Consider the following 144,179-nt stretch of genomic DNA (forward strand, 5'->3'; position numbering starts at 1 on the left):
GCCTCCATGATGGCTTTTGGATTTTGCCTTTTTTCTAAGAATTGCTTTGGTCATTCTGGGTGTTTTGTTTTACCATATGAATTTTGGGAGTTTTTTTCCATTTCTGTGAAGAATGGTGTTGGTATTTTTATGGGAACTGCATTCAATACACGTATCACTTCTTGTGGTTTGGCCATTTTGAGGATATTCATTTATGCCCATCTAGGAACATGGGAGGTCTTCTCACGTTTTTTTGCCTTCTTTGATTCCTTTCGTCAGTATTCTGTTATTTTAATCATGGAGGTAGTTTACTTCGTTGGTTAGAGTTATACCTAGGTATTTTGTTCCTTTTGAAACTATTATGAATAAAATATTTCTCTGTATTTTCATTCAGTGGATATTCAGCATATAATGATTGGCATATAGAAAGGCTATTGATTTATGTAAGTTGACTTTGTAGCTGGCTACTCTGCTGAATTTGCTTTTCAGCATTTGTAGCTTTTTAGTTGATTTTATTGGGTATTCTAAGTATAAGATCATATATCATCAGCAAAGAGAGATAATTTCACTTATTTTCTTCCATATTTATATCCCTTTAATTTTCTACTCTTGCCTTATTGCTTTAGGTAGAATTTTGAGTACTATGTTGAATAGCATTGGTGATAGTAGACATCCTTGTCTTGTACTTAATTGTAATGGGAATTCTTTCATTTTTTCCCATTCAGTATAATATTGACTTTGGTATTATTATAAATTGCTTTTATGATATTAAGAGAATTTCCTTCAGTGACTATTTTTTACAATGTTTTTTGCATGAAAGGGTGTTGGATTTGATTTTATGTATTTTTTCTGCCTCTAGAGAGGATAATGTGATTGTTGTCTTTTGTAAATGTGAAGAATTCCATTTATTGAAGTTAGCTCTTCATAATATTAATGAGTTTCTTGATTTTTAGTAAAGTTCCATTTCCCTTCTCACTGGCCAGGGTTGTGCATTATAAATGCAATTAAAAAATCTAGATTACTTGATATCTTCTCCTTCCTCTGGTACTGAGTATTAAATCCCTGTGAATTCTTGAGCATTTTATACCTGAGCTCCACCCCCAGCCCTTTTAAAAAAATTTGTATTTATTTGTTTTGTTTTGAAACAGTCTCATCAGGTTACTAAGAGTCTTCATAATTTGTTGATTCTGATCTTAAACATGAGATCCATCTGTTCCACCCTCCCATGTGCTGGGACTACAAGTGTGTGCCACAAAATCCATCTGATTCCTTGGTATTTTATTCCATAAAAAAATCTGGTCCCATTACAAAGTTATGTTAAATGGTAAGTGGATGATTTTAAAATAAAAAATAAGATGAAGTTAGTGATTTTTATTCAATATACTCAAAATTTGAGTTTACTGATGATTGACAATAAGTATCAATAAAAATCCATATTGAATAGGAGTAAAATATGTTGTTTTATAACAACATGTGGGATTCAAACAATATAATATGGCCTTTATATACTCTTTTCCGCAAACTTAATTGTTATCTTTATTCATTTACTTGAGCATTCATTTATATGTTAACTTATTTGACAGTGATTTAATAATTACTTGTGCTCATGATATTAGTGTTCTGTGCTTTTAAGAGGTCAAAGTCATGTGGTTGAAGCAGAAATATACTCAAATAATTGCTAAAGTGAGACAAGTGGGAACAGAAGTGTATGCAAAGGCTAAAATAACACTTGAGATGCGCCTGCAGGCTTCTAACATTTTTATCATGCAGAGTTAGAGAAGAGTGTGAATCTGCTAGGTTGTTCTAGAGAGAAAAGGTAGAGCTGAGGGTGGAGATGGTTGGGGAAGGAACTTTCTCCACACCTTCAGTAGACAGTGGCTATTAAGTAAAATCAACACATTATCAAAATCTCTTAAATATATATACAGAGTATGAATTTGATTTCTTTCCTCTAGAAACTAAATGTCTTTGTGGTTTGATTTGGTTTTGGAGTTTATTACCTAAAAGTTATCTGCCTAGTTAACACAAACTACTTTCAGTCAGACATAGTAAAATTATTTTACTGTCATATCTTGTTCATAAAGCTTGACCTGAATAAATATTGCAGAGACCAAATGTCGTCTCCATAGTGGAAATGCCAGGCATGGGGCACAGGTTGTAATCCCAGTACTTGAGAGGCTAAGACAGGAGGATTGCAAATTCAAAGCTAGCCTCAGCAACTTAATAAGATCTTGTTTCAATCTAAAAGAAAATAGGGCCAGGAGTGTAGGTAGAATGCCCTTGGATTCAACTCTGGCACCAAAAAAAAGGGAGGGGGGCGTCCAGGAGGATCCAAGTGGGGCATCAGGTGGGAGATGGAAGTATGTGGTCTTAGACTTTGAGGTTAAAGATTCCTTATAAAGCAGAGTTAAGATATATAATGGAAGAAGAAATAAAACCAAATTTTTGTATCTCCTTTAGTTTTTTATGAACTGAAGTTTACTAACTTGAAACAGTGTACTAGTGAATCTTAAATTTCATTATGGCCTTGGCTTTATTGCTTACTTTCAATATCTGGATATAAAAGTCTATGCTTAAGGAGTTTCTAATAAGAGGTACTGGGAAAAGCATATATGATAGCTTTAATGCACAATGAAAGAGAACACCAAAGACTCTTAATATCTCAAGGAAAAAGTTAAAAATGCCTAAATAGAAGATTCCAAATTGAGGAGGGCCAGATACTCTGATAACAGTTAAAGACATTAGAAAGAGTCAGGGCCACACCCAATAAGTGGAAGAGTAAAGTTTTGAAAACAGGGAAACTTTGATTGTAGAGGAGTTCAGAATAATGAGAGCCACATCTGCTGCATTTAGCAATTTACAATGCTATTTTAATAATACTCACAATACCATTTTTAAAGCAACAGATAATTGGACTGAGTTGGATCCCTTGCCGTAGTTCTAATGATCCCACTTCTAAGCTCTTTCCAGGTGAAGCTTCCACAGTTTTATGGAAGCTATTATTTCTGTGGAAGTCTCTAAACAAGGCTCTTTGTTTTGGGCTACCAATAAAAAACAACTCAAATAATTTTATTATTATTATGTCTTAGATTTGTATTAATTGATTGACCAGGGTCTCTTTTACTTTTGTAAATATAAAATTGTGAAACACTTGACTTTTGTTATAAGCAAAATGGTCCAATCTAATTGACATTTATGAGATACAACACTGTTTTACTAAGTATAAAATCATGTTTCACTACATGTTTGTGTGTCTGTATACATACACACATATATATATAAAATGTATAATGAACAATAAGCATATTTTTTTCTGAAATTGAGGGACAAGATATGAAATAACATATTAACAAACTATTTTGTTACAATTATTTTTTAAAAGTCCAGATTCTTGGTGAGATTAAAATTAGTGCAACCACTTTGAAAAAACACCATGGAGGATCCTCAGAAGAATGGGAATGAACCTACTACATAATCCAGCAATACCACTTCATGATATTTAGCCCCTTCAAATGAAAACCAAACTGCCAAACTAATGTATGCATAGATATGTTTATAGTCACACAATTCACAATTGCTATACTATAGAACTAGCCAAGATGCCCATCGATAGATGAATGGATTACAAAACTATGCGATATGTACACAGTGGAATTTATTAAGCCATAAAGAACAAAATTATGTCATTTGCAGGTAAATGGATGGAACTGAAGAACATTATGCTAAGTGAGATTAGTCATTTATAAAAGTAAGAAATCAGATGCTCTCCCTAATATGAAGATGATAGGAAGAAAAAGGATCAGAGGAGGAACTCTAGATAAAGAAGGAGAAACCATGTCTGAGCAAATAAGGCAACCTGAGGGGAATAGAAGGAGGGAAGAGGCAAATTCCATAATTTACTTGATAAACATTGCCAAACATATCAAAGTCAATCACTAAACTGAACATAAAAGGGAGGGAGGGAGAAGAGAATGGGGTGGGAATTGGGGAGGAGCTAAATGAGTGATGTGTGCATGTATGCCTCCAACAACTTGTACCTCATTCAGATGTATGACTACAATGCACCAATTGGTTTTAAAAAAAGTACAGATTCCACATGTTTGTTTAGATTTACGCTTTCTTGGGAATGTTAAGTATGAAATTACTCATTTTCAAGGTTTTCTTTTATTATTTTTATTTTATTTTATTTTTGGTGGTACTGGGGTTCCTGGAAACCATTTTACTTCCAGGCTACACTCCCAGACCTATTTTTTTATATTTTTATTTGGAAACAGTGTCTCTTAAGCAAGTGCGGCTGGCTTTGAAACTGCGCGATCCTCCTGTCTTGGCCTCCCAAGCGCGGGGATTACAAGCCTGTGCCACCACTCCCTGGCATCAATGTTTTCTTTGTAAAATTTTAGTTCTCTTTATGAATCAGGGCCTTGAAACAAAATATAAAGAGAAAACAGACACTAGTGGCAATTATGGAATGATTTGTGATAAAAGAGAGAAAACAAATGGAATTTTAATAAGAAATTTTAGTAATTAAATTTATGTTCTTACTGAAAAAAATAAAATTCTGAAGTCAGGCTCTGATGGTGCTGATGATTTTTGAAGTGTTCAAACCCTCACAAGGAAAAATAACAGGCAGCTACTTTCTTTAGACAGGTTTTGGAAGTGTCTTCTAAAACTCAAATTATTTTATTTTCTTCTCTTATTAAAAAAGTCTGTGCTAAAAGTGCTGTTTTAACAGTTTAAGTCAGATTATATGTATACATGAAGCTCTCAGTACATATTTCATTTGCATATATGGGGAAAGAGGAAGGGAAGTAGTGTACAATATGGAGGGAAATACACCAAACATTGTGTGCAAGTATGCTTTGGGCATTTTGAATACCACTGTCATGTATAATTACAATGTATCAATAAAATTTAAAAAGTACAATATTATTAATAGGATAAATAGTGTATTAGATAAATGATTGTGAAATTATAAAAAGCCTAATAGTTGTATTGGATTTAATGAGATGAGTCCATGGAGCCAGGCATGACAGAGCATACTTATAATCTTAGTACTTGGAAGGCTGAGGCAGGGAGATCATGGTTTGCAGACAGCTGTACCTACTTAGCGAGGCCCTTTGCAATTCAGTGAAATCCTGTTTCAAAAAAAAAAATTGGGCTGGGCTGAGGGTGTAGCTCAGAGGTGGAATGTCCCTGAGTTCCAGCCCCACTACTGAAAAGAGAGAGAGAGAGAGAGAGAGAGAGAGAGAGAGAGAGAGAGAGAGAGAGAGAGAGAGAGAAAGAGAGAGAGAGGAAGAGAAGGGAAGAGAAGAGATGGAGAGGAGAGAGAGCCCTTCACAATTATAGTAAAAGTCAAATATTCAATAATAATAATTTAGAAGACCAAAGTAAGTACAAAATTATTTCTTTTTTAATAAATGGACACATTTTTTATTTTAAATGTTTTAATTGCACATAAACTATATATTTGTAGAGTCTCGTATGATAATTCAATGCATGTATCTACAGGGTAATGTTTGAGTCAAGGCAAGCATAATTATCACATTTTATCATTTATTACTGATGAAAACATTCAAAATCCCTCCTAATTTTTCTAAAAACATACAGAATATTATTGTTATCTCATTTTATTAATATGTAGTGCTTCTATGAATTTGCATTATTAAATTTCTGGTCAGACATGCCGAAGTGAATAAAAAACAATTTCAAAAGCTTAAAAATCTAGTAAGCCCAGCCTGATGGCACATGCTTGTAATCCCAGTACTTGGGGGACTAAGACAGGAGTATCACAGATAGGTTTGCAACCAGCCTCAACAAGTAGAGAGGCGATCTGCAACATAATGAGAACCAGATTAAAAATAAAGAATAAAAATAGGGCTGAGACAGGAGGATTGCACAGGTTTGAAGCCAGCCTCAGCTGGCTTAAGAGACCCTGTTTCCAAATAAATATAAAATAGGTCTGGGAGTGTAGCCAGGAGGTAGAAGGAACCTGGGTTGCATCCTGAGTAACACCAAAAAAAAAAAAAAAGTAAATAAAGAAAAGATGCTGATTGCTGATCAATTTCTTTCCCTTTCCATGTCTCTCATTTTCCCCTTTTCCAAACATTCATTTTTTATTCCAGACTTACATCTCTCTTTTCTTCCTGGCCTTCTTTTACCTGAGGATCTTTATTTGTAAAAAAAAAAAAAAATACTATATATATATATATATATATACATATATATATATATATATATATATATACCTATACCTATTAAATTATATTTTATAAATTCTTACTCATAATTATGTTTGTAAGTTTAAATATTATAGTTTCATATTTATATAAGCATTATAAGTCCAATAAACACTTCTACAGTACTTATCTTAGTTATAGCTATAAAATCAACATTCTTTTTGTGATACTTGAGGTTAAACCCAGAGGCACTTTACCACTGAGCCCCAGTCCAACTTTTTATTTTTTTTATTTTGAAATAAGATCTCACTAAATTGATGGAGGCCTGAGTATCTGAGGCTGGCTAGAAACCTGGTAATTTTCCTGTCTCAGCCTCTCAAATACTGGGATTACAAGCATGCAACACCATGCCTGGCTAAAATCAACATTCTTGTTGCTATTTTATTTGGCTTTTAAGCTTTGCACTAACAGACTTAGAAGCACTCATATCTATCTATCATCTATCTATCTATCTATCTATCTATCTATCTATCTATCTATCATCTATTATCTATCTATCTCTGTATATATATCCATTAGCCACTAAGAAAGTCTGAATTCAGAATTTCAAATTGTTTCAGCCAGAACATATATTTAATGCTACATTCTGTACTTTTAAATAATTCTACAGAACCAAATTACTTTTTTTTAGAATTGTTTATTCAAATGCCCCTTTGTTTTCTCTCTGTGAGCCATACATTTGTGTTTGGTCTCAAGAGACTTAAGCATTATTAAAAGATTTTAGTTGCTAAATTTCTATTTATTTTTTTTAGTTTATTAAGGAATATTTTGACATTTTTGTATCACATTATAATAATTACTACCGTTTGCATTAATTTGTGGAGATAATTATCTTGTAGCAAAAACAAATCAATAAGCACAGAAACCCTATAATGCATAAAACAAAACAAAAAAGTAGAGAACCCAATTGAATACATATTTATATAGACTAAGAAATGTTTAATGTCTATTTGCACCTAATGCTCTATGTTAAAAATAAATCTGTGTATTAACTATTATCACATATGCACTGATTTTTCCCTTGAATTAATATCTTCTATTTTGATTATTTTTATGTACTCTAAATGCATTGATATTTTTATAACTATGTGTTCTGATTTAATAAAAAAGCCATCAAATCATAGTTTCATGATGACTATATAAGTAGTTAATAAATTCATAAAGTCAGCTAATTACAGATTTGATTAAAGATTTACATTTATTTTGTTCAATATTAATATTGAGTCAAAATAACAATTTTGACATATTTGGAAGGTAAACAGATTATTTTTTTTAATACTTTTGTAAACTATCTAAAAGAAATTTTATCATGCAAATGGAACCACCATATAATCCAGCCATACCACTCCTGGGTATCTTCTGAAAAGAACTAAAATTAGCATACTGTAGTTATACATGTCTACCAATATTTATTGCAGTACAACTAATAATATTCAAGTTACAGAACTTGATTCTATATAAGAATGTAATGCTATGAATTTCATTACAATGGATAATTACAATGCACTAATAAAATATGAGTAACATTTTGTATCTAATATAAACAAATGTAAATTGTTGATTAACAATATAACCCAAAATAAGATAATATCTTAAACAAGGAAAAGTCCCAATTTAGTCATGCTATCACATGCCTTTAATTTCTATACTTGAGAGGCTAAGGAAAAAGTATCTCAGGTTTGAGGGCAGCTCAGCAACTTAGGCCCTCAGAAACTAAGTAAGACCTTGTTTCAAAATAAAAAAAATATATTTTTTTATTGGTGCACTGTAATCATACATCTTAAAGAGATACGAGATTGTAGAGGACTACATGCACACATCACTCATCTAGCCTTTCCCCAGAAAATAGGGCTGGGGTTATAGCTCAGAGGCAGAACATCTCTGAATTCAATCTCTAGTACGATAAAAGGGGAAAAGTCCAGCTAAAATAGTGTTTCATTCATTTTTTGAGACAGTCTGAAATAAAGTATGTGCAAAATAAGTATACAAATATTTAAGGTTCAATTAGTCTTACACAATATTTGAAAAATATTCACAAATATTTTATGGCCTAACAACTAAACAAAACAAAATAAAAATAAAAACACTTTACCATCTGTTATAAACATCTAGTATTGCTGGTCAGCCACTATATACCATTGAGACCCTGGGACCTCTTTTCTCCTCTAAAGGCAGCTTACATCCTGAAAGTGGCAAGGGACAAGAAAAGAAGAGGGAGTGCCTGGAAGAAGGCAAATTTCAAGTTTATGAAATAGGATGCACTTGGGATTCAGGAACTCTACTGCTGATTGCAGCTTTACCTAATTTCATATGTGACCTTTAACAAGTTATTCAAATTCTCTGGATGTTGATTTTTCTTACCTGTAATATCCAGAAAGTAATATGATCTTCACAAAGTTATGATATGGATTGAACAAAATAATTTTTATGAATAGCCTACTGTAATGCCAGGTCTATTTTATTAAATGGTTGCTTTGTTTTCTGTCTCTTCCTTTTCCATGTCCCCCCCCCCTTTTTATCCTCTCGTTTTCTCTTTCCCTCCCCTCTTCGTTCCTTTTGTCCTTCTCTTTGTCAACTTTTCTTTCTCTTCTTCATTTCTTCTAGGGTCATCTTAATATTTCCATGATAAGGAAAAAGTAATAAATAAAAAACTAAAGTTCAATAGCCAGTGAAAAGTGATATTTAGGGAGTCAGAAGGTATACTAATATCATTATTTTATTTCAAAATATTTTTGAAGCAGATTAAAATTGATGAGTTATAGTGTTAAAATCTGTGCTCAGTAATTCTACCTGATTCCACACAAGTAGGACAATGGTTAACAAAGAAAATGAGAAGCATTTTTGATGATAAAAAATTATCTGGTTACTACAAGAAAGAAGAATTTGGAAATGTATCAAAATATTCAAAATATTAATTTAAAGTTTTGATCTTGTTTTTATTTTCTCTGGTTTTCTTAGTTTTAAAATATATTAATTGCAATCTATTATATTATAATTATAATTTTATTATATCTTTTTATAATTTTTAATTGGTTCATTGTAATCATACATCTTAATGGGATACAGGGTGGTGGAGACATACATGCACATATCACCCAATTAGCTCTTACCCAGTTCCCACCACATTCCCTCCCACTCCACTCTTCTAACGTTTGGCTTAGTGATTGATATGTTTGTTTAAGTACATCAGTTGCATTAGAGAATTTACCTTTTTGCTCCTTCCATCCCCTCAGGTCATCTTATTTGCTCATCTATAGAATCCTTCTTTATCTAGAGTTCCTTCTATGACCCATTTCTCCCTAACTTTTGCATATTAGGGAAAGTATCAGATTTCTTATTTTTGTGACTGACTAATCTCGCTTATAATGCCATCCAGTTCTATCCATTTCCCTGTAAATGATGTAGTTGTGTATTTTTATGGCTGAGTAAAATTCCATTGTGTACATATCCCACAGTTTTGTAATCCATTCATCTGTTGATGGACATCTTTGCTGTTTCTATAGTTTGACAGTGGTGAATTGTGCAGCTATGAACACAGATACTCATGGATTAGTTTGGAAGTCTGGTTTCCTTTCTTTTGGGTAGATATGCAGAAGTAGTATTGCTGGATCAAATGGTAGTTTCGTTTCCATTCTTCTGAAGATCCTCCATACTAATTTGCAATTCTACCAACAATGTTTTAGAGTTCCCACTTCTCCACATCCTCGCCAGCATTTGTAGTAGTTTGTTTATTGAATGATTGCCATTCTAGTTGGAGTTAGGTGAAATCTCACGGTAGTATTGACTTATATATCTTTGATTATTAATGATGTTAAGTATTTTTTCTTGCATTTATTGGCCTTTGAATTTCTTCTTTCATGAAATGTCTATTTGATTCACTTGCTCATTTTTTATTGGATTTTTTGTTTTTTTAGTGCTGAATTTCTTGAGTTCTCTGTATATTCTAGATATTAGTCCTTTATCAGAAGAGTAGATGGCAACAATCTTCATATATATATATATATATATATATATATATATATATATATATATATTTATATTTGCGGGTCTGAAGATGGAAATCAGGGGCAATCAGCCTCCGAGCTACACCCCCTGCCCTATTTTTTATTCTTTAATTTGAAACAGGGTCTCATTAAGTTTCAGAGGGCATTACTTAAGTAGCCAAGGCTGTTTGCGAACTGCGATACTTCAGTCTTCAGTCTCCCGAATTCTGGGATTACAAGTGTGCGTCACCACACTTGGCAATCTTTTCCCATTCTGTTGGCTCTCAGTTTATAGTTTTCTTTGCTTTATAGAAACTCTTCAGGTTCATGAAATCCCACATATTGATTTGCCTTCTAGTTTCTTGTGCCTCTGGGGTCTTATTAAGAAAGTTTTTATCTGTGCCTATGTATTGCAGTGTTGAACCTATGCCCTCTTCAAGGCATAGGTTTTTGTGCCAGTACAATGGTGTTTTTATTACTATGGCTTTGTAGTTTAGTTTAAAGTCATGTACTGTGATTCCTCCTACATGGTTTTTGTTGCTGAGAACTACTTTGGCTATTTTAGTTTTGTTGTTTTTGTTGTTGTTGTTGTTGTTGTTCTTGTTGTACTAAATGAATTTAAGGACTGATTTTTCAATATCTGTGAGGAATGATCTTAGTAATTTAATGGGTAGTGTGTTGATTCTATAGATTACTTTTGGAAGAATGGACATTTTGATGATATTTATCCTGCCTATCCATTAACATGAAAGATCTTTCCATCTTCTAAGGTCCTTTTTATTTCTTTTTTTCAATGTTTTATAATTTTCTTTGTAGTGGTGTTTTACCTCCTTTGATAAGTTTATTCCTAAGTATTCTTTTGGTGTGGAAAATTCTGAGTGGAAGTATTTTCTGGATTTCTTTTTCAGTGGTTTTATGGTTGGTGTACAGAAAAGCTTTTGGGTTTTTAAGACTGATTTGTATCCACACACTTTGCTGAACTAATTGATCAAATCTATAAGCCTTTTGGTTGATTTTGTATAGTTTAATGTCATCTGCAAATAGTGAAAGTTTGAGTTCTTCTTTTCCTATTTGTACTCCTTTGATTTCCCTTTCTTGCCTTATTCCTCTGGCTAGATTCTCAAGTGCTATATTGAAAAGAAGTGGTGATAATGTACATCCTTGTCTTGTTCCTGTTTTTAGGGGAAATTCTCAAAGTTTTCCCCATTTAATATGATGTTGGTTGTGGGCCTGTTGTAGTTTGCCCTTATGATGTTGTGGTATGTTCCTTCTATTCTAATTCTCTACAGTGCTTTTAGCATAAATGGATGTTGGATTTTATCAAATGTTTTTTCAGCATATATTGAAATGATCATGTGATTTTTGTCTTTGGTTCTATTTATATAATGAATTACATGGTTTGATTTTTGTATGTTGAACCAGCCTTGCATCCCTGGGATAAACCCTATCTGGTCATGGTTTATGATTTTCTTGATGTGGTTTTGTTTTTCTTTTTGTTGTTGTTGTTGTTGTTGTTGTTATTATTATTATTATTATTATTATTATTATTATTATTATTATTTTGGTGGTACTGGGGTTTCTGGAAACCCTTCTACCTCTGGGCTATACTCCCAGACCTATTTTATACTTTTTATTTGGAAACAGGGTCTCTTAAGCCAGCAAGGCTGGCTTCAAACCAGCATGATCCTCCTGTTTCTACCTCCCAAGCGTGGGGATTACAAGTGTGCACCACCACACTCGGCTTCTTGATGTGGTTTGAATGCATGCTGCTAGTATTTTTTTGAGCAGTTTTTCATTCAAGTTCATCATAGTTTTTATTCCTTGAGCTGTCTTTATTTAGTTTGGGTATTAATGTGATATCTTCATAGAATGTTTTGGGAGACCCCCCCTTTTTTTCTTCTATTTCACACACAAAAGAATGAGGAGTATTGGGATTAGCTCTTCTATAAAGGTTTTATAAAATTCACTTAGGAAACCATCTTGTCCTGGGCTTTTCTTCGATATTAAGTTGATTATTGTTGTTTCAATCTATTTGATTGCTATTGGTTGATTTAAAATGTTCATATCTTGACTCACTTAGGAAGGTTGTATTTATCTAGAAAGTTGTCAATTTCCTTCATATTTTAAATTTTTTTTGAGAATAATTTTTCAAAGTAGTTTCTGATAGTATTCTGAATTTCTACACTGTCAGTAGTGATATCTCTTTTTTCATTTTTATCTTCATAATTTGGGTTGATTCTCTCTCTCTTGCTTGCTTGCTCTCTTTCTCTCTTTGGTTACATTGGCTAGTGGTTTATCTAATTTGCTAATTTTTTTGAGAATCAGCATTTGGTTTTGTTGATTTTGTGTATTGTTTTTTATTCTCTAAATCATTGATTTCTTCTCTGATTTTAATAATTTTCTGTCTTCTACTGGCTTTGAGGTTAGATTGTTCCTGTTTTTCAAGGAGTTTAAAGTGTCTCATTAGGTTGTTTGATGATTTTCCATTTTTTTTTATGTTTACATACAGTGTTATAACTTTTCCTTTTAATACTGCCTTAAAAGTGCCCCAAATATTTTTTTATGTTGTATCTCTATTTTCATTTGTTTCTAGAAATTTCTTGATTTCACCCTGTACTTCTTTGACCCATTTTTCATTCAGCAGTGTGGTGTTCAGTCTCCACATGCCTATGTGGTTTCTCTGGGTCTTCCTATAGTTGATTTTTAGTTTCTTTCCATTATGGTCTGAAATTACATATATTTGATTATATTTTTGTGAAATATATCTAGTTTCATTTCTCTATCAGTTTTTGCTTTTAAGAATTAATGTGAATTCATAGTAACATTTTATTATGTAAAAACTATAAACCATAAAATTAAAAAAATCTACATAATGCAACCTAGATATAAAGAGAAAAAGGTCTGTGCACACAAATCTGAAATACTTACACAGGAATCTATACACAATTATTTAGAAAATGATATCATAGGCTGGGCAGGGTGGTGCACACTTGTAACCCGTATGCTTGGGAGGCAGAGACAGGAGGATCACGCAGGTTCAAAGCCAGCCTTGCTGGCTTAAGAGACCCTGTTTCCAAATTTTAAAAAAAAAGTATAAAATAGGTCTGTGAGTATAGCCCAGAGATAGAAGGGTTTCCAGGAACCCCAGTACCAAAAAAAAAAAAGAAAAAGAAAAGAAAAGTAAAGAAAAGAAAATGATATAGTGATTATATCTTGTTATATCCTAAGTCTAACATCATAATGTATCATATGATTTTCTAAGAGTAGTTAATTGACCTCAAATATCAAAATAACATCTGTATAGCATTCTATAAATACTTAGGTATATCATTTACATTGATTCATATATTTTCATTGATTCCTATGGAAAGATAACTACTTTTGAAGGACATACACACACACACACACACACACACACACACACACAGAAGTTTCTTTCCAAAGATTTTATATTTGTGGGTTAATTCAATTGTTCTTGAATATCAAAAAAAAATATTTTTAAACAATGTCCACCTAGCATTGTGTATAAATTGAGAACAATATTTCTTTAAGTGTCCTCGGTAAAATTGCAAAACAAGTTTTTTCCCACATGCTTAGGAGAGTTCTTATTTTATCCAAAAATTTAACATTTTTCTTACTTTTAAAAGAGAAATATTTTTAAGTATAAGTGTGCTTTTTAAATTTTAATGCCAAAATGTACTTTAGGGAAGTGACCACAATCATAGATCCAGACACCATGTCTCTAGATAGTAACTTTGTGGTCTACTTTCAAGTAAAGAAAATGAAAAATATTGATTCTTTAAAGCCATGTTAGTGTGGAAAAGGTCAGATATTGATCCTTTTTAGTTTTGAGCTTTTTATGATTTGTTCTACAGATGGCTTATATGTATAAACATCTATTTAAAGAAAATAATCCATTTATAAATTTTTCACTTAGGTATGGGCTCTTTACTTAAAGTGAGCCCAAGGTTCAATAAGCTTTTCCTGGTGTTTTAAAAATTGTATGCTTGACCTTAATGGTATCTATATCAGTTAAAGGAATTAAGATATCAAAAAGTAGACACGATAAAATCTGGAGTGACTAAGATGTCAAGGTTTAACATTAAATTCTTGCCAAACAATTCAAACACATTCTATAATAAAACATTACTCAACTAAAAGAGTGACACATTTTTATTTTGTTTGTTGTTATACTGACATTTTAGTGGAATTGCTTTGGTCAGTTCTGGCTAATAAAATTTGCCAAGTTAAAAGTTTCATTTTGGCAAATGAAGAGCCATTTTCATTAACAGGCAAGGCCTCCTTCAGATTGGCTCACTTTTCCTGATACCTTCTAAATCCAGTTGTGCATGTCTAGCTACTTATGCTGTGGCTTATTACCTGGGGAGAAAATCAACTGTGTTGTGGCTCTTAAAAATGCTGTAGGTTAGGGCTGGAATGTAGCTCAGTGGCAAAGCACTTGCCTGGCAAGTTCACCACCCTGGGTTCAATCCCCAGTTCAAAACGAAAAAAAAAAAAAAAAAAAAAAAGACTCCCTTTAAGAAAATGCTCTAGGTTAACCTCTTCTTGAGGTCCTGATGTTACCTAAATTCAGCACATCTCTCCCTCTGGCTTTCACACTCTCACTATTCTGCTCCTACAGTCCACTGCAGCTGATCCCAGGGCTGTACATTGTTTAGATACAAATCAGACATGACTCACTCATGATCCTGTACTACATAGAACTTCTGTGAATTTTCCTATGTGATTTTTCTCTTGACATGGTTCAATGTGTTTGGCAAAGTGATGGATATTGTCAGAGTAATCCTGCATCATTCCCCAGACAAATAATATCCATTTCTGCCCAATTAAACTCACCAAGCATTACATACCCTTGAGGTGGATATTACCCCAAGGTCTGCAAAGCTATCAGCTAAAAATATTATAAAACCTTTTATTCATACTTTTCTTCATAGAAAATTACGCTTCTCATTTTTTATATTGTAGAAATGCTTGCCTCTAGAATATTGCTTTAGAGTTCTATTTCTAAATATTATATAGGGAAGTTTGCTCTCTGTCTGGATATGGCTTTAACTTTTTCATTGAATAGACAAGTTGGAGAAGTCCAGGCCTTTTAATGCTCTGGTGTTTACCAATTAGTAGTTATGGACTCCTTAGAAGCCTCTCTTGTTGGGAGATCTCACTGTCCTCTGCACATCTGCTTCTCATAGAGCCTCTTGCCCAAAATGCCTGGATCTGAAGGAGATGACATTCATGGACTCTTTTTTTTTTTACTCCACAGACTTTAGAAAATCACAGTGTCATTATAACTGCATATTTTATTTTTTAAATTCAGGAAGATATAGTTTAATAATCCCTGGTAATCAAAACAGTAATTGGCTGGTCAAGCTGATCATTGCAACATTATCTTTAAAATAGTTATCAAAAGATCTATAAACAAATATATCTTGTAAGACTGAGTTTACTAGAATGTAAAGAAAGGAAAGATGTTTCAAAAGTTCCCACATAATTTAACCTAATAATAGGTATAAGTTTTATATGTACCTCTGTATCTTTTATCTCTTTACTGCCATTTCCTACTTGGATCAAAATTTTTCCAGAATCCTCAGGGTAGAGCAATAAATCTTGGGCACAAAATTAAAATATTTTTAGTCTTCTCCTTCTCCTTCTCCTTCTCCTTCTCCTTCTCCTCCTCTTCTTCTTTCCTTCTCCTCCTCCTCCTCCTCCTCCTCCTCCTCCTCCTCCTCCTCCTCCTCCTCCTCCTCCTCCTCCTTCTTCTTCTTCTTCTTCTTCTTCTTCTTCTTCTTCTTCTTCCTTTGGTACAGGGGATTGAACCCAGGGGCATTCTACCTTTGAATTACACCCCTAGCCTTATTTTTTTTTATTTTTTTTAATATTTGAAACAGAGCCTCAATAAGTTGCAGAAGGCCTTAATGTGTAGCTGAGGCTGTCCATAAATGTGTGATACTCCTGTTTCAGAACTCCCAAGTACTGGTATTACAAGAGCTCTTTCAGGCTTCTTAATATAAAATAAAAATCACTGATAGTTTGGTCGTGGTCTTATCTATACAGACAAAAGTTTAAATACAGTATAGAACAAAATATTAGGATTCCAATCCCCCCTGAATTTCTAAATGTGCATAGAATTTAATCCTCATAAATTTAAGTTAATATACCATTGATTTATTACTATATTACAAAGTACTTGTAGATATATCTGTTTTCAACAGTGACCACTTCTCTTAGTGTCTGTGGCTGAGGAATTTAGCCTGCCTGAGCCAGGTTCTTTGGTGAGATCTTTTCTGAAGCTGAAACCAAAGAGCTGTCAGAGGCTGCAGACATTTCAGTGACTCCCTTGTAGCGATCTACCTCTTAGATTATCCACCTGTCTTTTCAGATTCCCATCAGCTGTTAACCAGGGACATTATCTCCTTGTCACTTGACCTTCTGTATATGGTAGTTGATATCATGACCAGTGCCTTCCCTCTGACCAAGAAAGTTAGGTAGGCAAAGGGTGGCGTCCCATCACTTTTGCCTCATTCTATTCATTAGAAGTGAGTCACTAGGGTTTCCCCAACCCCACTGGAGTAACGGAGGGGGGCTAGGAGACAGAAGTTTGTTGAGGAAGAGAGACTCAATGAAGGAAATATTTCAACTGACAGTATGTACATACTCAAAATTATCAATGCCAATCTCAATATTGTGTACAGGGAAGGGAAGGGACTGGGGATGGATGCAGGGGGGAAACTCACCAAGTGCTATGTGCATGTATATCTCTGTCACTCTGAACTTCATTATGATGTGTGACTACAATACAAATTTTAAAAATGTAAAAAAAAAATTTAACTGAATAAAACAAATTAAAGAAAAATAAGTCACTAGTTTAGCACTAATGCAAATCAAAAAGTCTATGCAAGCTCCTAAACACCAGGGGGAGGTAATTTGAGGCCATTTCAGATGTTCTCTACAATTGTTAATATTTTCCATCCACCATCCTTCAGGCAATACATAAATGGTCATTTTGTGAAGCAAGTAAATCGGGATGAATTTCCAGATATACAAATTGCAGAGTATCTGCTTTTAAAATCTATTGAAAGATTTCTCTGCCATAGTGATGAAGGTATGTGAGGTTACAGAAGAAAAACTGAAAAAACTTGGCATTCAAAACTTTAAGTCATTTGAGATGTCACTTTTTCAAGGCCAATGTTATCTGAGGTTCTTAGTGTGTTGCAATTCACCCCAACAAGGCATAGTAGATAAATTCCTTATGCTTCTCCTCCATTTCTAAGTCTTTGTTGTTAACAGCTCCATGTACAGATTCTAGAAACTCTAGCTCCTCTCTGTCTCTTTATTTCTTTTTGTCTTCTAATTCTGTCTTTGCAAATCAATTCCACCTCTCCTCCTCCATCCTCACTTTTTTAAAATAAATTTTTATTAGTGGATTGTGGTCATACATCTCAATGGAATAAAATACTTGTGGAGGTATACATGCACATATCACCCAATCAGCCCCTACCCAATCTCTAACACCTTCCCTCCCCTCCCTCCTACTCATGCTTGGCTTCCTGATTGGCTTTGATATGTTTAAGTACATCATGTGCTTTAAAGAGTTGCGCTTATCATCCCTCTTATTCCTTCAGATATGTCACCTTAATGGTTCCTCTATAGGGTCCCTTCTTCATCTAGAGTTCCTCCTGTTACCTATTTCTCCCTAATATTTTCCACATTAAAAAAACATCTGATTTCTTATTTTTTGTCACATTTCACTGTAAATGCCATAATTTTGTTCTCTCATATGGCTGGGCAAAATTCCATTGCGTACCCATCCCATAGTTTTGAAATACATTTATTCATTGAAGACCACCTTGGCTGATTACACAGTTTGGCAATGATGAACTGCGTAGCTATGGACATGGTTGTTCAAGTATTAGTTTGGTATTTTGGATTTCATTCTTTTTGGTAGATACCCAGAGGTGGTAATGCTGGTGGCAAGGCCAGGACTGGAGCCAGCGAGGCCAGGCCTGGAGCCTATTTTGCGGCAGACCTGGAACTGCGGCCTGCTTCACAGCAAAGGGCCAGTGGGTTCCATCAACTGTGTGGCAAGGAAGCAATAGAAGCTGATGCTTCCTCACCTAATCTCTCAGCAGATTTCCAGATCCAAGTGACCTTTATTTAAAAAAAAATGGTTGTGAGTAGATCATCTTCTCAAAGTTACTCATCCTCACTTCTAAGACATATGTAGACCTCCTCATCTCATATATCCTCCAATACTGCTAACTACCTTTTTTATGTTTTAACATATTTTTGAGAAATAAAGCTTTAAAATTCATATATTAGTGTAATGGTGCTCTACTTAAATTTTATCAATGATACCTGCTTATAAGATAAAAATTACAAACCTCTAGGCTTTGCATTGAAAGATTTTAATTTGATTTGAGGCAATTTAACTAATACTCACTTTTTATTTCTCATCCCATAAACACAATATTGTAATTCACCCCTTATTTGTAGTTTAAACATTATGAGCACAGACTGTGGATAGTTATTTAAAGCTTTTATTAGGTATATGCTTTTTTTCTCATACTCTTAGTTTGCTATAATTCCCCAAGTAAAATAAATTTTTCTCAGTCTCCTTCTCTGCCCACAAATGTAAGTGAATTCAATACCCCTTTAACCATTTCTTAAGTGCTTTTCTTTTCAAGGATTGCTAACATATATATCAAGTTCAATATATATATTTTGCAGTCATATGTGTGTAAGTAGACATATCATACTAACTCACACACTGTACCTAAACATAAATATAAATCTATATATTCAAACTAAAAATATATAAAATATTTGTATGTCAATACATAGTTTTCAATTAGTACACTAACATTAAAGTATTTCTTAGCTGTCTAAAAAAGAAAATGTTGTATGTATGTATGTATGTATGTATGTATGTATTTATTGGTACTTGGGATTGATCCCAAGGGCATTCTATCTCTGAGCTACACTCCCAGAATCCCTTTTTAAATCTTGAAACAGGGTCTCACTAATTGCTGGGGATCCTATTAATCTGCTGAATCTGGCCTTGAACCTATGATCACCTATCTCAGCCTCCCAAGTGCTTGGATTACAGGTATGCCCCATTATAAAGGTATGCATAAATGTATGCATCATCAAAAAGGCAATTAAAAAAAACTCTACAAGTAGTAATTTTATATCACAGCAACCATTTTTTTCTTTACTTTTTTCCCCTTTTTTTGTACTGGAGATTGAACCAGGAGTATTTTACCTGTGATCTATACTCATAGTCCATCTGTTTGTTTGTATGTTTGTCTGTTTGTTTCTTATTTTTAAACAAGGCCTGGCTAAGTTGCTGGGACTGGTCTTGAATTTACGTTCTCCTGTCTCAACCTCCCAAGTACTGTTGATTATAGTTGTGCACTACCATACCTGGCTACAACTCTTTTTTCTTGGTCTTATTATTTTTGGTGGGAAAGAAATACTGAAGTTTAAACTCTAAGGCCTTCTACCTTTGAGCTACATCTCTAGCCTTGTTTTAATTTTTAGTTTAAAACAGGGTTTCTCTAAATTGTCAAGGCTGGCCTCAAATCTATGATTCTCCTATCTCACCCTTCCAAGTTCTGGGATTACAAGTGTGAGCCATGACACTTGGCTTTTCTTGATTTAATTTTCATATAGAATTTGGCAAGCTGAAGAATTTTATGACTTCTCTCTATCATTGGTTAGTAGTACAATTATCACATGTTCCTGAAGTATTTCCTGAATTAAACAGGTGTTTCTGATAGCTTAAAAAGATAAAAATACTTCAGAGGAACAAATCAAAGGCTTTGGCACATATTGAAGTACAGAAGTAAACCAATATATATATGAAATCCATAGAATCAATATTTAGATTGAAACTTTGTCAGGGCTGTTAGAGGAAGAGCATTTGTATAATTGGTTAAAAGGTTAAAAAAAAAAAAAAGCCGGGTGTGGTGATACAGGCTTGTAATCCCTGCGCTTGGGAGGCTGAGACAGGAGGATTGCCTCAGCTACTTAGTGAGACCCTGTTTCCAAATAAAATATAAAAATAGGTCTGGGAGTATAGCCCGGAGGTAGAAAGCCTCTGGGCTCTACCCCTAGTACCTCAAAAAAAAATGTCAAGAAAATATGCTATTTAGCAGAGCATTTATGTATTAATTGGCTCTGTGGGAACTCATGAGTGTTGGATAAGCCCAAGTACTGGGATGACAGATGCATACCACTGTGCCTGCTAATATCTTGTCTTTTAAAATATTAGAAATATCTACCTAAAATACGGTATTAACCTTCATTTTCAATCTGTTTTAAGAATGTGGGAAGCCAAACTGGGCTTGGTGGCAACTTGGTAAGTTGAGACAGGAGGTTGCAAGTTTTATAGACAGCCTCAGCTGCTTTGTAAGACCCTCTGCAACTTAATGAGACTCCTGTTTCAAAAACAAAGAATGAAATAGGGCTGGGGTATACATTGGAGGTAGAATGCCCTTGGGTTCTATCCCTAGTACCCCCATACATACAAAATGTTGGAGTCAGACTTATAAAGATATTTTGTAATTTGTGTGTTTCTAACTCAGTGTTTTCAAACATATGTTGGAATATGTATTATAGCTCTTTTTCTATAAATAAATATGTAAAATTAATATTCTTTAAGGAAAGTGGAGATTTTCTTGATAAAGGCAGTAAGAAGCTTAAAAGACACTCCTCCTGTTTCTTTTTTTAAAATATAACTTGGCTGAGCCTGCAAAACCTCTTCAGTGTCAATGTTCCATGGAACAATGTAAACCCATAGTCTGTTTTTTTTTTCCTTTCTGAAACATCTCTTAACTCTATTTATCTTTATAAGTCTCTTTCTGAATCATCTACTTATAAAGATTAATGGTTATGTCCTTTGTTAGTGAATTAAAAGCTTACACAAGATAGAGTTGCATTCAACTGCTATTTGAATTTTCTTACTTCAATGTAATTGAAGTACCACTGAAAACCAGAAATCCTACTTCTGTTTTGTCTTTGCTATACTAAGACACCCAGGTTTTAACCTCTATGGACAGGTATTGGGGTTGGGGGTCAAGTCAAAGTTAACATTTTTTTCCCCTTGCCTATAGACTTCCATTGTTTTATCTCCAGTGTCCAATTGGTCTATCGTCCACTTGTATAAAACTAAGCAGATGCTTCACTCTTGTCACCTTCTCATGTTCCTGACATCTTGATCTTGAGATTAAGAATTTATTTTTAAACCATCCTAATGATACTATCTTTGAACTTCAAGGGCCTAAAAGGGCCCCTATATTTATCTTAAACTATCATCATTAAGAGAATTTAAGAAGGGTATGAGGTGGGAAATAAGGAAGGGCTAAATGAGTGATGTGTGCATGTATGCTTCTACCATCTTGTACCCTATTAAGATGTATGACTACAACATATCAATAAAAAAGAGAAAAAATGAGAGTTTAGAGTTATGGTTTTTAGTATCCTATCTTTACCCATTTTTCACTCAATAGTGCAGTGTTTTTGAAATAGTCAGATGTCATTATTTGTTTTATTCTAAAAGTAGAACAAAAATTATCTATTTTAATATGATTTTTCTATTTTAGTAAAATATTTTTAAAATACAGAAAAAGTTTTTCATACTAGAAATATAACCCAGAGGCATTCTACCTTGGTGCTCTATGCCCAGACCTATTTTTATTTTTAAATTGGAAACAGGGTCTCACTGAGTTTATGAGGCTGTCCTTGAGCTTGTGATCCTCCTGGCTTGTCCACAAAAGTGCTTAGATTATGGCTCTCTGTCACCACACCTGGTTACAGAAAATAATATATATTTTTTGCAGTATTAGGAATGGAACCTAAGGGCATTCTACCTCTGAGCTAAACCCTAGCCCTATTTTTTTATACTTTATTTTTAAACAGCATCACACTGAGTTGCAAAGTGCATCCCTAAATAGCTGAGGCAGTGCAGGGACTGCGATCCTTCTGTCTCTGCCTCCCAAATGTTGGGATTACAAACATGGGTCACAACGGCCAGCCAGAGAATAATTTAATAAAAAATGCAGTTACCTTCTAGATCTAAAATATTTTAAAATATTTTCCAGGTCTACTCCAGATCTTTTTAAAAACAATACAAAGCTGATCATGGTGGCACACACTTCTAATCCCAGTACTTAAGAGGCTGAAACAGAAGGATCATAGGTTTACAACCAGCCTCCGCTACTTAGTGAGGCCCTTTACATCTTAGTGAGACCCTGTTTCAAAATAAAGATTAAAAAATATGGTTGAGAGTGGAGCTCTGGGTAGAATGCCTCTGGGTTCAATCTCCATTACCACCCAAAACTAAAAATAAATAAATAAAATACAAATACAGAAAAGGCTCATGTACCTCATTGATTCTTCATATTTGGAGATAATCTCTTGAGTTGGCATGATACATTCCAATACGTGTTTTTATATATTTATTCAAATGAGCTTATTTTCCAAATATATGTTCTTATCTCATATGAATACAACATATGCATCCTTCTAAAACATTTCATCTCAAAATTACACTAATAACATTTAATTACATTTATTTCTATTTATTCATTTTAATTCTTGAAGAAATTGTATTAACTGTAAATTATATATGTAGATTTATCCACTCTGAGGAATGGTGTGCAAATATCTGTATCTATAGATCTTTTCTCTTGAATAGTTTAATCTTATAAAGTAATCTTTCAATCTCTCTCACTGGGTCATATATACATACGTGTGTGTGTGTGTGTGTGTGTGTGTGTGTGTGTGTGTGTGTGTGTGAGATTAGTCAGTCACAAAAAAGAAGAAATCAGATGCTTTTCCTAATATGCGAAAGCTAGGGAGAAATGGGTAACAGGAGGATCTCTAGATTAAAGAGATTCTATAGATGAGCAAATAAGGCAGCCATATATATATATATATATATATATATATATATATATATATATATATATATTAGTTTGTATACACACACACACACACACACATATAGTAGTTCTTGTCCTTGTAGGAACCTAGTCGAAAGAAATATTTAGTAAGTTTTTTTTCTCCAGTTATTGTATAGAATTTCTCTTTTTAACTTTTATTATTTCTGTATGTTACTCAGCTATGCTTAGTTTCTGGCAACCTCTTTTTCTAGTACAGAAGATAGTATTCAAGATAAAATCTTTCTGTTGTCTGACTGGAGTGGATATTTACCGGGCAGTATACAATTTAGAAATATATATAGGATATTATATTTTCTTGAACCATATTTTGTATTTTTCATCACCTCTCCATAAAACCTCTTGAAAATAATTTTTTGTGGTTCTGGGGATGGATCCCTTCTCACCTCTGGACTATACTCCCAGACCTATTTTATATTTTATTTGGAAACAGGGTCTCTTAAGCCAGTGAGGCTGGCTTCAAACCTGAGAGATCCTGCCTCCGCCTCCCAAGCACGGGAATTGTAAGTGTGCACCACCATGCCCTGCTTAAAAATAAATTTTTACTATACCTGCTTGACATCTGTATTACTATACCTGTTTATAGGCACCTAGCAGCCAACTTTACCTTTCATTCATAGATATTGGTTTTATAACATAGCTAATTTTGACTGGTATTTTTTATTTTTATTTATTTATTTTATACTTTTAGTCATGTATCATATGTATACACTACAGTGAAGTTCAAAGGTAGTAAAAGATATATACACAATCACTCTTCCTCCCTCCTCCTCCTCCTTCCCCATACTAGTTAATAAGATTGGTAGTTAAATCTTCATATATGGGCATAATGCTATTTCAACTGTTTCCTTCCTCAATTCTCCTTCTTCCTCTCCCCACCTAGGCTCCTTGATTAGTTACTATTTTTTGTTTTCTATGAATGTTTTTAACAAAATTTAATTATTATTGCTACTCTTGATATTATGTATTTTGAATCTGAGAAACAGATTATTAGGCTATTTTGGTCACATACAAATATAATAGGGTAAACTCACTAAAAATAAGTGGTGTAAGTAAATTACCTAAAATGTTCTCTTCATATGAGAGACAGTAAACACCAGATGTATGAAATTACTGTTGAAATATTATGGCATATGATTTTACAATACCCTGTTTTATATATATGTATAGTATACAAAGGTGTATGTGTGAATATACATATAGATGTGTATACATGTTATATAAAGTATGTGGTAAAATTCCATTGTGTACCTAACCCACAGTTTTGTAATCCATTCATCTGTTGATGGAAGTCTTGGCTAGTTCCATAGTCATCCATAAAGAAAAACACAATTACATCATTTAAAGGGAAATAGATGGAACTGGAGGGCATTATGCTGAGATTAGTCACAAAAAAGATAAAATCAGATGCTTTTCCTAATATGTGAAAGCTAAGGAGAAATGGGTATCAGGAGGATCTCTAGATGAAGAAAAAGATTCTATAGATGAGCAAATAAGGCAACCTAACTGATGGGATGGGAGGGGGGAGAGGAAAATTCTCTAAAGCACATGATGTACTTCAGCATATCAAAGTCAATCACTAAGCCAAGCATGGGAAGGAGGGAGGGGCGATGGGGTGAGCATGGGTAAGGGCTAATTGGGTGATGTATGCATGTATGTCTGCACCATCTTTTTTCCCATTAAAATGTATGACTGCAATGCACCAATAAAACATTTTAAAAAATAAAGTATGTGTTATAGGGAGTATATTATAAAAGTAAATGCATAAACAAAGAGTATAATTATTTATTCTCATTATCTCGTACTATGCATTGTCCATAATTGTATGTACCATATTTTTATATGACTTGAAACACAATAGCTTTATTTATACCAAATTGCCATAGACAAGTGACTAATGAACTGGACTATTGTGTTGTGATGGCTATTTCATACCTAGAGGATAGGATTTTTATTAGCTCCATTATAATCTTATGGGAACCTCTTTGTAGTCTCCATCTTTGAAATAACATTATGTAGACCCTAACTATAATGTGTCAAACTTACTTTATTTTTAATATAAGATAATACAGTTGTTTTCAGTAATATCAATTTGTTCAGTTTTGTCTAAATTATATCAAACATTAAAGAGAGCACTGCAAAAACTCATTTAATTCCAGAACCTTTGAATATTCTGTCAGAATAAAGCCACCGTGGTACCATTCAAGCATTGCTTTAACTGATATTTATTGCAGATTTAATGTGTACTATGCTCTGTTCTAGATGGTTGGGTCATGTTAGTGAACGATGCAAATGAAGACCTTTGTCTCAATGGACTTTACATTCTACTGAAAGGAGGATAAATAACAATAAAAAGAATTGATAAATCAGTAACATAGAAAATAATAATTGTGAAAATGAGTTTAATTGTTGCATAATAAAGGTAGTGTTTTCATTTTATGAAGATATGTAGAGGAAGGTAGATTATAGTTTGGATTTAAAATGTCTTCCAGACCTTATGAGATAGAGATAGCCACATTAGAGGTGGGGCTTTGCTTCTGAGAAGTGTTCCCAACTAGAGGTATGGTGGCCAAGGACAGTGCTTTTTCAGACCGGGTGCTACAATGTTCTGCTTCTACAGTCATGAGCTGTAGGAGAGAGTCACAAGCACTCTTCTCTCCATTTCTCCTTGCCATTATGCTCTGAGGACCTGCAGCCTCAGCTTCTGTTTGGGAGCTGGTCTAATATAAACTGAAGTCTCTGGTACCATGAGCAAATAAATCTTCCTTCCTATAAAGTTATACATGTCAAGGGTTTGGGTCATAGCAGTTGAGAATGCTGACTGAAGCAAGTATTACTAACAAAACTGACATGCTGAGCATTTATGATTTTTATTTATTGAGCATCCTTCACATGCTGTATGATACATGCAGTGAATCTTGTCAAAACTGATTGGAATTAATTTTATTAAAATCCAGTTTTTAACCAACATATTCCCATTGTTAAATGACCCATTAGAATAATCACAGGATTATTTTAATTTTTAAGTGTACTTTAAATGAGTGACTTAAGGCCTTAGGTGAAATGTAAAAAAAAAAGTAAATCAAGCATGGATTTTGTAGTTTTGACTTACTTAAAATTCAGTCAACATATTTTCCTTTCTTTCTTTCTTTCTTTCTTTCTTTCTTTCTTTCTTTCTTTCTTTCTTTCTTTCTTTCTTTCTTTCTTTTTTCTTTTTTTTGGTGGTACTGGGGTTCCTGGAAGCCCTTCTACCTCTGGGCTACGCTCCCAGACCTATTTTTACATTTTTAAAAAATTTTGGAAACAGGGTCTTCTAAGCCAGCGCGTGTGGCTAGCTTTGAACCTGTGCGATCTTCCTGTCTCTGCCTCCCAAGAGCAGGGATTACAAGCGTGCACCACCACACCCGGCCATATTTTCATTTTTTTAATGAAAGCATTTTGTAACTTATTAAAATGAGAGAAATGTTGTTTAATCATTTATGTTTGAAAAACTCAAATAACTTCAAGATTACTTTGTTACCAAAAAATACAAAACAGTATTTTAGATAATGAAAACATACGAAATGTACTGAAACTTCTATTTAATAAGTAGTAGAGTTATCTTTATTAACCTTCTTCTTAACGCTGAGCAAAACAATTCATTATTTCCAATATGACAGTTCCCATAGGAGAAGTTATATCACTGAATATTCAAACTTTTAGATGCAAAAATTTCACATTACTAGAGACAGTCTGTTTAGAATACTTGTTACTAAATAGCTTACTTTTCCACCACATCCCAATAACACACCTCAGAGAATAGTTTCAGAAAGAGTCGCTGAGTATAGCTTTATATGAAATGACCTCCATTTGATGTAACTGGCAATTTCTTTGATGGAAAATGCTTAGGATTGCAGAGCAATTGATTTTGTTTTTTTCTATAGTGGGCAATAAGTGTTTCTACTTGATTACTGTTGCAAACTTAAAGGCATATTCAAAGCTCCTGAGGAAAAAAACAATGCCAATAACCACAATCACAATTTATCACTTACAATAGCAAGTTATGTACTATACATGAGTAACATTAACATAATTAAAACAAAATTTAAATCCTACTTTGCACACCAGCTCACCATCACGTTTTTATACAAGAATCCTCAAAAAACTTATTTTTATCCTTTCAAGTCAGTGCTTTAAAAATGGCAGCGGAATTTTAGAAGACATATATTACATTCAAAATAAATATTTAAAATGTTGTAAATGTATATTTCATACACTTTAATGACTACATGAAGACATTTCAATCGCTATATTTGGCATTCACCTCATAAAGCAATGCTCTATTTATAATTTAACATTTTAAAATTACAGTAAGTTTAATACTGTTTTAAAGTATTTTGTTATGTATGGATGCTGGACATATTTTAAAGCCTAAGAAATCATTATGAACAAAATCTGTTTTTAAAATGAAGAATGAACTGAGTCACTGAAATGCTAAATATAATGATATAAGTATACACAGATATAGCTGCATATTTATTAGTCATAAATACACATAATTTTTCAACTTTGTGTTTTATATGGGTTATATCTTAAAGTGTGAGGGACCTAAAACATGAGAGAAACATTTTAGATAAATCAAAATATACTCTTTGGTAAGTAATTTGTTTTGAAGTTGTATTTTTGGAAGGCAAGTATTCAAACTGTTATCATTTGCTTCAAATTATTATATCTATTCCTGAAGCAGCAGCTAAAGTAAATGTAGAAGTTCCCAATCAAATTGAAATGAATACATAATCAAAAAGTACTTTATTAAATCAGTGGTTATAATGGTGGAATGAAATGAACGTTTCCAACATGATAACTTTAATGAAATTGTTAGAGGTAATACTATTGCCTCGATATACATAATTTTTTAGCATGTAAAGAACATTCTTTTAAAATTTTTCATTATATTATTTTAATACATCAAATGTTATCAAGTGTAAAGTGGGGCTAGCTGTAGTTTTTACTTATATATTTATTTTGCTGCTTTTGTTAAATGAAGAGACTGAACTAACACTGAACACACACACACACACACACACACACACACACACACACAATAGCATTTGTCTTCCATCAAATATTGTTTCTGTAAGTTTCTCATTACAGTTTTAAGTGACTTAAGGCCGGATGGTGATGATGATGATGACGACGACGACGACGACGATGACGATGATGATGATGATGATGATGATGATGATGACAGAAACACAAGCAAAGCTCTTTGCTGCCAGGCTAAGTATTTATAGGCAATACTTTATGTAATTCTCATGGCAAACTTAGGCAGAATTTACAGATTGATCTTTTACACAAGTAGAAAGTAAGTCACAATCATGTTCAAAATCTTCCAAGGTCTTGCTTTTACCAAATGAAGAAAGTACTGGATGCAAATTTGTTGAATTGCAACAACTATTTTCTTAATAATTATTATTCTATTTTTTAGGAATTTTACAGTTTTTAATTATTCTTAATATATTACTGGCTATCTTAATACATAAATCTAAGTGACAAATTAATATTTAAGATGAATGATAAAGTAGACCTTTTAAGGAATGGAGATGGCAGATAAACATAAATAAGAAATTAAAATACTTATTGTAATAAACAAGAATTTTAAATAAACTAAACCTGATCTAAAGTCCACAAATGCTATGATCTATGGCACTAGTCAAAAACAATCATTGGGATCAGTGTGTTGTGGTTGGACATCTCCCCTCAACTAATATTTATGATGGTAGGAATATAAATGTAAACGTAGCTCATATGTTCTCCTAAGCTTAATGATATTAAAAGGAACTTGTGAGCCAGGCATGGTAGTGGATGCTTGTAATCCCTGCGCTTGGGAGGCAGAGACAGGAAGATCGCGCAGGTTCAGAGCCAGTATTGCTGGCTTAAGAGACTCTTAAAAAATTATATATATATATATATATATATATATAATAGGTCTGGGAGTTTAGCCTGGATGTAGAAGGGTTTCCAGAAACCCCAATACCACCACCAAAAAATAAAAAGGACTTGTGCAACAAATAAACAAATGAATCTTTCTTTCTTTCTTTCTTTCTTTCTTTCTTTCTTTCTTTCTTTCTTTCTTTCTTTCTTTCTTTCTTTCTTTCTTTTTGTGGTACTGGGGTTCCTGGAAACCCTTCTACCTCAGGGCTTCACTCCCAAACCTATTTTTTATATATTTTCTTTATTTGGAAACAGGATCTCCTAAGCCAGCACGGCTGACTTTGAACCTGCGTGATACTCCTGTCTCCGCCTCCCAAGCATGGGGATTACAAGCGTGCGCCACCACGTCCAGCTGAATGTGTATTTCTGAGCTTCATGTGTGTTGCCTTTTTTTTACACTGTGATTGGATATGCATAACAGACAATAACCTAGGCAACTTTAGGCTTCAAATAATTTCTTTTTTATTCTCCCAGAAATCATTGTCATCTTTTATCTAATATCTAATACCTTGAAAATTGTTTCATTTATTTTGCTTGATATTATGGTTATCTCAGAACATCCTATTCTTTTTATTCCATCATGAGCTGAACTTTATGTCCAAAAAAGACATTTATAAGTAAAGTTGCATCTCTTCAGGATAATTTTTGTGTAACTCATGCATTTCATAGCGATTCGGCATAGGTACAGAGAACAGAGATCTTTTTGCACACTACATGGCCACGAATTAGCATCCATGCTGTCTCTAGAAAATTTTATGTTTATTTTTATTTTTTTGTGGTACCTGAGATGGAGCCCAGGACCATTCTACCTCCAAGATACACCCCCCCAGTCCTATTTTCTATTATTTATTTTGAAATAGGGTCTCACGGAGTTGCAAAGGGCCTCCCTAAGTAGCTGAGACTGTCTGTGAACCATGATCCTCCTGTTACAGTCTCCCAAATGCTGGGATTACAAGCATGCACTACCAAGCCTGGCTCCCTAGCACATTTTAAATGTATTTATTCAATAACTAAAAACCAAACTATTCTTTCTTATTGATAGAAATTGGTTTTAATATTTTGATAGTCCTGACTAATCAGGAAGACAAAATAGATAATAAGTAGAAAAACTATTAAATTTGTTAATTATTTTTTATTTTTTGTGAGTTTGGGGATGAAACCCAGGGGCATTTTAACTCCGAGCTACACCCCCTGCCCTATTTTCTATTTTTTATTTTTTATTTTGAAACCAGATCTCACTGAGTTGCAGAGGGCCTCACTAAGTAGCTGAGGCTATCTGTGAACCGCGATCCTCCAGTCTCAGCCTCCCAAATGCTGGGATTACAAATATTTGTCAGTCATAACATGGTTCATGCACATAAAATACGTAATGATATGAATATAAATTGCTTTGATTTTTAAGAATCTGGCTATAAATTTTCTGCAGATTTAATGCATAATCATAAATGGTATGATGACTCCATACTTAATTGTATTATCTTAATAAATGTTTGTTAATAATTGTGAATCCTATATGCCCATGAATCACATAAAAGTTTAATCCTTAATTTATTCATTCATGGATTCATTCATTTAATGTACAAGTAAGTTTAAGCATGCTTAAAATTTTTATCTGCTAAAATATATTATGAAAAAAATATTCTAGCTCCTTTTTCTTAGAGAATTTTTATTGAATAAAGAGCTAGACAATAATCAGAGAGAGACATTAAGTAGAAGAAATGAAGATGGCACTGTGTTAGATTAACAGCTTATTTGTAAAAACCTCTCTGAGAACCTAACATTTTGGAGGAAGCTGGAGAAAGAACTGAGTGGACCAAGAGTGGTGGAAAATCTATTTCAAATAATACATGCCTCCTGCATGGTTCTTACTGCTGACATTACATTGACTATTCAGGGTCTTTTGATTTTCAGTATGAAATTTATGACTGATTTTAATAGCTCTGAGAAAAATGACACTGACATTTTGATAGAGATTGTATTTACTTTGTAGATCACTTTTGGTAGAATTGCCATTTTGATAATATTTATTCTGTCTAATTCAAAATCCTGTGAGATCTTTCCATCTTCTAAGATCTTTTTAAATTTCTTTATTAGTGTTGTATAATTTTTATTGTAGAGGTTTTTGATCTTCTTGGTTAGATAGGCACAGGCAGAAACTTTTTCAGTAAGATCTTCAAAGCTCAGAAAATTAATATAAGAATTAATAAATTAAATCTTAAACTAAATTTTTTTTTCTCAAAGAAAACAATAAAGAGTCTAAAGAAAGCACGTACATACAGAATGGGAGAAAATCTTTTCTGGCTATTCCTCTGATAGAGGCCTAATATCTACAATATACAAAGTGTTTAAATGACTACACCAAAAATAATCCAATCCAGAAATGGTAATTGAACTAATAGACACTTCAGAAAGAAATACAGATGACCAATAAGTACATAAAAAATTGTTCAATATCATTAGCAATCAGAGAGGTACAAATTAAAACTACACTGAGATTCTATATAAAACCAATTAAAATGATAATCACTAAGCAGTCAAGCAACAATAAATGCTGGCAAAGATAAGGGGAAATAGAAACTCTTCTACACTGTTAGTGTGATTGCAAATTAACACTACCACTATGGAGATCAGTGTGGAGATTCCTCAGAAAACTAAGAATGGATACACCTTACAATCCAGCTATGCCACTTCCAGATATTTTTCCATAGGGACTGAAATCAGAATATTTTAGTAACCTAAGCATATCTATGTTTATAGAAGCACAATCTATAATAGCCAAATTGTAGATCCAACATAGGTTCCACAACAGATAAATGGATTAGAAAATTATGAAAATTATGGCATATACATATAATAGAATTCTACTCAGCAATAAGGAATAACAAAATATATTATATGCATTAAAATGGATAGACTTGGAAAACATTATGTTAATTGAGATTTGCCAGTCACAGAAAGTGAAGGGTCCTGTGCTTCCTCTCATATACAAAAGCAAGGGAGTTAATTGGGAGTAAGAAATTATTTTAGATAACAGAGGAGAAACTCCAGTGGAGCGAAGGGAGTGGTCTTGGGGAAGATGGGGAAAAGGGGGAGGAAATGTAATGAAGAAAACATCTCCATTGACCTTATGTATATATATGTGAGAATAGTAATGCAGATCTTAATACCTTGTAAAAGGAAAGGAGGAGAAGGGAGGAAGCAGGGAGAAAATTCATTAAGTGCAGTCTTTATATCACTATGACTATGACTATATTATGATGTGAGACTATAATGTACCAATAAAAGTACAGAAAAAAGAAATATTAAAATATAGCATTGTTTTATAACATAATGACCAAATAAACAAAGTTTATCCAATAAAATATACAAAGTAACTGAATCTTACATGGATAATAAATTGAAGAGAAGTGGGATAAAACTGGAAAATGGTAGATATGGTGGATAGTTCAGAGTTGTTTATGATAATTGGTCTCACTAAACCATGATACTTAGGTAACAAAGAGGGAATTTTATAGAAGAAGATGGACTTGAACAAAATCTTTTTGATAGAGCTTTTGATGTAATGAGGTCACAACTTATTTCTACTTAATAGAAATGTTGCTTACTTAACTCAGTATTACATAAGCTAGCTGAGTGTTTTGCTGCTCCACTGGTGAGAGTAAATGGCAGAAATGCAAGTGTAGTGATATGACTGAGTAGAAAGCAAGAGGGTGAAGGACCTTGCCCTATTTGATAGAGGATAATGTTTGTGTCAGGGCTTCTGGATTGTGCCTCTGAATCCTAGACCCTCCTGCCAGACCTCTAGCATCCTTTAAAAAGTACAACTCCTAACAGACAGACAATAAGTATCTGCACTGAGATGGAAAACATTGAGAATGAGTATTTTTAAAAGAAATTAAATGTCTAATGATAAAAAGAGAAAGACCTCAAGAAACACTTATTTCCTTTCGGTTTTGTCAGATTACTCTCTTGGGTTTTCTTCTATCAGTCTAACTATTCCTTTTCAATTTTCTACCAAAGCCTTTTCCTCTCCAGCCAATTTCTAATTACTAAGAGCTCAGTTCTTAATTCTAATTTCTCAAGATTTGCCCTAGGCATCTTTACTCATATTTATAACTTTAAATTTGTATATGTGATGGCTGATACATATCACATTCAACATCATCTCTGTTCATAATTATTCTGTCTCCAATTATAACTACCTTTGAGACATCTGAAACAATATGAAAACAAAATTTGAAACTAAAGTTGGTTCAAACATAAGTTATTCTGCTTCTTCACACAGAATCAATTTCTTGATACTAACACCCACTGAAGTCTCTGGAGAACACAGATATATTAATATAAAACTTAGGAATCCTTGTTCTATTGGTGAAATATAAAGATGACATCATTTATTGTTTTCTTAAATAACTTTAATATAGTCTATAAATCTGGCATGATCTTTGCTCTTATCAATTTCTACAATTTTATCTTGTTCAACTCTCCCTGACTTGAAATTTTATAGTTATCAGATCTAATTTATTTTGGGGGGAGTTGTCTTGGGGCTGAACTCAGAGCTTTACACATGCTTGACATGAGCACCACTACTGAGCTATTGCCCCATTCCTTTTTATTTTATGTTAAAACAGTGCCTCAGACCCTTAGGCAACCCCCGCCCCACCCGGAAGGACCCTGAGGCCCCGAATGCCAGGCCCCAACCCTGGGCACATGGGTGCGCATGGGCAGGGCACCCTTAGGTGACCCCCACTCCACACACCTGGAATGAAAAAAAAATTTTCATAGTTACGGAGTTCCTGAACCCACATTCCCCACATCCTCCCCAAACCACACATACTCTCTTCTCTTTAAAAAAAAAAAAATGGGAAAGAAAAGAGAAAACTATTTGAGAGGGGTTAAGATGGCCGAGGCAGCAGCTAAAATATTGAAGATGCAGACAAAACATATACATCTGAACTGGAATTTTTGGAAAAATTTCCCGTGAAGGAGGACTGAGGCTTCTCTACATCTTTAAGAATCCTGGACATCACCTGTAAGGAGAGAGTCTAGTGGAGACCTAGGAGGAATGTGGTAGTGGCAGCAGTGGCCAAGATGGCAGTGGAGACTTGTCTTTGGGAGAGGCAGACATCTGATCCAACCCACCCTGATCCTCTGAAGAAATTACCCCAAAGGTCAAATGCTACCGTCCCACATGCTTTGGAACACTGGACATTGTGCGGTATGAGAAAAGAGCTTGGGAAAGATTTGAAATGGTGGGGACAGTCGCACTGGCAGCGGCAAGTACTCAGGGGAGGCAGAGATCTGACGTAATACACCTGGAACTTTTGAAGAAATTACAACACAGGTAGAATACTACCACCACACACCTTGGGAACATGGGACAACCTGCTGGGTAAAGAGGGGGCTCACATTGGAGCCTGCCATGAGGCAAGGCTGGTGCTGGGGCCTCTGAGGCCTGGTTCAGGGCCTGCCAAGGGTTTAGGCCGGTGCCGGGGCCAGAGAGGCCGGGATCAGAGCCTGCCATGAGACAAGGCTGGTGATGGGGCCTCCGAAGTCGGGATCAGAGCCAGCTGATGCGTTAGGCCAGTGCTGGAGCCAGCGAGGCCGGGATTGAAGCCTGCTGCAAGGCAAGGCTGGTGCTGAGGCCTGCGAGGCCGGGATCGGAGCCTGCCAATGGGTTAGGCCAATGCCAGGGCCATCAAGGCCGGGATCTGAGCTTACTGTGATGCAAGGCTGGTGCCGGGGCCGCCAAGGCCTGGATAGGAGCCTGCTGAGGGATTAGACCGGTGCCAGGGACAGCGAGGCTGGGATCAGAGCCTGCCTTGAGGTATGGCCGGTGCTGGGGCCTTCAAGGCAGGGATTGGAGGCTGCTGAGGGATGAGGTCAGTGCCGGGGCCAATGAGGCCAGGATCGGAGCCTGCTGTGAGGCAAGGCCACTACTGAAGCCTCCAAGGCAGGGATCGGCATCAGCCGAGGGGTTAGGCTGGTGCCAGCACCAGCAAGATCGGGATTGGAGCCTGCCGTGAGGAAAGACTGGTGCTGGGACTTCCGAGGCTGGGATCAGACTCTGTTGAGGGGTAAGGCCAGTGCCAGGGCCAGTGAGGCCAGGATCGGAAACTGCTGTGAGGCAAGGATGGAGCTGGGACTTGCAAGAGCAGGATAGGAGCCTGCCGAGAGGTTAGGCCGGTTCCAGGGTCAGCGAGGCTGGGATTGGGCCCTGTCATGAGGCTAGGCCGATGCTGGGGCCTCTGAGGCTGGGATCGGAGCCAGCTGAGGAGTTAGTTCTGTGTGGGGGCCAGAGAGGCCAGGATCAGGACCTCCCATGAGGCAAAGCTGGTGCTGGAGCCAACAAGGTCAGGATAAGAGTCCCCTGGGGGGTCAGGCCACTACTGGGGCCATCAAGAGTGGGATTGGAACTTGCAATGTGGCATACACAGAGAAATAGCACAGAAAATAAAATCCAGATGCTTCCCCTAATTAGCAAGAACTAGGAGAAAAGGGGTAACAGGAGGAGGTCGAGTAGTAGAAAAGGTCCTATTGAGAAGCAATTTAGGTGACTAATCAGAGGGGAGGGGATGGGAGAGGATGGAATCTCTTTAAAACTCATGAGGTGCATAAATAATTATATCAAAGATAATTACCAATTAAGCATGGGATCGAGGGATGGGGAGGGAATGGGATGGGGATTGGATGAGGGCTTATTGGATGATATGTGCTTGTATACCCTCTCAAGTCTTGTATTCCAAAGTGATGTATAATTACAATATATATATATATATATATATATATATATATATATATATATATATTATATTTAGGAAAAACAAAACAAAGCAAAACACACACACACAAAAAAAAAAACAGTACCTCAATGTTGCTGGAGCTGTCCTTAGGCTTGGGAAACTCCGGCCTCAGCTTGCTAAGTAGCTGGAAGATTGGAGGCATGTGCCATTGCAGTTGTCTTAGATCTGTTTTTTGACAGAAAGGGTGCTTTCAGCACTTACTGACTTGGTAACTTCACAAATGTCCATTTCTCTTTTTGGAGTGTATTCTCTCAGTTCCTTCTTTCTTCAACTTTAGTGAGAGCTAAATCCTCCTTGATGTGCAGATTGAATCATAAGTATTTTATCATTACTGTCTTATGCAACATCTCCCCAATCTAAATTATGTTCTTGTACTATGTTTCCCAAAGCACTCCCCAATTTTTCTACCTAATCTTTATCATAGTTAGTCATGATACGTTTGTAATGATCTGAATTAATGTTATTAAACCAATAGACTACTTACACCATAACAGTAAGAATCATGTCTATTTTGCCAATGACTATATCATGGGTCCTAAGTCTATTATTGAAGATCTTGACTTCCATGGTAAGTGCAACAATAAATATATTCGATTTTGTTCACTTGTTTTTTAAACAGGATCTCACCAAGTTATTTTGCACTAGGCTCAAACCTGTGAATCTCCTGACTTAGTCTCCCAAATACTAGGATAACAAAAAATATCTTATTTTAAGTAATTTATAAACAAAATTAAGTAAATTGTATTTAAAAGAAATTATATTTGCAGTTAACAGAGAAAAGTAAAAAGCTGATACAAAAAATGTCATACTAAGCTCATTCCGGATAACTTAGCAAGACCATGTCAATAAATAAAAAATAACAAGTTCTGAGGATGTAACTCAGTGCTGAATTGTCCCTGGTTAAAATCCCCAGTTTCTATCTCTCAAAGAATTTTACAAAGAAAGGACAGAAATATATCAATGTTGCTCCTAAAATTTTAAAATACTTAACAGAAACTATTCCATGTAGAATAGAAAGTATAAATATGATTAAAAAATAGATTTTCAATGATTACATTGTCTTACTTTACATTTTTTCTAATTTGAGGGAAACTTTTTAAAAATGATTTGTACTTCAGCAAATTGTTGTTCCCCAGTAATATTTCTTTTCTTATGCAGTTGTTTTTTTTTTTACTTGCTTAGGAGGCTAAATGAATTAGAATTGAATACTTTGTGAACTTTAAGTATGCAGAAATTACTAAACTTTTGGATGGTAAAACTGTAGTAGATTGTGATAATAATGGGCAGTTTTCAAATATAGTTACTAAACAGCTAATTATCAATGTTTTCTGCTTATTAGCTAATAAGGCCTCCAAAAAGTATCCTATTGGCATTTATTATTAATAAAATAAATAATAAAAGGTTATAAGGCTTAAGTTTGAATAATTATTTTCTTGTTTTAGAGACTAATTTGCTTAATTTATTTACTCTGAAATAGAATTTTATGTAAGTGCAATTTCACACATTTAAATATGAAAAGCCCGGTAGTGAGAAACATGATTTTCAAAGAAAAATTTTCTCATCACTTAATGGAAGCATTAACCTTTATATTATTATATTTTATTGCATGCAATTAATATTAATTAATATGATAATTAATATTAATTAATACGATAGCTTGTTTCTTTGTAGTAGTATGTACATGTGTAAAGAAGGGTTGGTGTACCCATGACTGTATGATTGTGACTATTGGGTTCCTTTTAACTTTCTTTTTAGGATTTCTTTCTTTCATTATAGGATTTGTTTCACTGAAATATAAAGTACTTGAAAAAATCACCAAATATTATTTTCCCTTTTAACAGAAAAATTTGCCTTGATAACATTATGATAAAAGATATGACTTAGTTAAATGCCCAATGATTATCATCTCCTCCTTTCCTCCTGTTTCCCTGAAATTTAAAATCCAGTTTCTCTGTCTGCAAAGTAGTTTTCCAGATGTCTCTCGTGTTCAAATGAAAGAGAGAGAGAGAGAGAGAGAGAGAGAGAGAGAGAGAAAATGAACAGATGAAGCATAAAAATAAAAAGGCTTAAAAAAATGAAAACCAGAAAAATTAGCCAGGTTGAGCTCAATGTAGTGTACCTAATCTTGCCTTAATTTTCTTACTCACACCTGTTAGGACTGACATAAATAATAAAACTTAGATCATTAGTCCCCAAATGAAATTCTATTAAAAAATCATACACTTTACTGCCTATTCATCCAATTTCAGTAGTGTTTAGTCATTAAAAAATAATTTCATATTTCTGTGCAATCAGAGATATGTATGTTTGCTTTTCCTAAAAGCTTAAATGTACAATTTTATGGAGTGGAAGATATGAATTATAAACACTTCCTATAAATAATAAAATAAATGATTACTACTATCACATCAAAATGTTCAAAGTTTTTTTTTAAAAAGGCCAAAGAAATAAAAAGAAGCTCATTCTTCAAACTTTTCTTTAGATATAGAAAAGTATCACAGACAAAAATGCCACTCAGTTATCAAAATATGCCATCAACGTATAAGAAATAGTTCTATGTATTGCTTTATTACTGATTTAAGCATTTAAATAAACTGTCAGATTTATTTAAGTGATTAGACTGAGAACTTAGAACAATTATTATTAAGATGCTGGGATGCCAAAGGATGAAGTGGACCTCATGCAAGAACACATATTCCAATCAGAGAAATGGAAGTCCTAGGAGAGACTCAAAGTGAAATGCCAGAGATCAAATGCACTGCAACAGAAATAAAGAATGTCTTTGATCAACTCATTAAGAGACTGGACATGAGTGAGGATAGAATCTCAGAGCTTGAATTGTATTAAGAGAAACTATGAAAAGTGAAAATGAAAACTAAAACACAAAGAGAACAAAGACTACAAAAACAGCAAAGAGACTCCAAGGACAGCGGGGCAACTACTAATGATGTGTCACATTCTGGAAATACCAAAAGGAGAAAAAAGAAAGGAAGAGAAGAATAGTGGAAAAACAAATGATTGAAAAAAATTTTCAAATTAACATTAGATATCAAACCACAGATATAGGAAGCTATGAGAACACTGAGCAGAATAAATGCCAGCAAAACTATAGGTAAGGCATATCATTCTGTGTGTGTGTGTGTGTGTGTGTGTGTGTGTGTGTGTGTGATATACTGGGGATTGAACCCACAGGTAGTCTATGTCTCAGCTACCCACCCAACCCTATTTTATTTATTTTTATTTTAAAAAAAGTTCTTACAAAATTGTGGGGGACTTCACTAAAGAAACCAAGACTGGTCATGAATCTGTAATCTTCCTTAGATTACCAAATACTGGGATTACAAGTATGCATCACTGTGTCCAGCTTGTGTGTTAATATTCCAAGAGATATGCTATGGTATCTTCTGGATGATATATGTGTATATATATGTGTGTGTATATATATATATATATATATATATATATATATATATATATATATATATATATGTGTGTGTGTGTGTGTGTGTGTGTGTGTGTGTGTGTTTTCATGCATGCATATATATGTATATTTCATTTTACAAATGGTTAATGATGTTGAGTGTGTGTACTAATTCACCGTCCTGTACCCTTTCTTTGCTAAAGTGTCTTTACAAAAATTTTGTCCATTTTTCATTAGGAGAAAATATAAAAATATATTGTTAATTTGAATGCTAAAACTATAATGTGTTGATGAAAGAAATCCCAGAAGATTTGGCTTAATTAAGAGATATTTTGTGTTCATAGATTGAAAGATCCAATGTTAACATAATTCAGGCTGAAATCGATCAATAGAACTAATGTCATCCAATCAAATTTCTAGCACAATTTCTTGTATGTATAAAAAAGCTAACTGCAAATTTTATTTGGAACTTCAATATAACAAGAGTAAAACATTTTTGAAGAAAACAATTAGAGAAATGATGTTTGCTCATTTTAAGACAAACCATAAAACTGTGATAATCAAGAATTTGTGATATTTGAAGATGGAAAAATATAAATAAATAAAATAGAATAGAAAAACCCAGAAAAAGATCCATACAAAATGTCTTCAAGTTGTTTTGGATACATCTGGAAGGCAACTCAGTGGAGGAGGGATAGTTCTTTAATAGAGTTGGAGAAATAAAATTTCAAGGCATGCATATACAAGCAAAAAAATAAAAAAACAATAAACAAAGAAATCAATCAACATAAGCTTACATCTACACAAAAATTAACTCAAAATGGATTATAAATATACAGGTAACCCATACATCTTTAAAGATTTTAGAAGAGGAAAAATTCTGTAGGACCCAGGTCTTAATGAGGAGTCCAGTGACATGTATCAAACATGTAATCTGAAAAAGAAAAAATCATAAACTGGACTTCACCAATATGAAAAGGTATGTTCCATGAAGTAAGTGAAAAAGTACAAGTTGAAAGAGAATATTGGCAAACCACATATCTGAAAAAATTACTTGTATATAGAATATATTGTAAGAATCTCAAACTCAATATTACATAAATAATATTTGAAAATGAAAAAATAAAGAGAAAATTCACTAAAGAGGATATGTTAATATCAAATGGCAACATAATATATGTTCAGCATAAGTAGAACTAGACAAACATATGTTAAAACTACTATGGGATAGCACTATATGCCTGTGAGAATTACCAAAATAAAAAAAGTGGCAACACTTTATATTGGTGAAGACAAAATGAAATTGTACTACTCATGAAAATGAGTACTTTGAAATGAAATGGACTACTTTGTGAAAATGAAAAATTGTAAAGCTATGGTGGTGGAAAATAATTTTTTGTTTCTTAAAAAAGTTACAGTTCATACATTTACCATACTACCCAGCAATTGTACTTGTGGACATTTATTCCAGAGAGATAAAAACTATGTTCATGCAAAAATTTATATATGATTTTATACAGCATTATTGATTTTAATAGTTCCAAACTGGAAACAACCAAAATATTTTTCAATAGGTGAATGTTTAGACAAACTGTTATATACATATCCACATATTCAGCAACAAAACTGAATGATCTATTGATAAGAATTACAATTTGGATGAAACTTGGGGCATAGTAAATGAAAGAGTGCCATGATTCATGATTCCACGTGTGTAACATTCTCTAAATGACATTAAAGAGTTGAATATCCAATAACTGCCAGGAACTAGAATGGTGGAGGAAGAGGTGGGGGAATGTCTATGAAGAAGTCAGATGAGAAGGCTCATTGTGGAGATCATGGAATGGTTCTAGATCTTGATTGAAGCCATCCTTATATCAAGCCACACGTGCCATATAAATGAAAGAACTATATACACATGAGTACCAATATTGGCATCCTTATTTTAACATACTCTTAATTCTTCTCCTGTGGAGGAACTGCGTGAAAGGTGTATGAGACCTCCCTGTACTATCCATGAAAGTGTTATGAATCTATACTTAGTCAATTTTGTTATTCCTGAGATTCTATAAAGTCCTCAAAACCCTGAATAAGTGAACACTGAACCACTGTTCCTACAGCAAGTATATGATTAGACCCCTTGCACCTTTGGTCACATTTTCACCAAGATATCCATGCATAATTTTACGTTTAATTCTATTTAAAAATGTTATACAGTTAACACATAACTTTTATGTATTATTTCTGTTTGAGATACATTATTTAATATGTATTTCTTACAAATAATTGATGCAGTAATACTTTATAGTAAAACACTGAGAAGCCTTTAACATTTTTCTGACTCTAAATAATGTAACCAAAAATATTGTTAGCTTTTCAGCCTCAGAACAATGCTATGCAGTTCCCACTTTTAAATTGGTTGTCATCTCATAAATTCACTAATTTAGTCACCTTTACATTTTATAGCTTTTTAGGACTCTAGTCTTACATGCAGATTTTCAACTATCTTCTTTTACTATTATTTTATATTTAATATTATTTTAAATATTATTTTATTATTATTTTATATTATTTTAATATTATTTTATTATATTGTTGATTCATTAACAGTGAACTCATGGTAAGTAGCAGTGTAACTCATGCTGAATGAAGCTTAGGTAACACCCAATTTATAGTTGCTAACACTCCATAAGGCACCTCTCAGATTCCTTGCACTTAGGAACTCTACAGATAATTTGAGCACATTACACTTTGGAGCCATTTGGAATATCAAAATCATCTACAAAAATCAAAAAATTTCAAAACCACTGCACCAAACCTACTGATAAGTACACAAGTCTATAGTAAAACAGCTGAAACAAGAAAACAGTGTCATCTTGCTCACCATTGACTGGGAACCGGTGCACGTGAGAAATCAAATATTTTCTTTCTTTACACATGTCTCTGAATGCCCACTACAGCTTTTTAAGTGTAATTTATAGGTGCGAATAAATGTAAATAGGTAGATAAATTGGCAAATCTAAAATTCACATATAAGAGGACTTCCAGGAAGATGGCGACCGACAAAAGTGGGGCTTAAGAGCCCCGCTAACAACCAATCTCCATTACCACAAAATCAGTGCCTTTCATAGCCAGAAAACACCATCACCAGAGAAACAAAAAAATCACCAGGCTCCAGAGAGAAAGCGGTCTGAGAACAGAGCTCAGAGCCACAGAGGAGATACACTGGCCTCACGCCCAAGGACGCAGCAGCAGCGCCATACTGCCGGCGGCAGCTGCGACTTCACCGGACGGCTACAGCAAGCCAAGGTGAGCCACAGCGGAACAGCCAGGTGGGATTTCTCGCTGCAGGTAAAAGCTAAAGCTCCCAGTGGCTGAGCTCAGCACACGCTGCAGGGATTCAGAGTGGAAATCAAAACCAAGAAGAAATACACCAGCCTCACAGCCGAGGGCGTAGCAGCAGCGCCATATTGCCACTGGCGGCAGCAGCAGAGAATTCACCGAATCCAGTACAGCTACATCTGCGTACTCAAGAACAGTGCGTCAAATTGCGGGCCACAAAGGAGAAATCCCAGTACTGTACTCCCTGGGACTTGACCCAGTGGGGGAGTGGCGGTAGCAGAGATATCACAACATAGGAGAACATGCAACCTGGCACTCCCCATAGTCTAAAGCAGCCTCTATCGACTCCCTGGGTCGGAGACTCTGTGATACAACCCAGTAAAGGAGTAGTGGGGTCTGAGATACTACTGACTCGAGATCCAGAGCACCTTAAGCGAAGTCATAGTGACACAAGGGAAGAACCCAGAGAAAGCACAAACTTCCAAAATCATGGGAAAGAGGAATAACACTGGAGCGATGAATGCCCACAACACGACAACATCAGAACCCGATAAAATAGAAAATCAGAGATTTCTAGAAGATCAAATCAGGAAAATAACTGTAGAAATAATAGAGGTGCTTCGAAAAGAACTCAGAGAGAGCCAAAAAGAGATAAAAGATGCAATTAATGAAGTAAAGGCCTCAATTCAAAGCACAAACAACCGATTAGACCACATGGAGAACAGAATCTCGCTCTTAGAAGATGATCATTCCAAAAATGAATGCATAGTTTCTAATCTAGGAAAAAGTATCCAACAGCAGGAATCTGACATTGAAGAAATATGGGCCCATTTTAAGAGAGCTAACCTAAGAATAATTGGAATAGAGGAGGGAAAAGAAAGTGAAACCAAAGGGACCAACAAACTCTTCAAGGAAGTAATAGCAGAAAAATTTCCAAACATAGAGCAAGAGCTTGATACACAGGTCCAGGAAACTTATAGAACTCCCTTTAGACAGGATCGGAGAAGAGGATCCCCACGCCGCATAATTGTCAAAATGACCAATGTGGAAGCCAAGCAGAGAATCTTAAAGGCAACTTTTGTTGCAAAGGGCCAGGTGACATTCAGAGGCAAACCAATTAGAATCACTCCAGACTTCCCAAACCAAGTCATGAGAGCCAGAAGGGCTTGGAGTAACATATTCCAAACTCTGAAAGAAAACAACTTCCAGCCAAAAATTTCCTACCCAGCAAAACTTTCTATCAAATTAGATGGAGAAATAAGAAGCTTCCATGACAAACAGAAACTGAAGGAATTTATATCTTCAAAACCAGCACTAGAGAAAATACTCAAAGAGATTAACTACAAAGAAGAAATAGGTAACAAACACCAGAACCAGAGAAACAAGAGTTTCCATCCAACACACAACTAAGACTGGTTATCTGTGGAGATTCATTATTTATGTTAGTCTTTTACCTATCTCTCAATGCTATTGTTTGCCTTTATTGTTGTTAATTTTTAGGATTTCTAGTTGGTATATTAATATACCTTCAGATATAGCATTTGGAAATATTTTATCCCATTCTATTAGTAACTTTTAACTCTGTTTACATTGTCTTTGGATATACAATATATTTTTTTATTTTTTAGGGAGTTTGTATACTCTTCTGTTGCCTGTGCCATTGAAATCATATCCAAGAAATCACTGCCAATTTCAATGGTGTGAGGTTTATGACCCAGATTTTCTCCTAAAAGTTTATAGTCTTAAGATTTATATTTAGGTCTTTTATCTATTTTGAGTTAATATTTGTATATGGGATTAGGTAAGGGTTCAACTTTATTCTTTTCCATGTAATTATTATTTTTCAACAATATTTAGTTAAAAGATTATTATTTCCACCACCAAATGTTCGTGGAAACCTTGTCAAAAATAACTTGACAATATAGGGAAGAATTTAGCTCTAGGCTTGTACTTAACTCCAATGGTTTATATATCTGCCTTTAGAACAGTACTACACTGTTTCAATTATTGTAGCTTTATATGGTTTGAAATCAGAAAATATATATCTTCTAGCTTTGTTCTTTTTCAAGATTGTTTTGGGTATCTAGGGTCCATATTCCATATTAGGATAGATTTTTTTTCTGAAAAATAAATATATAAATATATGATAGTTTCACCTAAAAAAATAGAAAAAAAATTCTCTGGTAAGAAAGAAAGTAAAAATAAATATTGAAATGTTATCTTTAAGTCATCAAAAGCTTGGTATCAGACAAATGAAACTATTATGTGAGATTATCATTTTTAATTTTGAATAAATTGCTATAATACTAGATGTCAACCACTAAGCCAAGCATGGGAGGAAGGGATGGGGAGAGAATGGGGTGGGGATCGGGTGGGGGCTGACTGGGCGATGTGTGCATGTATGTCTACAAAAGTTTGTATCCCACTATGATGTATGAATACAGTGCACCAATAAAAAATAAAATTAAATTTAAAAAATAAAATTCACATATAACTAGGATTGACTTTATTTCAAACTACAAAGTTGAATAAAGTTAAAAACTTAACAATAATTACTAGGATTGCTTCACACACATGCTTCAGTGTCATTTACTACACACCACCATGATAGGCCCTTTCTAGAAGTGTACAGTGCACGATCAGGACAAGTCTATACTTTCCAATATTGAGCATGGCATGTTCCAGGCAAAGCATGACATAGCCCACACCTGTAATTTCTTCTTCTTCCTCCTCCTCCTCTTCTTCTTCTTCTTCTTCTTCTTCTTCTTCTTCTTCTTCTTCTTCTTCTTCTTCTTCTTCTTCTTCTTCTTCTTCTTCTTCTTCTTCTTTTTTGGCAATACTTGGGATATTACCCAGGGGCATTCTACCTCTGAGATACACCCCAACCCTATTTTTTTATTCTTTATTTTGCAACAGGGTCTCACTGAGTTTCAAAGGCCCTCACTAAAAAGCTGAGGTTGTCCTGTCTGCAAACTGCAATCCTCTTTTCTCAGCCTGCCAAATGATGGGATCACCAGTAACTTCTAATTTGAAAGCATTAGAGACAGATTTCTTGTTGTGAGAGTTATTGTGCTATCAAAATGGAGCTTATAAAGTCATTTTATACTACTTAGACATTCAGATGTATTATTCTGGAGTGCAGTCAAGAAATACAAAGCTATTCCACTACAAGTAACACTCCAGAAAAAATGAAAAGGAATCCTAGGCAATTCCTGTGGTGCAGTGTGAATAGGACAATTGCTTTTAAAAACGAGCTATTATATTACTAAAGAGCTCTTTTTTACTATTTAGGTTTCTTAAACATTATTAAAAAGTGATTAGTACTGGCAGAGTAGATATTAATGAACTGCAGCAAGCATAGTTTAGCCTTAGAATCTACAAGGTAATCATCATATGTGCACATTACACAGATTAAATAAATTACACAATTAAATTTTATTTTACTAAGATCCTTGTCTATTTCAAGGAGACATTTTTGAAAGAAAAAATTAATAATAAAATAATATTTAATTAGTGAGACTGTTTAGGTTGAAAATAAATGATCAGGGAAAAGAAAAATACAACATATACCTTATGTCTGGCTTAGTTAAGAAATTATATGCAGTAATGAAAAATTGTGAAACAGAGATCACTGATTCTCTGTAATCAGTTCCTGATGTCAGCTCAGATACAGTGAGATGGAATAAAATCCAAGATAGCAGCCATTAAAATAAAGCTTTTCTTGGTTGTTAACATTTTTACCCACTTAGTTTGTCATACATGCACAGGCAAATAGAGGATATCATGATCTGGTCTTTTGAAAGAGGTTTTAAATGCTGGCTAACATTTTAGTGAAATGCTCTTCTGTAACGGATTGAATTACCTACAAGTCTTAGATTTATTACTGATAATTATCCTACCAGTGCTTGCAAAATATACCTGTAGCTAATTCCATTACAGTTAAGAGGTGGCAGTCTTCTTAAAGATCAATATTCCGTTTATGTGCTTGATTTTCTGCTGCTGAGTAGGTGTGATTAATTAAGCTTAGTGCCACATAATTTTATTTAGTAGATTTAAGACAGTATCACTTCAGGTCACAGGGAATTGTCAGTGGTTTCACAGTTCAAAGACTGTCACTAATACATTTTAGTTAATATATTAAAATTAATAATAGCATGGCTTCATCACTTGTTAGCCAACACTTATCTATGTGAAAAGAAAATGTTCTTAATATAATCTTCTTTCAACTGCTAGACTGATGATATCACAATGGACACAAACTATTTATCACTGCACCTCTTTGCCCAGATATTTAAAAAAAAAACCTTTTCAGTTATATATTTTGTTATATATTCAGTTATATATTGTGAAATCTAATGTAATGAAACTTTATAATTTGGAATAATTAGGGTAAAGAATATGCTAAAAATAATGTGGGGCGTGGTGGTGCACTCTTGTAATCCCAGGGCTTGGGAGGCAGAGACAGGAGGACCACACAAGTTCGAAGCCAGCCTCGCTGGTTTAAGAGACCCTGTTTCCAAATAAAAATATAAAATAGGTCTGGGAGTGTAGCCTCGACGTAGAAAGGTTCCATCCCCAGTACCACCAAATAATAATAATAATAATAATAATAATAATAATAATAACATATTAAAAATAAAGTATGAAGTATTTAAAAATAGGTATAGTTTTATTGCTGTTGCTTGCTTATAGTAATTCTAATCACAGATCTAATCACAGATCTACACACAGGAGTAAAAGAGCAGTTGAATTTCAGGTAATGCTGCTAATAGACACGTTTAAAATAGTGTGTGTGTGTGTGTGTGTGTGTGTGTGTGTGTGTGTGTGTGTATGTGTGTGTTTTAATGAGGTGAGTAGTTTTCACTGAGTTTTATGAAAACCATTATTTTTCACAGTATAATTCTTTCTTCCAAGAGTAACAACAAGAAGAGTAACTTAAGCAATTAAATAGTGCTTAAAGTATTATACTAGACACTTGAGGAGCTGTACCTATATCTATATATTTAATCTTTGTACCTAAATTGTACTTGTTTACAGATGTAGTACAGAAATACTAAATAACTTTTCTAAATTTACAGAGCTAGGTGAATTCAGGTTTCACATCTCTACCATCTAGCTTTAGAGTTCATGCTGCATGTCAGTTTCTCAAAAAGTTTAGTAATATGGCTAATAAATTTTAGATCTTCCTAAGATTTTAAATCCAATTTCCTTCCTTTTTGAATATTTTTGTTGTTTTGCCCTAATATACCTGCACATATGATAGACTATCAGCAACAGAATGAAGATAAATAATCTTTAACCTTTTCTGGGTGATGGACTCACCTGTATATGTGATAGATATTAAAACTCTGCAATAAAAGGATATGAGTACATAAATAAATCTGTATCTTCCCATCACATTTTCATCATTTCAAGTGTCCCTCTTCTGTCTGAAACTCACCTTAAAGGCCTCCATTTAGAAACTCATCCTCCATGATGTAAAGGCTATTTTTGTGACCCCATCTTTATTTAAAATGTTGATATTTTGTTATACATGTCTTGTATCAAATCTTTAATTCAATGCATGTCACACTTATCTTGGCATTTTTATATAAAATTCAGTGCTTTTATTTATCTATTTATTTATTTATTTTGCAGCACTGGAGATGGAACCCAGGGGCATTCTACCTTTGAGCTACACCCCAGTCCTATTTTTTATTCTTTAATTTAAAACAGGGTCTCACTGAGTTGCAAAGGGCCTCACTAAGGATCTGTGGCTGTCTGTGATCCACAACCCTCCTGCATCATCTTCCCAAATGTTGGGATTACAAGTATGCTCCACCATGCCCAGCTAGCTTTTATTCTTAAGAATATTATGAAGGCAGTGAGGCCCTTGACAAACATTTAATTTTCCACCTGGAGTTAGTGCCTTACTTTATCACCTTTGTCCTAACTCTGCACACTGAATTTTGAAACCCTGAGAGTATTAGTGTGTCTACATAAGAAAAGTGACATGACTTCCAGGTCAGCTGACATTCTGCATATTACTGACACTGTAAATACAGAATAAAGTAATATATAGACATCCAGGGGACTGTTAATTTATCCTTAATAAAGCAGTACACCATCTTAATGATTATTATTACATTTATTATATTTAAAATATAATAAATAAAATGAACCAATTTTATAAAATAATATTTTATAATAGAATTTTATGGTTAAAATAGTGATATTCTGTCTTAATTAAGATTTATTTTTAATTTTGAAAAGAAAAATACTTCATATATCATAGCAGATTTAATACTTCTTATATATTTTAGAACCTAGTATGTTATTAGTGTGCTTATTAGTGGTTTGCCTATAATTAACACCTATGAATAATTTCTAATCATTTAATTATTCTCATTTTATCCACTCAACTATAATATGTTCTATAGCAAATCACTAGCATATTTGCTGAATTTTAAGAATATAGGCTTTTATTTATGATCATAAAATCTTTAAGTCTAGATCCTTTTTGGTTTTTTTGTATAGAGGTTAGAACCAAGGAACATTCTCTTTTTTTATTTATTTGTGCACTGTATTCATACATCATAGTGGGATACAAACTTTTGTAGACATACATGCACACATCGCCCAGTCAGCACCCACCCAATCCCCACCCCATTCTCTCCCCATCCCTCCTTCCCATGCTTGGTTTAGGGGTTGACATCTAGTATTATAGCAATTTATCCAAAATTAAAAATGATAATATCACATAACAGTTTCATTTGTCTGATACCAAGCTTTTGATAACTTAAAGATAACATTTCAATATTTATTTTTACTTTCTTTCTTACCAGAGAATATTTTTTCTATTTTTTAGGTGAAACTATTATATATTTACATATTTATTTTTAATTTAAAAAATCTATCCTAATATGGAATATGGACTCTAGATACCCAAAACGATCTTGAAAAAGAACAAAGCTAGAAGATATATATTTTCTGATTTCAAACCATATAAAGCTACAATAATTGAAACAGTGTAGTACTGTTCTAAAGGCAGATATATAAATCATTGGAGTTAAATAAAAGCCTAGAGCTAAATTCTTCCCTATATTGTCAAGTTATTTTTGACAAGGTTTCCACGAACATTTGGTGGTGGAAATAATAATCTTTTAACTAAATATTGTTGAAAAATAATACTTACATGGAAAAGATTAAAATTGGACCCTTACCTAATTCCATATACAAATATTAACTCAAAATAGATAAAAGACCTAAATATAAATCTTAAGACTATAAACTTTTAGGAGAAAATCTGGGTCATAAACCTCACACCATTGAAATTGGCAGTGATTTCTTGGATATGATTTCAATGGCACAGGCAACAGAAGAGTATACAAACTCCCTAAAAAATAGAAAAAAATATTGTATATTCAAAGACAATGTAAACAGAGTTAAAAGTTACTAATAGAATGGGATAAAATATTTCCAAATGCTATATCTGAAGGTATAGTAATATCCCAACTAGACATCCTAAAAATTAACAACAATAAAGGCAAACAATACCATTGAGAGATAGGTAAAAGACTAACATAAATAACGAATCTCCACAGATAACCAATCATAGTTGTCTGTTGGATGGAAAATCTTGTTTCTCTGGTTCTGGTGTGTGTTACCTATTTTTTCTTTGTATTTAATCTCTTTGAGTATTTTCTCTAGTGCTGGTTTTGAAGATATAAATTCCTTCAGTTTCTGTTTGTCATGGAAGCTTCTTATTTCTCCATCTAATTTGATAGAAAGTTTTGCTGGGTAGGAAATTTTTGGCTGGAAGTTGTTTTCTTTCAGAGTTTGGAATATGTTACTCCAAGCCCTTCTGGCTCTCATGACTTGGTTTGGGAAGTCTGGAGTGATTCTAATTGGTTTGCCTCTGAATGTCACCTGGCCCTTTGCAACAAAAGTTGCCTTTAAGATTCTCTGCTTGGCTTCCATATTGGTCATTTTGACAATTATGCGGCGTGGGGACCCTCCTCTCCGATCCTGTCTAAAGGGAGTTCTATAAGTTTCCTGGACCTGTGTATCAAGCTCTTGCTCTATGTTTGGAAATTTTTCTGCTATTACTTCCTTGAAGAGATTGTTGATCCCTTTGGTTTCACTTTCTTTTCCCTCCTCTATTCCAATTATTCTTAGGTTAGCTCTCTTAAAATGGGCCCATATTTCTTCAATGTCAGATTCCTGCTGTTGGATACTTTTTCCTAGATTAGAAACTATGCGTTCATTTTTGGAATGATCATCTTCTAAGAGCGAGATTCTGTTCTCCATGTGGTCTAATCGGTTGTTTGTGCTTTGAATTGAGGCCTTTACTTCATTAATTGCATCTTTTATCTCTTTTTGGCTCTCTCTGAGTTCTTTTCGAAGCACCTCTATTATTTCTACAGTTATTTTCCTGATTTGATCTTCTAGAAATCTCTTATTTTCTATTTTATCGGGTTCTGATGTTGTGGGGTTGTGGGCATTCATCGCTCCAGTGTTATTCCTCTTTCCCATGATTTCGGAAGTTTGTGCCTTCTCTGGGTTCTTCCCTTGTGTCACTATGACTTCGCTTAAGGTACTCTGGATCTCGAGTCTGTAGTATCTCTGACCCCACTACTCCTTTACTGGGTTGTATCACAGAGTCTCCGACCCAGGGAGTCGATAGAGGCTGCTTTAGACTATGGGGGTTACCAGGTTGCACGTTCTCCTATGGTGTGATATCTCTGCCACCGCCACTTCCCCACTGGGTCAAGTCCCAGGGAGTACAGTACTGGGATTTCTCCTCTGTGGCCCGCAATTTGACTCACTGTTCTTGAGTACGCAGATGTAGCTGTACTGGACTCGGTGAATTCACTGCTGCTGCCACCGCTGGCAATATGGTGCCATTGCCACGCCCCCAGCCGTGAGGCTGGCATATTTTTTCTTCTCTGGTTTTGAGTTCCACTCTGAGTACCTGCAGCGTGTGCTGAGCTCAGCCACTGGGAGCTTTAGATGCTCCCTGCCGAAAGATCCTGCCTGGCTGTTCTGCAGTGGTTCACTTCGGCTTGCTGTAGCCGTCCGGTGAAGTCGCAGCTGCCGCCGGCAGTATGGCGCTGCTGCCGTGTCCTCGCGTGTGAGGCCGGTGTATCTCCTCTGTGGCTCTGAGCTCTGTTCTCAGACCGCTTTCCCTCTGGAGCCTGGTGATTTTTTTGTTTCTCTGGTGATGGTGTTTTCTGGCTATGAAAGGCACTGATTTTGTGGTAATGGAGATTGGTTGTTAGTGGGGCTCTTAAGCCCCGCTTTTCTCGGTCGCCATCTTCCCGGAAGTCTCAGCTGAGATTAGGAACATTCTTATTCTGAACTACATCCCCAATTCTTTTTTAAATTTTGTTCTATTATGAAACAAGTTCTTACTAAGTTGGTGAGTGCCTTGCTAAATTTCCGAGGCTTGCCTCAAACTTGTGACCTTCCTGTTTCAGCCTTCAAAGTACCAAGATTACAGGCATGTCCCCCCATGCCATTCACATACTGAATCAAGTTTTCTACTCCATAATCCACAAAAAATACATAATTCACAAAAATTGTTATAGGTTATTCTAGCAATCAGTCTTTAATATATTGGAAAGCATATTTTCATAAAAATATTATTCTATGGTACCAATTTCAAAGAAATAAACAAGGTAGAATGAGATGTGGTGGGGATCAGTTAACATTTTAGCTGAGGGGTGATAAGTGGCCCTGGTGAGTAATTGTGAGGGGAAATCTGGAGAGGAAGGGAGCAGATTTGAGGTCATACCACTCCAGAACTGAACGCCTGGAAAAGAGATTGAGAGAAAACATTGTAATTGTTTCAAGATACTTATACTCAATGAGCTGTCACATTAGTGATATCCATTCAATTCTTCATATGATACTTGTCTTTATGGAAGGAGATTGCTATGAAATTCTATTGGTAACGATTTCAAGTATAAGAACAGCAATTATTTATAGAGGCAGAATTTTTGCTTAGAAACAATACCCACAAAAAATTAATTAAAGAAAGAAACAACACCTATTTAGCATGAGAGGACAGTAAAAACTTACAAAGTAATAAAATTTCATTTGATTTAGATAAGTAACAATTATACTAAATACTAAAAACTAATGTAATTTGGAAATAGATGATAAGGAATAAAAATATTTTAGTATACTATCTATTCAATTTATACTTGTAAAAACATTGGGAATACTTATTTTAAACATTTATCAATGTTATTATATGTAATATGGACCCAAGTCTACTTAGATATATCCATAAAAGATGCACAGATGGAGGGGGAAAGGAAGCAGGAAACACTGCAGATAAATAATAATTATTCATCATCAAGTGTTTAATGAACAATCTTCAGTACTCCTACTTAAATCATTTTGGCTTGAACTCACATTAATTTTTATTCTGCTGAAACAGGTTATCATTTTTTAATTACCCATTGCTGAGTGTGTTAGGACACACATATAATCCCAGTACTTGGTAGGCTGAGACAGGAAGATCACAGGTTTGCAGCCAGCCTCAGCAACTTAGGCCCTTAGCAATTTTGTAAGGTCATGTTTCAATATATAAAATAAAATATAACTGGAGGTAGGGACACCTCAGAGGTAGTATGCTCCAGAGCTCACTCTCCTCAATACCACAACAAACAAGCAAACAACATTATATAAACAAAATACAAATTGATTACTAATTGTAAAAATATGTAGAGAAAGTACTTTTCTGTTATAATATTCCAGTTTTCTCATGGCATGTTCCAGTACAACATCTGAAGGGAAGGACAAGCATCACCCCAAATGGACATATAAAGAATCGATGTGTGCTTTACAAGATGCTGTTCTCTCTCCTCCACATGATGGCTGATGTCCCAGGTGAGGGTAACTTCTTTAATCCAGGTGTCAAGGTGTAGATGACAAGGGGCAGGACAGTTGAGAATCCATGAGGGTCATCTTACTTCAGGAAGAAATGAACTTTGGTGGTTGTCAACCATTGAGATGTGAGAGAGTTTATTTCTGAAGCAGTATAAATTAGTCAAAATTAATACATCTATTCCCCATATATTAGCAAGTTGGACTTTCTTTTTTTTTTTTTTGAGGTATTGGGGATGGAACCCAGGGACAGTCTACCTCTGAGTTATACCCCCAAGCCTATTTCTTATTCTTTATTTTGAACAGGGTCTCTCTGAGTTTCAGAGAGCCTCACTAAGTAGCTGAGGCTGTCCGCGAACCGCGATCCTCCGGTCTCAGCCTCCCAAATGCTGGGAATACAAGGGTGTGCCACCACGCCTGGCAGGGACTTTCTTTTAGAGTATGCAAATGAAAATATCTGGAGATGATTAATGTTTTCAATATATTCCCTGAAACACTTTCATGACCCTGATCCTAAGGTCATTTCACAAGAATTGTAAGGGCAAATGCCAGACATTTTTTTCTTGTGAAATTATTTTAAGAGCAACAGAGATGAATAATTCATTTAAAATATTGTAAGATAATATTTTTATCTTGAAAAGGAATTTGAACAAAGGGTTAAATATGTGGACAAGCTCACTGGAAGGAAAACCAGGCAGAAGCAGAGAATATGAGAAAATGAATGAGAAAGTAAATCTCACACTGATTCTCCACACGTTGATGGCTCACTTTAACAAACTGTAAAAAAAAAAAAAAAAAAAAAAGTATGCATTTTGTGCTCCTAAAATCTTGTGTAACTTTTTTTTGCATTTATTTTTATGACAAACTTTCAGATATTGTTGCAAAGCCAACAAATATATATGTAAATGAAAGATAAAAAGCTGAAATTGAAAATACTTATCACTTAACAAGACTAACATGTCTCAAAATTCATTACGCAGGGATACAAAAAGAGTGAATAAGATTTTGCCTGAGAGACAAATAGATCACATTATATTTCTGAGGAAATAGCATTTAAGTGAATTGAAATTATTTTGAGAGTGCCAAAGCAGTATAAGTTTTAGAGAGGTGGGATTTTAGTTCGGGATCCACAGTAATTTATGAATAATGATAAAAGTATTATAGCAGGTATAAATTTTATAGAAATCTAATATTCTGATAAATCTACTTTGCCAAACTCAGATATTTTTCATTTTTGCCATCATAAAATACATATAAATTTCTATCAAAGACATTTTCAAATGTATTACTCAGTGTTATTAAATACATTCATAATGCACAACCATCATTACTACCCATCTGCATAAATCTTTCTTACTTTAAGGCCAAATTAAGCAAAACTTTCTATTTTCTCCTTCTCCAGTTCTATCAGCCACTATTCTACTCTCTGTCTCTATGATGTTGACTACTTCATGTATAAGAGTAATTCTCCAGTATTTGTTTTTTGTAAAAATTGATTTTTCTGATTTGGCACATTGTCCTCAAGATTCATATATGTTTTAACATATTGAATATATTTTTCCATTTAAAGGTTGAACACTTCACATATGTGCATACATATAAAAGATGTATGTGTATACATATATAGGTGCAAATATAATACATACATATTTGTCATATTTTTCTTATCCACTCATCTGTCAACAGACATGGGTTCCTTTCATGTATTAGGTAGTAGTAATAATGCTGCTATGAAGATGGTGCACAGGTATCTACTGAGACTCTTTTTTCATTTCTTTTGGGCATATACTCAGAAGGAGAGTTGCTGCATCTTATGATAATTTTGTTTTTGATTTTATGAGGGACTGCTATACTGTTTTCCACTAAGGCTGTATTTTAAATTTCTCTCAACAATTCACAATGGTTCTAACTTTTCCATATCATCACCAAAGCTACCTTTCTTTTTCATTTTCTTTGATAGAGGTCATCCTAATAGATAAGAAGTGATAGATATTTAAATTGTATTCCCCTAATGACTAGTAATATAAAAATATTCTTATGTGTGTATTGGCCATTTGTATATCTTTGAATAAAACTCTATTTGAGGTTTTTTTTTTTTTTTTTTTTTTTTTTGCTCAGTCCTTAATCAGGTATTGTTTCCACCTCCTGGTAAAGTTATAGGAGTTGTCTATATATTCTGGATTTTTTTAATTTTAATTTTTATTGTTTTAATATAGCTTCATTGTTTTTATTTTTATTAAAAAAATTTTATACACTATAGATTCACATAATAATGTGGAGCATATTGACAATGGCATACATTCACATGGTACTTGATGCCCTCCCAGAGCCCTACTTTCCCTTCTCCCCTCCCAACAATGAGTGTCCAGGTTAACCATGCTACATTCACACTTATACACATATTTGAATGTATCTCCTCCAGTTACTCAACCTCAGCCTTTTTCCTCTCCTATCCTTCCTTTCTAGCTTTGGTGAGCTTTCCCCTCCATTATCTGGAGTCCCTGTGGTATCCATAATACTTCTAGTTTGGACATATTAGAGAAACCGTATGTCTCTTCTCTTTCTGTGCTTATCTGAACTCACTTAATATAATGTTCTCCAGGTTTTCCATCTTCTTGCGAATGACATGACTTTATTCTTTTTTTATTGCTGAGTAGAATTCCATTGTGTGCATTTATTATAATTTTTCAATTCATTCATCTGTTGAGAAGACCTAGGTTGGTTTCATAATTTGGCTGTTATGAGTTGTGCTGCTATGAACATGGGTATGCATATGTTACTGTAGTTCTCTGATTTCAAACCCTTTGGAAAGACACCCAGGAGTGATATAGCTGGATCTTATGGTGGACCCATTCCCAGTTTTCTAAGGAATCTCCACACTGATTGATCTCCATAGTGGCTGAACTAGTTTGAACTCCCAACAACAGTGTAAAAGAGTTCCTCTTTCCCCACATCCTCACCAGCATTTGTTGTTATTTGACTTATTTATGCTTGCCAATCTGATGAGGGTTAGATAAAATCTCAGTGTAGTTTAGATTTGCATCTCTCTGATGGCTCATGATGTTGAATATCTTTTTATGTATTTATTGGCCACTTGTATCTCTTTTGTAAAGTGTCTATTCAATTCAGTGACCCATGTCTTGATTAAGTTGTTTTCCTAATTTAGTGTCTTGAGCTCTTTGTATATTATGGATTTTAGCCCTCTATCAGAGTGGTGGCTGATAAAAATCTTTTCCTATTTTGTAGGGTTTCTCTTTAAGTTCTTGATGGTTTCCTTTAATGAGCAGAACCTTTTTACTTTGATGTCATCCCACTTATTATTTCTTGTCTTAATTTCATGCACTTTGGAGGTCTTGTTGAGAGAGTTTCTATCTGTGACTATATGTTGGAGTGTTGAGCCTATGCCATCCTCTACTATATTCACATTCTCTGGTCTAATTTCCAAGTCTTTGATCTATCTCAAATTGATTCCTGTGCATGATAATAGGTAAGAATTTAGTTTCATCTTTCTACAAATGTATAGCCAGTTCTCCTAGCACCATTTGTTTAAAAGACTGTCTTTTCTTTAGTATATTAGTTTGCCCCCTTTGTCAAAGATTAACTATAAGTGTGTGGGTTTGTTTCTGTATCTTCTATTCTCTTCCATTGATCTTTACGCCTGTTGTGCCCAAACTATGCTGATTTTACTACTATTGCTCTGTAGTATAATTTGAAGTCAGGGATTCTGACACCTCCTGCATTGTTATTATTACTGATAATTGCTATGGCTATTCTGGGTATGTTTTACTCCATATAAAATTCATGACTGATTTTTCTAGGTCTGAAGAATGTCATTGGTATTTTGAAAGGGATTGCATTGAATCTGTAGATCTCTTTGGGCAGAATGGCCATTTTGATAATATTTATTCTGCCTATCCATGAGCAAGAGAGATATTTCCATTTTCCAAGGTCTTCAATTTCTTTTTTAAAATATTTTATAGTTTTCATTGGGAAAGTCTTTTACATCTTTGGTTAGGTTTTTTCCTAGGTGTTTTATTGTTTTTTAGGTTATTGCAAATGGAATTGTTTCATTTTTTTTTCATTGTGGATTTATTGTTGGCATATAGAAATGCAACTGATTTCTTTAAGTTGATTTTGTCTCCTGCAATTTTGCTGAATTGGTTAATCAGCTCCAGTAGTCTTTTGTTTAAGTTCTTTGGGTCTTCCAGATAAAAGATCATGTCATCTGCAAACAAGAATAATTTTAATTCTTTTTTCCTATTTGAATTTCTTTGATATTCCTTATCCTTTCCACCCTGGGCCTGCACCTCCCTACCCACACTGGCAGAGGGTGTTCAATGTAGTTTTGGAGCGACCCCTTGTGACTCTGTGTAGGTGTTGCACCTTGAACACTATGCTCCTTTCCTTTGTCTCTGAAGGTTCCAACTGGACTACCTCTAGGATGGGCCACCAGGTTTTAACCTGCTGGGTTCCCATGGCTGCTCTGGGTGGTCTTCCACTGAGTAATGAGTAATGCAACATGATTACCTTGCTGTCTCGTGGCTGGTTCTCTGTAGAGCACAGAGAACTGCTGTGTGGGTGATGCCTCTAGTGATCACACAGACTTTGGGATCTTTTTCTGCCTCCCTGAAGCGTGGTGCTGGTCACTTAAGATGTTGGAGCTCTGCCACCGCTTTCTGCTCTTCAAGTTCTTATATTTCTTGTTCGAACTTCTGGGGTCTGTGGAGCCAAAGCCGGCAAATGTGGTTTGGACCAGTATCCCAAGATGACGCTGTCCATCACACCAGGTCAGTTGCCTTCTTGGGCTCCTTGCAGTGGATCTTGCATTCGGAGTACTGGATTTCCTTCCTCCATGGTTCCCATTCAGGTTTTTGATCATGAATATCTTCTGATGCTTTGTTTATTCTTTTTGTCAAGATGCTGTCTTCTCAGTAGATGAATTTTATTTGCTCTGGTTACTGAGATGTGCTGCGTCCCACAGTCACCATTTTGAATCTATCTATTCTGGATATTAATCACTTATTAGATATATAATTTACAAATATGTTTCTTATTCTGTGGGATTTTTGTTATTATTAGATATATGATATGCAAATATTTTCTCATTTTTACTATGTTCATGCTGTCTTTTTATGGCCATATACTTTACTTTTTTTGTGTGTTGTTGTGCTGGAATTTAAACCCAGGGCCATTCTACCTAACAGCTATATCCCCAGCCCTACCTTTTATTCTTTATTTTGAAATAGAGTCTCACTAAGTAGCTGAGACTGGCTGCAAACCAAGATCCTCCTGTCTGAGCCTCTCAAATTCTGGGATCACAAGCATTTGCCACCATGCCTGGCTCATATTTTTTACATTCTTATGAATTTGGGTTTTCTATTTTTCTTTTGTTGTTGTTGTTGTTTTTGTGGTGTGGGAATGGAACCCAGGGCATTCGACCTCTGAGCAACACCCTCTACCCTATTTTTTTATTCTTTATTTTGAATCAGAATCTCACTAAATTGCAGAGGGCCTCACTAAGTAGCTGAGGCTGTCCACGAACCGCAATCCTCTGGTATCAGCCTTCCAAATGGTGGGATTACAAGCATGCACCACCACATCTGGCTTCTATTTTTCATTTTGATTTCTGTGTTTTTGAAGCCATATTTTAAAAATCACTGTGAAGCCAATTTTATAGATCTTGTGCTTTTTGTTTTCTTCTAAGTTTTTAGAGTTTTAGGTTTTATATTTCAGTCACTTATTTTATGTTAGTTTGTACATTGTATCATATAAGGACCTCACTTCATTCTTTTGCATATGTATATCTAATTTTCCCAATGCCCCTTAGCATTGCCTTTGCTCCTCAATTTTTTTAATTTTATTTTTAAAAGCACTTTTTAACTTCCTATTATTTAAAAAATCTATTGATTGTTTAAAAGTATGTCTTTAAGCTGGATATGGTGACCCACACCTGTAATTCCAATACAGCTCAAGGCCAGCAGCCTGTCATAACTTAGTATAGCCCTGTTTCAAAATTAAAAAATAAAGTAAAACAGGACTTGGGTATATCTTAGAGGTAGAATATCTCTGATTGAGTCTTTAGAACCACACATATATACACACAAAAGTATCTTGCTTAATTTTCATGCATTTTTGAATTTTCTGGTTTTACTTATTATTGTTACTGCATTTTGTTGTGATTTGAAAAATACTTTCTATGATTTCTATCTTTTAAAATAATTTGAGACCTATCTATGATTTATCCTGTAAAATGTCTTATGCATTTCAGAAGAATGCATATATTATTAATGGTCTGTATAATTATTAAACATATATACATATTTGTATTTTGTACTGAAATGTTTAAATTTATTTGTGGTTTTTGTTTATTCTCTATTTTCTTTGTGATTACCATCAGTATTAAGTTTCTTAACTTTCAATACTCTATTTTGAATTTAATATTGCTTATTATTTTTATTTTAACAATACATGTAACGTCTACTTCTTTACAGCTCCATTACCACCCTTTTGGGTTATTGAAATCATAAAATTAAAACTTTAACTTTATCCATGAGTGCCCAAAACATAAATTTACCATTTTTTTATATTGGAGATAAACCCAGGGGCATTCTACCTCTGAGCTATACCCCAGCACTATTTTTTAGTCTTCATTTTGAAACAAGGTCTCACTAAGTAGCTGAGGCTGTCTATGGACCTGCAATTTTCTCTCTTAGCCTCCCAAGTACTGGGATTACAAACATGTGTCAAAATTCCCAGCTATAAACTTAGCATTAATTAAATGCACAACTCTTAAATTATACAGGAAGCAAAATGAGGTGCTGCTGACCCTTTAAATCCCATAAAATTCACATCAGCTGGAGGAACCAAGGCTTGCACTAGTAGGGACAAGGCAACAATAATGTCTACCTCTTTCTTTTTACATCTATGGTCACAGGTAGCAATCAGTTGTCAGAGCAAAGATCTACCTCTTTGGAGAATCAGACCTTTCTTGCCCAACCTGGTCCATAAGACTGAGAGAAACTCTAGTGACACATGCATAGATGCCTGTTAGGTGGCAGAAGGTTGATGATAGCTAACTATTACTTTACCAAGAGCTGCCATTGACCACAATTACCTGAAATTTACCTCCAAATATTCATCTGAAAATTACAAGGTTTGCATAGATTCCAGAGTTCCAAAATAATTATATCACATAGATTCTGTCAATGCAATTATTTGCTAAATTCTAAATTCTTCCTACTTCCTATTCTGCCATCTTATGAGGATTTAAACTCAAAAAGTTTCAGATAGAACAATCTGCAAATAACTATTCTTAATTACTTTTGGGATATTAAAATTTAAATATTTAAAATAATTATTTAACAAAAGAGACTCATATTAATGGAATAGAACTCCTAGAAAACTCAGTCTTGAAAAAAAGGGAATGCTTCAAATTGTTATATGCCATCTTTTATTTTCCTACTAGCTTTTCTGCATAGTTCATTCTAAGTTCAAATTTTCCAAATGAAAAAAAAAGCTGTATACTTCCTAATAATTATGAGACACATATGTCTTTTCACTTGATAAGCTGCATGTAAGAGCTTGGAAATTGCTTTCTGATTCACTAACTTTTAAAACAATTAATTCAGGAGCTAAATAATATATTATTTTATAGGATATAAATTAAACACAAAACTGAAATTGTATTTTTGACATTTTAATGTTTCCCTATACCAATATTAAATTTTATTTTTCAAATTTATACCATAATTTTGAAAAACAAAATTATTTTAAATTTTGCAAAAAAATGCTGTGATACCATAAACCAGATGGCAAGGAATCACATACTTTTTCAAAGTTACAAGACCAATGTACTTGAAGTGGTGATTCAATGGTAAGTAGCTTCTTCACTACACTAAAAAGTACAGCAAAATGTGTCTTCACAAAGCTGATGTAGGAGATTTCCACATGGTGAATCTCCATTTTCAGTCTAAAAATATGACCCAGCAGATGGTGGGATTCTTACTGCTGTCTAATGGGATATCACCAGCCACATCTTTAAACTTTAAAGACCATTTCAGGTCACTTCTTGCAATATGGACTTTGGCAGACTGACCCTAGATGTATTCTGAAGAGAGGAAAGTGCAAATAAAAAAATTGAAATAGCAAGAGAGTTATAAGCCTTTCTCTTCTCAGATATGTTTACCATTAATGTTGACATTTAAGAAAATGAAGGAAAGTAGAAAGTAGAGGTGCCCTGTTATTGGTATAAAACCACATGCATTTGTTCTTTAACCATGAGATGTATGAATCCCTTTACCATATGGTAGCAAAGACTGAGTGAAAACTACAAGTGGTATCTGTTTATTTCATATTTTATTATTTTCTTCAAAATGTAATATTTTTGTCATGTTATTTATGGAAGTACAGATAAAACACAAACTATCTTTTCAAAGAAGTACCTATTAAAATATTTCCAAAGCCGGGCATGGTGGCACACACTTGAGATCCCCGCTCTTGGGAGGCTGACAGGAGGATCGCATAGTTTCGAAGCCAGTTTCAGCTACTTAGTGAGGCTCTCAGCAACTTAGTGAGACTCTGTTTCCAAATAAAATAGAAAAATAGGTCTGGGAGTATATCCTGGAGGTAGACAGCCTCTGGGATCCACCCCCAGTACCACCAAACACACACACACACACACACACTATATATATATATATATATATATATATATATATATATATATATATAATGTCCATTTAAAAACTAATTCTAAATGCTATTACACATTTAAAATCATGGAATGTAAATGAGATAAATTGAAGATAAATTGATATACTGAACATTTATAGCTATTAATTCAATACTGTTTAATATACATATGAACAAATACTATTTTTACTCATGCAAAATCTAGAATATTGTTTACTTATTTTTTAATATTTATTTATTTATTTATTTATTTATTTATTTATTTATTTATTTATTTTGCGGGTCTGGGGATGGAACCCAGGGGCATTTGACCTCCGAGTTTTTATTCTTTATTTTGAAACTGGGTCTCACTGAGTTGCAAAGGGCCTAAGTAGCTGAGGCTATCTGCGAACCTCGATCCTCCGGTCTTAGCCTCCTGAATGCTGGGATTACAAGCGTATGCCACCACGTCCGGCGATTTTTTACTTTTTTTATTGGTGCATTGTAGTTATACATCTTCATGGAGTTCAAGATGAATGATAGAGGCATGCATACACATATCACTCAATTGGTCCTTACCCAATTTCTACCCCATTCCCTCCCTCATCACTCTTTCTCTTGTTTGGCTCAGTGGTTGACATATATGTTTATGAATGTATGTCATGTACATTAGGGAATTTCCTTTTCCATCCTTCTTATCCCCCTCAGTTAGGTCACCTTATTTGCTCATCCTTCTTTGTCTAGATTTCCTCCTATGGTTCATTTACCCCCTAGCTTTTGCATATTAAGGAGAGTATCCAATTTTTTATTTTTTGACTGATTAATCTAACTTAGCACAATTTTTCCGAATTTATCGATTTCCCTGTAAATGATGTAATTGTGCTCTTCTTTATGGCTGAGTAAAATTCCATTGTGTACATTTCCCACAGTTATGTAATCCATTCATCTGTTGATGGACATCTTGGATGCTTCCATAGTTTGACAATGCTGAATTGTGCAGCTATGAACACAGATATGCATTCATTAGTTTGGTAGTTTGGTTTCCCTTCTTTTGGATAAATACCCAGAAGGAGTATTGCTGGGTCATATTGTAGGTTCATTCCCATTCTTCTGAGGATTCTCCATACTGTTTTTCAAAGTGGTTGCACTAATTTGAAATCCCACCAACAATGTATTAGAGTTCCTACTTTTCCACATCCTTGCCAGCATTTGTTGTTGTTTGTGTTTTGAATGATTACCATTCTAGTTGAAATTAGGTAAAATCTCAGGGTAGTTTTGATTTACATCTCTCTAATTGCCAATGATGTTGAACATTTTTAATACATTTATTGACCAATTGAATTTCTTCTTTAGTGAACTCTCTATTTAGTTCTCTTACCCATTTTTGATTGGGCTATTTGTTTTCCTAGTGCTGAATTTCTTGAGTTCTCTGTATATCCTAGATATTAGTATTCTATCAGAGGAATAGTTGGCAAAATTTTCTCCCATTATGTTGTCTCTCTGTTAAGGTTCTTGACAGTTTCCTTTGCTTTGCAGAAGCTCTCCAGTTTAATGCAATCCCATGTATTCATTTGCTTTTTAGTTTCTTGTACCTTTTGGGTTTTGTTGAGAGAGTTTTTACCTGTGCCTATTTGTTGCAATGTTGGACCTATGCCCTCTTAAAGGAGCTTCAAGATCTCTGGTCTAATTTCTAAGTTTTTGATTCATCTTAAATAGACTCATCTTAAAACATCAGAATCTTTTCTCTATACTATCCAAAGATCCACTGAAAAAGAAATTCAGAAAGCACTTCCACTCAGAATAATGCCCACATGCAAAAAATTAAAATAATTAGGAATAAACTTAACCAAGGAGGCAAAAAATCTCTACAAAAAAATATAAAACATTGAAAAAAGAAATAAAAAAGAACTTAAAATATGGAAAGAGCTTCCATGTTCTTAGAAAGACATAATAAATATCATCAAAATGCCATACTTTCAAAAGTGGTGTACAGATTTAATGCAATATCTATGAAATTACCAAGGTCATTCCTCATAGACATAGAAAAATCAGTCCTTAAATTCATTTGGAACAACAAAGAACCCAGAATAGCAAGAGTATTTCTCATCAACAAAAACCATGAAGGAAGAATCACAATGCCTAACTTTAAACTATATTACAAAGCCATAGTAATGAAAATAGCAGGATATTGGCATAAAAACATATACATAAACCAATGGAACAAAATAGAAGACTCAGAAACAAATACACACACTTACATCCAATTGAGTTTTGACAAGGAGCCAAAAACATACAATGGAAAAAATATCTTCAACAAATGGTGTTGGCAAAATTGGTTAACCATATGCAGAAAAATAGAAATAAACCCCACTTTTTCACTCTGCACAAGAGTCAATTTAAGATGAAATAAATACTATTTTTGAAGAAAATATTTGTACTACTTTCTAAGAATTAAAAATCATTGCTTAAAGAGTTTGATTTTTAAATTCCATTTTAAAACATTATCATTCATTTACAATGCTAGCATACACTGAGATTTTTTTGTATTTCAGACAATACTATTGAAAATGAAAAAAAAAATCTTTCCCCAAAATATATTGTTTATTTTATAAATACTGAAAGGCTGGTAGAGAATGAGGAAAAACTCGCATATATTCATTTATTATTTTTATTAGACATTATCTTCTAAATAAATTATACCCAGATTAGAAGAGATGCAATACATCAAATTATCTTGTAGCCTGTCCTCTCATGACTTACATATTGTGTGCCCTATGGATAGTTAAAAGACACAATTTAGAACAATATTTCAGCCAAGTGTAGACAGTCTTTTTTTTACCAGTATGTAAAAATGACAATACTCACAGTATCCAAATTATCTCTTAATACTATTCTAAGATGCAGCCAGAAAAAAACAAGGATGACATGGAAAGATTAACTGTGTTTCAAGTTCACACAAGTAAACTTGAATTCTGTCCTGAGTATTGGTTTTAATGTGACAATTTTAACAGATCCTATCTATACTTTAGTGAAATGTTCTGTTCTGAGATTTATGCCAGTTAAACCACAGTGGATATTTTTACTATAATGATGCAGATGAACCAATTTCGCCTCCTTAGTTATTTGAAATTCTAGAGACTATTAATCATTATTATTATTATTATTATTATTATTATTATTATTTGGTGATACTGGGGTTCCTGGAAACTCTTCTACCTCTAGGCTACAGTCCCAGACCTATTTTTATACTTTTTATTTGGAAACAGGGTCTCCTAAGCCAGAGCAGCTGGATTCAAACCTGCAAGATCCTTCTGTCTCGACTCCCAAGCGCAGGGATTAAAGCGTGCACCACCACACCCTGCTAGAGACTATTAATTTTTTAATTGCTCTAGTTGCTTTCTTATAGGGGAAAACAGGCTTAATATAAACCAATAATCAGTAGATAGCATTTAATGTGATTAGAAATGATTTGTAAGCTACATTTTGCAAAATTTGACATTAATCATTATTTTAGTTGATGTTCAACTGTAGAAGATTGTGTCAATTTGAATTGGTGAAGAAAATTTTCAAATGTGTAACTGAGAAAATGGAATTAAATATACATATGCAAACCCTTCAAACTTGCCACAAATTTCACAAAACTAAAATTATACAGAATATTTTTCAAAAAGATCTAAAATGAATCTGAAATTTGTAAAGAAAATGGCACTGTAAATGGGTACATCGAAACATTGACTCAAACACAAAAATACTAATGGCATATGGGGTTTAAGTATTGTAAAACTAAAATATCTACTATGTATATTATATAAATCAGTAGGAGTTATGATTACATTTTAAATTTGTTAAGGCTCTAATACTTTGGAAGGCAACAATGAAAAGATAAATGATTTTAGATTTTGTACATTTATAATTTCCATGGTAACCACTTAAGGAATAGAGGATGTACTACTAAATAGAGAACATAACTCCTTACCTAGCTAAGAAGATTCTTGGAATGTTAAAAAATGTCATTAAATCGACAAAAAAGAATAAAAAAGATAAACAAAAGACATAGCAAATTAAGATCACCTTCAAGTGATTATATTAATTCATCTGACATCAAAAAATGAAATTAAGCTAGGCATGGTAGTGTACGCTTGTAATCCCAGCATTGGGGAGGCTGAGGCAGGAGGATTCTGGTTCAGGGATGATCTCAGCTACTTAGTGAGGCCCTTTGCAACTCTGTGAGACCCTGTTTCAAAATAAAGAATAAAAATTAGGACTGGGGGTGTAGTTCAGAGATAGATTGCCCTTCATTTCCATTCCTAGTACTTAAAAATAAATTAGAGAAAAAGTATCAGAAAAATAAACATTAAAAACTACTGCTATATGCTCAATGCTAATAACTCTACAACCCCTAAACATCTACATCTAAAAGAAGGATTTAAAAAATAGCAGCTGAGTCAGGCTTGGTGGCACATGCTTGTAATCCCCGTGCTTGGGAGGCGGAGACAGTAGGATCATGCAGGTTCTAAGCCAACAATATATATATATATATATATATATATATATATATATATATATATATATATATATCCCCAAAGGTTCCTGTGTTGAAGGCTGGGTTCTGAGTCCAGCAATTTGGAGGTCTTAGGACCTTTAAGAAGTAGAGCCAAATAGGAGTCCTTTAGGGTACCTACTTTCAGAGAGGATTATGTGAGTTCTTGTGTGATCCTGTTTGTTCTCAGAAGCAAGTCATTATGAAAGAGCCCACCTGGCAGGCCCTCCCCTCACTCTGGTGTCCCGTGTTGCCATGTGAGTTACTCTCCTCACCAGCACTCCTGCCTTTGTGGTGTCAGATACCAGGTTTTTATGTAGCCTAAAGAGGCCTCTGCCAGATCTGGCACTATTTTCTTTGGAGTATTAGTCTTCAAACCTGTGAGTTAAATAAACTTCCTGTGCTAAGTGTTCAAGCTCAGATATTTCACTATAGTAATAAAAATGGAATAATACAGACTGAGTCTCCCCATGGACCCCATTCTTTGTGTTTGTTGCTTCTTCGGCATAGTCTCTCATGATGCTCTGCTCATGTATCTTCAGCCCTTCCTTTCTCTCTCTGGTTTAAGTATATTGATGGTTTCTTGTGTTACTAATTCCTAGGATGCTGCAATATTCCCCATCAGCAGACTGTGTGTGTGTGTGTGTGTGTGTGTGTGTGTGTGTGTGTGTTACTGGGAATGGAACCCAGGATATTGTACCTCCGAGCTACACTCCCAGTCCTATTTTTTTTTTTTTGTCTCTTTTTCTGAAACAAGATCTCACTGAGTTGTGAAGGGCCTCACCAAGTAGCTGAGGCTGTCCGTGAACTATGATCCTCCTGTCTCTGCCTCCCGAATGCTAGGATTACAAATGTGCGGCCATCATATTTGAATTTTCAATTCTCATCATTCGAGTAACTGATTCTTGGTTTTGAACTCCCTGCAATATGCTTTGTGTGATTACTGTTTTCTTGATTGGATTGTGAGTTATATTAGATATCACCTTATGTTATAGTTTGAACATGTTATTTCCCTCCCGAATACATTTTGCTGCAATCCTGGTATAAAGAAGTGGGCTTTGGAAGATGATGGGTTTCATAAGCATGGAGTTTTCCTGGATAGGAGAGTGTCTTTATAAAGACTTCAGAGAGCACATTTGCCTTTCTGCTGCATGAGAACACAGAAAGAAAAATGCTACCCAAGGTCACTAAGTAGGCCCTCACCAGACACTGAAATTACTCTGATCTTAGGCCTCTGAGACTCCAGAACATTTACAAATACATTTCTAAATACATTTCTAAAGCTGAGTTACAGTACCGTATTATAGCAATGTGATGAAACTAAGACACATACGAGGGTGAAAGACTGTTTTCACCAGAAGTGTTTAATGATTCTGATTTTTGTATACTTTATAATATAACTTGAAAATCCATTAAAAATGTGATAAATTTACTAATAGAAGTAGATAAGTCCAGCATTTTTCCAGGAGATTTTAATGCCAAGCAGAGTTTGTTGTGTTTTCTTTAAATATAACCTTTTAGTGAGCCTTTCTTTGTTCTTTGTTCCATTTTTTTTTTTTTTTTTGTACTGGGGATTAGACCCAGAGGCATTCTACCACAGAGCTATACCCTCAATATCCTCAGCTTTATTTAATATTTTGTTTTGAAATAGGGCCTTGGCAAATTACTCATCATCTCACTACATTGCTGAGGCTGGCCTTGAACTTCCAGTCCTCTGGTGTCATCCTTCCAAGTACTGGGGATACATTCGTGGGCCACCACACTTGAATTCTATTGAGCTTATTTTAGTTTGTGTTACTTGTCTTCACTGTATTTAAGTGATACTGAATGACTGTTATGAGCTATTATTAGAGCCCTTCAGAAGAAAGAAAACTAAAAACCCAAGAAGATCTCCAGTTCAGGAGGGGAAGAATCAACTTATATTCATCATAAATTAGAACTGGAACAACGTAGAGCTATGTATTTAGTGCCACTGAAGGGCAACTGCCTGTGAAGAAAATGAAAAGTAGGCCTTGAATAATAAAAAGGGTTAGAAAGGGAGGAAGGCATGCACATTCTCATTAATTATTTCATGAATATATCCAATATGGAACATACTTTATCATTGCAAACCTTAGTTTCTGGTACTGAGGATATATAATTTTAAAACACACTGAATGCCTTTATGAAATTCAGAGTCCATCTGAGACCCTGAGAACACTCAGAAAGGACCTATTATCTTGGCTGCAGAAGGGGAAGCTTTGGAAGGTTTCCAGGTGGTATGAATGATCTGAGCTTGGAAAATTGAGTAAACATTTATAAGAAGAATGGGAGTAGTAGACCTCTGGACAGGAAGCAAGGAAAACTGTCCCAAATATTCCACAAAGGAACCGCTTCCTTCCTCCCTCCCTCTTCTCTTTTGAATACTTACTTTATATATTCCACTATTCCTGCAAAGTGAATTTATATTTCTAAACAAAAGGCTGCTTGAGGTGTGTCTTCTGTGGTTGAGCCAGTAGAAAAATACAACTGCAAACGTGTTGATGCTCCCATACAGGTGAGATAAAGATTGTACTTGATTTTTGCACTCTGTATGCAATGTTATCAATCAGGAAGACAGCTTACAGATTAACAAGTATTATTTAATTCCAGTTTGATTAATTTTCTTAAAAGTAAAATAATAAAAGACAAAGTAGACTTTTTATGTCTGTAAGAATCAATGCTAAGTCATCTTTTCTCGCTGCCAACTTTAGAAGAAATAGTGAAGCGGAAAGAATTTTATTTCCTTCAGGGAGAATTTCCATCCTACTTTATGTTCCTCCCCTAAATATTACCTCAGCTCATTAAGTGTTTCGTCAGTTTCTTCACAGTGTCTGAATCTCTGCTTGGGAAACGATCCAGATTATGCACTAAACTTGAGATATCAATCATAAATACTTTGCTTATTAGATCCTCTACTTTAAAACTAGAAAAAAATTTGTAAAATATCAGGCCACATTTTTGGTTGGCCTACTGTTTTATAAATGACAACACAAAAGTAGATATGGACAATGCTCTCTGAAGAGAAAAATACATTCCTTTCTCACCGATATTTGTAGTCCTCTGAAATCTTAGGAAAGACCCTTTTCCAAAAATAGGACCAGCATAAACCTTGTTATAAATGGGTTCATATTTTCATTTTTTTCTGGGGATGGAACCCAGGGGCATTCAAACTCCAAGCTAAACCCCCTACCCTATTTTTTATTTTTTATTTTGAAACTGGGTCTCACTGAGTTGCAGAGGGCCTCACTAAGTAGCTGAGGCTGTCCACGAACCGCGATCCTCCGGTCTCAGCCTCCCAAATGCTGGGATTACAAGTGTGCGCCATCACGCCCGGCATATTTTATTTTTTAATTGAACTTTGATCTATCCATACTTCTAGACTATTCTACAATATAAAGATTAAATTATGACTAATATTTAAGCCACTTAGAAATATATTATGAATCCCATAAGGATACTATTCAAAAGTAGAATAGAGAAATTAACAACTTTTGAAAAATATAAGTCTTTTGAAATCAGACCTATTCAGGTCATCATTGGCAATTAGTGGCCTAAACTGTCATGAAATTGTCTACAATCTACATAAATATTTGTCCTTGCAAAGCTGGCTTTGAATTTTCAAGTTGTTTATTATGTTTTACCTCTTCTAACATATCTTTTGTAGTCAGTCAAGTTGTTTTTACTGAAATTCATTTAATATTTTAAAAATATTAAGAAGTTGTACATGTATTTTGATATGTGTTTATAGGATTGCTTTATGTTAAAAATTCCAGCCAGACGTGGTGACGCACACTTGTAATCCCAGCATTTGGGAGGCTGAGACCTGAGGATCGTGGTTCGTGGACAGCCTCAGTTATTTAGTGAGGCCCTCCGCAACTTAGTGAGACCCTGTTTCAAAATAAAGAATTAAAAATAGGGCAAGGCATGTAGCTTGGAGGTCGAATGCCCCTGGGTTCCATCCACAGACCCCCCTAAAAAAATTCCAGAAATGCCATATTGCTTTACCTACCTTCCAAGTTTACTAAAGTAATAATATTTACTATTTAGGACAATACCATTAAACAAAACTTCCAGCTCCGTGCTGCACAAATATGAATCCCTAGAAAGAATTTATCAACTGCACCTTTTATAAAAGTGTTGTTGCAAAGTATGCTACATGCATTTTCCTGATAATTCATAAGAAATAGTTTCAATCAATCAAATAGTATGTTTGAAAAATTATTTCATAGTTTTCTCCAGAATCTTGACATTTCCAGTTTTTGAGACTCCCACCTTTTTTTAAAATGTGACCTTTTCTACCTAAATATCATATTTTTGCATTGCATTTTGATAACTCAATAACATTTTTAAATGAATATTTTGTGTTTTCAACTTGAAAGTATACAGAGCCGGATGGCAAGAGCAAGCTCTATTTTTTTAATTTAACTTATTTTCATGGCTTTAAGCAGACTTTAACCTTTACAACGGTCTGGATGCTGTTCTGATTAGCACATTTACTATTTAACCTGGTGATTCAGTAGGAATGAATTCTCCCTTATAGTGTGTAAAAGAAACTTTCCAAATCTGAACTAATTGAGAAAAATAAAAAATAATATCAGGTCACTTTTTTCATTCAACCTAAGAGTTTTATTATTAATATCAATGCAAGAGTACAAAAACTATCTTACTGAATAAACAGACTATCAAACAAACAAAAATTGACCTTTTCACTATGTATTATACAACAAAATGTTAATATACAGGGATGTTTGTGATTTTCAGCATGATTACTTATCCCTGATACTTGTATAGTACTTTAAATTTCCAAGAGCAGACTCATGTGTCTAATATTACCAGAAAACAGAACATAAATTAGGCATTATGACATTATTTAGGGTAAGTAAGTTCAGAGCTTGAGAATACTGAGTTCTTGAGTATATCTAAACTACCCCAATGTCATAGTCATTACCAAAAGGGCTGTGGTTTGTGCTTCCGCTTCTGGAGACTGTCAGGTGTCTTGCTTTTCTCAGCCTGATATCAGTCCACCCATAATTCTTTCACACAAAACTAAGAACTGATTCTCCCTTAATTCTCCAAAACTCTGTTTTAGTCCCAGCTGTAACTCTAAGCCAAACTTCAGTGAAAGGTTGGAGATAGCAGAAAGAAATTACAACTCAGAAAAGAAAGTGTTAGAATCAGACAGGAGCCATAAATTCTCCAGATACCACAAATGATGACTCTTTACAGGGCAAGTATCCCTGGCTCTCTCACCTTATTGTCCATTCTCCTGCTGTCAGCTGGCAAAGGCCAGATTATTTCCCTCAGTGGTGATGTTTTGAAAGTGACTTTTACCTTCACCTTCCCCAGATTACTGCAGAGATGGAAGGAAATGTCATTTTCTATTCCCAGGTTCTTGCTCAAGTCTAATCAAAATCTTAATAAAGTTTAGAAATGCAAATACTCCTCAATCAAGATGAAATTTTATATTATTGTGCAGAGTAGTTTAGCTAGAATTACCCCAATAACAGCTTGTAATTTGGCTCTCCTTTTATAAAAGTAAAATGTCTATTAATGTTTTTCATTAGTTCAAAACAGAGTTTTTGCCTGGAAAAAAAAGGATTAAAAATGACTGCTGGGATCTTAAAAGATTATTTTTCCCCTTTGTGGAAGAGACAGGCAGGCAGCTGATAACCGAGTTCATTCCCTTTGTTTTGAGCGCAGTTTTATTTCCCTCCTTTGAACTTAGCTATGGCCTTGTTAGCCAAAATGTGAGCAGACATAATGACCATCATTTGGAGATGACACTCATTACAGCTTTTCATGCATGGTCCTCTATGCTTCTTTTGCAAATCAAAATGTCACTTAACTTCTTTAAGTTACCATTTTACATGCACACAATGGATATGATACTATTTAATGCTTATGGGACGTTTGAGAATTAAATTAGATGAATGAATATAAGTTGCTTACTACAATTTTGGGTGCAGAGAAAAAAAGGACAGTATTGTTATTTGTTGAATTCAGTCACTTTTCTCAGTCCTTTTCCTCTTGACTGCTCAGTGACATCCAACTCTTTCCATATCTTAATTTCCTGATATTGTTTAGTTCTTTTTTTGCCTGCCTCATCACTTTTCCCCCTCAAATTTTACTTTTAATTGACACATGATGATTGTTCATATTAATGGGGAATAGTATACCATATGCAATCATATTAGGGTAATTTGCATTTCCATTTTCACAATATTTTTATTTCTAGGTTTTGAGAATCTTCAACCTTCAGCCTTTTCTAATCATATCATATAGTTTTGTAGGATGTGGTTATAATCTGTAGAACACAAAAACTAATTTCTCTTATCAGGTTGTATTTTACTCATTGCTATTTGAGCTTCTCTTTATTTTCCCCTTACCTCCATACAGACTATCCTCTAATGACCACTATTCTACTCTCTTCTAGGAGATCAACTTCTTTTAGGTTTCACACATAAGGGAGAGCATGTAGTATTTGTCTTTTGATCTAGCACATTTTCCTTGACATAATTTCCCCTTATTCCATCCAGGATAACATTATTTTTTATGACTTAATAATATCCCAATAAAAAATGACTAAATGATATGAATAGACTTCTTAAAAGAAGATGTACAGATAGTCAAAAACAGTGTAGCAATGCTCACTATCCCTAATCATCAGAAAAATGCAAATAAAAACCCCTCATGAAGTTTGATCTCATCCCAATTAGAATGGTTATTGTAAAGACAAAAAAATTAACAAATAAAGTAAGGATGTAGAGAAAGAGAAACTCTTATATACACTATTTGTTAAAAATATAAATATAGCCACTACCAAGAGAAAATACCATGGAAGTTTCTAAAAAAAAATAAAACTAGAAATAGAACTACAATATAAACTATCCATGCCATTACTGATTATATACCCAATGGAAATGAGATCATCCTATCAAAGAAATACCTTCACTCTCATGCTTCTTAACACACTATTCATGATTGCTGACAACTGAAGTCCACTGTGGTCTCCATCAAAGATATATTGATAAAAACTGTAGATTAGATACACAATGGAATATTACTCAAATATTAAAAAGGATGAAATCACAACCACTCTTTCTTTACACTCTTTTTTTTTTATTTTACCTTTCTACATAAATATTGGAGTTCCATAAAGATCCAATCCTGGATATCCCCATATGCATATACTTGCAAACGTCATTTGTTCTAATAGCCTCACCTTTATGCTCCATTTAAAGGATTTTTTAATTTGATATTTATCCCTGACTTCTTTATTAAACTCCAATTCTTCATTTTTTAAATAAATACCTCACCACTTTGCAAACTTCTTGATTTTTTTTCCACCTTTTATATCTAATCATGTCTTCTTGAATGAAAACATGCACACTTGTGACCTCTGGCCTTCATCCTCCACTGTGTGTTGCTACTTTAACTTTCTAGCTTAGATCCTCTTTACTTTCTGAATAAAATGATCTCATTTCCTTCAATCCCATTTCAATTTATACCAATTCATCTAAAGTTCACATGCAAGAGAACAGAAGTGAATCTTCATTTTCTGGTGTAGAAAGTTTTAATGTCTATAAAGCTAAGCACATAAAGTATATCCTAAGAGCAATTACACAAAAACTGGCAAACTTTAGAATAGCAAATGTCTTATTCAAAGCTGAGCATTGCAGTTGTGATTGCTTACCTCGTGTTATAATGACTCCCGACTATCTTTTACTTGAAGCGGAGACAAATTCATATTTTATTTTGTTTTGTTTTGCAGTGGATTGAATCAGATCCTCACACTTGCTAAGCAAGCTCTTCTACCACTGATTTATACCCCTAGCTTTCAAAAGTTAATATTTCTTATTAAATATTTGTATTATAATTGCTAATTTAAAATACCATAATTTTATTTAAATTTTATTTGTTTTTAAACCATGCTCTAGGCCAACAAAATGTATTTTAGGATTGCATTGTCTGTTAGTTTGAGACCTCATCAAGTTGCTTAAAAGAAACCTAATAACTTCCCATGGACACTAATCTACCAAAAAAATATATATATATGTGTTTATATATATATATATATATATATATATATATATATATATGTGTGTGTGTGTGTGTGTGTGTGTGTGTGTGTGTGTGTGTGTGTGTAAGAATAGTGAATGCCTTATCAAAGCTGAGCAAACAAATATATATATATATATATATATGTGTGTATATATATATACTTTTCTGGATGAAGTTCATTGGTAGAGTGCTTGCCTAGCATGTGTTAAGACTCTGAGTTCTATTCTCAGCACAGATAAAAGAAAAAAAAATGGGCTTTTTATTCTTACACTCAATGTCTTCCATAAACCTTTTACTGAACTCCTTTTTCTTTTTTCTTTTTCTTTCTTTTTTTACATTTATTGGTAGGTGCATTGTAATTATAATCAAAGAAATGTTTAAAGTGAAACATGCATACAGCATTTGGTGGGTTTTTCTTTTTCAATATTATTTCCTCTTACAATTCTCCAGGAGCCTTACCTCCAATTCAGCTTAGTATTTGATCCTCCTGACACACATCTCAAGTTCTAATGTTTTTCTTTTAATTATTTTAGGGTCTTTCTATGAATAGTGTTGTATTTCCATAATATGAGAAACGGCTACACATTTTTGAAACCCATGGCTTCTTTGTATTATATATTATTATGTTTTTTTCATAATCATATGTGATTGGATCACTACACAAATTTCTTCTTTCTTTTTTTAACTTCAGGAAAATAATCATAACTTCTTATCCATTATATAACATTTTAATTTGGAGATTATGAATATGCTTGAGATATAGCTATTTGATTTACATTTTCTCTAAGCAGAATATATTTAAATCTAGATATGGACTGTTGTTTCTCAACAGAGGTGAGATAAATTAATCCAGCAAGCAATATTTTCTATAGCAATTTTTATGCCCAGCTTGTCACTAGTAATTGAAACGAAAGGTAGAATGGCTTTAAACCTTCCTGGTATGTTATCACTTCACTGTGGTCTCAGTTTCTGCTTCTTTTCCTGTTTCCAAAAAGTTTGGGGTTCAGATAAGAAACCAAAGTTTAGTTGGAAAAATAGTGCGGATTAGTTAAGGTAGCAAGAGAGACTGAACAAAGATAGAATTTGTGATAATAAAGCCTGCTGCTTTTAGGGGCATTTTTGATCTTTTCTCTTAACTTGAAGTCCTTTGTGCACATTTTCCACAGACAAAGACAACGAGGAAATAGTTTCAATGATATTCAGGGAATGTAGCATGTTTATATTCTTGCCAAATGTAGTTTTAAGTTATGTCAGTGGCAAAGAGGAACCATTGTTCCTACTAAAAAGAAAGGCATCAGAATTGCCTTGTTCTCACCTGCGTTCTTCATATCGCCAACAAAAATGCCTCATGCACTTTCTAAAATTATGGTAAAAGTAATAGTACAGTTATTTTTCTTCTCCATATTTGCTATTCAAAATTTTTAGAATATTTATTCTCTATTTAATGTGCCATTGTTGGTTGGCTGTAAAGCTCTGGTACCAAGTTGTATGTAATGCTCTGAGCCACGCTGAGCCACTGTTGACAGGCAACTTAAGTGAACTCTCATTGTGGATCAGCAGCTAATATGAAAAAGTAAAAAAATAAATAAATTTTCAGTTACCTTGAGAAGATCATAAATATTTTATTATTTACTTTTTTTCTTATGATCCTCCTTGATTTCTTTTGGAGTGGAAGTTGTTGAACTGGGGTAGAGGGGAACTTGATTTTGCCACATGGGCATAATTTTAGGCACAACATCTATCATCATATCAACCTCTGCATTCCCTATATTTTACCACCAGCTTCCAACTTCCAGTACTGGAAGCAAGTGAGAGGTGCTTCCTAGTGTATAAACACATTTGCATTAATGAGGATATAGTACATTCCTAATAACATTTGGAAGTGGAAACTTTTATCTTTTAAATTTGGAACAGTATATTTTAAAAGTAGTTATGTCATTATGAGCAATTATATACATTTTCTTTCCATCCTTTGCCAACAATTCTTGACAATCTTTAAGAGAATTAGTTGAGTTTTCAAGTGAAAACATTTTGGTACAATGAAGGCCATTTTCTCATCTAATTAGAGTTAATCACAGTAATAGCTGAGATTTATCAAGATTTAGATAATACTATCATGTCATAATCGTTTTACATGAATTTTCTGGTTTAACACTCAAAAAGTTATTTTGTCCATTTTTCAGGGTTGAGCAGACTGAAATAAGAATACATCTCATATCTCGCCTAAGATTCTTTTAGCAGTGGGACTGGAAGTTGAAATAAAATAATCTGTCTCCAGGGCTCATAAGCCTGCATGCGCCTTGAATGTCACCCTTACTGCCTCACTTCTGCTGAGAAGGCATCTCCTGAATGAAATTACAAAAGCACTGTATCACTGTATGATCTGCATAACTGAATTTTTTATTTTTTATTATTTTGTGATTATGATTATATATATATATAGTTAATATATATTATTTTTGCTTTCCTTTTTAATTTATTTTTTTGTTTTTATGTGTAACATAATAAAACTGACATACATTCAGACAGTGCTTGGTCCCCTCTCCCCCCCAACTTCTCTTTCCCTCTCTCCCAACAATGAGTGTCCAGGTTGACCATACTACATTCATACTTTTACACATATTCGTATGTAGCTCCTCCATTAATCGACCTCAGCCTTCTTCCTCTCCTATCCTTCATTCTAGTTTTGCTGAGATTTCCCCTCCATTACCTGGAGTCCCTCTGGTATTCCTAATACTCCCTAGTTTGGGCATATTAGAGAAAACATGTCCCTTCTCTTTCTGTCCCTGGCTGATCTCACTTAACATAATGTTCTCCAGGTCTTTCAATGACATTCTTCATAGATCTAGAAAAATCAATCATGAATTTCATATGGAGAAAGAAAAGACCCAGAAGAGCCAAAGCAATCCTCAGCAATAAGAAACAGGAAGGAGGTATCACAATCCTGGACTTCAAATTGTACTATAGAAGAATAGTAGTAAAAACAGCATGGTATTGGCATAACAGGCATACTGACCAGTGGAATGAATAGAAGATACAGAAACAAACCCACACACCTATAGTCAATTGATCTTTGACAAAGGGGAAAAACTCATACGCTAGAGAAAAGACAGCCTTTCAACAAATGGTGCTGGGAGAACTGGCTATCCATTTGTAAGAAAGATGGAACTAAATCCTTACCCCTCACCATGCACAGGAATCAACAACAGGATTTTTAAAAATACTTTTTTGGTGCACTGTAATTATACTTTATAGTGAGGTTCATTATACTGAGGTGCAGAGTGAGGTGCACATAGCACTAACACACATGCACATAGCACTTGGTGTGTTCCCTTTGGAGCCCACCCTGCTAAACACCCCTTCCCTTAGATATTAGTGAGGTTGGTGGTGATACCTTCATACATGGACATAGCATTATTTAAACTGTTTTTCTTAACTGACTTAAATAAAAAGAGGATTCCTGAATTGGATAATAATTGTACAATATAGACTCAAAGGTTCTTTTCAAGTTCTGATTTGTAAGACTTTGGAAACACTTGTCTTCATGCAATGCAAACAAACAAACAAACAAACAAACAAAAAAGCTCATTTTCATGTCTTCTTTCTGCTTTGCATAATCTGTTTTCCCCCAGCATTCTCCTTATTTCTGAAAATCCTCTTCTGCCAGATTCAGCTTCTTACCCTGCCCATATCAAATACACACTACCCTATATTTTTAACTTCTTACATAGCTGTAATCCCAGTGAATTAGAATTTGGATTGATGATAGAACAAGAACATTTTAAGTTCTAAAATCCTTGTTCTAATGTGACTGTTTTTCAAGGAGACGACAGATAATATATAAATATACAAACATATACATTTATCTATCTATCTATTTACCTATGTATATAGAGAGATAGAGATAGTTTGGCACATAATATTTATATGGCATAATAATGGTCTTTTACCTAAAGTTCTCTCATCCTGGTATCTTGAATGAAAAATATAGTATAAATTTTGATATACAGAAAAGATTGCTTATATTGAATTTAAAATACCTCATGTCTAACTGATAAAAAATCATGATTTGGAAGTTACTTTAATTTATAACTATGCTTGCATTTTCTTTTATGCAAAACAAATATAAAAGTTATGGAGAAATTTGCAGAATACTGAAGAGGAATTATTTGGTGAGATTTAATAAAGAAATAGAATATTTTTCTGGATATGAGAAAATACAACAGGGAAGAAGACGCTCCCTCCAGTTTGGAAGACACTCCTTCATTGCGAATACAGCATGAACACTGTTCACACTTCAAGAAAGAATGTACCCTTCTAGTTGGAAAATTCCGACATACTAATATATTTGGCAAGGAATAAAAGTTGAATACAACCAAAGGTTTGTTCTCAAGTGTATTATTTGTGAATGGTAGGTTATTTCACTGAGTGAACTATTTCTCTCTAATCTGTAATTCTCACAGAAACAATGCAGCTAAAAGGGACCAAAGTATAAATGATTATAAAGAATTATATAATATATGACCTGGGATAATATATCATCTTGCCATCAGCTCCTATTTAATAGTGAGAAAACAAACCCCAAAGACAATAACTTATTTTTATCATTAAATTTTCACAAATATGAATATAAAAAGAAAATAGCAATACACTTGATTTTATAAAACAATAATAAGTAAAATTTAAATTATGATTAAGGTTTAAAAATAAATAACATATGTTGACAGCAAAGAAGAAAAATAAAAGCTCCCCTTACAGGAGATTCAAGTCAATAACAGATGGAAATTTATTGAGAAATAAGTTATAAAATTGAATAGACAACAAATAATAATGTGAATTAGTCAATTATTCTCTAAACAACCTTCAATTATTATGAAATAACACTAAATCAAAATAAAAAGAAACACCTCCTCTAATCTATCAAGTAAAACATTTTTTATCTCTTTATGTTCACTTTTTAAAAATATTTTATTGGTGCATTGTAATCATACATTTTGTTTTTTGTTTTTTTGGCAGGTCTGAGGATGGAACCCAGGGGCATTCGACCTCTGAGCAACACCCTCTGCTCTATGTTTTTATTCTTTATTTTATTTTTTTAAAGGTCTAATTATTCAAACAGTTTTTATTATAAAACTAAACTTTGAAGGTGTCTACAGAGTTGGCATTTTTTAAAATGTTTTCTTTAAATCAGTAGTCTAATAAGGATTAGAAAAGACAAAACTCTGTTCAGTGTTTTATTCTTTATTTTGAAACAGGGTCTCACTAAGTAGCTGAGGCTGTCGGTAAACTGTGATCCTCTGGTCTCAGTCTCACAAATGTTGGGATTACAAGGGTGTGCCAACACTCCAGGTTGTAGGCATACATCTTATTGGGGTACAAGATGGTAGTGGGATCCATACACACATCACTTATTTAGCCCTTCCTCACTTCTCACTCCATTCTCTCCCCCATCTCTCCTTCTCATGTTTAGCTTACTGATTGACTCTGATAAGATTGTGAATGTACATTATGGAATTTCCCTCTTTCCCCTCTTATCTCCCTCAGTTTGGTCGCCTTATTTGATCATTTGTCATTTCTTCTTGTCCATCAACAGATGAAACAAAACTATGCGATATATACACAATGAAATTTTACTCAGTCATAAAGAAGAACAAAATTACGCTATTTGTGGGAAAATGAACAGAACTGGAGAACATTATGCTAAGTGAGATTAGTCAGTCACAAAAAGTAAAAATTTTGATGCTTTCCTTAATATGCAGAAGATAGGGAGAAAAAGTGTCATACCAGAAACTCTAGATGAACAAGGGAGAAAGTTTTAAAGGTCTGGTAGCAAGCACCCTGTGGTCCAAGGGTTATCAAGAATAATCAGTGGTACAGTATGTGTCTATTTTCATCCTCCTATCATCTCAAAATGTCATGTTAATACCCTGAAATTGGCAATGTCTCCTGTATTTATGAAAATTGTCAGTCACTGCAAATAAGGGCATTGTGTGTGTGTGTGGGGGGGGTATGGTATTGAACCTGGGGAATTCTACCTCTGAGTTCCACCCTCATTTTCTTCCTTCTTTTCTCTTTTTCCTTCCTTCTTTCCTTCCTTCCTTCCTTCCTTCCTTCCTTCCTTCCTTCCTTCCTTCCTTCCTTTCTTTCTTTCTTTTTTTCTCTTTCTTTCTCTTTTCTTTCTGATTTGACTAGGTACATTCTAACTTCAAGTTATACCCCCACCCTATTTTTTACTTTTAAACAGAATCTCATTAAGTTTAGCTTGCTGGCCTAGAACAGTGATCATTCTGTCTGGCTTCCCAAGTACTGGGATTACAAGTGTGCACTACCAGGCCTAGCTAAGAACATTGTTAAAATTGAAAATTTGCTATGAAGCATTTGCCAACATATTACTGTATATATACACACTTTAAAATGAGAATTTAACTGATGCTTCACCTAAGAGGGATATTTGCAAATCTACAACCATTTTATTTTTTATATATTTTTTGGTGGTACAGGTGTTCCTGGAAACCCTTCTACCTCCTGGCTACACTCCCAGACAACTATTTTTTTTAATTTTTTAATTTTTATTTGGAAACAGGGACTCTTAAGCCAGCAAGGCTGGCTTTGAACCTGCGTGATCCTACTGTCTCTGCCTCCCAAGTGGGGGGATTACACATGTGGACCACCATGCCTGGCTACAACCATTCTTAATAATCATCTATAATCATATTAAATCAGCTATTTTAATTTTATAAATTTATTTTCAAATATATTCAGGCAGATATAAAAATCACTAAAAGACTGGTATGATACTTTTTTAAAAACTGGTGATTGCACCCAGAGGCATTATACTTCTGAGCTACACCCAGCCCTAATTTATTTATTTATTTATTTATTTATTTATTTATTTATTTATTTAACAAGATCATGCAAAGTTGATAAGAGTCTTGCTACTTGCTACATCTGTCCTCAAACCTGGAATACTCCTGTTTTAGCTTCCCAAGAACTAAGATTACAACAAGCATATGCCATCATGTCCAGTTTATGATACCATTTTTCTAAGAGCCAAAACTAAATGAAAACAACCTAAAAGTTTAAGTAACAGAAACAAATACCAAAATATCTTGGGCATATAGATAAAAGAAATATTCAAATATTTTTGTTTCAAATCCTTAAAAAGAATTAAAAATGCTACTTAGTATATACATATATATATATATATATCAAATATTTTTGAAATAAAAACGAACTGTCAAGCAATAAGCATGACTTTTTGTGTTAATAAAATTGGAAAATCAAAAAGAATTTTTAAAAATATCTAAATGGAATGAAAAATTATGTTAACATTATTTAGCTTTGCAATGTGGTACTACATATAAGAAGAATATAGATCTGTATTTAGAAAGATATATCACTTCTTATATGCAGAATTATGTATAAAATACACTTATATTTGTATGCATAATGAATGTGTATACTGAGAGATATATATCTAAAATATATACTATATAATAAAAAATACATTATTTGCATTCTGATTTTAAAATATTATTTTAACTAACATTAAGAATTAAATAAGGTTATGGCTGAGAGTTTGAATAATGTATTACTATAGTGGCTGTATTGTCTGATTGCCTATTAAGGGCTAAGGTAGTGAAGCCATACTGACAGAATAGTTTACAGTAGAAAGACATTATTACTCTCCATTAATATTGTGAAAACAATATCAAGCCCTCAGAAATTTCAGAAGACCTGTCTTGAACTAGGATATGGCAACATTTATTTCCTACTTAACAGAGATTATATGATGAGGTGGAAAGTGTGGCTAATTAGGCTTGCCCTGATCACAGGGTACAATTAAATTTTCTCATCTATATTTTGTTAGTGGCAAATTAAATAATTAAAATATTTTGAAAAACTATTTTATATTCTCTTTGTGTGTTTTAGCACCAGTTGACCTAGGACTCCCGTTTCTAATATATTCTATCTAATAAATAAGCTGCAATAAGGATCTGGCTCATGGCACAAAGATGTTCAATCATAGTACTGTTCATATTAATGAAAATTTAACAGTTTAATTGTCAGGAACAGTGGAATTATAAGCAAAATGGCATGAATACAATCAATGGAACAGAATGCAGTAATTAGAAATCACCGGTATAAAGACCACAATAATATGCTATGTGACTATTGTAATCCCCATGCAACTCTTGACCCTTATTGTTACTAACTTCAGAGAATGGCTGCAACATCCACAAATTTGCAGGAACTTGCTGTTATTCTTTCACCTCAACCCACCTGCCAGCCTCCCGCATATTTAATCCATCATTGCTTCAATTGGCACTATCTGCTATGTATTTCTCAGACATATACGCTAATACATCTATCATTTGGACTCTTGTAACAGCTTCCCAATTGGTCTCTTAGCATGTTGTTCCTACCAATCTTTTCTCCATGTATAGTCAAAAGATCTTTTCAAAGCAAAACCTAATCAAGACCTCAATTTATTCTCATTGTTCTGGGATAAAAACAAAGAAACAAATACATGTACATAATCATCACATTCCCTGCCACTAAAGATTTTGTTAAGGTGATTTGTTGTGTCATTTTAACCCAGATAATTTTAACCTAGATAATTACTATTCATTCTTCAGATGATACTTTAGTGTAATTATGCCAGGAAAACTCCACATTACTTTTCTAAGACAGATCTCCCCATCTTTGACTCTCTTCTATATTCCTGTCACAGCTGTGGTATTTGAGTTGTTTGAAATTTTTAAAAATCTGCATTCACCTATCATACTGAAATCTCATTTCTGTGAAGACAGGGGACAAGTCTGTGTTATTTATTATTTTATCCCAATTCCTAGGGAAATATGCAAACATAGTAGGTACTCAAGAATATTTTTCTATATGGAATGAAAAAAATGAGAATTTGATTAATATGATAATTTCATTTATAAAAAGAAACAAAATAAGACATAAATAAGTAAAAGTTTATAAATAGTAGATGATGATGATGATAATGATGATGATGATGATGATGATGATGATTATCATTTTGGTGGTACTAGGGTTCCTGTAAGCTCTTCTACCTCCGGGCTGCACTCCCGGACCTATTTTATACTTTTTATTTGGAAACAGGGTCGCTTAAGCCAGCGCTGCTGGCTTTTAACCTGTCTCTACCTCCCAAGCATGGGGATTACAAGCGTGGGCCAGCACACCAGGCTGGTTTTTATAATATAAGAAAAATGAGTAATATAATAGTTTGGATTCACGGTGTCCTTCAAACCCTCATGGAAATGGGCTGGCAATGTTGGAAGCAGGGTTTGAGGCTTGAATGCAATCTCAGCAGTGAATAAATCCATTGATGTATTTATCTGGATGGTGGCTTAACCTGGTAGGGTGTGGGTGGAGAAGGTTGTTCCCTCCCTGGGGCTGTGACCTTGGGGATTATATATGGTTTTTCTTCTCACTGAGCTAGCTCTTGCTACTGGCCTCCATGATGTGAGGAAAAAGGCTTGTGATCCCCCTCTCTCCATTTCCCACCGCTGCCATACACTGAGATCTGCAGTCCCAGGCCTCACATGGACTTAAATGGTAAGCAAATAAATCTTTCTTCCTCTGAGTTCTATGATCAGTTCTTGCATTATAGCTGTGATAATGCTGATTAATACAGAAAACAGTACCAGAGGAGTGGAACACAGCTATATCTAAATCTGATTATGTAGATAGTAAGACTTTGAAGCTGTTCTGTGAGAGGGATTTTGAAGGGACAAAATGTGGCTAAAATGGTAAACATTATAGACTGTGTTCCATAGAAAAAGAAGATTCCATAGACAAAGGGAGTAGAGGCAATATGTGTTACACTTTGGCAAATAACTTACTCATATTTTGTCCATGTCCTAAATTGTGTGAGGACAAATTTAAAGATGATGAACGAGTAACACTGGTGGGAAAAAAATCTCAAAACAGCAAACTACCCAAACTGCATCATTGACATTGATGTCATCTTTTAATAAATTTTACACAGAATTTCATGACTGGAAAGTAAAGCAAAGAGATTTTATAGATTTGCAGTTTGGTCAGAAAGACATGTATAAAACTGGGCCCAGGGAGATGATGTTGTGAAATTAATAAAGATGGCAGAAAGTTTGGAGGGAGTGATGGCCATGATGAAGGTGACAGATGGAGTTGGGGCCAGAGGTGTCTCAGAAGGATAGGAGCTCAGCTGTGAACTGGTAAACTGTGATTAAAAAGCAGCTGTGATTAAAAAGGGTCTAGGAGCTGTGATTAAAGTTGTGACAACCTTTCCTTTTGTTGGTCCATCGTGCTCATGCAATGCAGGCTTTGCTGAAAAAGAGCAGTCATAGAGGCTTCCCCCACATTTCAAAGGAAAGCATTAGAAGACAGGATATGTGTGGCAGGGTCAGAATTCCTGCAAGAGGTCAGAATGGGGCAGCTTGTGAAGCGGTGAAAGGTGAAGCTAATGTTTCAGGAAAAAGAACAAGATTTAGAAATGTCAGGAATGTGGAATGACTACAAGGAAAGGCTGCAGGCTGTGACCATGGAGCCAGTCCATGTGCCAGAAAGCCAGAAATGGAGCTGCAGGATCAAACACTTGCCCTCTTTATTTCATTACTGTTTTGCTCTTATTCCTTCTTTCTATGGCTTTATTCCTTTCTTTGGGAATGTGAAAGTTTACTCTTTGCCATGGTATATAGGATGCTTGAGACTTGCTTTTTGCTTTGATCTTCATTGTCTTTTACAGGGGCTCACGTAAGTTCATTTGAAGTCTCAGAGACTTTGGGCTTTGAGGCTTTTTAGTGAAGCTGGAATGGTTAAGAAGTTGGAAACACTTGAAGACAGGCTCAATGCACTTTCTATGTGTAAGGTGGCTGTGAGGCCTAGGGGGCCAGGAGTGGAGTGTAATGGTATGGATTTGGGGTACCCCCAAGCCCTCATGAAAACAAGGTGGTAATATTGGAAGTAGAGGTTTGTTGTACTCTCAGCTGTGGAGATTAGAACTTGCTGGGTGTTAGCCCAGGCAAGTAGTAAAACAACTTGTACATTAAATATTAGAATATTATGCTGAGGTATAAAATTGTCAAACAAATGACATTAAATCACACAATTTGTAATGGCTGTGGAATGGAACCCAAGTTGTTTTGACTATAGGGATTCTGTTTTTAATTGTTTTGCTACATGAGTGCTCATAATTAAGTATTGATATTATGTGTAATCATACTTCCAATTTCCTCTCAGGTGTTTCATATGTAGTTGTAATGACAATAATAATAGATTGGCTATAAGCTTTCTTCTACCCTTAGTCAATTTCTATTGTTTCCTCATATCTCCCAATGGTGCCTGTTAAATAAATAAAATAATTCCTTTTAGGGTCTTTGTAATAATAATAATATAATGAAATACCATCATGTCTGACCAAACTTTTAGTTTAATATATGGTCAATTTGTATGCAAATGAAAATTGGAGATTTATTATTTTTATTTTGGAAAACTTGAAAAGTTATAGCGGTGAGATATTGGTATAGAGCTTTCCTCTTGGTTTGCTTCAAAGTTATGGACATTACTCAAATCCTTTTGTAATCATTTCAACATTGATTGATTATCTAAGTATTTGCATATTTTAAAATGAGAGTTCTTTTAGCTTTGATTTATATTAGTTTTTTAAATTGTTAATTGTCATGTATTCAAATCTTTTGACTATAGCATTCTTCACATACCAGAACTAAAAAATTTACCTTTTGAATCTATGAAAGGGGTGTGTGTGTGTGTGTGTGTGTGTGTGTGTGTGTGTTGGCTTTTAGCATATAGTGGGGAATAAAATAAAGAAAATTGGGTCACTTTTTATCAAATTGTTTACTGAGATGTTCTTTTAAACAATTATATTAAATTTGTGATATACTAGAAATGTGTTTTTCTTTTTTTGGGGGGTGTAAGACTACATAGAGGCATATGATATATGCAATGATGATGTTTATGTTACTAAATATGAAATAATAAGTCCAATAGACTATACACTAGGACTGTACACAACACACTCAGTGAGTAAAATTGTGGTTGTCAACTCTCTTTTGAAAATAATTAGACCTTGTTATTGAAATCACTCAGGAATATACATTTTACTTACATTACTCTAGATGCTACTTAATATTCCATATACTGATTAGTGAAATTGGTAATTCTCCTAGACCATTATGTATCACAGTTTTGGAAGCCAGAGACATGGGTTTTTAAAATAATGAATAGACCTTATAAATAATAATAAACATTTTTGTAATCCTAGTATTATAGTATTAAATGGTTTATGGGTTATTAGACACTAAATTTGTCATCTTGTTTTTATAAAAAAATTAGTCTATCATGTGTTATCCAAAGTATAAAGTTCAGGTTTTATAAAAATAACAACAAATAAATCAATCAAGTATATGTGCATTTCAAATGCTTATACATGTTTTCACATTTTAGGATTTTGATCACTTATATTATAAAAACATAAAATTTAAATTGTTCTAAATATAAAAAACATTGATGTTATATTCCAAAATTTAAAAATTATTTTAATACATAAGGATATCATATATATTAAAATACTCTATGAAAGAAATCATACAATTTGAGAGAATTTGATGTATTCTCTCTAGAGAATCTGTCTTGCATATATTCTTCTTTTAATACTTACATTTTGTTACTGCTGGGTTTATCTGGCAATTTTCTTATTTTTTTACTTTTAATTAATGATATTTTACTGTTGCTTCTGGAGGCTTTTTAGGCAAGAAGAGGATTTAATGATAAAAGATGAGTAAATGTTAGTAGAATAAAGTGTGCCGTTAAAAGAAGTCTTCTGTGTGTGTGCAGGGCCAGAGCTGCATGAATCACACTGTGTTCGGTGAGATCTGCTGAGAAAGGATTTGCCAAGCAGTATTAATATTTTACTCAGCCTTCAGGCTATTTTTCAGGAAATAAGGACGACCACCAAAGGTGAATGCTGTATTGTATGTGGTAAGTACTATAAAATTTTGTTAGCATGTATCAAAGCCTAAATTGAACTCAACAAAGTCAAATGGGTAAAGACTTTATTCAAGGCTGTTTTAATAAAGAGACAGAAGCAGATCATCAAAATTTAACTTCACTGAAACAGAGACTAGGAGAATTTTTACAACCTATGGAGAGGTTTGGGGAGAGCGTTCCATCTGTGTTAGCTACTTAACCTCTCCCAAAGAAAAAACAAACTTTCTCTTATCTTTGTGAAAATAGGTAATTTTACAAATTGAAGTGATGTAACCAGAGAAATTAGGCTACTAGCCTCCAACAGAGAATGGAAGATAGAGGCTTATCTTTTTGATGACTGCATTTGGAAAGGATGGCTCCTGGGTCCCTGAAGAAGACAGTCCTGAGTATGAATCTAGCCTGAGGCTTTAACAAGGATTTATATGTCAGAGATGTAATGTAAGAAGTTACTATCACTAATTTTCTAAAATAAGTTATTTCAGAAGAAAGGAATTAAAGATCTGTAGTATGAAATAAACCTGTTTTAAGTGTGACATGGTTTCACTCTTATGATGAATATAAAGAATTGATCGCATGGAAGTTCAGAGCAGCGTGGTGGCTACTAGGAGCCAGGGAAAGAATTGGGAAGGAAGATGTGGGGATAGGTTGGACCATCATTAATATATTACAGTGAGATAAGAAGAAGTTCTGGTGTGCTATTATCGCACAGTAGTGTGACTATAGGTAAAAATTAATATACTGCATATATTATTTCTTTTATTTTGTTTTGTGGTACCCAGGAGCATTCTATCTCCGAGCCACACCCCTAGTCCTATTTTTATTTTTTATTTTTTTGTTTAGTCTTTATTCTGAAACAGGGTCTCACTGAGTTGCAAAGGATCTCACTAAGTAGTTGAGGCTGTCTGCAAACCGCAATCCTCCTGTCTCAGCCTCCTGAATGCTGGGATTACAAGCATGTACCACCATGCTGACTATATTGTATATTTTAAAAAGCAAAAAGGAAGGATTTTGAAGGTGTTCACGATAAAGAAATGATAGGCCCAACCTGATTTAAACATTGCACAATGAATACTTTATCAAAACATAGCATTGCCTCATTATTATGTGCAAATTTTACACTTTATATATATGTTAAAATAAATTCAATTTAAACATAAAAAGGCAATTTGAAAGAGATGGTCTGAGGGAAGGAAAGGGGGAAGAGTGAAGTTCATTAATGGAATAACTACCATTGACTATATGTATATAAATACGAAAATATAATTATCAATTTCAGTTTATATTGAGAATGGGGGGATGGGGAACTGGGGGTCTACAAAATGCTGTGTGCATTTATGTCACTGTCAACATGATTGTCATTATGACATAAAACTATAGTGCCCCAATAAAAGCACATTTAAAAAAAAGACAGTTTGCAAAAAACATAAAAATGTTTTTAATGTGAAAGAAATATTGACACTCTTCGTCACATAAAAGTTGACATTTTCTTTTGCAAAATTGCCTTACGATGTACGTAGATGTCATTCAACTTTCTCAGGCTCATGCTGACTAATGAAGCAAAGGCTCAGAAAGACTGGCATTAAGGCAAGATTCTATATCCAGTTCAAGACCAAACTCAAAATACTGCTATGTTTTTAATAAATTCTTGAGTGAGATAAAACTGTTGCTTCTTGGAAGAAGATGGTTTTATTCTTAATTTTCCCTATTTAATCACTGTGTTCACCTTTCTTGGAAAGAGGAATGAAAATGGAGACGGTGTCTATGTTTGCAGCTGCCTGGTCACACACTTCTGTCTGGAGCTGGCCTGGTGCTGTGGGGAAGGGTCCCCACTCCGTTTGCTCATTTCAGCATCCCAAGCCAGGAAGGAAGCAGAGCATGACTGATGTTCTTATTTTCTTAGATGATCAGGTATGGTCTGGCTGTTCTTGAGAAGTGTTTTCTTTAGTGCCTGAGTCAGAAGCAAGCTTGCCCCTCACTCACTGAATCAGCACAAGAGTCTCTGTAGTCCTTGAAGGCTTCCTGCCAAGAACTCACCCAGTGAAGCAGTACATAGCTGGGTGGATCTCTCCATGAGAGGACCAGACAGGACAGTGGCTTGCTCTCTTTAATAAAACATAAAAATAATGAGTAAAGACAGTTCACAGATACCACAGTGATAGTTGGAATTAAATAATAGATGATGTTAATGGCTTGAGTTTAACAAAGCCTTTTATTAAAAGTAACTTCTTGCTAGGGATGTGGCTCAGTGGTAGAGCCCTTGCCTAGCATGTGTAAGGCTTTAGGATTAATTACCAATAAACACAAAGAAAATAAAACAAATGTAAAACCAATTAAAACAAAAACAACAACAATAAAAGTCTTTCTTGAGGAATTAGGCAAACCAAAAAAGACAATAGACAATATATTACCATGCTTACCTCCAATGAGCATTGTAAGCTGATGAGTTATTTCAACTTTACAATTGTGAGTGTATAAGATTCTATCAAAAATTTGATGAATTTTGCCTGTCCAAATAGGCGAAAGTTAAATACTTATTAATTTGGATTTTATAACTGCAATTTCAGAACATCGGTTTTGAACATCTTCATGAAGTAAAACTTGAATTATTCTCCTTCATAATCACATCAAATGATATTACATAGCATCAACTGGAAGGGAAACAGGTCACTATCACTACAGTCAAAAGAAACATTTTGAATTCTTTAGGCCCAGAAAGCATTCTACCTCTAAGTTATACCTTCAGACACATTTTATTTTTACATATTTTTAACATTTGAAACAGTTTCTCACTAAGTCACTAAGTTACTTAGGCTGTCCTCAAATCTTCAGTCTTCTTGTATCAGCCTCCTAAGCACTGTACATACATTAGAGAACAAACTAACAAATATTCAGTGCTGTGTTATATATTTTGATATAGTTATTACAAAACTGTAAACACAGCAATGATGTTGTGATGTTTCAACTTTTAGGATTAGTTTACTGACATTATCAAAAATTTTTATCTGCAGGAAAGGAAGATATAATTTAGTGAGCTACTGCAGAATACAATGTAATTATGATTTTACATGAGAATGAGAACTTTTACATGAAAATGAGAATGTTAAACACCTGTTATGCAAATATAATTAAAAATGGCAGTCATTGAATAAATTATTAGGCTTAAATCACAAACTATATTAAAACATGATTCCAGTAATAATTAGGTGATGTTTAGAATGCAAATTAGAAATATTATATGACCTCTAATAAAGATATTCAACATACTCATAAAATCTTGGTATTTGTTTATCAACTTGCACTTAGTTTGATATTTATGTTCATATTTATTTAAAAGATTCTTTTTAGCTTTAATTAGATTTTTATTTCTGGGTAAATATAAATATAATAGGAGAACTTACAAAATAGGAAGGTATTACAAATACTCATTTGTAAAATAATTCAAACAATTACAATAGATACTGCTATTAAAAATAAGTTTTGCTCATACATCTAAATCCGTTATACTTTAAAATAACAAAATATCAACATAAAAATATTGTAACTGTGCAAACATCTTAGTCACTAAATTCAAACTCAATCTAAGTATTCCAATCTCAAAACTAGATAATTATGAAGTTGAATTGCACTATAGTACAATTTAAAATTCTAATCTCTAAGCACAAATTTAATAACAAGTAAAATGGGCTTAACATAGTTTTTATAAATGATAGTTTTTTAATATCCTTCTGTTTTGTCTTCACCACATAGAATCTTTTAATATTATCACTTTACCATAGTTCTATTTATTGATCCTCAACATTCGCAAAATCATGATTTACCTAGTTAGGCAACCTGGGCTTGCATCCCAACTGCAGTTCTTACTAGTTATTTAATTTTATTCATGTTATACCCCACTTTTCTCCTTAAGGAAGCACAGAGTACTTAACAGTTAATTTAGTTTTTTTTTTAATAGTATTTACATCTACAGTGTTATTGGGTTTGTGGTTTTTGTTTTTCTTTTCATGTGTGTGTGTGTGTGTGTGTGTGTGTGTGTGTGTGTGTGTGTGTGTGAAACTGATTATTAAAGCTAGGGTATTCTACCTCTGAGCTATACTCCCCATCCTATTTTATGTTTTTATTTGGAAACAAGATCTTGCTTGTTTATTTCTTAGTAAATGTAAAGATAATGGGATTCCCAATTTTCAATAAAGTTGCTGAGGCTGGCTTCAGCCACCTAAGGGTTGAGTTAACAAGTGCATGCTACCCCCTGCCTAGCTCACTTATAATGTATGTATGTATTTATTTTTATTTATTTATTTATTTATTTATTTATTTATTTATTTATTTATTTTTGCGGGTCTGGGGATGGAACCCAGGGACATTCGACCTCCAAGCTACACCCCCTGCCCTACTTTTTATTCTTTATTTTGAAACCAGGTCTCACTGAGTTGCAGAGGGCATCACTAAGTAGCTGAGACTGTCTGCGAATTGCAATCCTCTGGTCTCAGCCTCCCAAATGCTGGGATTACGAATGTGCGCCACCATGCCTGGCTACTTATAATGTTTTAAATACAGATTCTAGCATTTAAAAATGTGCCAAATAAGATAGCTATATTATAATCCTTTCTATTATTCTTGGTATCATTATTATCAAATTACTTTTCCAGTGACAATCCCCATGCAGGAACATACTGAATTGTTTAAGAATTGTTTCAAAAGTATATAAATAGTAGAAAAAAAATCACTTCCTACATTAACAATTTTAATCCAGATATATTTTTAAATATAATAACTCTCAACTACCCTGAAGCTTTTATCACTAAAATTAAATAATAAAAATTTGAGAGAGGAAAGCCTTTTATCTTCCTGACAAGTCGGGTCCCTCCTCCTTCTTGTGGAGGCAGAACCCTAGAGAAGGAGACTCCACTAGGTGATATCGAGAGCTAGGCGATGTCATGAGAGAAGCGGCATTCCCACGCATAGTCCCACCCACAAGACATATGCCTTAAAAAGAGAGGCATTTTCCCTCCAGCTCTGGAGGGACTCGTTTTCCCTCCAGCCTTGGAGGGACTCGCAGGTCTCCGGGAGGTCCAGCCCCATCCCCGAGAGGATCACATTAAAACTTAGAGCGCTTCCTGGTCTCTCTTGTCTCTTTAGTCTCTTTACCACATTCACCTAACATCTGGTGCCGACCCTGGGATGATTTTTTTTTTAATTTTAATTTATTTTAATTAAACAAAAATTTTTTTCTCTTTTTTTTTTTTTTTTATTTTTTTTTTTTTAATTTCCTGACACCGCCACTGCCCTGGCATGCTCTCTGCGGCTTTGGCGGAAACCTCCACCTTCCCGGATCCGCCTGGGTGCACACGGATCCACTGAGACCTTGCCCGCCCTGCCTGCAACTTTTCACTAGACTGCCACCACAGCCACTCCAGGACAGCCACCACCACCCGGTGCCCGATCTGATCAGAGACCATAAACCACCCTTTTCAGGCCAAGCCCAGCGTCCTACCCTTCCCGGACTCTGGAACTCCCACCTGACCCTGGCCCAAACTCTGGACATCCAGCGGGCCTAGTCAGACCCATGGGGACTCATGCCACTTGGCCCGCCCTCAGTGTCTGGCGGGCGCCTGGCAGCCATTTTGTTTTTGTTTTTGTTTTTTGCACACTGCACACCCGGTAATCATGCAACCCAACCACATACCCTCCCTGAGAGCTGGCAGCCATCTACCCCAGCCACACGCTTGTGTCAGTGGCCATCTTCCACACCCGGACCATCTCCCTGAGAGCCGGCCATCTTTCCCAGGCACAAGCTCTCCTTGGGAGCCGGTGGCCATCTTACCACCCAGCCAGACGCTCCTCCTAAGATCACCCGGCAGCCATCTTGACTTCCATCAGTCCCAGAGAGCAAGCCGCCATCTTGGATACCACCCAGCCATCCCCAGCGGCCACCTTAAACTTCATCTAGCCCTAATTCCACCCAATGGCTCCACAGCATGTCCCCAGCTGTGCAGCCTCAACGCACTTCAGTTCCAGTCAGCACTGGCTGATAACACTACACTGTGGTAAGCTTCCCCTTCCTTGGACAAGTAAGTTCCGGCTTTTAGCCTCTTTTAGACTTGGGCTCACGGCTCTTAAAATAAACCCAAATATTTGGTCCCCAAGTTGTCTGGGGGTAGCCAGGCTGCTCTACGGTTGTGTAAAGGGAACAGAGAAATCCTTCTCTAACACTACCACGTTGTTTTCAGATGTTAGGCGATGAGCACCACCTAGAGGAGGACTGCAGCAATAGCAGCCACCTCCAGGAGCCTGTTTCAAGTGTGAAATCACTGGTTACTGGGCACGCGGTTGCCCTCAGCCACATCCACCAACCAGGCCGTTCCTGGTGTGTGGCCAGTAGGGACACTGAAAAAGTCAGTGCCTTTGGAAAAGAAGTGAGTCTCAGGTGCCTCAACAAAGGGCAACCACCCTTCCAGAACAGGCCCTGCCATTGGCCATACTCGGCCAGTCTGAAGATTGACACTCCCCGGCCTTGGCCACCCATATTACTGAAGCTGAGCCCAGGGTAACTCTCCAGGAAGCAGGTAAGCCAATCTTCTTCTTAATTGATAGGAGACCTACCTACTCTGTCCTCACCTTCCTTCTCAGGACCTAGTTTCCCTTCCCAAATCTTGGTTCAGGGGATTGACGGCAAGCCCTCTTGCCCAGGTACCACAGGCCCCATTTTATGCTATTTGTATACCTTTATGATTAACCATCCATTTCTGATTATCCCTTTATGTTCTACTCCCCTTTTGGGTAGAGGGTTTTTAACCAAAATTGGGGCTGAACATTCATTTAATTTCCCCATGGATTCTGTTTACTCTAATATGCTTTTAATGGCTACAGCTACAGTTGATGACCAGGAGGCCAAACCTCCCCTTCCAATAGATTTGGTTGACCCTATAGTATGGGATACCAACATCTCAGTTGTGGCAATCCACCACACCCCAGTCAGGATTGTCCTACGTAACCCCACTATTTTCCCTGCCTGCTCCCAGTTTCCCATATCCCTCCTTCACTGATATGGGCTTAAACCCATTATTTCTCATCTTCTGGTCCAGGGACTGCTTATCCCTACTAATTCCCCTTGTAATATCCCCATTCTCTCAGTTAAAAAGCCTAATGTGACCTATCATTTAGTTCAGGACCTCCGTTTAATTAATGATGCAGTGGTCCCAATCAACCCAGTTGTCCCTAATTTCTATATCCTCTTATCTTATTCCCCCCAATACCACCCACTTTTCATTACTTGACTTGAAGGACATGTTGTATACAATTTATCTACATCCTGAGTTGTACCCCCTTTTTGCCTTCACTTGGGAGGACCCCAATACACAGGTTGCTCAACATCTAACCTGTATCATCCTTCTCCAAGGTTTTCAAGATACCTCTTTGGATAGGCTCTATCACAGGACCTCCTCCAGTGCCCCTTGGAGCCTAGTTCTCTCTTACAATATGTGGATGACCTTTTTACTTTGTAGTCCCTCCCTGGAAGTATCCAAATGGCACACTGCCCTTCTCCTTAACTTCCTTGGAAGCAGGTGTTACATGGTGGCCCCACATAAAGCCCAGTTATCAGTGACTGAGGTGCAGTATCTAGACCTACATCTTATCTCAATCATCTGAGGACTAATTGTTGACTAGGTCAAGGCCTTACGAGACTTGCAGTTGCCCAGCTCAGCTGACCAGATTCAAGAGCTGCGGGTATCATGGCCTGAACTCCTGCCACTAGCTCTGCCCTGTGTAAGGGCCACCCCTCAAAGCCCCACCTTTATGAGCCCCTTTGAATTGTTATACAGTCGCCGTTTCCTGCTTAATCACGCTCTATCTTTGGACCCCCTCCTTTGTCTTCCTATCTTCCTTACTTGACTTTTCTTAGGCACCTTCTTAGGGAACATGCTGACCAGTATCTTCTCCAACCTGGGACTGTAGAAGCAGCTCCACACCCTACAGTCAAGGCCCTTAAGCCAGGGGATCAAGTCCTCCTCAAGTTGCTCCAACCAAAACATCTCTGACCACGGTGAACTGGGCCCTTCACAGTGATCCTCACCACACCTACTGTAGCAAATTTCTGAGGGACCCCAATGGGCATCACCTTACCCAGCTAAAATGGGCTCCATTACAACAGTCCTGTGACAAATTCTCTTGCACAATGTTGGGGCCTACCAAGTTTTGTTTTTCTCAGCATAATTCTCTTTGATGTTTTTATTTTATCAGGTCCACTTGTTTACATACTATGATATCCTCCCTCTTCGGATGCCAAACTGCCATAACTCCTCGTCTGCTAAAGTCTTCTCAAGCACATATCACCAAGCTGTCCAGGGTAACCTCCGACTCATGCTGCAGCCATATTCCCACCTGCCCACTTCTGGAGGACCCGATCTCTCACAGCTGAGGGCCCCCCTTACAATGCCCCTTGACAGCAGGAAGTAGTTTAAGATTAAAATCTCTGCCCATTGTCACCAAAAGGCTGGGATGACAAGCCGGGTCCCTCCCCCTTCTCATGGAGGCATAACCCTAGAGAAAGAGGAGGAGACTTTGCTAGGCGATATCTTATGCAATATCATGAGGCAGGCGATATCATGAGAGAGGTGGCGTTCCCACGCATAGTCCCACCCCGAAGACGTATGACTTAAAAGAGAGGCATTTTCCCTCCAGCCATGGAGGGGCTTGCAGGTCCCTGGGAGGTCCATCCCCCACCCCCAAGAGGACCACATTAAAACTTAACATGCTTCCTGGTCTCTCTCATCTCTTTACTGCGTGCACCTAACATTTCCAACATACTTGCAAAGAATACTAGCAAGAAATTTGCATGCATTTTTCTTTATGTTCCCACACTTTTTAAAAAATAGCATTTCAATAGAATAACATTTCAATAGAATGATTCATGATAGATTTCCATGAATCACTCTACCAGAATTATTTCCTGATCTCAAACTATTTTCTGAATTATAATTTTTAAATGTTTTGTTTGTGAAATTGTGTGCTAGTTGTAATAAAAATAATTGTAATCTTTATCTGATCTTTAATCTTGTCAGAAACAAAACTTTGGTAGGTTTTAAATATTAATATTACCTTATATACATACTAGAATATTTATAAACACAAAATAATTGCAATAAAATCCCCAGAATAATAATCCAAACTACAGATTTATAAATTCTATTTAGATTTTAATTATTATTAGTTACTACTTTTAAAGACATTATTATGTGTTTACTTTTTTATTACTTTTTTAAACATCAACTTATAATATGATTGAAAAAGTTTAATGTTGGATAAAATGAGGCTTCATAATTAAAATCGGTATTCAGTGAAATTACTTTAGTGGCAAATAAGAGAACTTTTTCATTAGGTGATTGTTTCTTCTTAGCACATATTCAAATCCTGCTAAAATATGTATAGAACTAGAGAAAAATGTAGTTAAGAGAAATTAGCTAAACTTAGAAAGTCAAGGGCTGTATCTTATCTCATATATAGAAGCTAGAAAGAAAAAGAGAAAAGGGGGATTTCAAGAAAATAGAAAAGAGGCCAGTAAAGTACAGAAAGGGGATCAAGGAGAAGGAATGGGGGAAGGAAAGGAATACTAGAAAATTAAATAGACCAACTTATGTTATGTGAAGATACAAATATTTCAAAATAAATCTCACTATTTCTGTGCATTGTAATCATACATCTTGATGAAGTTCAGCGTCATAGAGGGATCCATGCATGCAGCATTCACTGAGCCCTCCTCTAGTTCCCGCCCTATTCCCTCTCCATCCCCTCCTTCTCATTCTTAGCACAGTAACTGGCTTTGGTAAGTTTGTGTATGTACATCATGTCCACTAAGGTGTTTCCCTCATCCTTGGCTCCACCTCCTTCAGTTAGGTCTCCTTCTTCACTCAACTAAGGTTCTCCTCCTTTGTGTGAAGTTCTTCCTGTGTTCCAATTTCTCCCCATCCTTGCCAGTATTTGTTGTTGTTTAGATTTTTATGATTGTCATTTTAATTCAGGTTAGAAGGATTAATAAAAGAGTTAGCATGTTGATCAAGACAATTTGTAAAATCTTAATGAACTTTAAAATACTATTTGATTAAAATTAACGTGTTTTTTTTTTGTGTGTGTGTGTGTGTGGTACTGGGGTTCCTGGAAGCCCTTCTACCACCGGGATACACTCCCAAACCTATTTTATATTTTTGGAAACAGGGTCTCTTAAGCCAGAGCGGCTGGCTTCGACCCATTTGAATAATTTTAAAAGTATTTAAGACCACATATTTCAATGAATAGACATATTGAGCATAAGTTTAAATAGTGCTGAAGATTCCTATATTTTCATTTTACATATTAAATAATTAGTGGTTTGAATTGTTATACATATGGTTCTAAATCCTTAGTCAGATAGTTGCAAAATTAGAACCACAAGTTAAAAACAGGTTTTTAAATTTTACATCAGAATGCTCCCCTCACACTCCACCTTGATTGACACACTCAATTTAAAAACTAATATATATATATATTATATATATATATATATATATAATATATAATATATATATATATATATATATATATATATATATTATATATAATATATATCCAAGGCCGGGATCGGAGCCTGCCTTGAGGCAAGGCCAGTACTGAGGCCTCCGAGGCCAGGATAACAGCCTGCCGAGGGGTTAGGCCGGTGCTGGGGCCAGCGAGGTGGGCATCAGATCCTGCTGTGAGGCAAGGCTGATACTGGGGCCTCCGAGGCCAGGATAAGAGTCTGCCGAGGGGTTAGGCCGGTGCTGGAGCCAGTGAGGCCAGCATTGCAGCCTGCCGTGAGGCATGGCTGGTGCTGGGGCCTCCGAGGCCAGGATCGGAGCCTGCCGAGGGGTTAGGCCGGTGCTGGGGCCAGTGAGGCCGGCACCGGAGCCTGCCATGAGTCAAGCCCATTACTGGGGCCTCCGAGGCCAGGATTGGAGCCTGCCGAGGGGTTAGGCCGGAGCTGGGGCCAGTGAGGCCGGCATCGGAGCCTGCCATGAGGCAAGGCCAGTGCTGAGGCCTCCGAGGCCGGGATCGGAGCCTACCTTGAGGCAAGGCCGGTACTGGGGCCTCCGAGACCAGGATAACAGCCTGCCAAAGGTTTAGACCGGTTCTGGGGCCAGCGAGGCTGGCATCGGAGCCTGTTGTGAGGCGAGGCTAGCATCGGAGCCTGCCGTGAGGCATGGCCAGTGCTGGGGCCTCCTAGGCCGGGAACGGAAACTGCCGAGGGGTTAGGCCGGTGCTGGGTCCAGCGAGGCTGGCATCGGAGCCTGCCGTGAGGCATGGCTGGTGCTGGGGCCTCCGAGTCCAGGATTGGAGCCTGCTAAGGGGTTAGGCCGGTGCTGGGGCCAGCGAGGCCGGCACCGGAGCCTGCCGTGAGGCAAGGCTGATACTGGGGCCTCCGAGGCCAGGATAAGAGTCTGCCGAGGGGTTAGGCTGGTGCTGGAGCCAGTGAGGCCGGCATCGCAGCCTGCCGTGAGGCATGGCCGGTGCTGGGGCCAGCGAGTCCAGGATTGGAGCCTGCTAAGGGGTTAGGTCGGTGCCCGGGCCAGCGAGGCCAGCACCGGAGCCTGCTGTGAGGCAAGGCTGATACTGGGGCCTCCGAGGCCAGGATAAGAGTCTGCCGAGGGGTTAGGCTGGTGCTGGAGCCAGTGAGGCCGGCATCGCAGCCTGCCGTGAGGCAAGGCTAATACTGGGGCCTCCGAGGCCAGGATAAGAGTCTGCCGAGGGGTTGGGCCGGTGATGGAGCCAGTGAGGCCGGCATCGCAGCCTGCTGTGAGGCATGGCCGGTGCTGGGGCCTCCGAGGCCAAGATTGGAGCCTACCAAGGGGTTAGGCCGGTGCTGGGGCCAGTGAGGGCGGCACTGGAGCCTGCCATGAGGCAAGGCCAGTGCTGAGGCCTCCGAGGCCGGGATTGGAGCCTGCCGAGGGGTTAGGCCGGAGCTGGGGCCAGTGAGGCCGGCATCGGAGCCTGCCATGAGGCAAGGCCAGTGCTGAGGCCTCCGAGGCCAGGATAAGAGCCGGCCGAGGGGTTAGGCCGGTGCTGGGGCCAGCGAGGCCGGCATCGGAGCCTGCCTTGAGGGAAGACCGGTACTGGGACCTCCGCGGCTGGGATAAGAGCCTGCCGAGGGGTTAGGCCAGTGCTGAGGCCAGCGAGGCTGGCATCGGAGCCTGCTGTGAGGCAAGGCCATTACTAGGGCCTCCGAGACCAGGATAACAGCCTGCTGAAGGTTTAGACCGGTTTTGGGGCCAGCAAGGCCAGCATCGGAGCCTGCCGTGAGGCATGGCCAGTGCTGGAGCCTCCTAGGCCGGGAACGGAAACTGCCAAGGGATTAGGCCGGTGCTGGGGCCAACGAGGCCGTCATTGGAGCCTGCCGTGAGGCTAGGCCGGTGCTGGGGCCTCCGAGGCCAGGATTGGAATCCTGCCAAGGGGTTAGCCTGGTGCAGGGGCCAATGGCCAGCATCAGAGCCTGGCATGAGGCAAGGCCACTCCTGCGGCCTCCAAGGCCGGGACCGAAGCCAGCTTAGTGGTTAGACCGGTGCAGGGGCCAGCGAGACTAGAACTGGGGCCTCCCATGAGGCAAGGCCGCTGCTTGAGTCAGTGAGGTCTGGATCAGTCCACTGAGTAGCCAGGCCACTACTGGGGCCATCAAGAGTGGGATCGGTACTTGCAACGCAGCATGCACAGAGAAATATCGCAGAAAATATAAATCAGACGCTTCTCTTAATCAGCAATAACTAGGAGGAAAGGGGCAACAGGAAGAGGTTGAGCTATAGAAAGGGCCCTATAGTGAAGCAACTAATGTGACCAATCAGAGGGTATGTAATACTGGAGGACGGAGCCTCTTTAATACGCAGGAGGTACATAAACAAATGTATCAAAGTAAATCACCAAAGAAGCATGGGATGGAGGGAGGGGGAGGGAATGGGATGGGGGCTGGAGGAGGGCTAATTGGATGATGTGTGCTTATATATCCTCTCAAGTCTTGTACCCCAATGTGATTGATATATGACTACAATGCACCAATTTAAAAAATAAATAAATTAATTAAAAAAATAAAGATACTGAAAAAATAAAATAAAATAAACATTTAAATTAAAAAAACTAATATAGATATAATATATATTATCTTATATAATATATAAGATATTATATATTATATATATTATATTATATATAGATATAATATAAATAGATACATTATATAATATATTATATATAATATAGATAATATATATAGATAATAGATATAATATATTATATAGATATAATATATATGATATGTATAATATATTATATATAATTAATATAAAATATAATATAAAATATAAAATTATATCTCATATATCTACCTCTGGGCTACCCTCCCAGACCTATTTTATATTTTTTCATTTGGAAACAAGGTCTCTTAAGCCAGCACGCGTGGCTGGCTTCGAACCTGCATGATCCTCCGGTCTCAGCCTCCCAAGCATGGGGATTACAAGTGTGTGCCACCACGCCAGGCTAAAAACTAACATTTTGAACATACATTTCTGTGACACAAATATTTTTCAGGAATTCTCAATTTATAAATCTTTTCTCTTGTTGTTATTAGTCTCCTTTATACTCTTCATTCTCAAAATCTCAATCAGAATGAACAAGGACTTGGATACTAAAGTATAATTGCTATAGTTAAAGATTTAATCTGTTATTTGGCAAAGCATCAGTCAGGAAAAAAATACTACACTCTGGAGATTTCCAAGAGTTTAATATCATTACATGATATCTGGCTTTCCTCAAATGCTCCAAATCTTCATTATGAAGGCGACTTTATTAGCAATCTCAGAAAGGATAAAGAGGCAGGTTCCAGCATCACAGCCACTGGCTGGTGCTTTGGTGGTTACTAAGAAGTGTAGGACGCTTTAATGTACAGCTTTTAAAAATTAATATCTCTTTGGATGCTCTTTGTGGTGTCATTGGGCCAGCCTAGCCATCATTCCTTTTGAACTATATGTTTCTTTGACTACTGTGTATGCATAGTGATACTGGATGCACAGCTACATTTAAAAATAACTAAATATGGTAAATAAATGGTGAGACCCAGGGAGAATGATTTATAAACTTTTTCAGCATAAAAATGTAGAATATTTCTATGCTCTACTAACTGTTCCTAGGCTAAATTTCTTGCTCTTTCTTTTTAAAATGTATCATATGTTTCAGTGCTGTTTAAACAATTTTCCTAAAAATAAGATTTTTAAAATTGTTAAGATGTTATCAACTGGAATAACATTTTTGCACCAAAAATAATATCAGCTCCTATTTATGATAAACGATTATGCCATTCTTTTAAGTAAGTTACCAAAACCATTAGTTTTATTTCCCACAAAAACTCAATAAAGTAAATTTAATTATTTCATTCAATATTCAAGGAATATAAGGCTTACTTAGATAGGTTAAAAACAATGTCTAATATTTTGTAGTATTTTTGGAAGAAAAATGATAGAACTACCTGCTTTAGTTGTACATGCTTATTAATAATTTTAACAATAGAAAAAATAAAAGAATGAGTGCCAACCTCACATATTAATTTTATTTTGACATTTAATTATTTTATAGAATTGTATTATTTATTATTTTATTCAAAAAATGATGTGGGGAAATGCCTCCCACCACAGCCCATACTTTCACTCAGGTGTTACACCTTGGACATATGAGAGTTACAGATACAAGTTGGCCCTTTGCAATATTTTTATAGTAGTAGCCCCAAAGTCCAATATAAAAGGCTTGTAATTAACTGCATAATTTTCCAAAGGTTTGGTGGTATAATGTCTTGTAAAACTTCTATTATAACTGTAATACAATAAAATTAAAAAGATAACAGTTTAGAGGAAAGCAATTGTCTAATTGCCAGAGTATAAATCTAGTTATATATGTAATGATTAACACGTGTTCCCAGTTTTATATTACTTGTTAAACTTCAGAACCTTGAAAATGGATGGGAGCTCAGAGGATAGATATTTCAGCCTCAGCTATAATATAACAATCCTTCTAGAACACTGTACAGGTGTCCAGTTAAACTTTGATTGAACACTTCCATTGATAAGGCATTTACCACTTTGTATGGCATCCTGCTCCATTTACAAAGACCTTAGCAAGTGCCTTTAATCTTTCATAAGCTTTAGCCTAGTCTGGATTTTATAGCTATAATTATTAGAGCTACAAATTACTTTTGCAAACCCAAGCATAATAGCCTACTTTACTGATTTAACCCCAGTCCTTCTGGTTTAATTTACTGACTGAACCAACCAACATTTAATCTGGAACCCTTATACACTGTCCTAATGTGTCTGCCCCAAGACATTCTTAACCATGCAAGTGATGCTAAGAGATTTCAGTGCTTCATCAAAAGTTGAGCAGTCAATACGCATTTGCCCACCCTGGGGAATTTATATTACAGCATGGGAAAAATGAAAACAAAAAGCTGTGACACTTTATTACAGCAGCTGATAATATTCAAACAGTCCGTTGATCCATTGACAAATAATGGTTGATCAGACTATATTGTACTCAAAATATGAAATAATGGCATAATGTATTGTGTATTGAGATATCTACCATCCACTCATCCAAAAAAATACAAAATACAGTTCTGAAGCATTATGCAAGTTATAGATTAATAAGTTCATCATTATAACTTTTTATGTTTTATTGTGAAAAATTTTGCATAGTATAAAGCTATCATTTTAGCCATTTTAAGTGTATAATTCAGTGTCATGAAGTATATTCATAATGTTGTGAACTAGTATCATAAAAATATTTTCAAAAAAAGGTTGGAGAAAATATCTATAGTTATTTTTGTTTAAAAGATGTGCAATTATTACATATTAATATTTTCTAAGAAAGGGTGAGGAAAATCATTTTTTAATGGTAAGCAGAAAGATATAACTTGATAAAATATAGAATATTGAATAAAAAATTGTAGAAATATTTAAAATGGAAAAATACATGAAAAAATAAATGGAGAAATTTCTATTTCCAGAAAAAAATCTCAAATGAAAATATTTATGGAATGAAACACAAGATCAGTAAAGAACTATATCTTCAAAAATTATGATTAAAATTTCAGAATATAAAGAGAAGAAATGTACAAGGATTCACAAAACATTAGCTTCATGATGACTACTTTCTTCTTTTTGTTCAGGTCACTTTCTCCAAATTAAAAAATATACCTACTTTATATTGGAATTCTTATTAATAAACTTTGTGTAATAAGTAAAGGAATAGATATGTGTCAAATCACACATTTTAACATTTTTTTTGTTCATATACTTTGCTTGTTGGTTCTTTTAGTTGAAAATATGGTATTGCAGATTGGGAGAGTTATATAATTGAAGCTTCACAAAAAGACAGAAAATCTGTAACTGTAACATTACAGGAACTTATGTGAATTGTTATCATAAATATTCCAAACGCTAGTTTTACACTGAAATTCAGGGTGGTGAGACTGGGTAGCAAAAGCATATCTCAAATGCTTAGACTTAGTACTTCAGTACTCAGATACAACTAATTTCATATAAAGTTCGAGCTGTAAAGATTAACTGTGGAAATTCAAAATAAATGTCTGTACATGAATTCTGGTAATTATTCAACACATATCTAATGAATTTCCACAAAATTTATAAAGTTATCATTTTGCCTGAAGATATTCTCAAGCTGCTGAATTATGTTCACTAAAGGATGGAGCAGGTCAAAGAGCAGAGATGATAAGACCCTAAAAGTATCCCTCACCCAATGAGGGACTTGAATTGATGAATAAAGGCTGCATCATTTTTTCTCTCTGGAAAAATTTGTAATTGTGTTTTATGGTTGTTTTTAGGGTACCCAGTAGAACTCAGATTTGGCTGAACACTCATGAGTGAATATTTTACTGTTTATTTGTCTTCTTTACTTATTTTTCCTATTCTATTAGCAGAGATTTGTGTTACCTCTCAAATCAACTGTTTGAGCACAAAAATCTGTTTCAGTTTGAACTTTGATAGAAATTAAACAAACATATATTATAACATATGTTTATACTAATGTTATACTAAATGAAAAAAATTTTAAATTACAAATAAATTTATATTTCTCTGAAAAACAAACTTCAAAATAATCAGTGAATGCAACCTATCTGAAAGGCAATTATTGAAAGGCTATTTTCAGCTTTACTATGGAAACTTTGGAAATCGCCACTACTGTTATTACAATAAGAAAAAAAGCTGAACAAACTCAAAATAATATCTATCCTGCACAGATCAGAGAAATGAAGTCATAGCAAACTGTCTTCCCCAAATCTTGTTAGATAGTGAGTCAAAATGAATTCAGATAATGTGGAACAGAAGCCACTGTAGCAATAAATTAGTAGGAACCTTGAATTGGTAATCTAAAAAAGTTGCATGTGGTGAAGTATGGACTAGCTTGGCAGGTTGGAAATCTATTGAGGACCCATGGTGGGCAGGCACACTTCACAGATTTCACCAGGAGAGCACCATCATTTTCTTCTGAAAATTACACAGAGGACTCTGGAATGAGGAAGGAAATGTAACTATTTTGATATATAACCAAGGCATTCTCTGCGATAAAGACCTACTGTCCAGGGAAGAAGAAAGCCTTATCATACCTGAAAGGAGGAACATTTCAGGATTCCTGTTCTCTCTCTCTAATGTAAGAGGTGAAAAATGCTTGTGAAAGACACAGCCCAGGGGACTTAGGCAAACAAACAAGTTGAGAGTCTCTCTCTCTCTCTCTCTCTCTCTCTCTCTCTCTCTCTCTCTCTTTCTCCCTTCTTTGGGACTGAGGATTGCTCTCAGAGGCCACCTACCTCCAATCTATACCCTACACCCTTTTTATTTTTTATTTTGATACAGGGTCTTGCTAGGTTCCTGAGAGTTTCACTAAGTTATTGAGGCTGGCTTTGAACCTGCAATCCTCATTTCTCAGCCTCCATGTACTGGGATTAGAAGCATGTGTTAGGACACCTAGCTACTTTTAAAATATAAGACTATGTAATAGTAATAAATAGTAATAATGATAGGAAGTTACAGGAAAGAGCCAGAGAAATAGAGGCTGTTTAAGGAGGTATTCTTAGAGAAATTTAAAGCAACAAGAAAGAAAAAAAAAAAAAACAAGAACAGAAATGATATTTGATGCTTCTGATACCAATAGTTACAGCAGAAATTAAACACAATCTAATTTCTAACAAGATTTTATATTAAAGATCAATTTTCCTAAGTTCCTATTACCTAATATATTATATCTGACTTTTGACACAAATTTGAAGGCATGCCATATGGGCAGAAAAAATAAGTGAACATTAGATACATACAGGTAAGGGACTGTTGCATAAAAATGTAAAATAATTTTACATTTTATTAAGGACTTGGTGCTGTAGGAAAGCTCAACAAGTGCTTTGTATTTGAAGGTCATTATCACTAAAAACTCCATTATAATGTGAAACTATAACACACCAATAAAAATCTTTTTAAAAGGTCAAAGAAAAAATCAAAATATGGTAGAAATAAAAAATGACAGAAATGAACAATACCTCTGAATGATTCAAAATCAGAGAGGAAAATACTGAGAAAAAGCAATGATAAGAGGTTTATGATTATAAAAACTTTAAAAGTCAAATATAAGTAGAAAACTTAGATAAAACCAGTTTACTCAAGAAATGTGGAACTAAAGATGTAACATACATTCAATTGCAATATAAGAAAATAAGTGAAAGTTGATTAAGAGAAATCAAAAGAATGAAGCAAAAGCAAAAGAAATAATGAAGCAAAAATATTTTAAGTAATCGTCTTTGAGAAATTTCCAAAAATAATGTGAAGTTTCAATCTATTGATCCATGAAGCACAGTAGACACCTAAATAAATACATACTGAAAAGATATAAGAACTGTCCAACCAGCTTTATCTGTAACAACCCAAAGACACAGCAAAAGTTTTGAAAGAAACTAGAAACTCAGAGAATAAATGTTACCTGTTGAGAAACAGATAACACAATTACATTCGACTTCTTGCCAGAAACCATGTAAACAAGACAGTGGAGTGAAACATTTAGAATTCAGAAAGAGGTAATCCCCATTGGCCTAAAATATGATGCCTAGTAAATTATTCCTGCAAACTAAATAAAAATAATGTCATTCTGAGATAAACAAAACTGAAGGAATTCATCACCAGTAGACCTTCTTTCTAAATGCCAAGAGAATTTCTTCAGTGAGAAAAAAATGGCATAGATAAGATTCTTGGAAGAATATATGGAAATGAAGAGCATCAGAGAAGAAATAAATAAGGGTAAACAAAATATTTTGTCTTTCTTGTTCTTTATTGAACTAAGAATAACTTGTTTTTTTATAGTATTTCATCACTTTTTAGCATTTTAGCTGAAATCTCATGGAGAGCATTCCGGTAATAAAAATGTATTGGATTCATAAAGTAAGTGTCAACAACTTTAAAAGTGATGAAGAAGAAAATCTGGAGCACCTATTATGAAGTGCATGAAAAACAATAATTGTATTTTAATTATAAAGTTAAATTGATTATACATGTATATTTTTATACTTAGGGCAACTTTTTTCATTTTCTTTTGATTGATGCATTGTAATCATACATCTTAATGCAGTTCAGGTTGAAAGAGGCATACATGCCACAGCACTTGTTGACCCCTCTCCCAGCTCCCACCTACTCCCTCTCTTTCGACCTTCCCGTGCTCACAGCACACTGGTTGGCTTTGATAAGTTTGTGTCTGTACATCATGGACATTGAGGTTTTTTCCTCTTCAAGTCTTTTTTCCATGCTAGTCTCCCTCAATTAGGTCCAGTTAGGTCCCTCTTTTATCCCACTACAGTTTCTTCTTTGTTTGAAGTCTCTCCTGTGTTCCAATTTCTTCCTATGAGGTGTGTATGTGACTTATTTTAAATCTCATTTAAAATAATGTTCTCCAGTTTCATCCATTTCCCTGCAAATGACATAATTTTGTTCTTCTTTATGTCTGAGTAAAATTCCATTGTGGATACCATAGTTTTATAATCCATTCATCTTGGCTAGTTCCACAGTTTGGCAATTGTGAATTGTGCAGCTATGAGCATATTTACACATGCCTTATTTTGGTAGTTTGGTTTCCATTCTTTTGCATAGATAACCGATGTGATATTGCTAGATCATATGGTAAGCTTATTCCAGTTCTTCTGAGGATCCTCCATACTGTTTTCCAAATTTGTTTCACTAGTTTGCAATCCCACCAACAGTGTATCAGAGTTCCTATTTCTCCACATCCTTACCAGCAATTATTATAGTTTGTGTTTTTGATGATGCCATTCTAATTGGGGCTAGTGAAATCTCAGATTAGTTTTGGTTTGCATTTCTCTGATTACTAGTGGTGGTGAATATCATATATCTATTGTCCATTTGCATTTCTTCATTTGTGAACTTTTTAGTTAGTTCACTTGCCCACTGGGTTATTATTACTATATTTTTGGTGGTGAGTTTCTTGAGTTCTTTGTATATTCTATGTATCAGTGCATTAATTCTCTATTGGATAAGTAGCTGGAAAAGATCTCCTCCTGCCATTCTGTTGACTCTCATGAAGTACTTGATAGTTTCCTTTCCTGCACAAAAGCTCTTCAGTTTAATGCAAATCCTCATCTTAATTTATTGTGCCTTTAGAATCTTGTTGAGGACATTTTGACCCATGCCTATAATTTTAGAACTGATTAAGAAATTCAGCATAGCCTCTATATACAAAATCAATAAAAAAGAATCCTTTCTTTATGCAAACCATAAGTCCACTAAAAATAAATCCAGAAAACATTTACACTCATAGTAACTTCAAAACCAACAAAATACTTATGAATAAACCTAACTAAAGAGGTAAATGTTATCTACAATGAAAATTATTAAAATTAAAGAAAGAAATTCAAGATCATACAAGGTGAAAAGATACTCTTGGATTGGCAGAATGAATATTAAAATAGCTATCTTTCTAAAAGCAATTGATCTATCTACAGATTCAGTACAATCTCCATTCAAATACAATGGTTATTCTTTACAAATACAGAAAAATCAGTCTTTAAACTCATATGGAACAACATAAAACCCAAAATAGTCAAAAATAGTTCTTAGGAGGCATCACAATACCTGCCTTCAAACTATACTACAGTTATAGTAATAAAATAAGCATGGTACTGGAACAGAAGCAGACACATAAATCAATGGAGCAGAATGGAAATTTCAGAAAATAATCCACAAACTTTTATAAAAAATAAATAAATGATTTTGACAAAGGCGCTGAACTATACACTGGTAAAAGAAAGCCTCTTAATAAATGGTGTTGATAAAACTGGTTATTCATATGTAGAAATATGGTAATAAATCCTACTTTCTCACTCTGGACAAGTCCATTCAAGATAGATTAAAGACCTGGAAATTAGCCAGAAAAATGCAGTTATTTGATGAGGGCGATATTTTTAAAGAGAAGAATTTCTGACATACTCACAGAAAAAAATGAAATTATATAAGCCCTCCAAATCAGAAGAGGTAGAAAAAGAGAAACAAATAAAATAAAAATGCAATTAAGAGGAGAAATTATTGATAAAAGAATTAATCATTTTGGAAAACAAAATAATCCTTACTTATATGTACCTACTAAAAGTATGTCAAAACTTGTAAAGCAAAAACTGATATAAATTAAAGGAGAAATAGATAAATCTAGTATTATAGCTAGAGACTTTAATACCCTTTTCTCAGTATCTGACATCAGATCCAATAAGCATAAAAGAAGTGATAGTATAGTTGACTTGAACAGCACTGTCAGTTAAGTTGATTAAACTGAGATTTAAAGAATAGTCCATCCAACAATAGCAGACTACTATTCTTCTCAATTATTCTCATGCTCACACAGACAATTCATCACAATTCATCACACTGAGACACAAAACACATACTAAATGTCTAAAAGAATATAACTCACACCATGATATTTTCAGATCACAGCATAACTAAGCTAGAAGTCAGTAACAGAAAGATGAAGACATGGAGTAATTTGGAGATTTAACAACACACTTTAAAATAACTTTCAGGTCTAAGAAATCTAAATAGATATAAGCATATCTTGAACTAAGGGATAAAGAAAATATAACTTGTTAAAACCACTACCCAGACTAATGAAAATAGAAAGGGTGATATTACAGATGTGATATTACAGATATTATAACTAATGCATTTCAAAAAAATTAAGCTATAGTTTCAGGTGATTTTACTAGAGAATTCTACCAACCATTTGAGAAAACTATTTATAGTCAATTCTCAATCTCAGAAAACAGAAGCAAAAGAAACATCACTAATTCTATGAGACAAGTATTACACTAACTCAAATTATATAAAGATATAAAAATGTTGAACAATATATATCATGACCATAGATAAAATAATCTCCAACAAAACCTTAGAAAATTGAGTTCAACCTTAAATAGGATGTATTATCACAATCAAGAGAGGCTTATTGCTGGTATTAAAGACTGATTGTATATTTAAAAATCAGTTAATATAAGCTATATTAACATTATAGAATAATATATAAGCTATATTAACAGTACAAGGCTATGATTTCTCTGAAGCCTCTACAGGGCAAGCATTCCTTTCCTCAGCTAGCCCAATTTTGGTTTGTGGAAATGTGGCAACTTAATTATAAACTCTCTCTCTCTCTCTCTCTCTCTCTCTCTCTCTCTCTCTCTCTCTCTCTCTCTCTGTCTCCCTCTGTCTCTCTCTCTCTCTCTGTCTCTCTCTCTCTCTCCCTCCCTCTCTCCCTCTTCATGCATATATATTGTGGTACTGGGAGTTGAGCCCACAGGTTTTCTATCTCTGAGTTACACTCCCACCTTATTTTTCATTTTGAAATAGGGTCTCACTAAGTTGTGGAGAGCCTTTCTAAGTAACTGAGGGCTGACATCAAACCTGTGATCCTTCTGTCTCAGCCTTTGAAGTAACTGGATTACATGTGTGCGCCACCACACCCAGCTGTCTGCTCCTATTTTCATATGGCCGTTTGGTCTCTGTTTATCTGTACATCTCCCTGTATCTGTTTTGTCTTCTTATAAAAGCGCCAGTCAAACTGGTTTAGAGTTTACCCCAACCTAGTATGAACATAGGTACTGTATGTGTATATGCATGTGTGTATTGCATATCTACAAAGACCCTTTTTACAAATAAGATCACTTTTTTAGCGGGACATAATTCAGCCTATAACAGTAACATGAAAGATAACAAATAATAGTCTTCTAATACACAATGACCGATCACAAGCATATTTTTATGTGATGGTACATATCCATTGTATATAAAATAGTTATGGCTCAGTATTTGCATCTCAACAACTAAAATACAACAGTCATGTATACAGATACAAATATGTGCTTGTAGTTAACATTATACAATTTTCTCTTAGTTTCTACAGGGATTAGTTGAAGACTGCCTTCAGATATCAAGGTCTGTGGATACTCAAGTCCTGATATAAAATGGGATAGGATTTAGGCTTATAATCTATATACATGTTTCTATATAATTTAATCTCAAGATTATTTATAATAGCCCAAACAATGTAAGTGCTATGTAAATAGTTATTATATTATATTGTCTAGGGAATAATGATAAAATGTATGTATAGGACTAACAGTAATTTTCTAAATATATTCATTCTGTAGTTGGTGAATCTGTGGATATGGAAGCAACTAATGCAAATAAATAACTAAATTTATTCATAAAGTGATTACTTTTATAATATTTTATAAGAAACTAGAAGAAAGGATTCTAAAACTCCTAACATAAATGTATGAAAAATGTTTATGGGGAAAGAAATGCTGATTATCCAGATTTGACTATTAACCATTGTATATATGCATTGAATTATCACACTACACTCCATAAATATGTATAATTATTGTGTGCCAAATAAATGTAAAGAAATAAGAACTTTTAAAATAAAAAATATTTGTAAAAAGTTGAAATATTTTGATTTTAATAAAAATTAATTATCTGTTATTAAATAGTACATGGCATTAAATTGTTTGAAAAAAACTCTTAGCTATTTATCTATCAATCTACCATTTATCTATCATCTATCTATTTATCTATCTATCATCATCTATCTCCTATCACATTAGTTCCACCACTGAAGTTCTGTGATATTAGGTTATTTTTAATGAGTGCTTAATGTTTTTGTCTTTTGAGCTATAAAAGTTGATGATGATAATAACAATAAGGCATCAAAGGGTTTTAATGATTACTAAATGTGTTATTTTTAGCAGGGTAAAGTATTAGTTAAATCACAAAACATCATCCAATAACTAACTGTGAAAATACAAGCTCTCTATGAAAAATCATACAAAGCTTTATTATGATGTATTAATGAATAATTTGTCAAATAAATACTTTGTGTGAGAAAAATAAAATGGTGAAGATAAATTTTTCCCAATTAAACATAGATTTCTAATGCAAATTTTCTTAAGGTGAAACTTCTATTTATGAAAGAGCCTGATAATTATAATCATGCCATTCTGCTACAGAACTGTGTACAAACTGTAAAAAAAGTTTTGAAGCATAAAAGTCATAAGGAGAGAGATTTTACAGGAAATTAAAATCTGATTTGTAAACTATATTAATTTAACACCATGATAATGGCTTTTGAATCTATTAAGCTTATACTTGTCTCCTTTGGATCACTGGATAAGAAATTACTCAATATTACTTTTTAAAAATCAATTATATATTTGAAAAATATCAGACTACATATTGACTTGAAAGTAATTTCCAGATAGATAAAACAGTTATCTGAAAATAAGAACCTAAAATCAAAGGCAAATCCTTACTAAAACTTCATAGTGAATAAATACATGATAAATAAAGAATTTTAAAAATATTTTCCAAGTAATCCTAAGCCCTACAAATAAAATAAAATCAATAAATTCCTTTGGATAGAAGTTTATTTTATGAAATCTTAGGATAAAATGGAATTAATGTAAATAAATATAACTAGAAAAAAGTTTAAATATAAACATAGAAGTTAATACGATAAAATTGCATACAATCTACATAACCATTAACATGTATTTTGAGAAATATTGAGTGAACAAAGCCTGTATAAAATTATGTATAATTCATCAGAATTAAACTAATAAACTTGTTGTGTTTTCCATTTTTTGCAAACTAAATAGGAAGTTATATTTAGAGAAATCTTAATGTTGATGTGCAACTAAATATAACCATTGTATTATTTAATATTATAATAAATACTATAGTTTCAGTAAAAAGGGTTTTCATTACAAAATTTAAAACAAACAAAATTTTGATGCAAAAGTCCCTTTGAATGATATGCTATAATCTATATCATTTCTATATAAAGTATTAGAATGTTTTCTTCTGGTAGTACTCAAAATGAAATTTACCTCATTTCCTCTAATGGTTAGTATTTTACGTCTGTTAACTTATAGGCAAGTTTTCCGACTAGATGTGCCAACTGAAGTTGAACATTAAGCTTAAACAATTTTTTGTAAAGTCACAACAGTCTGTGAGAGGACTAGACAAGTTTAGTTCAGGTTACTTCATTATATACATAATTTTTACTGTGTATTATGGTAGAGAACAAGATTTATCTTTCCCTTAGTTTTGAAATCTTTGTACAAGAACCAGTGATGGGCTACATCCATGAGTTCGATATCAACCTCCAGTCATGCTCACTCAGCACCTAGATATTGACACATTGTCAATAGTTAACAGTCAATAATGAAAATAAATATAGAGAAGTTTTCAGAATTCAACAAATGATGAAAGTGTAAGATTTGACATTTTATGGTTTGCTGTTGAAGAAAAATTTTAGAATATTTGCTATTTATGATATGAAATAAAATGTTATTGTATTAAAATAAAAATAATAACAGTAATAGAAAATTTATCAAGTCACAAATTAAGAAAATCTTATATAGATAGTAATAAGAATATTCTAAATTTAGATTAAATTTTATAATATCAGATCAAGGGATCAAGGAGAGTAATGTCTGATAATACTGCCTCATAACACATGAAAATGTACAATATACTTAATCAGTGCTTAGAGAATCCAAGAAGACTCTTCAAATATTGTTAATGTTCAAACAGGGAAGCTTCTGTCAAATTTAGTTTTTGGCAGAATGAAAGGTATTAATTATTTTAGCTATAAAGGAAGAGATATATACTAAACCACAATATCACTGGGATAGAAAGAAGAAGTAGAAATAAAAGAATAAATATTACTTTTAAAAATTTAAATTATTTTCTCATAATTTAATTTAAATTACTATCGGGATTATTGTGATATTTATTTATTTATTTATTTATTTATTTATTTATTTATTTTTGGTGGTACTGGGGTCCCTGGAAACCCTTCTACCTCCGGGCTACACTCCCAGACACCTATTTTTTTAAATATTTTTTATTTGGAAACAGGGTCTCTTAAGCCAGTGAGGCTGGCTTTGAACCTGTGCGATCCTCCTGTCTCCGCCTCCCAAGCGCAGGGATTACAAGTGTGCACCACCATGCCTGGCTATTTTTTTTACTGATAAAGATTTTCCATGAAGTATTAGACTGACATCATTTGGTGAGTGGCCTTTTGCAAATACAGTTTTTCAAAGCCTCAATTTCTTCATCTACAATAACATTTCTCAGCCTGAGTATTATTCACATTTTATATATTCACACCCAAATATATATGTGTGTGTGTGAATATTTATATATTGCATTATGTGTATACATAAATATGTGTGTATTTAAATATATTTTATATTTTATGATATGTAATGTATTTCATATATGTATATATAAATTTATGTGTGTATTTATATATTGTATATATTTATTTAATTATATATGTATATATTTATTTGGTACTAGGGATTAGACCCAGGGTCATCCTACCTCTGAGGTATGCCCCCAGCCCTTTCATTGTTTACCAGCATCTCTATCACTGCCCCCAGTCCACCACTGTGGCAAACAAAAGTGTCTCCAGATTTTGCCAAGTTTTTCCTGGAGGCAAATACATCTCTGGCCTATAAGAGAGTAAACTTTAATATTCTTAACACTATACATTTTTGTAACTAACTATACTCATACCAGGATCAAAAGGTAGTGGGAATTACATGAAATGACATCATAGATTATATAACAGTGTTTCAAATATTGCAGGAAGTGGTCAAGACATAATAGCTTGTTATGATTTTACTTAGACCCTACTTTATTTCATAAAAGTGATCTAGTTCAGCTAGATCTGTGGCACAGACATATGATCCCAGCTACTCAGAAGGTTGAGGCAAGATGATTTCTCAAGTCCAGAAGTTCCTGTAGCTTGGGAAAAATGGGAAGGCACTATATTAGAAAACAATTAACAACAAAATTTAAGTTCCCTTCCAATTCTTAAATTATTTGATTACCTCTCTATAAACAATTCTAAGATTATTTCAGTCTGTATAAATAGTTTGTAAATTAAATCAATATTAAATTTTAACCCAAAGTACTGAAATAAAATGAATGTAGATCATAACTTTTAAAATATTCTAGAGGCAAGCATGGTGGCACACACTTGTAATCCCTGCGCTTGGGAGGCTGAGACAGGAGAATCGCACAGGTTCGAAGACAGTCTCAGCTACTTAGTGAGAGTCCGAATCAAATATAAAATAGGTCTGGGAGTATAGCCTAGAAGTAGAAGGCCTCTGGGTTCCACCTCAGTACTATATATATATATATATGGTAAATACTTATGAGGAGAAAAGGACAAGTATTATTTATATGTTTATAATAATATTTGTCATAACTGAAGTGTGTACAAAACTGTTAATAGAGTTTATTTTTATAGTAAAAACTAGAAAAGACTGGTATTGGTAGATATATTTACTTTTTCCATTTTATTTATTATTTCTGTTATATATTAATTTACTTAAATATAAGGTTTTGAAAGAACTTCTATCTAGATGTCTTACTTATGATGAGGTTTTTTGAATCTTCTGGTTCATAAGAACAGACAGCCTGGCTTGTGCAAAAAAGCTCTAAATACTTTCAGGTTTCATAACTGTCAAATAAATGGGTTGATACAGCATTTACCAGTGTGAAACTCCCCTGAAACATTGTAGGTGATATTTCAAATTCTGGTATTCATGTACAATAATATTAAAAATGTTGACCCTTACTGCTCATTGGGCCCAATTAATCTCATATCATCAACCCAGTGGTAAGTATCATGTTTTTGTGATATAAGACTTTTAGATTTAACCATTCCATATGCATATATATTTTAAAAATCACAATGTACGAGATAAATACATCTGATTGTATCTGTCAATTTAAATCAATAATCATAGTCAGAAAACCTAAGCTTAAGTGCAAATGGTTTACTTGCATAGTGACCCTAGTAATAGGATGAGAGTGTAACAATTGAGACACAGAAGTGAGGAAAGTCAACACAATATCTACTAATGAAGGAGGCACTGCTGTAGGGAAGTAGAATTTAATCCTCTTAGGAACTCACTAAAAAATTATGTAAAAAAACATTCAATTTTTACATGGAGGTCAGAAATGTTATGTATTCATGCACACATCTTCTTCCCTCATTAGTGGCGTGTTCGCCTTATATTATTAACTGACATTTCCAACTTGCTCTAAAAGAGGGCTATAGTTGCTCTCACTCTGAAGCTGTTGAGCTCCGTTAGGCAGAAGATGAAAGAAATAGCTAGCAATAAGACACTATCTTCAGGTAACACATAGGGTAGGGGTAGAACTAATGTAATTTTGGCATGATACAAACAGCATTTGACATTAAATTCTTCTCTCTCTCTCTCTCTCTCTCTCTCTCTCTCTCTCTCCCTCTCTCTCTCTCTCTCTCTCTCTCTCTCTTTCTCTCTCTCTCTATCTCTCTCTATCTCTCTATCTCTCCCCCCCCCGTCATATATTTCATTTCAGTGAATACACAAATAAAGCTTGAGGAACTTGAGGATCTGGACATTAAAAAATAATATAAAGGCTAAAATTTCTTCCCTTATTATACATCTACTCAATTATTAACTTCTTGATCAAATGTGACAATTTGTTCAAATTAAGATTTTTTTTGTAAGCTGAGCATGGTGAAGCATACCTGTAATCCCAGTACTTGGGAGCCTGAGGCAGGAGTATGTCAGGATTAAGGACATTCTCAGCAACATAGTAAGATTCTGTTCTCTTTCAGTGTAAAGAGTATAAATGGCGGTGGATGTAGCTCAGATATAAAATGCTCCTGGGGTTCAATCCTTAACACCCCCACAGACACACACATACACATACAATATTCTTTGTGATGAGTATAGTAAAATCATATACTAAAAACATTCTAAGTTATGATTCTGGTGAGAAGGCCAATATTCATTTATATAAACTTAGGAATAAATGAAAGAATAGTAAACATTTTTACAATGGTAATATCTTGCTAGTAAATTTTCAGATACATTTTTCCACATATATTTTCACATAGTTTCTCCTGCAATTCCTCAAAGGGCAGAATGCTTTGCTATGTCACAGTCTTTGATCCATTTTGAATTGATTCTTGTGCATGATGAGAAAGTGTGGTTTATTTCCATTATCTGCATATGGTTAACCAGTTTTGCCAACACTATTTGTTGAAGAGGCTATTTTTTCCAGTGTATGTTTGTGGTCCCTTGTCAAAAATCAATTGGTTGTGTTACACTCTTTTACTTCTGGTATAAAAGCCAGGGAAAAAAGGAAACCAATAATTACTTTTATCTTTGATTAGATGTAGTAAAAAATCATTATCTTTAATGAAAAATAAACATTTCTAGGTAATAAAATGCAAACATTTGAATATATTTGGAAGGGATTTGATAAGTCACTTTGAAAATAAGGGGAAGTACACTATTCAATAGAATAGTGTCTTATCAAAAGTGGCTTTAAATTCTTCAATATGGTAATAGATACTAATGATATATACCATATTTATTTATTCCATTGCCACATCTTATAGTCACTGTAGTTTTGTATTGATGCAACTTCTCTATTACAAATATCATAGAGTAATTCTCACAAAGTAAAAAAGCTTGCATTCTAAGGCATGGTTAGAAATTTAGTGAAATTAATATGAAAAAAATAAAGAGTACAATATCAATAATTAGAAACAAACATTATCTCTATTATATTTTATTGTACATGAAATTGTCACCTTGACAGAGATTATTTATATATGTTAAACATGCATTTTTTGTTCAGTGTTAAGTAATCTAAATTTTCCAACACTCATTTTCCCCCTTTATAATTATACATTAAATGCAAATTGACAAGTTTATTTTATTTACTTTTCAAATACTAAAAATAATGACTTAACGTATCCTTATCTTTTTTTTTTTTAGTATTTTGTACTATTACTACTAAAAACATAAGACTTTCATGCTATTTTTTCTCTCAGTTATTAACATATGCTGGTTCTGTTTATTGATTTTTATTTTCTATATTTAATGGTTTTCTATATCTGTTTTTAAGTGACATTCACTAATTTATTATAGTTTCACCACATCCTCATATAAATTACATTTATCTTCAATTATTTAACCATTTTTACCTGTATATATATTGAATGTTTTTGTTCTTAGAAATCACATTTTGCAAGTGAAGGACATTTTTCTCAATTTAATTATGTTGTCTCTTAGGAGATAAGTTTTTCCTTCCCCAAACAGTGGAAACCTTGTTCTCAATGTACCATATGGTTGTCACTAGATTTTTTTTTTATTTCTTCACGTTTGATTAACATTCCTGTAGTGTTATAATTAGTAAACACATTACATTCTGTCATGCAAGTTTAAATTACTGACCTTTAAGGAAACATTAATAAGAAACTCCTTTATCTTTTATTTCCATAAAATAAATAGCTTTCCAGAGGAAATGCATACCCTTCTTACAAATTTTCATGAAATAATAAGCTATTTTGAAGTCACTTCGATTTCAACTCTGAGTCCCAACATTGTGAAATCATATCAACAATGTTTCCCAGATGCAGAATGGAATATTAGTTTCTTTTTAGTAATTTATTCTTGAGAATTTTAATTTTAATTGTGTCTATAGTTTGTGTGATTTCTGCGATACATGTGATGATATATGTTATAACTATTGTTACCTTTATATTAATTTATCTATGACTTTCTGTAATTGTCTTATTTTTACATAAAATCAAAACTGAATACTGAGTTACTATGAGTAAATCTTTACTAAAGAGTATGCCCCCTTTCTTATGTAAACACAAATATATAAAAGCACATACATATCATTATTTTGTAGAATACTAATATTTTGCTATGTAGTACTATATAAAATTACTATATAATTTTAAACAATATATTTTAATGAAAAAATACATTATCTTAGAAACATATATGATTTTTATTTCAGATAAAAGAAGTTTAACCTAAATAAGTTTATTCCTATTTGTGAATTATTTTCTGATGCAATAGGAAGAAAAGACAGAGTATGCTAAAGAGATGAACATATAAATTATCTTTTACATGTGTGGTATTGATGTGAAGTAGATGCCTAAATTATTGGTCTTATGAAGGCAGTGCCTAATGACTTGATGTGACAAAATAAATTTATATTAATAAAATAGATACCCAGATGTGTCTCATTGTACCAATATGCCTTTCCCATGCTCTTTATAACAGGGATTCCAGCATAAGACAGTGTTGACAGGCATCATCTTAGGTATGCTAAGGGTTCTCAGAGCCTATGAGAACTATTTTATGAAAGAAATCGTATCCACCAATTGTATCTATTCTCATTCTGTGATACACATCCAGTAATGGAAACCTGTGGAACTCAGTAGGAAACTTCATCATGCTAATGGTCTGACACTAGTCCTCAGAATCATTGGATCTCAATGTACTTATTGATGGTTTGTACTAAACACAGGCAAACTTGATCCTTTGAATGCAAAATTATAGACCTTCCTTGCAAAGAGAAAGACATCATGTTTGTTAAGTCAATGAATAAATGAATAGGTACACATTAATATTTCAGTGAGCTATCGTTGACCTGCAGAGACTGTCTGGTTTTCTGAAAATTGAGCCAAAAAACTTTAATTTTGGCAACTTTTTGAAAATATTGCTAACATATATTAGTCATTTTGTGTTTAGTATTTGGAATTTAAATTATGATACTGAATGTCCAAGAACTTTGTAGAAACTTCATGTGCTAATTTACAAGATTAACATTCACATTTTATATATAAATGTAGTAGTGATTGGAGGTTTTGCAGCTTATACAATAAACACTGCAGAGAACACACTACCTTAAATAAATAATTTTGTTAGTTCAAAAAATTCATATAGTTTAACATAACTTCTAAGCAATTTATTTTTACTGCTAATGAACAGCATTTCAAGAGTCTACTTAAATTGGATCCTGGTGGCAGTTTAGTGTAGCGTGCAATTTAAACTCAGAGAAATATTAAGAATTCCCTAAAGAGCAAGTATGGTGAGCTATGAGAACTCTGAATAATCCAAGACAAGGAAATTTATATATGAAATATATATATATATATATATATATATATATATATATATATAAACAATAGTATAATAAACCCGATAGGACTTAATATAGTGTTATAGTGATTTATTCAATCATATTTTGGATATACAAATAGATTTGGTACATATTCAACCAGCAGAGCAAATTTTGTGTTTTGATTGAAACTTATTCTCAATAAAAAGATTTTAAAGCATTTAGAAAATAAAACACTAAGTCAATTTTTTGGTTAATAAAATTATATATTGCAGAGGAAATTTTTGTAAGTATATGTGTGGTACTAGAGATGGAACTCAAGGGCTTTCTACTCCTCAGCTACATGTCCAGCCCTTTTTTTACTTATTTATTTATTTTTTTACTAAGATTTCAGGCTCCGCTAAATTGCTGAGGCTGATCTTGAACCTGTGATCCTTCTGTCTCAGCTTCTCAAATACTGGAATTACAAGTATGTACCACTGTACTGAGTTTCAGAAGCACTTTAAATGTGCCACAGTTTTCAAAATGCACCGATAAAAATTTTTTAAAAATCATTAATAAAAAATAAAGTTACACTTTAAACAAAAAGATCAGAAATATTTTACTTCATAAATGTAGCAATTAACATTTTAAATGGTAATAAAGAGAAGAACTATTACTGATAGGGGAGAAAACTAGCAAACCAGAAAATCCATAGTCAAATGGGGATGAAAAAATGGTATTGTTCTAAACTTTCTAGGATTTTCTTTTGGGGGGGGGCGGCACTGGGGTTCCTGGAAACCCTTCTACCTCCGGGCTACACTCCCATAACCCATTTTTTATATTTTTATTTGGAAACAGGGTCTCTTAAGCCAGAGAGGCCGGCTTCGAACCTGCGCGTTCCTCTTATCTCTGCCTCCCAAGCACCGGGATTACAAGCTGCGCCACCACGCCAGGCTCTTTCTAGGATTTTAAAATAAAATACCAAAGATTTGGTAGTTTAAAAATAGCAAATATTTATTTTTCATAGTTCCAAATCTAGGAGATCTATGATCAAGATACAGATTGATTCTCTGCTTGATTTGGGCTCCATTCTCACTGACAGTGGCTCTCACTGCCTCCCTAGTAATGGAAGGGATCAAGGCAGCTCCTGACAACTTCTGTTGTAAAGACATTAACTTATTCATCAGAGTTCTGCACTTATGGCCTAATATCAGTATATTGGGATTAGGGTTCAATACATGGAGAACACAAATATTCAGACTATAGCATATGTTCTTTACTAGATAATTTCACTTTTTTTGTTGTTTTTGCAGTAGTGGGGTTTGAATCCAGGGGCCTTTTACCTCTGAGCTATACCTCAAGACATATTTTATTTTTTAGTTGGAAATAGGGTCTTGTCTCAATAAGTTGCAGAGGACCACAGTGAGTGGCCGAGGCTGGCTTTGAACTTGCGATCCTCCTGTCTCAGTCTCCCAAATACTGGGATTACAAGCATGTGCCACCATGCATGGCCTCAATTTCACTTTAGTGAAATTTTTGTTTGCAAATTTATGTTAAATATGAGCTAAAAATCATAGAATTAAGTTTTATTTGACAGCAGGACATCAAAAAGCCTGAGAAATTTGGGCTGACCTAAGTGATCTCATTAGGCTTTGAACAAGACCTTGTTAGTCCTTAGTTTTGAAGCATAAAAATGTAACAATATCCATTCATGTTCATGCTCTCTGATAAATACGATTCCCATTGAATACATAATCTCAAATTAGGGAAATTAGGCCTAAAGTTGAATTATATAATTCACATAAACTTCTGATGTCTTAAATATCTAATTTAATCATACTTTCATTGAAGTACTTCCTTTTTCATGCTAAGTGATATTTTGTTTCTTTCATTGCCAGTATTTATTATGTTTACATTAATGACTGAGTGTGCTTAAATGTATTCTGAATGTCAAATATTTCTCTAAGTTTTATTTTTTGGGGGTCCCATTTCTTGTACAGAATTCTATTTTCTTCAGTGTTAACTATTGCCTTCTCCCTTTGGGGAGCTCTTAAAACTTATGCCCTTGACTTGGTTTTTCGCTAGGATCTAATAGGAATAGTTGCTATGGAGGGTTATTTTGCATATGTTCAAGTTCTGGAGATCTAAGAGCAGAGAAAATCCTTCAAATTTTAATAAAATGCATGTATTTAGAAACATGGTAGAGAATATATTATATAATTGAAGTAATTACTTGTTTGGCTAATCTTCAAAAGTTTTGAATAAAATATCTCCATAATTTAAAATTTGTTTTCACTGAATGATACAATGAATAATGTATAATGTTTTAGTATCCAAATATGTTTTAATGTGTATAAAATTAAACAATAACTAGAGAATTAGACTGACACAATTATGAAAAAATAAAAATGATCTTTCTATAGAAAAATGGCATGTATTTCAATTAGTATTAATAATTGTCTAAAAATGTAAGTTTTCCTTTTCTCTAAGTTTGAAGGTATGACAATAAATATTCTTTTTTGAGACTTTTAGAAGACTTTTTTATCGTGTGTGTGGTATTTGGATTGAGCTCTGAGACATTGTACCTCTGAGCTACACACCCCCAGTCCTATTTTATTTTTCATTTTGTAACTGGGTCTCCCAAGGTTTTTAATAGTCTCCCTAAATTGCTGAGGCTGGCATCAAAACTGCTATCCTCCTGTCTCAGCCTTCACAAATTTTGAGATTCCAGGTATCTACCACCACGCCTGGGTTTTTATAAGTTTTTAATGTATGGAAAATATAATGTATTATCTTTCTTGACAAAATACATTTAATATAATTTATGGTAAATGTGACTATAAGATCAGCATTAAATCAGATAAATTACAGTATTTGATACTATATCTTTTTGTACAAGAACTCAGCTAAACGCTGGTCAAGGCATTTGCTTTTAAATCCTTCATGGGAAGTTCTAAGATTACTATATTGATTAATGTAGGTTGGAACTTTTATTGGCAGTACTTAAAATGTTACAGCTTTTCCATTTACAAGCCAGAAGAAAATTGCTTATAAAAAACTTCTGAATAAAAGTTGCTCTCAAGAAACAATAGGGAACATTATCTTAAGCTCTCATATATATTATATATTTTATAGTGATGATATGATATATACCATTTAGATATGTTTATCTTTGTTGATTTTATTTAGTTATTGTGTATGTGAAGTAGTACCATGTTTCCAAATATCAAATTCTACCCAAAGTGTACATTGAAGTGTCACTATCCTTTACTTTCCATTATTCATAACCCATTTCTACCTATCTTTTTATGAGAAAATACACACACGCGCGCGCACACACACACACACACACTTCCTTAATCTCTAGTTTATCTGTTTCTTCTTATACAAATAAATAATATATGTTAATTGTTTTAACCTTTTAAAATATTTGTAATTAGAGCCGGGCGTGGTGGCTCACGTTTGTAATCCCAGCCACTCAGGAGGCTGAAACCGAAGGATCGCGGTTCTCAGCCAGCCTCAGCTACTTAGTGAGGCCGTCTGCAATTTAGTGAGACCCTGTTTCAAAATAAAGAATAAAAAATAGGGCAGGGGTATAGCTCGGAGGTTGAATGCCCCTGGCTTCCATCCCTAGACTGGCAAAAAAAAAAAAAAAATGTAATTATAAACAATGTTGCAAAAAAAGCATGAACATATTTATTTTTTATGTTATATGTATAAAGTTAAGGTTAATTCCTCTGAGGGTTGATGAAACAAAGGTAAATACATGTATTTTTAACAATATATTGTCAAATTCCAGTCATGAAGTTATAACAATCTACACTCCCAACAAGTATATATTAAAGCCTATTCTTCACTATTTGCAACGAAACGAAAGCATTTTGTTATAAGTACTAAATTTGCCAATGTAATAACTGATAAATATTAGCTTTGTCTCTTCTAATAAGCTTGGGTTTAAAGTCTAACTTGTCTAATACCATAGTTTCTGCTCCTGCTTGTCTTCAAGTTCACTTGGCATGGACAACCTTGCTCCAGCCCTTTATCTTTAGTTTCTTGTTATCTTTAATTTTGTAAGGTGTATTTTTGTAGGTAGCAGATTGATGGATTCTAGTTTTTAATCCATGTGCCACCTTGTCTTTTTATGGGAAGATGAGGTCATTTATGTTCTGTTTGATTAATGAAAGATTGTTTTAATTCCTATCATTTTGAATTTATATTTATTTATTTATTTATTTATTTATTTATTTATTTATTTATTTTTGGTGGCCCTGGGGGTGGAACCCAGAGGCTTTCTCTCTGGGCTATACTCCCACCTATTTTATACTTTATTTGGAAACAGGGTCTCAGTTACTGAGAGCCTCACTAAGTAGCTGATGCTGGCTTTGAACCTGTGTGATACTCCTTTCTCAGCCTCCCTAGTGCTAGGATTACAAACATGCACCACCTTGCCCAACACATTTTGAGTTTTAACTTCTGTTTTAGGTAATGTTTGTTCTTCTTTGCTTAGTTTTTTGCTTGGTGGAAATTCTTGTTTTTCTGGTTCTGGAGTGTACTAATTTTTCTTTGCAGTTAATCTCTTATTAGTGCTGGTTTGAAAGACATACATTCTTTCAGCTTCTGTTTGTTGTGAAAGATTTTTATTTGAGAGATAGTTTTGCTGGGTAGGAAATTTTGGGCTGCAAGCTGATGAAGTATTCTTTCAAATCTTTAAACCTCCTAAAAATTGAGTTGTTGTAGTAATTGCCTTTGATACATGTGAATACACATTAAGGGAGGGGGAAAGAATGGATTGGGAATTGGGAAAGGGTTAATAAAGTGATCTCTGCATGTGTGTCTCTACCATATTGTAGTTCATTAAGATGTATGACTAAAATGCATCAATAAAAAGAAAAAAATGGATTGATTTTTTCTATTGAATTTGAGTATTATATATATGTATATATGGTTATATATGTAATTATATGTATATACATATAGTATATAAGTCCTTTGAAAGATGCCTTATAGGCAAACATTCCCTCCTAGTTAAAATGTTTTTTATACTTAGTGTCAATTTTCATATGTTTTTGTTCATGGCATATTTTGGAATATATTTTATTTTTATCAAGTAAAGTTCATCAATATTTTATGTGCTCATAATTTAACTCAGACATACAAAAAGAGGATGAATTCATCCATATTTTCTTCTAAGACATGTGTGTTTTTGTACTTTTATATCCAAGGCTCTCAAAACTTGAATATTTAGCCCTGTGTATGGTAAGGAATTTTAATCTATTTTTATTTATTTCAAAATAATATTTTAAAATTTTTCCTAAACATTTTATTAAATATTTTATTAATTAAATATGTTATTTATTAAATATGTTTCACTAAATGCTTTTATTATTTGAGATCTCAATCTCATCACATATAAGGCCCCCTAAATTTTAGTTTTACTTCTGAATCTGATTCTGTTTCACTGTCTTGCAGGTCTATGCATCAGACCATGATGTTTTAATTATGAAGTGTCTATATTTTAATTCCTTGTAGGTTTGTTCTCGTAGGTTTTCTTTTCTAAAATTGTTTTATGTATATTTCTCCTTGTTTACTTTGTCATAAATATTTTACTGTCGACTTGTCAGTTTTATAAGATAGTTTTATTTTTTGGTTTGAGTTATTAGTGTATTTCTGTTAATGTTTCTGTGAACATCTTATTACTTTTGCTTTATAAAGATTGTTACTGTATTATTTGATGCAAGGATATTTGTTTATTGATTGATCCTCTGAACTTTATTGGGTTATTTATGAATGACATTTTAAAAGTTGTATATACTTAACACATAATATTTTGATACACATTTTGGGGGAAAATGAGAATTTAATCCAAGGACATTCTAGGTCTGTGTTACACCCTTAGTATGTCTGTTCTTACTTTCATCTTCTGTCTTTCTTTCCTCCTTTCTTTCTTTCTTTCTTTCTTTCTTTCTTTCTTTCTTTCTTTCTTTCTTTCTTTCTTTTTTCTTCTTTTTTCTCTTTAAAATAGGGTCAAACTAAGTTGCTGAGGCTATTCTTGAAACTGAAATTCTCTGTCTCAGTCCCCAAAGTACTAAAATTGCAGGCATCCACCACCACACCCAGCTGTCTTTATACATTTTGAAATTACTGGAACAATCAAACTAAAAGTCATATTTATATCCATTACCTACATAGTTGCCTATACTTTAAATATATTTTTGTAGTATTGAGAACAATTAAGATGTGCTCCTTTTAATAAGCTTAAATATTCTATCATGCATTATCATTATTATTATATTACATTATAAATATTATTATAGTACAACTATGGTTGCTATCTCTACACTAGATCTCTAAAGTTAATTAAGAACTGATAGCAGCCAGGCGTGGTGGTACACACTTGTAATCCATGCACCTGGGAGGCTGAGACAGGAGGATCACACAGGTTCAAAGCCAGCCTCAGCTACTTAATGAGGCTCTCAGCAACTTAGTGATACCCTGTTTCCAAATCAAATATAAAATAGGTCTGGGTGTATAGCCCAGAGGTAGAAAGCCTCTGGGTTCCACCCTTAGTACCACGAAAAAAAAAAAAAAAAAGAAAAAAAAAGAAAAAAAAAACTGAAAACTTGTATTCTTTGCCCCCAATACACTAATTTTTCCTACACTCAGCCTCTAATGAAAGTTTTTTTGTTTGTTGGTTTTGTGTTACTAGGACTTGAACCCAGGGACATTCTATCTCCCAGCTACACATTACCCTACATTTCTTGCTTTTTTTTTTTTTTTTCATTACTGGGGATGGAACCCAGAGGCATTCTGCCTCTGAGCTACACCCTCAGCCATATTTTTTAGTCTTTTTATTTTTTGAAACAGGGTCTCACTGAGTTGCAAAGGGCCTTGCTAAGTAGCCGGGGCTGACTGCAAACCGAGATCCTCCAGTCTCCACCTCCAGAATGCTGGAATTACAAGCATGTGCCACCACACTGGCTCATTACAAGTGTAGGCCATACTCCCGACTTAACAACCACTTTTCTATTCTGTTTACATGAGCTTGACTTCTTAAAATCCATCTTTAAATATAATCATACAATATTTGTCTTTGTCTATTATTGGGTTATATTTGTCTTGAACTCATTTCACATAACATTATTTCCTTATGTTTATCCATGTGGTCAAAAATGGCAAGGTTTCCTTCTATTTTAAGCTGATTAATAGTCCATTTATGTATACTATAATGTCTTTATTCATTCTCTGACAGGCTCTGAGGTAACTTCCACTGGCTTTTGAGAATAATCCTGCAATGATAATGGAAGTGCAAATACCTTTTTGAGATGCTGATTTATTTTTATTTGTAGATTCAGAAGAGGGAATTCCATATTATATTGCAGTTGTGTTTTGAGATAGCTTCATAATGTTTCTATAATTACATTATCAATTTATAACCCTATCATAAATAGATAAAGGTTCCTTTTTTTGTCTTTTGTTATCATGTTATCGTTTGACTTTTCAATATAACCATCCTAACAAGTGTGAAATGTTTTCACATTGTGATTTTATTTGCATTGTCTTGATGGTTAGTGAAATTGAGCATTTTTAATAAAACTATTGGTCATTTATATGTCTTTTTTTGGAAAAATATTTACTTAGGACCCTTGCCCACTTTTTCAAATCAAGTTTTTTGTTTGTTAGTTTAATATTTTACATGTTATTACTTGCTTATTTATTTGTTTGTTTTATTCTATTAGTTATATGACTTCTTAATATATTTTGTATACTAGTCTCTTATCATATAGAGTGAAAATGTTTTCTCTCATGTCAGAGGTTTCCTTGTATTTGTTTCCTTTGTTACACAGGAACTTTACTTTTATAGTCTCATTTTCCTTTGTTTCCTTATTTTATAGTCATAGCCATAGACTCATTACCAAAGTCAATGTCAAGATTTCCCTGTTTTTAGCCAGGCATGGTGGCGCATGGTTGTAATCCCCGCGTTTGGGAGGCGGAGACAGGAGGATCGGGCAGGTTCGAAGCCAGCTGCGCTGGTTTAAGAGACCCTGTTTCCAAATAAAAAATATAAAATAGGTCTGGGAGTGTAGCCCAGAGGTAGAAGGGTTTCCAGGAACCCCAGTACCACAAAAAAAAAAAAAAAGAAAAAAAAAAAAAGATTTCCCTGTTTTTATTTCAGTCATTTTACTTTTTCAGGGTTGCACTTAAATATTTAATACATTTTAAACTGATGTCTTATATGGTCTGAGAAAATAGTACATATTTTTTAGAATGTGGAAAACTAGGGTTTCCAAATTTATTTATGAAAAAGAAAGCATTTGATCACTGTATATTCTTGGAGAATTTGTAGATTAGTTGAATAAATGTATAAATTTATTTCTGTGTTTTCTATTTTCTTCCTTTATATCTGTGTTTGTTTTTATACATGCACCATGTTATCAAATAATATGGTTTTATAACAGACTTTTAAATCAGATAATATGATGTCTATGTGGCTTTGTTCTTTCCTTTGATTAATTTGTCCAGTTGAGGAGTTGAGGGTTTTTTGTAGTTCCATACAATTTGTAAATTTTATTTTCTGTTTTTGTGCAAGATATCATTAGTCATAAGAATTTTATTGAATCTATAGATTGCTTTGTATAATATGGGCATTTTAGCAATTTTTGATACATAAAATTGGAATATTTTTCTATTTATTTATTTTTCTTTTATCATTGTCTTATAACTTTTTTATAAATCACATTAATTTCTTTAGCTAAATTTACAACGTGATTTTCATTTTCTTTATGACATATGAATGAGATTAATTTCTTGATTTTTGATTATTTTCTCTTAATAGAAATACAACTGATTTTTATGTCTTGATTGCTTTAATCCTGCAACCTTACTGAATATATTAGTTAAATTAGTTTATTATTGTGTGTGTGTGTGTGTGTGTGTGTGTGTGTGTGTGTGACATCTGTAGGTACCCTTTATGGTGTGTAAGTTTATGTCTTCTTCAAACAGGGGTAGATTTGCTTTCTTTTTTATTGGTGCATTATACTTATACATCTTAATGAGGTATAGATGCACACATCACTCATTTAGCCCTTCCCCAATTCCCACTGCATTCCCTCCCCGCTTCCTCCCTTTCATGTTTGGCTTACTGATTGATTTTGATATGTTTATGAATGTACATCAGGTACATTAGGGAATTTCCTTCTTCTCCCTCCTCTCCCCCTCAACTAGTTAGCCTTATTTGCTCATCTATGGTTTCCCCTTCTTTGTCTTCACCAGTGAACCTTTTTCTCCCTAGCTTTAACATACTTATGATTTGAATGGCTTTCTTTCTTTTTCTTTTCCATTCCTAAATATATCTGGCTAAGACTTCCAGTACTGTGGAGCAGAAGTGGCAAGAATGGAATTTTTCTCTTTTTTTAAAGATTTCTTCCCTACTGATAAAAGCTATAGGCTTGTGATATGTTGTCACTAATCTGTTGCTGTACATCCCTTATATATTTAATTTGTTCAGAGGTTTCATAGCAATAGGACACTGAATTTTGCCAAATCCTTTTTCTGTACCTATTGAAATGATCGTGTAGGATTTCCTTAGTATAAATTCTGTTAATGTGGCATAAAGACACCTTTCTATCTCAGGAAAAAAATCTGACTTGATAATGGCATTTGATCCTTCCAACATGGTGTTGGTTTTAATTTTCACATATTTTGTTGAAAATTTTTGCATCTAAGTTCATCATAGTTATTAGCTATGGTTTGTTTTCTTATAGTGTGCTTATTGACTCTGATATTAGGATAGCAGTCACCTTATAACATCACTTTAGAAGTCTTTCTGACTCCTCAGCTTTGGGAAGAACAATTTTTTTATATTTGTATTAATAATTTTGACTTGTAAGCTGGACGTGATGGTGCACTCATGTAATCCCAGTACTGGCAGGGAGGTTGAGACAGGAAGATCATAGGTTTACTGCCAGCCTCAGCTACTTAGTGAGGCAGTGAAGCTCTCTCAATTTAGTGAGACCCTGTTTCAATATACAGAATAAAATGTAGGGCTGGGCATGTAGCTCAGAGGTAGAATGCCCCTAGGTTCAATCTCCAGTTCCAAGAAAATAAAAAAAAAAAAAATGGGGGCTTATAAAAAAAAACAATGTACTTTATCACATAAAATGATCTATGTTTGCATTTGCTTGTCTGATATAACCTCCACTAACCTCATATCATTTCTTGTTTGCCTGGTATCTATCTTTTTTCTGCTCCTATTACATTTGTTTAGAAATGTTTTTAGTTATCACACACACACACACACACACACACACACACACTTTGGTTCTTGTTTGTGAGTCAAACAAAACATTTTAAGAGATTGAATACACATATTAAACTGGATGATTAGACAAACTTATTTGCCTCAGCTGTCACATTAATAACTATATAAATTATACATATAATACATATAACTAATTAATACATATAATTAATTTTATAATTATATATACATTTATCCTCACTATTTTTATGCAATGTATTTTTAAATTTATTTTTATTTCATTTTTATTGCACGTATGAATTTTGTACTTTTGTGTTATAAATTACCTCTCATGAAAACATTTTCGATGCCTTTTTCTTTCTATTAGATTTCAAAAATGTTTACTGACTTCTTTGTACTTTTTAGTGGTATATATAAGTGATATACCTATTTCTCATAAAAGTATCAGGAAACATACTTTTCTCTTTCTTTCTCATTTCTACCCGTTCTTTTTTGCATTTTATTGTTAAAATGTACAATACAAAGAATACATCATATAATATACTCACTCCATCCTCATCCATCCCTTAGTCTTCGTTTTCAGTCTGGAGTTAAATATATAAAGTACTCATTATTATTATATTTCTTGCAGTTTCCCCTATTGTCTCCTGGTTAGAAGAATTTCATCTTCTAATGGATTCTACAGGAGGAACTCATGGGTGCACAATTCTCTGAGATTTTACATTTTTAATTTTTTCTGTGTAAACACTTGACTAGTAATTAAGTCTTAGGTTTACTTACATTTTTTTCATTTTCTTTTTCTTTTTCTTGTGGAATTGGGTTGGAACCAAGGGGCATTCTACTTCCAGGCTACGTCTTTTATTTTTTAAATTATTTTAAATTATTTTTTTGTTATTTTTTATTTTTGAAACGGGGTCTCACAAAGTTACTGAAGGCCTCACTAAGTAGCTGAGACTGGACTTAAACCTGTGATCCTCCTTTTTCAGCCTCCAAAGTACTGGGATTATAAGCGTTCACCACCATGCCTAGCTTTACGTTTTCTCTTTTTAAAATATTGACTTCAAACTGTTTTTGACCTCCATTAAAAATGTGTAATGGAATGTGGTGGTGGGACTTGGATAAGGGCTAATTGAGTGATATGTGTATGTATGCCTCTACCATCTTGTACTCCATTAAGATATATGACTACAATGCACCACTAAAAATTTTTTTAAATGAAATGTGTAATAAAGAATGGTCAATAGTTTGAAAGAATGTGATGTTTATTTTTCTATTTAAATTGATTATGCATTCTTATTTTAAACTTACGATACACATACATCTTTAAAGTTTTATTTTTTTTTAACTTTTTTAGGAAAAAGAACAGTCTGTAAGATCAGATTAACAATACCAGTATTACTTCATTTACATACATTATGTAAGGCACGCAATTTATATATGGCAATTTTTAAATACTTTTGGTGCATTATATTCTCACATCATAATGTATTTCATAGTGATAGTAACATACATGCACACAGCACTTGGTGGGCTTTCCTCGGCTCCCTCCCCACTTGCACCCTAACCATACAGTATATACAGTATATTGAAATTGGCATTAGTATTCTCACATACATAAATAATGTCAGGGAAGTGTTTCCTTCATTAATTCTTCTCCTTCTTTCCTCTCCCAAATCACCTCTCTGGCTCTACTGGGATTTTTTTCTCCAGTATCTGGAGTTCCTCTGGTATCCTAATTACAACTTAGCTTTTGCATATGAGAAAAATAAAAATCTTGATTTTTTTCAAAAACAATATGAGCCTTCCCTTTCTGTAACTGGTAATCTCACTTAGCATAATATTCTCCAGATCCATCTAATTTGCTGCAAATGTCATAATTTTGTTTTTTAGTACTAGTAGAATTCCACAGTGCATACAACCCATAAATTTGTGATTCATTCTCTATTGATAGGCACCTGGATTGGTTCCAAAATTTGGCTATTATGAAATGTGCTGCTATAACATGTAATGCATGTATTACTAAAATATTCTGATTTCAATTACTTTATAAAGATACCCAACTTATAGCTGGAGTGTATGGTGGATCCAATCTCAGTTTTGTGAGGGATTTACACACTGTTCTCCATAGCAATTGCACTAATTTGCCACATGACAATATTTTATTTCCAAATATGTAGATTAGTATTGTTACCAAATCCTGGTACTTGCACAAGTTTTCCAAATCAAATTGTGACATTCCTACTGATTTACTAGAAAATCTGAGAAACCAGTGAACTTAAGTATTCAGGAACAAAGCCTGGATTCTCCCTGAGCAATAGAATCAAGTCTCTTTGAATAGTTAGCTTTTTAGGATTATGCTGATGTGTTATAAGAAAAGATGCAATTCATATTTAAGTTTCTGAGTTAGTTCTTATTCAGATCAACAGCCCAGGGTCATGTTGGTGTGTTTATGTTTAAGTCTTCCTTGAGTCAGTTCTTATTCAGATCCGTAGGCCTAGGCCATTCTGGTGCATTTATCAGAAAGGACACAGTTCATGTCTAAGTCTTTCTTGAATCAGTTCAAATCCATAAATGCCAGGTTCCCTTCAGTCAGTAAATAAATAAGAACATGTTATTTGATAACATTAGATGAAGCAAATCAGAAGGAGAAAGAAGGGAAATTTTTAGCTTTGAAATAGGCTATCAAACAGCCAGGTCAGAAGCAGCTTTCCCCTTCCCTGCCTTCTTAAAGTAGAAAATTTCTAGGTCATTATCTGATGAAAAAAACAAAAAAAAAGTTGTATTGTGGCCTTCTAAAGAGAGATACTTACTTACTGATATCTTTCTCTATGATTTTATAGCAATGAGAGCAATGCTTTCAGTGTAAATGAGTTTAATAAATGTTTGATTGAATACATCCTAGTTATTACTACATTATCAGGCAAAGGCAAAATACTAGGGTTTATTAAAGTGAAACCAATGCAGTATAATAAAATGATACTTGAAAAATGTTTGAGTGTTTTCTTGGCTGTGCAGTCTTAACAATATGGCAAAAGCCTAAATGTAACTAGGAAAAGAAAACAGAAAAGGTCACTAGATGATTTTGTTCCAAGTTCTTGCTATATGAAGGGTTGAACACAAGACTTCAGATGCTATTTAACTGCTTTGATGCAGCTATGCTCAAGGCAAAATATTCCAAATTCCAAATTTCTTTAAGCAATGAGAGGACCACTCAGCATAAATTTAAGTTAGAGAAATAGTCAATCTCTACCTCTTAGCTCTAATTTTAAAGTTTTGCTACTCGGTGGAAAATGGTTCAGTGGTGGGGGGAAAGGACATGATTAGTGTTGTTTAATTTACAACATAATTCAACCAATATGAAGTAAAATGATGAAAGGGTGAATATAGACTACACATTATTTGCATCGTGAAGTCAGCAGGACAACTCATATGGGCACGTATTGCTCAATATCAAGTTATTGTTTTTCCCTAGCATCTATCTGCTATCATACTTTGCTTAAAGCTTTTAGAAATTTATAGAAAACATTATTCTATAAAAAATGTGGTGTGAACTTCAAAAAAATAATTTTGTCTCTGTATGCTGATTTTCTTAGGTATAAAATAAAGTAGCTGGCTACCTTTTATTAGTTTGACAAGAATGTAAATTTTTTTCTTTAGAAAAAAAGCAATACTGCCAAATCAGATGTAGTTATATTCTTTCTTTTTCCCTCATTCCTCTTTTCCATGCATAGAAAAGTGCAACTAACATCTCACTTATCTTTAAATATTCAAAACACATAACAAGAGGAAATTCTCTAATGTTCATGATGTACATTAACAAACATCAAAGTCAAGCACTAAGCCAAACATGAGAGAGAAGGAGAAAGCAGGAAATAGTGTAGGAACTGGGCAAGGACTAATTGGGTGATGTGTGCATATATGTCTCTACCATCATGTACTCCATTAAGGTCTATGACTACAATACACCAATAAAAAATTTAAAAAACACATAACAAGGACACATGGAAGCTTCCTACATGTTTGTTGAATGAACTGACACTGAACAATTACTAATGGTGGAGAATTTATGTATTTTCTATAACAGTAGGCATTGAGTGGTCTCTTTTTAAAATTCTTATTGGTGTATTGTAGTCATACATTTTCATGGGGTACAAGATAGTAGAGTCAAACATGCCAACACCACTTATCTAGCCCTTGCCCAATTCTCACCTCATTCCCCTTCTTCATTTTTGGCTTACTAATTGATTTTTATATGTTTATGATTTTTTCCATGTGTTTATTCAAATCTGGATACATAAAAGAATTCTAGCTCAAGTTCATTCATATGCCTCTCTTTCCACTAATGTTTTTCCTTTAAGAATGTGTCTCACAGGGTAGATCCACAACAAATGCATTCAGTAGAAATATTTACATAATATACAGATTTACTGCTGCTGTTTGCCTCTATTTGGACATCAATGTAAATTCAGTTTTAATTAATTTGCTAAAGATTGCTTATTTTAAAAATAACATTAGTAAATGAAAAAGCTAAATAATTTAAAATATAAATCTTTATAATGTTAATTATTGACCCATGTTCAAATATTCTCTAGTACAGATTGGTTTTAGAACCCATGTAGGCTCAGCAGCATGTGTCATGATGAGTGTCTTGGGACCTCTAGGAATACTGAGATGCTGTAGTGGTACATTATGCATCAAGAAAGCAAGCAAATTATTTTAAACTTGTATGTGCTTGCATCTGGTTTATATTCCACAACAATCTGAAAGTGCCTGCCTTCATTTTAATCATCTGGATACACATGCTAAGACACAGAGAAAATAATAAGATGCATAGTTTTCAAATAAAATAATCTAATTTTATTTTTGTTACCTCTAAGCTATACTCACAGCCCATTTCTAAAAATGTTTTTTTATTTTAAAACAGGGTCTTAGTAAGTTGCTGAGGGCCTCACTAAATTTATAAGGCTGGGGTCAAATCTGTAATCCCTCCGTCTCAGCCTTCCATGGACTGAGATTACAGACATGTACCACTACGCCTGGCTTCAAATAAAATAATCTACAATTTCTAAATGTTCTTTTGCGGTTCAGGATAGAAGTTGATCTACTCTTTAAGTATCCTGAAGATGGGTAGAAATATAGAAACATCATTTAATATTATAAATATAAGATTATATTTTAATAAAAATTAGGAAACAAGATAAAGGGTAATTTGTTACATTTATCATGAGGGAAAAATGAAGTACTCATTTTCTTTCCAATTTTACAATTTCTACTAATATCTCTAGTAATAACATTGAACTTTTGATAGCCCTAGACAGATAAAACCATGCAAAGCTAATTAGAGGAAAAGTGAAAAAAATTGCATGCTTAAGTAATAATTAGAATTTATTCTTACAATATAACCAGTATCAGAGTTCAAAAATAAATCATATTTTAATTAACTTCTTAAATATTTGTATGCAATTCTAGTGCAACTTGAGCTTCAAAGACATACCACATCAGTATTCTTTAAATATTACTAAAGAGAGTTTTAATAAGTTTATGGTTATTATAAGGCTGAAAGTGATAATTACTTTTTCTCTCTTGCAACCTTTTAATAGTCTTCATGAAAATAAATTAGTCCTTTTCTATATGCATGTGTTATCACCAAGCCCAGCAATTTACTGATTATAAGGATAGAATTGAAAGGATCATAATTGAAGCTCACATTAGAGATGAAACCCTCTCTTCTACCTCCATCTCCCACTCTTTATTTCTGAAATATGTACTAGGTGAATAATTTAAAAGTTTGAGGAGTTTTGGACTTTGGCTTATTCTCATGGATATCCAGATGTTCACATATGCAGATACTAACAATACCAGTATTCATAGTTGTTTTAGGAACACCTTTTTTGAGTTATTGTAAATCATGATATAAAAATGGTTATGACTTTGAGATTCAAAATGCATTTTCTTCTAGCCTGCAGCTTTTATTTATTTTATTTTATTTTTTGGTGGTACTGGGGGTGGAACCCAGGGGCTTTTCTGCCTCTGGAATATACTCCCAGACCTATTTTATATTTTGTTTATAGACAGGGTCTCACTAAGTTGCTAAGAGCCTCACTAAGTAGCTGAGGCTGGCTTGAAACCTGTGTGATCCTCCTGTCTCAGCCTCCCAAGTGCTGGGATTACAAGCAGGTTCCACCACGCCCAGCATAGCCTGTAGCTTTTAACAATAATTTCTATAGTATTTGTTTCCTTACTGCTTCATTGTACTTTACCTAGCATAATATGTATGGATATAGATATATTTGTGTTTCGACCACAAAATAATCAAGATATGAAAATCAAGATTGATTTGCTTGAAATCACTACTCATCATAAGTTAGAAAGTCATGGAGAAGCTTTCAGTCTGCACAAATGCACTGGCGATCACACAAAAACATGGCAGAAATGTATGCATTGGAAAGGACAATTAATTGACCTGATGCAGTTGAAACAACAAACTCATTTTAATTAAAAGCTGTGAAAATAAAAGCAACAAGAGAAACTGGGTAGCTAAAATTATGAACTGTCCAGTGCTTTTGTTGTTGTTCTCTTTATTCAAAAAGAGAATCCTGTGATGGTGTATAATATAGATCAAATTTGATGCATGTTAGATTTGGCTTTAAAAAGGGCCACACATTTTGTAACCTCTTGTTTCAAAGTTACTGACACAATTTTGAAGCTAAGTCTAGAAGATCTTTGCTCAGGAAAAATAATTTACTGTGACACTGTAAACCTAAGAGATTCAAATAGTTCATTAAAGAATGGCAATTCTTCCCTGAGTTTTTATAACATGATTTTTATGAAGCAAACTCAAAGGAAGAATTTTAGGTCAAGTAAATTCTACTGAAAATATATTATGATATATTAGCTATAATACAAGACATTATTCTTATCATTGGTGAAAATAGACAACCATGGTATTGTGATATAATGAGAAATATATATTTGATTCTTGGCATAGGGATTTTGCGATCTTTGTAATTTTATGAACAATAAGGATGCTAGGTACATTATTGGTTTTATTAAGTTATCTTTGACCCCAGTTTTGGAAGAACTCCTAATTCCTTCCTGGGCATAGGTGTTTCTTTATTTCAATGTGGCAATTCTCAGTAGGCTCGATATGAAGGCTTGTCAACAGAAGAAGCATTCCACAGTTCAAACCTTGGAATATTTAACTCCAACCCTACACCATACTGTCCTCCAGGTAGAGGGGGATGGGCCAAAATTTGAGCAAATAATCACTCATGTCTAGATGAGAAGCCTCGAAAAAAATTCCTTATGTTCAGCACCTAGAGATATTTCAGGTTGCTGGACATGTGGAAGTCCTGTGAAGATAAGAGTTCCCCCAAAAGCATAAAAGCTCCTAACCCCTTCCCACATAATTTTTTTTTCTCTTCATGTGGCTGTTCATCTGTATCCTTTATAATATTGCTTGAAATAAACAAGTATACATGTTTTCTGAGCTCTGTGAGCCGTTCTGGCAACTGATCAAACCAGAGGAAATCATTGTGGACATTTCCTTATTTACAGTTGTCTGTTTAGAAGTTTCAGGTCAATCTGAGACTTTGTGAGTAGCCTCTGAAGTGAGGGACAGTGTTGTTTAACTGAGCACTTCACCTGTGTGGTCTGTGCTTATCTGTTGTTTTTTTTTAATTTCATAAGTATAATTCTCACCTAGTGTCAGTAGAGAACTGAAGATTTGTTGGATATGGAAAACCCATACATCCTCTCACAGAAGTGTCCTGTGTTGAGTACAATTATAGGAGGTAAAAAACTGTTTTCCTGCATGCAACAAAATTTATGGTATTTATTTTATAGATATTCTGCATTATTTTTATTTTGTGTGCTTTGATTGGTGCATTATAGTCTCACATCATAATGTAAATTATTTTGACAATGACATACATGCACATGCTGATATCTCTGCATTCTAACCAATTCATCATATATCATTTTCCAAATGTCAAAGTACATGTTCACATAAACACACACATGCACGCGTGCGTGCACACACACACACACACCCAGGAAAATAGGTTGACACTATTTCCATCAATAATTATCTAAATCATTAGGAATATAAGGAATGATAAAGAGATTCTGTGTTTTTTTAAATGTTATTTTTTAATGAAAGCTTAAAATAGTACTGAATGTATGTTTTTTTTTTCTTTCTGATAAAGACAGGTTTAATTTTTTAATTTAATTTTATTGACACAGTGTAATCATACATCACAATGAGATTCAGAGTGATAACACATTCATGCACAAATCATTCGGGTCTGATGCTACCCCACTCTTCCCCATATATAATATAAACATTGATAATAAGTTTGTATTTGAACAAGGATTATTTGAATGGTTTCTATAATCAGATCTCATCTTTAATCTCTCCTTCTCTCTTCCCAAATCTCCTTCCACAATACTACTAATATCTCCCCTCATTTATCTGAAGTCTTTTTTGTTTCCCAATTTTTTCTAGCTTTCACACATGAGTGAAAACATGTGACCCTTCACATTCTGCCAGTAAACTACTAGAGGAAGAGTTTATATGAAACCTTTCTATAAATCTGTAACGCTGTCATCTATATTTATCTCTATCCTGAGCATATGCCATGTTCAAAGCCAAGTAGATGAAAAGAAATAGTTATATGTGTGAGTGAACTCTCACTGATGCTGGTCATATGTATTTTTAAACTATAACATTAGCACTGCCTGCTCAGCAGACACACAAGATCACGTTGAATATAGTAGGAAAGGAAAAAGACTGTATTTCAGTATATACCATAAATATTCCTTTTTGCAAGACTTCAACCCTCTTCTCTAGGGAAGGATTTTTTGACGGGGAGGAGAGGTACTAGAAGTTGAATCCAGGGGCATTCTACATTCAAATTATACTTAGCACTATTTTTTTGTTTTTGTTTTTGCTTTTGGTTTTGGTTTTTTAAAATATATTTTTATTGGTGCATTATAGTCAAACATCTCAATGGCATACAAGACTTGTGAGGATATAGAAGCACACATCATCCAATTAGCCTTTATCAAATCCCCACCCTCTCCCCTCCCCCTCCCTCAATCCCATGCTTGATTTAGTAATTGATTTTGATATACTTGTTTAAGTACATCATGTGCTTTAAAGAGATTCCATAGTCCCCCATCCCATCCCCTCTGATAGGTTGCTTAATTGTTCCTCCTTAAGGCCCTTTCTTCAAATAGATTTCCTCCTATTATCCACTTCTTAGTTTTTGCATTTTAAGGTGGATTGGATTGGAACTCTGCCTCTCCCAAATACTGGCCACCGCTGCCACTTCCACTGCCATCTCAGTTCTCTTCTGAGCACCATTTTTGCACAGCATGTTGTCCCAAATTCCCAAGCATGTGTGGCAGTAGCATTCTACTTTTGGGGAGATTTCTTGAGAAGATTCAGGTGAATTGGATCCGAACTCTGCCTCTCCCAAATACTGGCCTCCACTGCCGCTGCCCCTACCACCATCTCAGTTCTCTCCCAAACCCACCCCCCACCCCACCCCCACCCCCGCCCGACAGCAAATTGTCGAGAATTCCTGAGCATGCACCCCTGTAGCAGTCTACCTTTGGGGCTATTGCTTCAAAAGCTGAAAGTGGATTGGATTGGATCTCTACCCTCTCCCAAATACTGGCTGCTGCCACCCCTGCCACTGCTACCTTCCTCCTGGTTCTCTGCTGAGCACCTTCCTTACATCATATTATGACCAGAATTCCTAAGCATGTGTGGCAGGAGCAGTCCCCCTTCATAGAGATTTTTTTCCAAAAGTTCAAGGTGAATTGCATAGGATTTGTCCTGAATCCTGGCTGCCGCCGCCACCATCTTGACCCCTCTCCAATACTTTTTAATAGAAGAAAACAGTATGTGTGTTTTGAAGAGGTGAGATCGAATACTCAGCAACAATTAATTTTATCTCCCCTCCACAATGGAGGCCCAGAGCCTCACCAGGTAGAGCAGGATCTGCTGTTCTGAGCACATCACAGCCCCCACCACAGCATAGAGGAGCATGGCAGCCAGGCGGGCTGAGTTATCGGGATGTGCGTTTAGGCTTTCCGCCCAGCACTGCTGGGCTCCCTCCAACATGCCCGGGTCATTTTTCTTACAAGTATGTAATTAAGAGTTCCCTAGCATGAGCAGCTGAAGCGGTCTTTTCTCTAATCTCTTCTGGGATGTTCTTCCAAAAATCACTTTTTTTGCGTGGTGGGCACCTCATTGTCATCTTGCTTCTAATTTTGCCATTATCTACTCTCTGTCCTGTATTCTAGATAGGAAGTCATGGCTGGAAATGTCTCCTTAAGTTGTCCCAATCAGATATTAAAACAAAATCTGGTGTCCAGGGCTTTTCCGAGGAATGCACGTTCTTTTCAGCCTCCAGAATGCTGGAGATTATAAGCATGAGCCACCACACTGGGCTGTGGCCTTTTATTTTTAAATCATTTATTCTTGTGGCAAAATATGATACACATAATTGTTTATTAATTTAGTCTCACAGTTACAGATGAATTAGGAATGCCAACCATAATTTACAGTCTATTACTAATCTTCCAAACAAATTTAAGAAAAACACTCATGTTGACATACATTTCCAAATCTTTCCAGTTAAATAGTTTTCTCATGAATAAGAAGAAAAGTGGCAAAACACCTCCTGATAGTTATACTTAGAGTAGAATAGCCATGCAAAATTAAAAGTAATTATTGGCCAGGCATGGTGGCGCATGCTTGTAATACCCGCACTTGGGAGGTGGAGACAGAAGGATCGCGCAGGTTTGAAGCCAGCCACTCTGGCTTAAGAGACCATGTTTCCAAATAAAAAAGTATAAAATAGGTCTTCAAGTGTAGCCCAGAGGTAGAAGGGCTTCCAGGAACCCCAGTACCAACAAAAAAATAAAAGTAATTTTTGTTTGTGTATATGAATGTTTGTGGTACTGGGTATTGAACCCAGAGGAATGATGCCTCTAATCTGCACTCCCAATATTATGTTTTTTAAAATTAATTAATTAATTTATTTATTTATTTATTTTGAAGCTGGGTCTCATTATGTTGCAGAAGGCCTCCTTAACTTTCTGAGGTTGTGCCTCCATACCTGGCTACAATTAAAATTCTTTTTTTAAGAAACTAGGTCTTAAGAAAGATTTAATGCCAATAAATTGCCATAGATGAATATAACACAATGAATCAGACAGATCAACAACCAATTATTATCAGAGTAGAAAGATTGGTTGGTAGCAAGGCATGGTGGCTCATGTTTGTAATACCAGTACTTGGAAGGCTGAAACAGAATCACAGCCTGGAAGCCAGCTTCAGCAACCTAGCAAGTCCCCAACAATTTAGAAAAAATCTGTTTGAAAATAAAATGGAGTTGGGAGTATAGCTTGGAGGTAGAATTCCCTTGGGTTCAGTTCCCCGATACTACAAAAAAAAAAAAAAAAAAAAAAAAAAAGGAAAAGGAAAAATGGATCTCTGGCTAATATTTGGGACTAATATAAAACAAAATACTTATCTACATTTACCAAATTATCCTACTATTTAAATGTCCTATTGCAAAAAAAAAGTCATCCTTGATACTTTTTCTGAAACAATTGTTGTATAGTCCTGGCATTTTAAAGAAAACAACTTCTTTGGGGGTAATGGGGATGGAATCCAGGTGCATTCCACCTCTGAGCTATACCCCAGCCCTATTTTCTACTCTTTATTTTAAAACAAGGTCTCACTGAGTTTCAAAAGGCTTCACTAAGTATCTGAGGCTGGCCATCAGCCACAGTCCTCCTGTCTCAGCCTTTTGAATGACGGTGTTACAAGCATTAAACCACCACTCCTGGCTCAGAAAACAACTTTTATTTGTATAAAAGGTACCTAATTTTTTTTAAATTAATTTAACAAAATAAGCTACATTTATTTTGTTTCTTAGTAATATACATAAAATATACCAATGTTAGTGTAGCAGTAAGAGAATCTACTAATAAATAGAAGAATAAAACAATAATTTAAACTATCTACACCAAATTATATTTACTATACTCTACACCCCCTAAAAACAGAATACAAATTATTCTCAAGTGCACACGGATAGGCTTTTCATGATACACTACACATTAGGTATGCTAGTCCATTTAGGCTCCTAGAGAAAAATACTATTACTGAAGATGTATAGTTAACAGAAATTTATTTCTAATAGTTCTGGAGAGAGGATTCACCGTCAATATCCAATCACCTCCAAATAGCCACAACTCCTTGTATCATTATATCAGGGTGATGATTTCAATAAGTAGCTAAGGCTGGCCACACACCTGTGATCTTCCTGTCTCAGCCTCTCAAGTACTAGGTTTACAAGAGTGGGCCACCATGTCTAGCTGTAACTGAATTATTTATTGAAGAATATTATACAAATCATATACATTCTCAGATCAATTAGTAGAAAATTTTACTAAGTTGCTAAAGAAGAACCAACACAAATCTCTTACAAAATCTTTCAAAAGTAGAAAAAGAGGAAACACTAAGCAACTCATTATCACTCGAGTTTTATTTTGAGATTAGACCATATGAAGACCTTACAATAAAGAAAATAAAAGATCATTATCTATCATGGAAATAAATGCAACAATCTTCAAGCAACAATCTTCAACAGAAGACTAGAAACTCAAATCTAACCCTATATAAAATTGACTATTCACTATAGCTAAATAGAATTCATCCAGAAATTTAGTATTTCTTCAAAATAAATGCAATGTACTAATTATTAAACAATGGCATGATCATTTTTTTTTTTTTTGGTGGTACTGATGGTGGAACCTAGAGGCTTTCTACCTCCAGGCTATACTCCCAGACTTAGTTTATATTTTATTTGGAAGCAGGGTCTCACTAAGTTGCTGAGAGCCTCACTAAGTAGCTGAGGCTGACTTCCAACCTGTGCAATCCTCCTGTCTCATCCTCCCAAGTGCAGGGATTACAAGCGTGCACCACCACACCCAGCTGGTATGATCATTTTAATAGATATAATAAGGTTTTGACAAAATCCAATAATTTTTTATGGTTAAAACATTCACTCAAGTAGAAAAAAATGTAATTTTCTCAACCTGATAGAGACTGTCTGTGAAAAACTTAAAACTGATATAATGAGAGGTGAACAACAAAATATATTTTTATTATGATCAGAAGTAATATAAAATTATCCACTGTTAAAACTTATAAGGCTGGTAATGGTGATGCACACTTTTAATCCCTGCACTTGGGAGGCAGATATAGGAGGATCACATTGGTTCGAAACCAGCCTGACTGACTTAAGAGACCCACAAATTTTGTTATGTCATATTTCCATTTTCTTTTGATTGAAGGAATTTTAAATTTTGCCCTCTGACTTCTTCAATGACCCAATGTGTGATCAAAAATATTCTT

This window comes from Muscardinus avellanarius (genome assembly GCF_963383645.1).
Source record: "Muscardinus avellanarius genome assembly, chromosome: 1".
Taxonomy (NCBI): Eukaryota; Metazoa; Chordata; class Mammalia; order Rodentia; family Gliridae; genus Muscardinus; species Muscardinus avellanarius.